Source organism: Anopheles funestus, chromosome 2RL (genome assembly GCF_943734845.2).
Source record: "Anopheles funestus chromosome 2RL, idAnoFuneDA-416_04, whole genome shotgun sequence".
NCBI lineage: Eukaryota > Metazoa > Arthropoda > Insecta > Diptera > Culicidae > Anopheles > Anopheles funestus.
Window position 1 is genome coordinate 72542534 of NC_064598.1, and position 102945 is coordinate 72645478.

A 102945-nucleotide genomic window follows, 5' to 3' on the forward strand; every position below is an offset into this window, starting at 1 on the left:
TATGAATATTTATCACTCATCAAACTTGCTTACCAGTGCTGAATGTTAGAGTTCCTATTAACACCACAGTTGATAAAATAATTCCACACAAGAGCCCCAACAAAAGGACGGCGGACTACGCAGTTTGCATTCAAACACTTTTTGACTGGAATAGCTCTGTTATTAAAACCAATTGTTAAACACACTTAGTTCAATACACCATCTTTTCTTTCTAATACCTTTACCTTAATTGATTCAAACATATTTAATATGCAAACAAAACATTCCACGAGGAGCATTTGATCATTTTCCCAGTCTTGCTCTTCTTTGATGTTCATCTATATTTGGGGCGGAAAATAGAAAATAATATAATAAATAAATTGAAACTATTATTCTCCTGCCTTCATAAAGCGAATTATGGAACGAATCGAGAAATTGTCACAATCCCTAAACAAAATCTCTCACAACCCCAACAGCTTTGTTACTCCTGGGTGTGTTCACATTGTCATTCTTTGCTTTTGTCACGGTTGTTGCCTGTGTGAGGAATGTAAAAGGTTTTCTGCAACATTAACAAAAGGGTGTCGCGGTATTTACAGAAACAGATGTTTTATTTACACCAGATTATACGGTATGAAAGCGTGTTAAATATGTACTGTGATGATTGATTTTTACTGCTCTTTGCTTGTATGATTTTTCCTTGATTATGTTTTAATTCAAACAAATCTAAATTTTCTTTTCCCCAAAAAAAAACGAAGGCTTATTAATCCATTTCAATAAGAATTTTACATTAGAATGACTTAGAATCCATTACAAAATAAGGAAATCAATGTTATGATTCGCAACTGCGGTGACTGGTTGAAAAGATATTTATGATTTTTTTTTTCTGCACATTTTTTGTTTTTAACTTGCCAAAGAACATGATGAAATTTCTATGTGTGAAATTTCTATGTTCTTTTTCTATGTGTAAGATTCAAAGATTGAATATTGCTGTTCTTTTTTTATGCTCCCACATCATCCTAGGCATTGAAAAGTTTGATCTCTCTGACAAGAAAATGGCAAATGCTAAGAAAAACGGGTTTAAAAACAAAAAAAGATTTAACTTGAACTAGAAGGCTCATTTGCACCGTCACGCCACAGGAAAAAACGAGAAACAAATGCACTTGATAATCCACTGCCATTCTACCCCACAAAGAAAACAGCATCTAAGTAGAACGGTGCTGTTCTGAACCGTTTTCGGACATGAGGGCAATGAAGATAGGAGAAGGAAGTACTTGATTCTGATTTTCTCTCTCATTTGTCTTCACATATTTTCCACGCTTACCTTCATTATCAAATCAATTTGCTGCAATCGCTTCCCTTCTTTCATATAGAACGTTCCAGCAAGTCATCTCTCATTTCCGTTCCCTTCCAATGGTTGATTGTTCCCAAACATCATCATAGGCTTGGTCGAAAATTTGTCCCTGAGGGATGTGATTCGTGGCGATCTAGATCTATCTTCTTCATGGTCTTCTCGATTAGCGAAACAAATGCTAGGGTTGGCCGCCTCCCTACTGTTGCCACTATCAAGTCGATGATGTGCTAACATTTTCGATATTGTTCTCTTTCCTAGGAATTCCACACGACAAATGAATGAGGTGGCTAGGAAAGAATTTGAAGTATTTCATATCTGCAATAAAATATAAAACAAGTGCATCGATGTGTTCTATGCAAATTCGTTGAGAGAGAAAATCGTAACAAAAACAATCTGCATAAAAGATTGTGAAAATAAAATTCAATAATCCCTATAAATTTATTGGAAAATAAGTGTTAGTAATGTTAAATTTGACATGATTTTTTAGGCTTCTTCGTCATCATCAATTACATTACACAACTTTCAATACTCTAAAAATATATTTTAAGAACTTAAAAATTGTAATATTTTTTTCATATTTCTTTGCTTTCTGCGCATCAAGTGCAATGCTTGCAACAATTAATCGTGTTGATGATGTTCAATTTTTACCCCCATATTAGGGCGAAAAGCCATGGATTCGTTCAACCTTTTTTATTGTTATACCCTCGCGAACCAAAACATGCGTTTCGCAACAGAGTGGAATATATTTGGATAATAGTTATTTCCCTATCGTGATCTATAGCATGCCACCTATCTGTGTGCTATGGAGTAACTAAATACTGGCTGGCAGGCACATGCCCAACATACGTTTATTCAGTTTGGTAGATTGGAACCACCACGATGAGCACCCTTTTTGTGTTGCAGTCCCAAGAGCAACGTACATTAGAATAGGGCGTAACGCTCCAGGTCATCTGGTCACATGACGGTGTAATAACCCCCCGTTCGCGTGTTGAATCAGCGAAAGATTGCGTGCTGGGAATGTTGTCTGATTTTCGAACTGATTAACACTGAAGCTTTCCCCGCGAGCCAAGTCTCTTTAGGTGTAAATTCCAGCTGTAGGAAGCAGAAAATATATCCTTTTGCCGTTCCAGAACATTCCGTATGATAGTTTTCTACGGGAAATGAGTAAATCGATGGCTAAAGGAATTTAATTACGATCGCAAGGATTGTGTACGGTGATTGCCCGGACAGTTTCTGTTTCGTACAACAAAAGGATCCGTCTGGAGTCTTGTATGATGAACTTTATTCCACCTTACGTGCATTTTAGCTGTATCAGCTTACACTCAAGACATACAAGAGGCTACAATCATGCCGGCCATTTTTGGCTTACCAGACTTATTTTTATCACTTAGCTGGATGATGAGTCCTTGCTACGGGGGAACGGTCCGGATGGGATTTAACATCCGGACCTGTCGTGTGGAACCGGACGACGTTTATACACTATCGGGTCGCCCCGTACCAAAATTATGTTATCAAATTTGATTTAGACACGGTATGCCTTAGAAAAAAAATCTAGTTTTATTTTACTTTTACGAAATGATACGATAATGAAAGCCAATATCCAATCAAACGTAAATTATCGGATTATGAAATGTTCATTGTCACTTCTCAAACCAATCCATCCGCTTTATGAAAACCAATAATTACATCACTTTTGGCCCGCTGCATGAGCAGTTGTTGAGCTGAATGGTGCAATAAATTCTCTAAATATTGATAACGCTATAAACGACGAACAGTTGAACAGATTCTAGCAACGCTTCTCGCTGGAACACGTGCTTAGCGGACACCAATGTGCGTACGTAAAGGTTAATGCAAATAAAAAAGCTGTTCCCTGCTTACATAGATAAGCCATGATTTATTGTACCAAGGCATTGGCAGTTGGAAGGTATGCTTTTAAAGCATAATACTAATCATTTACGATCGAAATGTAATTCAAACAATCAGCTCAGCTGATGTGTGTGACTGTACACTGTTGGGTCAAACACTGCCGTACACATTTTCGTGTCAATCGCACCTTTTCTGCCGTTTGTTTGCATCCCAAATGCTTGTTTCCCTTTCCTGTGTTAACTCCTGCCTGGATCGATGCTGCAATTATCAAAATCAAAACTGATTCCGACGTGACCATGTTCAAACTAAAAAACTTCTGAATTGAGTAAAAAAAAGATTATAACTCAACATTATGATAGTCCTACTTTTGTACAAAAGTTACTTTAGTAGGCTTTAAGACGTTATAAGACGTTATCTTCTCATTTGGCCGTACCTACGGAAATTAAAAAAAAAAATGTTTAGATTTGAAATATTAAAAGGAAAAACATGGTAAATTAATGTAATTATTTACACATTTTATTCAATGGACGATATCTAACTTTCCATCTTTAACCGCGATAAAGCAATAAAGATATTCCTTTTCAAATATAGTTGTTAATTTTGTTCTTAAACATGTGTCCGCAACGATGCACACACACAACTCCCAACTGGTAAAATCTGCATCCGGTGTGAACAACATGTTATGTATTTTTTGTGTCACTTTGCTGTTAGTACATGATGACATATCGCTTCCTAGTTGTAAATAAATAAGCATCGCTTCACACTGCCGTAATGGCAAAATGGAAGTAAACAGTGGCAAATTCCCTGGCGCCTAACCACAGCATGCAAATACGACCAAGCCCAGGAGCTAATTTTAGCAACACAAAAACATATGGTTGGTGAGTTAATTGAGGTTTTGACACAAAAAATCGTTATGCCCTGAAAGCATAATTTTTTTTATGTTTTTCTCTCTTTATAATATGTGCTGGTTTTAGCATATTTCAAGAACACTCTTCAACCGAATATAAAATATCGATTATTTTGAAACGAAAATTTTAAATTAAACACTAGAGTAAGGGTCGGTGTGATTTAATAAAATGAAGTTAAATTTTTTTTGTATAACTTTCTATATATTCCATTAATAAGAACAGAATCTTCTTTAAACAGGATCGTCAATAACGAGATGCGCCTACACAACATTGAAGTGCAGTTACATTCAAATTTCAATTATGACATGTTCCACTATGGCCATCTGTTGCTTGTTCCTCATTCATGACACGATGGTATTTCAAAGTCCACCTTGATATTCCATTGCCGCTGCTGCTCATCCAACTCAATGTAGCTGGGATGAGGGATATCGCTCAATTCCCAAGCTGCCGATGACCCGCAACAGGTCATCGAGCAGAGGAGAAACTTATCTCAAGCTGTCCAATCACCACCCCACTCACTTGATGTCCGAGCACCCGGGATATGGTACACAGCAAAGTCAACGACAACATGTTCACCTCGGCACACTCCTTCACATTGGACCATAATTGTACAACTTTGAGCTGGTCAAGTGCAAAACCGACGCATTTTGGTCGAAGGCTCTGGTCTTCTAATCTTATCTCAACGAAACGATGGTCCATTTTCAGCATCTGCTCTGTCTGCTTTCGGAACGGGGTTAAGCTAGCAGAAAGTGCTTATGTATCCAACTGCGTCAAGACACAGACCCGTACAGACGTTCAGTGAGTGTTGAAAGTGTTGTGTTTTTAGCTTCCTCTGTCGCACTGTGAACACCGCAAATGATTTGGATCACTAGCGTTAGACATCCATCAATTATGGACTGTTGAGGAAATACAATAACAGCTTTTAATGTATTCCTCCCTCTGGTATCTGGTAAGCTCACGAGATTCATACCCCAATGACCACTGCAGAAGATGCGTTTAATGGCAAAGTAAACAACATTTGATTGGACAGCGTAGCAGCAAGGTGCCAGCGTAGTCATGTGGCTTTTTCACTGGCAAATTAAGGAGTTTCTCTTTGTAGTTAGTAGCAGATACAATTGTCAAATTCGCACACTTTCTTGTTGCAATATTTTTGAACCAATTTAAATTACACAATACAATATAATTTATTTTAGTTCGAGCAGTAATATTGCACTGAAAAGTATATCCAGTTAGTTATTAGTAAAAACAAATACCATTTTCAGGACCATAGATAACTGATGAAATAAGAATGACATCGATAGCATAACTAAACCTGTTTGTAAATAAACTTAAAAACTTAGTTTCGATGTGCAAAAAAGTAATAATTTTTATTAAAAATGAATTGATGTTAATTATAAATGAAGTAACTTAATTTTAGAAAAAAAGATGTTTGTTATACAGCGTTGACCTTATCGCTAGAAGGTTGGATATTTGAAACTCAAAGCAAAAGAATCAGCGTTGCGAACGGAAAACACAGATAAGTTTAAAAATATAGGAAAATCTTTTTATTATCAATATCATTGTCGTAGCAAACGAAAACAAATGAGTTTTGAAAAAAACTGCACCGAAGTCTACCATCAAGAAGACAGCATTAATAACAATAACAAACCGGTAAGTGTTTCTATGCTGAGTGTTCACATTTTCCAGAGAGTTTCCAGCAACCTCTGCTCAGTTGCATAGTTTAGGGGGTTTACCCAGTGACAAACAAGTGGTTTTAGGTTGATTGCTTTCATCGTTTTCTAACCGGCCCCTCGGGGTTGATAATGCAGAATCGTCGGTACATGATAACCAAAGTAAGCAGTAATGCTTTAAGATGCAGTCACAACAAACGTCCTTTGCATCAAATGCAGTGGATTCAAATACATGACAAGCGGGAAAAAAGTGTTTACAATTTTGTATCTTATTTTAATTTTTTGTTTTCTATATTCATACCATGTTGATAGTATACACTTTCAACTAAAATAGTTCATTAAATACACGATATTTTTCTCTTTTTCGTCAGCCGGGACAAATGGCTGATATTCGTATACAGTGAAAGGAATATTATTTTGTACAAAGCTAAAATAATTGATAAAGCTGTGATGAAGTGTCGAAGTGTGATGCTTAATTCGATATAAAGTATGTTAAATAAAAAATTCACAAATTTATTTATATTAGGTAAAACTTAAACTAAAAGAATTTTCAGTGTTGGGGGACTCACTGCCATTACATAATTTTGTCGTTGAACTTACCGTCGGCTTTTGTAGATGGTAGCCTTTAACGTGTTTTTCTTCAATTCCTTTTTGACTTTAATTGCACTTACGTTATTATTGTTATTTATTGATGCGTCGATATTAACTGAAATTAATTTACTTCTGTAATTAGGAATGTTAATTTTTGTTTTAAAATTATTTTTAAATATGGCTGCTTTTTGAATAGTAATGTAACTGTTGGTATAATTAAAAAGAAGTTCACAGCAATGACAAACCACTAATTATAACAACATATGTAGCACAGGACAGTGTCACTAACATATGAATCATCAACGGCAAACATCACACACTTGACATCTGCAACCAGATCGGATGCATTTGTTGCCAGACGGATTGTTTTTATTGACACCATACAGACAGCATCTGTTGCATTTGCTGCGTATCACACCCGTTAATGTTGCCAAAGTTCAGTTTGGGGGCTGTTTAATCATGCATTCGTATTCATATGTGTCTGATAAAGTATTCAATGATTGCCGCTGATTCAACGACCACTATGGAATGAGTGCTGTTGTGAATGTTTCTCGACACCGGGACGACAGTCCTTCTTCTCTCTTTATGTTTTGCTCAATTCACGCTTGCAGCAACCTCTCGATTTGGTGTTGCTTCATGGCTGCCTTCGGTTTTGCGTTCACTAACATTTTATCGCAGAGTTCTTCAGTTCCTATCTCAATCTCACTTTTATAAACTCTCTTATTAATCCTCAGCAATCAACCCAAAATTGGTAGAAACTGTCACCGACAACACATCCGTAGTGCAGTGAAATAAACTCAGCAATACTACATCCACTGCAATCGCGCACAGTGAAAATCGAGCACTGATAAACGCACTCCAAGCGTCAAAAATACAGAATCGCCGTTAGGGCCACGCCTTTCGGTGCAGCAGAGCTGGAAAATTGCTCACCCTACTTTATTTCACCTTGGGAAACTGCTTCACTTGCATGATGAGAAGCTGTATGAAATACTCCCTTTCTCACTAGGAGACGAATATCTCACTCCTAACAATGAGAAGTTTGCGTTCCGTTTTCCCATGCACTTTTCTCATTTCATCTCATCGAAATGAATAATACGTTTGGTGAGATTTTCTTCGATGAGAGTCGGCATTACTCTCACCAGAACTTTGAGACAGCTGTTACAAATTCCTGTTCAATACAATTCCATTTCATGACTATGGTCTATGACTATGTTGTTCAGGTATCTGAAGATTTGGAAACGATAATTATTTTTCGCTTTCTTGTAAAACATTTGTTTAAATTTGCAAATTAAAAAAACTAATCCAATTTCCAATTATGTAGAAGATGTTAGAAACTTCAAATTTTATTACTTTAAAATATTCATTAATTTTTGAGGAGAAATTTTAACGATAAAACAAATTTTGAAAATTTAAACCAACTCCCATCAATGAAAGAAATCGAATATATGTGAAATCTAATACTTGGAGGAAATTTAATCTTAATTCAATCACCATCCACTTGTTACAGTGCAACACAATGTTCGGCACATTATCAAGGCCCATCGATCAAACGTTAACAAGTGTTTGTTGCTAGTTGTGCAAAAATCTTCACAAAATTCGCTAGTTGTTTCTGTACGGCCGGATTTTGCAAATATTTCATTTTTTTTCTTTTAAGCAATATTCAATTCCAACTCAATCAATCATTGAAAAATTGAATATGCAATAAAAAATTAATCTCTACTTCAGTGACTGGTGTTGTTTATGCTACTATACATTGTCGCCACATATGTTAGACACATGAAACAGTAAAAGTGAAAAATTAAAAAAGAATCATAACAAAATGCCACAGTATACATGGGCAAAACATTCGTTCTCTTTCGATAGAATCACATCCGAACGCACAATAAGATTAAAAGTTTGCCGAAGGAAAACAGGAAATTGTAGGTACCCTATCTGAACGGAATAATGTGTAGGCTATTATCGGCTTTATTGTCACCGGTAGTGACATATTTATACGGTGTAATTTAGTACCAACGAACCGTACGGAAAATTCGATTTAATCCTTTATCTTATCGGTTCCATCGCATTCAACCACAGCTGGTGTTACGCCCTCCAAAAGAGTTTGATATAAATTTGGAATATTCTTCAAAAACCAGGGTAATCTCATTTTTTCACCACGAGTGAAGGGTTAGAATGTAAACGATGTGATGCTACTTCAACGAGTCCTATCGATTGATACCCCTTGTCGGAAGCGGAATTTACAGCGGGAAAAAATCTTGCTAATTACAGACCACACGAATGTAAATACCGCATCAACAATGTTTAATTCTTGCAAAGCTGCCGTTTATCGTGTACCATGTACCCTACAAATGTTTATTCATTGATCCCGCATCATAAAGTAACATGAATCATACCCAATGATTCCGCCCACAGACTCCCATATGTTAGATTGAGAGCTCCTTCTGCATCGGAACCGATGTCACACATGATGTCTTGTTTACGATTTATTGAGTATTCATTTAAAAAGACATAACTCATTAATAAGATGTGACCAAATATTGTCATAAAAAGTCGACATGGTACCAAGACAGCGGTCGTGCTGTTTGCATTGATGATGATGGTTCTGTTTATTCAATAAGTCGTATTGGGCACAGTTGTACAAATGAATACCACTTACTTCGCGTTGATCGATTGATAAGCAGATATCGAAGGGAAAAGGCAACAATCGTCAGTGGTGACCATTGACCGGAACGTTGTCACTTATTACTTGATGCAACCTTTTAAACTATGGAACGAATCGGAACTGTTTGCTGCTAAACTAGAGAGCGCCGTTCGCGCCACGTGTTCATCGACACTTTTTTTACGACCTTTTTATGTACATTCTGCTGCTGGCAGCCCACGACCAGAATCAGCGGGAGAATGGTGGGTAATCATAATGAAAAGTCTCACGCTTGGACAGTTTGAACAATCATCCAGTTCATGTGACTTACAACTAGTTTAGCATGCATGAATTTTTTTTAGTTAAAAAAGTTTTTTTTGGATAGAGAATACAATGGTCTTATAGCACACAACAATCGTATGATTAAAAATAAAAATTCTTGGTTTTACTACCAGTTGTACTTTGGAACTGGTATAACAACAAAGATAAATATGAACTTAGAGTGGTTAACTTTATGTATATCTCTTCTCCTCATGATTAAGGGCAAATAACAATGTCCTCACTGCTTTTGGTCACATTTGCCTTTTTGTAAGAGTTTTTTATCATTTGATCTATCATTTATCTTGAACTTCCTTTTCATTTTCTCACAATACATAAAAACATATTAAAGCAACATCTTGATGTTGTTCTGTGTAAATTAAACGTGTTATCATTTATTCCGCATTCGTTTTGTCTGTCTGAAGTTATTTTCAAAGTTGTTTTATCACTTCCCTGCAGCGTGTTTAATCAGGGTGCCGTAAAATAACATTTACAGAAAAATTCCTTTTAATTCGAATTTATGGCCACGTCATGTGTAACGATGCGGGTAGGATTGATTGAAACTCATCAACGTTTTAAGCATGATAGAGCGTTACCATACTAATAAACTGCAACCTGGTTTAAGTTCTGATCAATGCCACAAACGTTGATGCAACTCCAACCATTGCTGAAGAATTTAAATAAAGATTTAAAATAAATTGTTAATTGCTACTGCGCTAGTGCTACAGCTGCAGCAACTGGATACTTTTTGGTAAAGTGACTATAAGTTCGTGAATTTTGTAATGAACTATTTGGTGGTTCTACCTCTAGATTTAACAATACCCCTTTTTAAAAACGGATTCATAATTAAAAAAGACTCCACCTCCTCATGCAACAAAATTGTACAAATGTCTAACAGCTATCCCACAACAATATCTCACCAGAATTCGCGCCACCATCATCAATCTTTATTAATTGCTCGTGAATTAAGCGCAACAAAAGCAACAGGGTCAAGAATAAAATCTTTCACCAAAGGCACCCAAAGTTAATGAAATCCACCCGCAACTACTGCAGACCGTATTGTTGGAGAAGAGAAGAAATGAACGATTGCGGTTTTAAGAGAAATTAGGTTTACTCAACTCGATTAAATCGATCACGCAACCACGCCGATCTAACCTTAGCTTAGTTTGCGTGGGTGTAAAAAGGCTGAATGTTTACAACTCTCCATAATCGATGCTGGTCAGTGTACGGTATTAGGTTAATTTAACCAATGTTGTATCTCTTACCCGTACATTGAAATCTGGCAACTGTTGAAATGTGTTTCTTCTGCTGGATTTTCATAAGAAGTGTTGTTAGAACTTTTCTGAGGCATAAATTCCGTCATAATACTTGCGAACTAAGCCGACGCACTTTATAACAATTCTCATAAAAATGCCGTCCGTATAAATCGTAGATCCATTAACACGATGTCAAAGATCACCAGCTTCAATCTAACTGACAATTGCCTGCAACTAAGATTACAAACAGTTTTATCTTTCTTCAGGCCAGAACAGTTTGAAGGACAATCGTCTGTTTCAAAATGTGACTCTCGCAGTCATTCGAACGCAGGTTATGACAGTGACGAGGCAGTGTTGTTGATGATATTATCGCCGATCTTCAGCACTGTACTGGTTGATGATGAAGAGTACATCACTATTTCAGCATTGACCCTTTCGCAGGTTGGATCAGCGAATGGGATGAGTGGTTCAGAATTTCCGATCAAATATCCAATGCTACCCCTGGAATCGGAACGGAAGCTTCTGAAATAAATCTCAATTGCGTTGCATTTTTTAACTCTTTGCAATTGTTACACTAAATGTAACACGTAGTTCTCATGGTCCCATTCGAGTCCGTCAATTATTTCTGTTTCGGTAGATCAGTTTCACAATAGATCCACACGATGACTTGCACCCAGAAGGGAAACAATTAAAACAACCAATTAATCAATTCAGCAAATGAATCAAAATTAGTCTCCCCGTGAATCAGTGAAGCATGGAGCAATGGACTAATAGTGTGTGGTGAGATTGTTTCGAGACGGGTCGAATGGGGCAGAGATATGCTCAATTCAACCAGAAACATCACAATCCCCGACACCAGCATAACTGTTAGCCAGACACTGAACCACCCAACACCATGAGCATTAAACGGCAGTGTTATAAATTTTGCAAGACGATATTGCTCACCCATGGCTAGGGGGTTTTAGGGAGTACAATGAGAGTAACGGGTGTAGATAAATGCATCCGCATAAACTTTCTCACGCCCCGAATTCGCGTGTTGGCGATAGCACTGACTGTTGAACGCCAACGGAAGGGTCGTCGCGAGAGCAAAGGATCAAAGCGATTGTGTCACTTTAGTCCACGTCACCATCGCTTGATCAAACGTGTAAATAGAATACTTGTATGTACATCGCCGATCACGTAAGTGAATTTTACTCATTTTTTTCTGAGGTTCTGATGCAAACAAAATTGGATTTTAGAAACAATTTAATGCATACTGGATTACTTTATTTTTTCTAAGATATTTCTTAGGGTCTTGACCTGTCATTACTGGCTTTGCTTGACTATTTATTCGTAGTAGGATAGTTAGTCCTGGGTGCGCAGGTTTGGCCCAAATGGGATTTGAACCCTGATCCTTTCGTTTAGAGGCCACCGGGCCATCCCTCACTACTTTAACTACTACCATTTTAACTTCTGTCGCTAAAATGTTCTAAAAATATTTTTTTTTTTGCTCGGTTAGAACGGCCTGGCCGTATCAAGACTTATTTTACCACGTAGCAGGATAGTCAGTCCATGCTACGGGGGGAAGGTCCGGATGAGATTTGAACCCGGTTCCTGCCGTGTGGACGGGTGCCGTTTTTCACATGCACCACCGCCCCCTAAAAATATTTTAATTATAATATAATTTTAAATTTTTTTAATTGTAATACTTTCCCGTATATTCCGTAATATTTTGAATTGGAGAATCATTAGAAGAGATTTGATCTTCAAAATTGGAGCAGCATTAGGTATAGCTTTGCTGGTTTCTAAAATTCTATCGAGAGCTTGGTATGACATTCAACCGTTAAGTTACCATCGTTTCTCTTTGGCGCCATTCTAATTAAACGTTTGGGCACAGTCCCATTCCCAACTTCAGCGCCATACACCCAATTTCTTGGAGAATGGTACCAAAGTTGGTACTCATCGTCATTTTGGATTTCTCAAAAGATTGAATTAATCTCGCTACCCCACCAATTAACGACCCAAACCAAGAACTGTCGTGCGCCCCGGTTCGTGTTTGAGGATTTATTTTATCAACTCAGCGAGCAACTAGAATTGGACAGTATCTTGCAGATAAGCAAGGGGTGAAACGTGGTGAAATTACAGTCAAAAATGAGTATCAAGACCACCGATGAAGAGTTCCATGAAAATTGGTACCATTTAACAGAATCTGCCCGAGCTACGAATCGGAGGCGCTTGATTATACCGTTGATAGTTTCCGCCGGTAGGTGTGTGTTAATGATTGATTCCGTGTGTGTGTGAAAGTGATTCCGTAAAGATTTAAAATAAGAGTTTTTACTAAAGTCAATAAAGAAGCATTTTCATAGCAATTTTATTCAATAGAAGGCATTTTACCTAAACAAAAATAATTAGTTATGGAATAGTCTGTAACAAAACTTTTATATACTCTAAATAATTTTAACCAAAGTGTTAGCACATCTCATTCCACCGTAAATTCTATTAACGACAATTTTAATAACTTTAATATGTTTAACAAGCATATAGGTAAACAATAAAAAAGTTCCGAATATTAGTTTTTAACGAATTTCGTTGTTGGATGAAAATTTCCATTCTCTATACAGTAGCTTTGATATTTAACTTTACTTTCAAGGACGCATCGGGACTCTAATGACCCATTAGCTTAATATGCTTTTAATTATTCATGGATTTAATCAAAGATAGTAATCACTCCTTTGTGTATAAGTTATTCCTACAATTAAGGTGACCCGAGTTACGTAGTAACGTAGGGCAAACGTCAGCTTATAATGACATATCTAGCACACCGATTCGAACTAATCAAGATTTACTTTATCTTTATGAACTATATGAACTAAATACCATTTTTCTTGCAATTAGCCTGGTATAGATTACTTTCTTGATATCTTCATCATATTTTAGTTTACCATATCTAAATAATTAGTACACGTGTTAAGGTAAAATACAAGGAGGAGATACCTTGTAGATACCTTGTATACCAGGATATACCTTGTAAACATTGTACTTTTAGATCACATTGGGCTGGTATTATGAAAAACATCATTATCAAATATAAATAAAGAAAACATCGGGTTAATTATAAGTTATGAAAATAACTATACATACACGAAGAACACACATATCAGAACAAATGAATTAAACCTATAAGGCATCTCCTGATAACGCAACTTTAATCAAGAGAAAAGATCGAAGTAAGATATTTGTTTAACTTAGTGTAAATTGAGTTTACAGTCAATATACCGCTCTGTCTTAATGATATCTTCTAGATACACATGACGGGAACGCCTACAACTCTTCACTCATTCACGAGCAGCAGTGGTTTACTGAAGGTGATGAGAGCTGACGTGTGTCCAAGGAGACAAAGTCCATCCATACTAGGGACGATCAAACGGGTAAGTAGCGTGCAACAATGTTTCCTTTTGTCACCGGTATTTTTTTCAATAAAAAAACATCCATATGACATTACGCAATGTACCTATGGCCAGATAGAATTCGACGTTATAGTTCCATAACCGACTATAATTTGATATTCTTATGTATAAATTCGCAATGTTTATCGAGAATGGATTATCGATTTATAATCCTGCCGGAAGCTCTCTTTACATATTGATGCACACATTATCATCACCAATGGAATGATTTTTCATGAAACGCTCAAACCTACCAAACTGGACGAGTTTTGTGGTTTTATAGCGTGGTAACGTGCAATTACATTTCCCACACGATGCTCCCAACGAACCATGCAGCAAAACCGATGGATGAATATTAGATCCCAATCCCTAAGGTACCATTTGTATTTCGGAGCGAGCCAACCCCCAAAGCCAACGGACTGGAATAGATTCTCACAACATCCCGCATCAACCAATGAACGATTCGAAGATCCACTGGGGACGGATTGAAATGTCATGTAATGGGACGGTGCGACCCAACGAAAATAGAAACTGTCGAAATAACTAAATGTCGCTATTTAATATTGCTTTATATCCTTTAGGTCACAAACCGACCAAGTACATTAAATTTCATGACATAGGCCTGAGTGCAGGTATGATTCCAATTGTAGTGGTGAGTCGCACAGGTAACGGAAGGAACGCAGATAGAGTTTATAAAAAGTATCAATTTGACTGAATTGTAAACAAGTGCAGCCGAAGCTGAATTGACCCGTAATATGAAGCTTTGAATAAAAGAGGAATAAGTAAAAAAAATCGAACGCTGTGACTGGGTTGTGCTGCTCAATCCAATAAATGTGGAATAGATTTTCGATGTTGCGATCAATGAATGATGTTCGCCACTGGTTCCTATCTTTTATTTGTTCATTTCACAGGACATAAGATATTCTGGAACTCATGTAACGGAAGGAAATCAACTCTTCTTTTGAATGTAAGTTTTTTTTAATTAACTCTTATTGGCCTTACTCAATGTTACTGCAATGCAATATCAACTGCACACTTTTCACTCTTTAAAATTCCACAATATAAACATGAACATTTGCATACGTTCAAATACATCAATGCACTTTCAACTGTTCCCTCCATTACCTCCTACTCCTGCCGATCTGTACCACTGACTGAAGAAAGACTAATTTTAATCAACTATCTCATCAGTAAACATGACCACCACGTTTATTGATGGCATGTTCTGTATTCATCGTGAGTACATGCTACTCTTCACATGACCTCCGCGGAACCGTATGAAAAATGAATTGAATGATCAATTTTAATTATGCATCAATATGAGCTTGGCAAATAGCGAAGCTGCACTTCCGGAAGACCCATTAAGTACACATCCGGTACATGCTAACTTAACTTTCATCCAGCACAGAGGCCCATCCTACCGACGAATGTTGTATGGTGCACTGTGCGGGTTGAGTGTGGAGAATATTTTAATTTGTGGTCGTAATGAAACACACTCGTCAGGTTGCCGATTCTCGCAGGATATTTGTAATTTGCCACGAGCGATTGTTTTTCCAATGGATTTCCGATGACCCGTGACCGCGTTAAATCAACATAGGACAACCCACCCGATGTTACGGATGATGCAAACTGCGTGGGTTGGTAGCCGTATGGTAACGTATTTGCATTATAAATATCACACACACACTTTGTAGGTGCGGTACAGGCTCTAAATTAGTATAGCACGACTTTGTGGCTTCGAACAACGCTCTGCAGTTATTTCCTTTGGGGGTATATGAAGCTTGCGATGGCTAACAGACAGCATGTTTAATAGTTATAAGTGAAAAATTGGAAACCATTTTCCATTCCGGCATCAAACCACATCAAAAATAAACAGTCGTAGAATTTTAGGAAAGGTTTAACATGGGGCAATTAAATAAAATTTGATGCTTATATAATTATATCAGGAAGTAATACAGCACCTGTTAACGTCATTCGATTTTTTTTTCAAATTTTCTTACGGTTTCTTGAGAAATAACCTGTATTTCTGAAGAAGTATAAGATTCAACGTGTTAATAAGGTAATTTTGTTGTTGGTCTAAATGTTAGGAAACAATTAAATGAAACCATTTGTTATACCATCTTCCGTTGAATTATATGATACAGTTCAAACTTTAGTAAATTAACAACAAATTAAAATAAACATTTCTAAATTAATTTGAGTTTTCTCAGTTTTCCGATTCGACGTTAACTTTAACAAATCATTCCAAACCAAAAATAAAAATTTAGATTTTTTTGCCATCCATAAGCAAGCGGAATCTATGCCGCGATCGATCCATTCGTTGGCATACTGTTCAATAGCATGTGTTAATTTCTTGTCTTGTATTTTCCTCGTGCTTTTGCGTAAATTTCGTTCATATCAGAAGCCTTTTGTAAAATCGTGATTAGAATTAGAAAGTACACGCTATTTCCGTGTGCGCCAAAGCGCTGTTTTCTTGCCTTTTCCTTTCAATCGCTTTTTCCCAACTGGTAGATTCGTAGAAAACGAAAAAAAAACATTAAATGTCAACTCAGCTTTGCGTATATTCATTGTGAAATGATTTACAACCCATGGAAAGGAGGGATAGAATGAAAAATTTCCTTTTACAAGATTCCTAAGATCGACACCTCCTTTCGGCAGTTACATAGAGGGCTGGAGATTGGAGGAAGAATGTGAATTTTTTTTGAATAATTTTCAACTGTCAATTGAATGTAATATTGCCAAACCCTTTGATTTATGAGCATCTTTGGCAGGCGGGTCTTTATGATTTATTCAAACTTGGCTGTGTCCAGCGACTTATCACCAGTAGAGAAAATAGTACAAATAGGGATGATAATATATGTTGTCAAACAAATGAATTATATTCTGTTGATAGAAAGCCACAGCTAGTAGTTCTGTACGGATATAGTTGATAAAGATGATCTGCTTCAAGTTCTATTAAAAAATCTTTAGAAAGATCTATTTATTACCAGTTGAACAACAGAAATCTTGAACAGTCCAACACAATAGTCTAACAAAATCCTTGAAATAAGAATATTGAAAATTCATTTAAGCTTTAGATTCCCATCTCTGAGGAAAATTTTATCTCCTGCCGATTGCAATTTTTCACCTACTTTATTGTAGTAAGATCGTACCATGTAAAAGGAGCACTAAAACATGGTGATAGCTAAGAACCATTACGTTTGTACGCGATATCCTTCATGACATATGCAGGTGAGGATTGGAATTGATTAGTCCCAATCACGCACACGTCACCAGTTTGGTCGGCCATATATTTGCTATGTTAGTTAAGATAAGTTGGTTAATTTCGTGTCCTAATTGGCACTAAATCAATGAAGCTCTTCAAAGCGGGTGGATAACTTACGACTGTTGTTATTGATAAGGGTATTGTTAGGAGTTGTTTTTTCTTTCACTAACAATTTCTAAGAGGTAATGTAACTCAAATCGGACATCATTAAGAGAATGGGAGTAGTTCTTCTTCGCTATTTATAAATGGGTTAACGGTGTGCAATATATCATTGCTTCAAGCAACATTTCAACCAAAATCATGTTCCTAAACTCCTGGATCTACTTATCATTGCAATCATCATGCCATCATGCGTTCGGAGTTGATTATATAATAAAATGAACACAATAAACAGAAAAGCTGTTGAGTATTCAAAAACTAGCAAATAAAAAAAACATGTGCCAAACAAATAGGATCCAAAAGAAAACAAAATGAGCCCATGTTCGGGTAAAATGCATTCAGATGTGTCCAACGTTGACCATAGAGACGGAAAACAAATAGCTCTTGTAATGGACGCAATTATACGCCATTTTCGTCGTCCATTTCAACGTTAACACAATCCATCATCCGGTTCAAATCGAGATCTGCATAATGTAAACCTCTATGTACTACTTTGGCTACACGCTTTACATGTTGCTCCTTCAAATCACAAAAATAGCCGTTGGTGCTTCAAGATGGAAGAGAAGTATTTAATAAAATACTTTATTTTCAAAAAAAGGCATTTTTTAACATATTTACGTTCATTCGTATACGGTCATCATTCTGCACGTTATAAGTCAATGGTCACAGCGGAAACGACTAAGACGGTTCGAGTTTACAAGATGGTCATAAATCAAAGCCTTTGGCTATATTGCATTAAATTGACAAGTGGACATATATTTGAAACCCTATTTTTTTCCTCTTCCCACAGCTCTTCGAACAAAATTAAGATCAATGAACTGTTCTCCTAAGCGGAAGGATAAAGAAGATTTTTTTCTATCCTTTTAGTGGATTGTAAATCATTTTTCAGCGACTATACCCACAAAGCCAAGAGGAACTTGGGTTGACAAAGGTTGACTAAGGGGTTTTTTCGATTCTGGACACCTCGTGCCGCATATCAGAAGCGAGAACATCAATGTAAGAGTAAAAGCGTTCAACATAAAAGTCATCTACAAACCTGAGTTGAACAATTCCAATATTCAAAGCACGTGTTTACAACATGCTACCAACACAAATCCAATATAGACTAATGTGGTAAAAAAACAGGAAAAATTACAATATTTAAGAATTTAAAATATTGAACAGAGGAACCCGATTACTGCAATCTCTTTACAGGATCATGAAGAACGATTTTTGGCATCATTCTCTTTTTCAACTTGAAGTAAAAAAGGCATTTACTTATGTACGTTAGAAAACAAAGTACAGACATACTTATCTTCCTTCTATCTAATGAATAAAGTAGCATATTCTGGACTTAAATAATTTTAACAAAATATAAGGCATAATATTCGAAATTTTTATTTATTTGCATTAGAATAGTCACAAGAGCTGCTTCAAATATGACTAAATAAAATTAAGGAAATGTAGAAAAAGGCAGACCAAATCCTCCTCAGACAATCGTGCTAAAATAAACTAAAGAAGAATGAAGAACAGAAAGCAAATTCGATTTTCAAATAGATACTAACTAGTGACAGTCGAGGCGTAATATTGGTACATGTTTCTGCTTGCACACAGTTTGTTTGTTCTCCAATGTGGAACTAACGATCCGAAAGGTTATTACATTGGCTTTAGTTCGACGACACCCAATCGTCCGCTGCTAAATTAGAGCCTACTCCAAGCGCTAAACTGTGTGTTATTTATAATTCAAATACCATTCCTGCCGTCCAACAACCCACACAAACCCAAACTGGGTGTACCTTTATTGACTTTGTGTACTTTACGACCCATCGAAAAGCCATCGGAAAACAATCGCTTGTGGCAATCGGAAATTATCGGGCAGAGAATCGAGCCACGAAACCTGACGAGTGTGTTTCATTACGACCACAAATTAAAACATTTCCCCCCTCATTGAAGCCGCCTGTCACCGTGCTTGCTAAAGGTTGGAATATCAAACAACATGTACCGGATATGCGCCGAGTGGGTCTGCCGGAAGCGAAGCTTCGCTATTTGCCAAGCTCATATTGATGAATAATTAAAATTGATCATTCAATCCATTTTTCATACGGTTCCTCGGAGGCCACACGATGAATACGGAACATGCCATCAATAAACGGGGTGGTCATGTTTACTGATGGGATAATAAATTGATATTAGTCTTTCTTCAAAGCATCGATAGTCGGGACCAACTGATGAGCGTATTTAAAAATGCGTTGATATAATTGCACGAATGGCAATTTGTTTTATGCGCATTGCTGTACATCTACATTGGTTAGTAGTTGTTCGAATATTGTGAGATTTTTTTATTGTTTTCTTATAGATATTTTTCATTGGTCATTTCGCAAAAGGATATATGTATAATTAAAGGGAGTTTTTGTTTATACAAAGAACTAATATATTTCATCTGATTTTCGTGGATTCTAATTAAGATTGTTTCATAGGTCGTCTTGGTATGGCAAACGGTATATAACTGCGCGTTATCATGCGATAAAATCACAAAACTCGATCAATTCAGTAGGTTAAAGATTTTCGTGAAAAATGTATTCCGTTGGTGATTACAATGTGTGCAACAATAGAACAAAATAACAGGAAATTTGGACGATTCGTTTTTATACCGTCAATCTCCATACATCCCGGCATCGGATAACGATGACGAGAAGAATGTTTTTGCGACCGGATGATAATAATTAAGCTCTTAAACGATTTGTGAAACGAGCCGCCTGAATAAGCATGTCCAATATACATAGCGCGTAATCCACGCTGATCTTCATTGGCCTTTCGAAATGGATACAGTAACAGTTGTATTAATTTTAATGAGTGAATTGGAATGAATTGCGACGATTCTGCTAAGGAATGTATATGAAAGTGTATTGTTTGTGTTGCAGAGTGTTAATACATATATTTAGCTAGTGTTTCTTTAGCGCTATATTTCACTTAAGTCTTATATTCGCTTTGTATTGAAACATATTCATAACTTGGTATGCTCCAAGACCCTCATACATAAGGCAACGTGTTACTTCGAGCTAAGAGTTCAATTAGTTCGCTAAAATTACCTCAAAGGTATGTGTAAACACTTATTTTATGTATACAAAAACTTGCAAGATATGCAAAATTGAATTTGTTTTTAATAGATGGCTAAAGTTTCAGTGCAGTCATATTAAAATGTAACATAATAATCCACAAAAAAAATTTAGCCAGTTTCAAGATGCAATTATTAAAAATAAATTTCTTTTTCCAAAACGATATAGAATGTTCAATGCACATAGATGATTTTAATATAATGTATCAGTTGCTATAAATCTAAGGTTTGAAATTCCAATAGATTACACTGTAACTCGTTGGATCACAAACAACTCTGGGTGAGTGTTCCATTAGCATAAAACCTGAAAGGTGGATCCATATTCTGTTTCACGTGCACATCGAAACCTGATTATCTAATGGATTTTTGCGTTGATTCATGTCACAGACATATCACGCTAATAGCTAGAGAATTAGTATTTAATTAATACGATGGAGTGAATAATGCACAGCTCGGAATCGGCGCAGGACAAAGGGCTGTCATTTAAATGTGGCGCTCTGTGAACGGAGGACCCGCTAGGGAATGAAATACTCGGTTTGGTCACTTTAATTGCCGGCTACATATGCTACGAATGATACAAATCCTTGCCAGTGTCCCTTGGTGCACCAGCAAGATTCTTATCTATGATTAAATCTATGAATAATTAAACGGACATTGAGCTACCCTTTAATGGGGCGTGAAAAGGGGTTTCCAAACGCGTTGGTCACGGAAACCCCTTTGCACATGACATGGCGTGACCTCGTTGATGTTGAAATAGTTTGAATTCGTCATGTCAACCCATCGACTGGTCCTTAACCATCTACTGGTTTGTTGCGTAGATTTTGGAGCAACAAATGGTGCGTCAAAATATTAGGAATTCTGGTTCAATTTGTCAACCATTAATCCGAAGGTTCTATAAACGAGAAAAAGTCTTTCAAAACAATCGAACAGACTGTATGCTGTGGATCTTCTAGTAATATCTATTCATACACTTTTATCTTGATTAATTGATTCTTAACCAACTTTTTAGCTACAAACTTTTATCCATTAAGATCCTAAGCGATGCTTTAAGAAAACTGTAACAAAGTGTAAAACTGAGCGTTATTGCTACAGGCTAAGATCCTATCACACAAAACACATCCATCCATGGGAACGAACAGGGTTGGAAAAACATATGTAAATAACAGCTCTTCTGTTATTTTTCCAATGACTTCGATCCTTGGTACATATTATTTCTTTTGCGGCAAGCATCAAAACGGGTTGAAAAAATCCTTCATCTACAAACATGAGAAAAGAACGATTTGTACAAAAAAGGTAAATGGTCTTTGAAATGTAAATGCTGTGTCCTCAGGCGTTACTTTGACTTTTTTCGATTTCTTTCGCACACTGGTTCGGAAACGTACTCATCACCGTATCAGTCACCCAAAAGTCTGTCACCCTGTTTTTCTTTATGGATGATATGATCCTTCGTACACTTCGTTGAGATCAAGACTGAGAAATCCAAACAGAATCACACTCACCCACACACGGAATTCAACCCTGAACATTCATCCATCGCCGCACGGCTACCAAGGCGTAATCAAGACTTTTAGAATCCGGACAACCCACACTACGCAAGCCCCCTGGTTTCTGCTAAATGGCATCAATTTTCTTGGCACATCGGTGCTCTTGATCCTCAACTTTGACCGTAATTTTCGAGGTTCCACTCATTCACTTCACTGCATAAACTTTTGTCCAGTGCTGGCGGCTGAGAGAGTTGATAAAATAAATCCCCAAACCACAGACAGGGCGCGCGACAATTCATGGTTTGGAACGTTAATTGGTAGGGTAGCGAGATTAATTCAATCTTTTGAGCAAACTTGGGAGAGGCATGATTGTACATGGTTTTCTTCAGCGAGAGCTGTGTTACAACCGCTTAAGAAAATGGGTGCGGCGTTGAAGATGGTAACGGCATTGTGCCCCAAAACGCTTAATTAGAATGGCGCCAAAATTAAATGAATTCCAAGCAACGTCCACAGCACTGATGAGCAATCCAGTAAATTTAAGTTACATGTGATACAGGATATAGAAATGACAAAGTTTAGACTACTACCACAGTCATTGAAACTATTTTGAATTGTGATCTTTTTTTTTAAACATTACAAAAAGTTCTTTAAACAAATATTCAAAATCTAAATGGCATTCTTCAAATAATTTTGAATATTGAACTCAAGACATTATTTTCATAGTTTCTCTCGAATATTATGTTAAAAACATATAATATATTGATTACTAAAACAATTTGTAATTTAAATAATTTTTCCAGCTGTCATGCTATTGTAAAGGTGAATACCACAACGCCCTAAACTAACATTATTTTGCAACGTATCTGACTCTGAATTTCCATATGCAAGCTCTTTCTGACATGATCATTTAAATGTGCTGATCGTGACAGCATCTACAATAACACAACCGATTTGATCCTTTGCTGTCGGGTCAGGCAAAGGCCTTTTCCATCGCCATCCAGTCATCTGTCTCATTGTAAACGCGCCAATCCGAGGCGTGAGAAAGTTTATGCGGATGCATTCAATGACAACCACGGTTCCAGTGCACTCTCCGTAGCGTCAGCACTCCCTTGCCACGGATATACAATATTGCTTTGCGAAATTTATAACACCCTCGATTAACGCACATGAAGTTTTACGGCTCGGTCACCGGCTAACAGTGTCGTCGGGGATTGTGATGTTTCTGGTTGAATTGAGCATATCTCTGCCCCATTCGACCCGTCTCGAAACAATCTCACCACACACTATTAGTCCATTGCTCCATGCTTCACTGATTCACGGGGAGACTAATTTTGATTCATTTGCTAAATTGATTAATTGGTTGTTTTAATTGTTTCAATTCTGGGTGCATCAAATAAACACGAGAAGCCATTGCTGTGAAACCGATCCATAGCGATCGTACAAAGCTGCCACAGCGAAGCCACTTGATTGGGACCATGAGAACTATATGTTGCGTTTTGTTTTACAATTGTAAGGAAACAACGTAACGCTTCCAATTGAGATTTATTTCGAAGGTTCCGATTCCGCATTGGACACCCATGTTCCGACACCCTGAGTCATGAATTCCAATCGTAGATCCAGAGCACAAAACACTGACTCTCAGTGTGGGTGTAGTGATCCTCTGTCCATCACCAACCAGTACAGTGCGGAAGATCGGCGATGATATCATCAACAACACTGCCTCGTCACTGTCATAACCTGCGTTCGAATGACTGCGAGAGTCACATTTTGAAACAGACGATTGTCCTTCAAACTGTTCTGGACTGGAGAAAGATAAAACTGTTTGTAATCTTAGTTGCAGGCAATTGTGAATTAGATTGAAGCTAGTGATCTTTGACATCGTGCTAATGGATCCACGATTTATAGGGACGGCTTTTTTAAGAGAATTGTTATAAAGTACGTCAGCTTGGTTCGCACGTATTATGACGGAATTTCTGCCCATGCAGAGTTCAAACAACGATTCTTATGAAAATCCAGCAGAAGAAGCACATTTCAACGGTGGCCAGATTTCAATGTACGGGTAAGAGCTGCAACATTGGTTAAATTAACCTAATACTGTACACTGACCAGCATCGATTATGGAGAGTTGTAAACATTCAGCCTCTTTACACCCACGTAAACTAAGCTAAGGTTAGATCGGCGTGGTTGCGTGATCGATTTAATCGAGTTGAGTAAACCTAATTTCTCTTAAAACCGCAATCGTTCATTTCTTCTTTTCTCCAACAACTGTCTACAATAGTTGCGGGTGGATTTCATTAACTTTGGGTGCCGTTGGTGAAAGATTTTATTCCTGACCCTGTTGCTTGTGTTGCGCTTAATTCACGAGCAATTAATAAAGATTGATGATGGTGGCGCGAATTCTTGTGAGATATTGTTGTGGGCTAGCTGTTAGACATTTGTATAATTTGTATGGTTAGTAAGGACAATGATGGTTTTCGCCTTTAATGATAAGTTAAAGAATTAACAAGTTTTTAGTTAAAAAAAGCCTTTCGAACATGTTAGGCCTTATTCTATTTTTGGTTTATTCCCAGTAGATCGTGTGCGCAAGATTGACTTGATCATTTTTCCGAGGATTGAAAAATTAAATATTTAAAAAATGTTGGAAGACATATTTAAATATTTTTTTTACTGATTCTTTTTCAATGTTCTCTTATATATTGATAACCACTCAACGCTGCTAAGTTATAAATTAATCTTTCAGGATAAATGATGCATTGTCAATTCTTCCTTCTGAAGAAAAAATCTAAATAATAGGGAATATTGGATTAAAAAAATTTCAATTGCCAAGTTGCACCCCCATACTTTTAATAAACATCATCAACATCACGACAATATTTGGTCGCATCTTAGTAATGAATTACGGGGTTTTAAATGATTTCTCAATAAAAAGCAAACAAGATATCAACTTTATCTTCATACCGGCTGTGGACGGCCGGATTCTTGATTTGTTTAGTTGCTACTAATGCGGGATCGAAAAAACTTTGAAAAACATGAAAACTTGCTATTCCTAGCAAGAAGTATCACCCAAACATTAAATAACCATTCATTAAGCCCTCAAACATCAGAAGTGTGGTTGAATGGGATGAACTCGATAAGATAAAGGATTAAATTGAATACAAAATGTTATTACTTTTGTGCTAAGTTGCATGTAACGATTGTGTCATTCAGTAACAGAGCTGATAATGACTTTAAACAATTGTTTCTGATAAGACCTTACTGTTAATGCGCGTGTGTATGATATTTCCAAGAAATAAAAAGCATAATTTTGATTTTGTGCGTTCCGTACGATATCAATGTACTATGAAGCTTGTTTTTGTTTTTCTTTTTTTGTTGCATATGGATGACACATGTGGTCGCGAATGTGTCTCCGAGCTACAACGAACGGCAGTATAAACAACATCAGTCCACGAATCCAACATACATTTTTTATTGACTTCAAACGTTGAGTGATTGATTGGGTTGAAATTTAATATTGCGCAAAAGACTGAAGTGCAAAATTTGCAAAATCGGGCCATGCAAAAAACCGGATAATTGTGTGGAAGATTTTTGCACAACTGGATCATTCAACTGGATTCGTTTGATCGATGGTCTTTGATGATGTACCGATCAACTGACTAAGACGTTGACAAGTGAATGGTGATTGAATTAAATCTAAATAATCTCGCTATAGTGCATACAAACATCGCTCAAAGTGCGTCATACAGTAATAAAGGATGATGTGATCCTTCTCCATGTTGTGCAATCTTTTTGGCAATCAAAGGGGTTTCCTTTTACGTATGCAAAATTTTGTTTGAAAAGATAAAAAATCAAGAGGATATGGATGAAAATTGTTGATGGAAGGATGGAAATTGTTTTATATGCATTAAAAAAAAATTAATTAACGATTTTCATTAGACATTAGATTTTCTATGCTTCTTAATTACTTAAATAAGTCGGGCAAATAAACTCTATGTACTTAATACAATCCAATCAAGGTAATTTTGTTTATCAAACTCCGCATCCGCAGACTTTATTACGCAACATGATTTGACAACAATTGATGAAAGTATCAGGATAATTTGGTGGTATAAAGCAATCCAACCTCTGTATTGCCAGATAGCATTAAAGATTTTTCAATCTAATCGCTTATCTAAGCGCATTCACTTCCAATTATTGTGCGCAAGCAAACACGTTGTACGGAAGGCATAAAATGCTACACATTGGATAGAGACACACACAGTACACACAAAAAGTCGCTCCGAGATTATCGATTTCGGCTAGCAGCAATTAAACAATCTGGCGTAATAAAATCAGTTTTGTATTGAGTTTCGAAATTGTCATAAATTGTCGCTTTGTTGGCGCTTGATTGATTTGGCTAGTCCGGTTGACGTATTGCTCTTATTAGGCGTGCTAGCAACGCATACAAGCGAAAAATAAATTTATTGGGTCAAAAAAAAATCCTCTAGTCATGCCATATACATTATCTGGTGCGTTTGGGGCTTTTAATCAAATTCAATCTATTTCAACCTTGACTCACTGATTGTGCATGTGAACACCTCGAACGAATAGGTGATAACGATGAATACTAATTGTATCTGTACTATGTTTCTTTACGATAAAAAGGTTTTTTCATAAAATTTTATAAAATTTCAAAGAATCCTTGAGTCATAAGTAGGGAAATGTCGAAGTAATTGATTTAACGGATATGTTTAACGCATAAAATAAGACAACGAAAGGAAAACAAAATTGCCTCCATAAATAGGCTCCATCTTACGCCACATTTCTTATGCTACATTCACTCCTCCAACTAAAACTGATAAAGTGATAAGCAAATAAATAAACCGAAAGCAGACGTTACTGATTACAAAGTTACGTCAAATTAGAAGCAAAAAAACATGAAAAGAATTGCTAAAAGAGTTATAAAAACGTTTTATCATCCAATCTTTCACAACCACCCTGTGTGATACGCTTCTTATGCGATTGTTTATTTTCATTCGCACAAGGAATCCAACACTACGGTGAGCGATAGCCTGTAGCCCTCTCACCAAGAATGATTTTAAGTGCAGCCGAATCTTTGATGAAACACAGCAAAAGAGCGAATTTGAGTCTCAGCAGTCGGTTGCAGCATCTCACCACCAAACCAATTCACCACAATCTGGTGAGAAGAGGTGAATAACTCTGTTCTCATGTGGAAATTCTCACTAAGGGTTGATTGGGGTGAGTTTTTTTTTCACTCCGTGACAAGAATAGTGAGAGAGAGAATAATGCTTGAGCTTCTCGCTGCAAGACAAAAAGAGCCAGAAAGCTTCCAGCATGAAATAAAATGGGGTGCTCAATGTTGCCGCTATGTTTCGCTGGAAGGCGTGGCTACGTTTGCTGAAATCTGTTGATCTTTTTGACGGTTCGAGTACGCTTATCAGTGCTCGATTTTCTCAGTGCTCGTTGGCAGCGGAGCTAGGATTGTTGTGAATGTTGCGCCTTTGAAACGCGGACGTGGTTGGCGGCGTGTTTTCGCCTGGTTACGGATTGAGGATCACAACCAAAGGTTTTGGTTCGTCTTTTGCTTTTCCGCAAACAACGGTGCCCTCTTGGCACGCAATATCAATCCCAGGGCTTAGGGATTTTGTAAGAGAGTGGATGAGAGTGAGCTTTTGAGCAAAGGCCCTTAGCAAACCGACACAGTGTTAGTGACGGCAGCCATGAACGACCACAAAACAACAGAAAAAAAACTCGCAAAGTTGCCGAGCATAAATTGGGCGCAAGATGAAAAGAGATAAAAAACCTCCGGTGTTCGTGGCTGTGCATATCGCCGCGTGTGTGTGCCGGTAGGAAGCAGATAGAACAACATCAACAACATTACTCATTCCACGGTGGTCGTTGAATCAGCGGCAATCATTGAATCTTTGCCGAGCCCACATCAATGAACGGCCAAACAGTAGCGATCTGAACTCTGACGAGGACAGCGGGCGTGATACGAAGAAGTGCAGCAAAAACACATGCTTACAGTAGTCTGTCGACAGAAAGAAGTCACGACGTCTGGCTGCGAATAGTGCTGTGCTGGAAACAGATGTCGCGAGTGTGATTTTTTCGTATTGGTTGAGTAATGATTCAGCGCCACACGTTTTCGGCAAATATAATTGCGAAATGTTTATGTTATTGAGTTTTCTATGAGCGTAGAGTTCTTTACCGGTTTATGTGCACCGTAGTGAAATTAAATAAAGCGTTGTTTTCGGTGGAATAGAAATAAAATTAGTGCAAAATTATATGTGACCCGCTTGATGAAGCGAATTAACAGCGGCTGGTCCATTGGTAGGACCTGTGTGTAGTAATTGAAAAAGTTTATTATATTCAAAAAAAATTGTTTAAATGATGGAAGTAAGTGAAGTGCCCCAAACGCATCAACATTCGATGCAATCAATATCACAACAACCGTTGCAATCTCAGTTACCGCTGGATTTTAGTGTTACCATGGTGAACATCAAGCTTAATAATGTCAGTGGGAGTAGTCCGAACGGTGTTAACAGTAACAATAATAATAATAACATCAGTGTGATGATTGGTAAAGGTGGAAACACTGAAGCTGCGGCGATAACCGATGAAAACAAAGCAAGTTCCCTAAACGGAGTTAACATCTCTAGACCGATGAGTCCCAACTTATTGCTGACGGCGAACAGCAATCCGTCTGTGCACGGAAATGGCAGCAATGGTTCATCGATGACGAGCGCTTTCAAGGTGGTGACACCAAGGGGTAAAGCCGACGGTAAGTGTATTAAAGCGCGGTGTGATTTGAGAGATATCATTATCTAACTCTAAGGATAGAAAACCGAGTTTTAGAGTTATATAGAGTTAGCTGCTGAGGATTGTTTATTTATCTTAAAAATAGGATTTCTTTAGATTTCCAATGAAATACATTTAAAGACTTGTAATTTACCATTTTATTGTATATATTTTATTCGTGATTAAACTAAACATAATGAAGACAACATTGAAGTTATTGCATAAAAATGCTGAGAAGTAAAGTTATAAAAAATTGCGAATGCGATGCTTTTAGTTAGTGCGCCGGCGCATCGTTCCGCCATTGCATTTAAAATCGTGCATTGTGCATTGCACATATTGTTGGATTTTCCTGAATGTTTCATGCACGATAATGAACGTTGAGGTTGAGTGACTCTTAAAAAAGAACTATTGAATCAGTAAAAGTAAAGTTTGAAATAAATTGTACAGGTTTTTTTTTAATTCAACAACAACACCAATCAAGAGCGGATTCAGAGATCCATGCCAGAATTAGCCTTATAAATTTTTGAATTATATTGAAATTTCACCGGATAATTTTTTGAATTATATTGAAATTTCACCTTGTATCTCCAGACTCCCCAATGTATGATGATTTTATATTATTATCCATTTATGGTGGATACCAACGCGTTAGTTTCTTTTATTTATTATTTCGGTAGATCCCTAGCATCAAACGCTTGAGTTTTTAATTATGAGACACTTGCCTGAACCAAAAAACGCTTTTAAATCTTGTTCTCGTAATAAAAATGCAACGATTCTCAAATGAAAAGTAAATACCAACAAGACAGAACTTAATACAATTCCATCGCAAGAGGCAAAAAAACGTCACAAACATGCGCATTGTAAATAAATGTTTTAAACGAAATCGTATTTGTATGTAAATGCATTACCCTGGGGGCATTATCACACCGGCGATGTAATGAGCCCAAGTGTTAAACGCGTGAGGCAGTATTTATGCTGTATTTGGATATAATTTCTTTGAGAAAAAAAAACATTTGCTCATTTGCAATTCTCGCGATTGCATGAAACACATTTGTCGAAGCGAAAAAGAATAAATACACCATAAAATGAAGTTCAAACAAGAAGAAAGATTTTTCGTTTCACATGCTGATACAGTACATCATTTATTTTTTTCTGCACAAGCAATAAACGTACAGTGCCTTTTTCAAGCCGGCCGATGAAAGGACCGAAGCGAATGGGCGATAGGTGTGGAACATGGTTCGATGGTCGTTGATATCGTTCGCGTTTATTGCAACAATATGTTTAAATTGCGATTAAAGAAGCTGTATGGTTTTGGCCCCCTTTTCCAGTTCCAACGCAAACGAAGAAAAATATGCAATAAATGAGAAAAAAAAGTGCCGATAAGAGCACAAGGGCGATAAGGCAAAACGATCGTGACGATCGTAGTAGAATTTATCGAACGAAGTTAACACAGCAGAGTCGTGGCTCTTGGTTGTTTGGTTCTTTCAGATCAAAATTTGTTTGTCGTTAAACACATCAGCGGTTGCAATCTTTCCGTGTGTATATCTACGATTCGTTCCATGAGAAGTTGTTTGATTATACGGGAAGAAAATTAATTAAAAGTTGATATTGCATACTGTACACTGTTTATAATTGTTTGTAGTGTGATATGCCAAGGTGCTAATGACCTGTTTCATGGTGAATGTCTGGTAAGAACACTTTTTAGAACTGAGGTATAAAGACAACTGAGGTACATTAATTAGTTACATCAGCACAGCAATAAGAGATGTCGAAACAAGAGTTTCGTTTGGCAAGGACAAGATGCTATGGGCAGAACTTTTGAGCAGAAAGTCCTTCACAGGATAGTTTGGTGATATGCTGTCGTTCCGACCATATGCATCTCATCGTCTATGACCGGTCAGAAATCACCTGTTGTCGTCTTGGGAGTTGATCGATGTACGAAAAGGGATTTGGTCACTGTTAGTGACGTGATGTGATAATTGACATTTGAGTGTCTCCATTACAGCTTTTGAATCCTCTCGTTATCCATCAACCTGTTGCTTTAAGGTATTATGTTGTTGCTATTTGAAAAGAAAAATGAATTATTGATGATGTTTACTTAATATTCCTGCTTCGATTTTATCACAATCATCGTTCATCTCACTTACACAAGCTTTTACATCTGTTTCGTTTCAATTTGCTTGCTCCCAGCGTACGAACAACTTGTTTGCCATCCGCTGCAAAGCAATGTTCGTGTTTTAAAAGCCAATGCTAATTAATAGCTCATTAAAAGTATTTCCATAAATCAGGGCTAGAACGGCAGAAGGTAATTTGTAAACAAACTGTCAGTGATTACGACAGCCATTACATGCCAAGTCACTTCGTTTTAAGCAAACATTCGTTCAACGTCACATCAAGACGGGAATGTTGTTCTGTACCGAGTTCGGGTTGCTTCGAATAGAAAATTGAGGAAAGGAACGGTTAGAGCAGATTTTCCCTAAAAGCGACACAAAAGCCTCATGTGTTTTTCCTTTGGTGCAATGGCGCAATCGTTTCTCTTGAGTTTTGTGAATGAAAGATCGCGATGAAGACAGCATGAACTTGACATAATTAGACAGCGTGAATGGTAAACGATCAACAGGGCACAAGAATGTGAACCCCAGCAAAGAATTGGGGATAAAAATAAATCCAACGACACGGCAAAAGACGAAGAAAAATTACAGAAAAATAACAGTTGCTCAGCAAAACGATCGCTAGCACATGTGATCGTCCAAATAAACGAATTGTACAAAAAATATGACAGCATTTGTTTGGTGTGTTTGTGGGTGCTTTAAGTCTCTACTCGACTCTTAGGTCTTAATCTGGCAGACTTTGAATGGATTGATCGAGGAAGCATGAAACGGGCTTAAGCATTTGACGAAGCAGGATGCACGAACAACACATGCAATATGCTGCTAAATGTATTCTACCGATAGAATCGAAACAGTGAACTGGTAGCAGAGTGAAAATGGAATATATAGGATAAGATAAGCTTAGCAGTAATTTTGTTTCTTTTTTCACCCAAGTCTTGAGGCTCTGCAAACCAAGCTATAAATCTTAATGCTCACACATTTCTAATGAAGCAGAGAAACAAATGTATCACTTCAATTATGTAGATAACTTGAATGAAAAACGCGTCAATTTGTTTTGCTTTGCTACTTTGGTGCTGCTGGACATTGGGTTATTGTTTTCAGAGACTCATAGTGACGGAACATGTGTTTTCGAGTGGTTTTTAGACCTCGGCCTGGCCTAGCCACAAGTGTATGGTTTTTGTCACACTTTTCTAATATTTTTTTCCGCAAGTTTGCAGTGATGCTCACTTATTGGCATTTTTTCATCGCATCGCTTATGAACATCTTTAGGAAAAAAAACCCTGTAAAGTAGGTTTCAGCATACCGGATGCAGATTTCACTGTTTGTTGATTCAAATAGGCTGGTTTTGGCACCAACATGTTTTTTTTACATGGATTCACATATTTATGTTCTTGCTCTGTTTCTTACATTTCAGAAATTAGCTGGCATCGAGAGCACACGCCTCTTTTAGATATTTGTTGATATTTTTAAATATTCGGTCTTTGCAAATAAAATGCTTTCAGCTGTCTGTTAATTACATATGTCTAGTTTATCTCTAGTCAATTTATCATTGTGTTGAAAAAAAGGTTCGTTCTTCCTTGTTACCCAGACCTCCAACCGAGTTCCAGCGTGCTTCCAACACAAACTTTGTGTTATTTTTCCCTATAAAGTATAAAGTAGAGTAACTCATTTAATAAAAGAACATTTAATTTATTAATTTATTCGATAGTTTGGTAGTTTATTTATAAAACTACTTAAAATTGAACAGAAGAGTAAGGTAGAACATTTTAAATATGATAAACATGTGTTAAAAAACGCTAATCAAATAGTCCAATAATATTCAAAAATAATCTAAACTTATACAATCGTTAAAATTTTTGTAATGAATCCTAAAAATTAGAATGAATTCATTTTTGAGAAGAGTAGTGGAAAAGTATTCCCAAAAATAAATAATTCGAATAAAGTATAAAAAATATAGAGAAAGGCAATAAAAAGCATAACCTTAAAAGTGTACCGCAGTATTCGTGTTTGAAATACTCCCGAGGCGCAATTCCACCTGGCCACAGTAACGTGGAATATCCTCAAGTGATTTGGAATCATCGCCAAAGGTGTTTGGCTTCGTGACCGGTGAACGGAATGCAGTCAAAAGCACCATTTGCAGCCGCTAACGTAGAATTCCAACAGTACGATTCTACCGAACGATTTTTCCCCCCCATTTTACTGTTCTATCCTTTTTGGCTGTGCCGTATGACACTTAATTAAAAGTAGATAGCAGTTAATTAGGGCTCCAAAATAAATTAACGAGCCGTCACTGCAAGCAGCTGATGTAATTTTTCAGTACACACTCCAACGGCTACAAATCTGCTTCGCCGGCAGAATGACCGGAAAGCCAACATGCAAGGTAATATAATTTGCAAGAAAATCTCCAACAGACAGAGGCCAGCTTCGTTTCCATTAAATGATAGGATTTTTCCCTGGATAATGTAGTAGCTACATGAAAGCATTTAGGGGGCTGGGAAATATGCTGAAACCAAATATGCAAAAGGAATACAAATGAGATTTAATTCTCGTTTATTTTCCGCTGGCTATGAAACTGGGTGCGCCAGCGCTAGTTTCAGTTTTGCTTTTTGTTGGTGTCTTCATTTTTCTTTCAGTTTTATTGTTATAATTGCAAAATAACTTCGGGTTACTTTTATTGCAGATTGTTATTTGAAAGTGATAGTATTTTGCATTTTACGCTTAGTTTTACCATGAAATTGACAAAAACTTAAATAAGTCATAAAAAATTATCACACGTAATATTTCCTCTCTCCAGATTCTTTTTTTCGTCAGGGAAGAAATTCCCAGATTCTTTGTTCTGAAATACAAACAATATAACACTACAAACAACTTCTTCTTAGCTATCATGGTAGTACTATTTAGCACTAATAGAATTATCTAGAGCTCTGATTACGTACGTCTTTTGCCTGATGTAATCACACAACCGCAACAGACAGATTCATCAGCAGCTTTATGAAACTGAACCAATGGCTGCGTCATTCTTCCTGAACAACTCATGCCGAGTTTCTTTCATTCGTTTGCAGCATTTCAGACACATTTCAGCGTATACGTCAGTATCTCATCATTCCAGCATACGCTTATTTAATTGATATTTGGCTTTATCTGCAAATAAATGAAAAGAGATTTGCCGCCAGCGGAAACCGCACATTAAATGGAGTAGAATATACTTTGTCTTTTTGTTTTTATCTGTGTCGATTTCAATGTCGAGTTCCTACTTACTTTCATGTTTCAAATCACTTGAAAATCTATGAAAATGTTGTGCATACATTTATCATGGTATATATGTATTGAAGCGAATGTTTCATCTACCGGGTGGAGAGCGTAGAGACATAAAACAAACTTTATTAAGTTGATTTACATTCATTCGTCAGAGCATATAGCAAATGAATTTCAAGTGTCTATCTCTACTAACTACCTTTGTTGGGATATACGACTGGCCATGAAGACAGCTGATGTGAACAAGCGCCGTAAGTAATGTCGGAATCTTTTGTACAGTGCAAATTCTCTTGTACGTAATCGAACATCGCTGGTTGGCGAATGGAAAAAGGGATGAAAGCATGTACACCTCTTGAACAGACATTAAGCATGCGCTTTCGAGGACATTTCGAGCATTGCCATCGCCATGATTGCCATTGCAGCTAGTGTTGATGGGTTTTTGGGAAGGAAGGATTCCCTTGAAGTGGTAAAATGAATGTGCACTCAGTCATTTTGCCTTAGAGAAAAGTAGAATAAAACATTGAAGTTAATCGTAGTACTTGCTTTTTAACGCGAATGCAATAGGTGTTTGTTGATACCGAAGAAAACTCAGATAATGTAGCGATCTGCTGCATTTGCCTTAAAATCGCCTTATCTCGAAATACGATTTCAATCAGTTCCGTGACATTACTCGTAATTTAAATTACTTGTATTTTAAAATATTTATTCCCAAATACATTGAATTGTTCTTAAGCTCTGTTCCAACTCCCAAAAGACGTTCATGTAAACATGTATTTTATATATCCAAAAAAACTTGCAATATTTACAAATATGATATTAATTTGTGTATCTGCATTGTTATAAAGGCGAGGATCATAACCCCAGCATCCTCATATGTGGTGTGCAGCGATGGAGTGTGTGATGACTCGTTATCTTATTCTCTTTACACATTTAACACTAACAATGCTATATTTTATTTAGCAATCTTGTGATAATATCTTTTTATTTTCTCTATATACTTCTAGCACCAGCAACAAATGCAAATGGATTTTCGCCTTTAATTTTCAACAACGATCTGCTAGTGAATCATTATCGCCGTTTGCTTCATCCAGTAGTAGCAGGCGTTCCACGACTTCCGAATGGTGCCAATGGTTATAATGATGTGCCTGATAATTCACACAAAATGGGCCACAGAGGTGAGTTAAACGGGGGAATAAAGATGATCCAAATGTATGAATAGTTATAGGAAACATTATGGACTTGGAATTTCCAAGATATTTGTAGGATCTTTCATGAATTTCTTTTAATGAATTGTTTCATAAGTTGTACTATTGGTAGCAATGAATTATTGTCACATACATTTTCTTATACAGGCCTTTTACGACAATAAAGCACTTCTGTTCTCAGCTCATGCTCTGTCATGCCCAGCAAAAGTATGGTCTAAATGCCATTCATGAGGGTTTTTGGCTACAGTCAATGATTCCAACTCTAACTCCAATGACTTTAAACTCCAAAATACACTAACTTATGTCTCTAGAAAATATATTGAAGCTTAAAAATATTGAAAGTGCAATACGATATTGGTTTGTAAGATCGTTAACATGACGTAAAAAGGTATGGAATTAAGTGAGAAAAAAGTACATACCTCAAGGCATATATGCAAGACCCGCCACTAGAAACATTTGGGTTGTTCTTACCAAAAAAAAAACAGCACTTTCTAAAAAAAACTTGTTTGCATCGAGGGTGGCCTGCAAAGCATTTCGTGTACGACAAACAAACGTACCATCGAAGCAAACTTCTGCCCCGAGATGTCAATGTACACCATGTGTTGGCAACGTTGTGCTCTGAAGTGCATAACTAGTTTCAATGATTGTTATGGGTTTGTAGATTTTGCTACTGAAACTGGTTTTACTTCTCACCGGCCGATATCGCCGACGTGTGTGGGATCTTCTTGAGGAAAAAAAGGGTTGATTTTTACGACTTTTGGAACATGGCTGGCTAAAAACACATTCCATTTCGTTCCTTCACACTCTCCATTATTCAGGAAACTACGGCTTAGCGAGTGCTAACACAACAGGCTTACGTTCTAACGTTTTTGCAAATATATGTCCAACGGGGAAAACAGATTTGTTGCTTATCGATACTGCTGCAATCCAGACAACGGTAGTAACAGAAGTGGAAAACAAGCACTTCAACTGTTCACCGCGAACGCATGGTAGCAAAAGGTGCAGTCGAAAACCGACAGACGACAAAAATGCTGAAGGCAGTGATTGGCATTACAGTCGAACGCTTACACGGTTTCCCAAACAGACACGCACACTCACCGAGCTGGTTGATTGTTTGAACAACTTCTCGATCGTGAATGATTAAATTGTGCTTTTAAGTACGCCTTCCAACTAAGCCCCAATACAATAAATCATGGCTTATCAATGTAAGTTGAGACTAGCAGTTTTTTTTTATTACAGCTCACCTTTCCGGACACACATTGGATGTTACAAGCCAAGCGTCACGGCGAACACTGTCCTACAATGTGCTCGGTCCCGACAAATACGGCCTTGGTGACTGTTGGGCGAGAAGCGCTTCGAGAATCTGTTCAACTGATGCGGTTATCGTTTTATCAATATTTAGAGAATTTATTGCACCATTAAGTAGCATAAACAACTGCCCCATGATGCGACACCCAAAGGTGTCGGGAATTCGTGTAAAATGATTAGATTGCTTTCGATTGGGGATTTGTGGTGCGGTTTCGATTGGTAAATGACAATGCACATATTGCAGTCGCTATATTAGGTTAATGTATTTTACGGCATGTTGTTATATTGATTTAGATCAGTGATATCAAATTCTTTTTGACAAAAAAAAAAGATCTTGCGGGCCAACTTTAAAAATATTACTTCTGTGTTGTAAATCCTACCTAGCTACTTACATGAATTCAATTACAGTGTCAATTGAAGGTTCAAAATGGCATCTTTTTCCTTCTGTTGATTGTCCAGATCAGCGGCAAAGTTCGAGGCTCTTTCGGCTACTATGTTTCTGGACAGACTTAAAACCCATACCCAGGAGCTCATGCAAAATGGGCCTTCGAGGGCTAGAACAGAATCAAACATTCAAGCTGCGCCGATTTTGGTTCTCAGAATTGATATCACGCATGCTACGGCAGGTTAGTCGTAAGAAGAACACATATGGAACAACGGTCGAAAGCTGAGCATTCCTGTTTGTGCGAGGAGAACTCGTGTAGAAGACGGAAGGAAATAAAACTCAACAGTCTGGACTTAAAGAGGCATTCAAGAACTAGTTAAGCGTAAAAAGAGTGCACACACAACAAATACAAATTATTCCTCAATTTTGCAAGCTACACCACAATTAAAACCGGATAATAATCGATTATTTTTATTCTTTTGCATCGAAATACCTACAAACTTGAATAGTTTTTCTTCAAACGAGTATGTTGCTAAGCGAGCCAAGTATTCCCATATTGTTAGCTTAACACCGAACAATGTGCGATACTTACTGAACTCTCGATGTATTTCTAAGGTCTAAAGACATACATGTTGAAGAAGCTATTTTCGTTTGCGGGCCAGATTCAAAGAACTCGGGCCCTATGTTTGACATGTCTGAGTTAGATGTTGTCTTATACACCAGAGTTTTTTCCTGTTCAATGTTTTTATATTTTATCAAGGCAATAAGGAACTTTTGAAAATATAATAAAAATTATTATGCTCAACAGCACAAAGCATGGTAAGACAAAACAAAACGAACGATAATCGGTCAATTCATACCCGTATAAATTCGCTGCGTGCTCCCTAACATTCAATAACTTTCAAACTGAAAAGTTAATCGAGAGTTTAGGTGATGTGTTTTGATCCATCCCTTTTTTATATATTTGTAAAACATGCTGGTCATAGAGTCGTTTTTGTACATTACAAAAAAAACTAGGTGTAAGGCAGTATCTAGATTTATTGATCAGATTTCCAATATCAAGCTATTGCAACCGTTGACAAATGTGTTTGAAAGTGATACAAATGATGTGAAGACAAAATGAAAAAATGGAAACTTTTCTGATGTAAAATGCATTGGTTTCCACACGTGTTAAACTGATTTGTCATCGACCATCAAGTGTACAAGTCATTATGTCTGCAAGCCTTAATTAAATTCCTTTTGTTAACGCATTACCCTCAACTGTGTGCTAACGTGGAAATTAAACCCTTTCATCAGAATGTAGCCAAATTCCACCGATTGGAATTTCAACTAACTGCTAGTGGATTTGTGGAGGAAAAAGCTCCGGTCGCAATCAAATCGAAAATCAGACTACATTTCGGGCACGCAATCTTTCGCTGATTCAACACGCGGGAGCAGGTTACACCTTATAGAAACCTTCGGCATGTGGCTAGATGGCCTGAAACCATGAGATAGTGGATATTATACGGTACGCCCTACCCTAATGTACGCCTCCCTAGAGAATGCAACACGCAGCAAGGATGTCTAAGCGTGGTTGTTAGAATTCACTCAACCGTATAACAAGCGTGTGCTTCTATGTGGAATTTAGATACACCACACGTCATTCAGATGGCAATGCAATGGATCACGGATAGGAAAATAAATATTATCCAAATATATTCCACCCTGTTGTTGGATGAATGTTCTGGGCTAGCCGTGCGCAATGAAAAGGGGTTGAATGGATCGAAAGCCATTCTCCCTTGAAAAGGGATATACGAGCAAACATCAGGACGCAACCTTTGGCCGGGGTAAAGGATGCACGATTGAAATTGTTGGCTAAACACGGATGGGGAATCAACTAGGAAGTTATAAAAAAATTATCCTATTGAATTTTTAGTCGATATAGTGTTTCGACCGCTAAAAGTCTCATTGATAATGATTGTTTAGACATCAGTTTGATATCAAAATGTTACCTTTCTGTTGAACTAAATCACGTTAATAACTTGATTGAAGAATTCATCAAAAGACATTTTAAAGTAGTTAGTCATGTGTTTTCCTTTCTGCTTGCTTTCTTGTATGTCTCAGTGTTCTACCATGTGGAGTATGGCTTGTTCACAAATGGTAAATCTATGCTAATTGAGCTTAATTCGATGTCATTCAGCTTCATCAATATTGCTAATTGAATTGATTCGTATCCAGTCTTCCTGGAGGGTCTTGCTTTGCCCCCAGACTGACATGTTTGATGCATGGGAGCTTTAGAGTTCATTGGCCTGTCGGTATGGTGAGATAATCCATGCGAATACAAAATAATAATTTTTCTTTTTGCATTCCTTCCTATCAAATCAATTTTTGATTTGTTTGGGTCTAGACGGATTAAGCTATCGCAATTAGCACTGGAAATTCCCCACATCATCACAAACTCTTTTTGGACGCAATTGGCAAAAATAAACCTTAGCCAAAGCATACATTCGCGTTCATAAAGATTTTTGCTATCGATGGGGTATGGATTAAGATTTTTGGAATATAAAATCTGAAATTGATTTAGATTTCCACTTTAAAACTCATTGCAGTGTTCAAGCCAGGTGTAACTGAGATTCGTGTAATGGACAAAAACCCCCTCTTCGAGAGCGTATTTTACGAGCGCACCTTCTTTTTTTTTAAAGCTGTTCAACTTACTGCGGCAAATCCTATTTCACTTCTGCAAACGATAATGAACAATCGATTACAATCGATACAAGGTTTAGGGGAAATCCCTGCGTAAAGCTATCGTGCGAAGCAAACGATAGGTACCTGTGATACCCGGATTTGGACTTTTACGGCCACAACCCAATCGACTAGAATACCAGCTGCTATCTGAACTTATGAAGTATGGCCACCAAATCTTGGTGCCATAAAATCAAGAAATACTTCAATGGCTTAGCACTTAGTACTCTGCTCACTCTCCGCCGTAAATCATTATCGTTATGATATTGGGTAGCGCGATATGATGTGCTTCGTATCAGCAGCAGTTTCATGTTAGAGTTATCAAACAAATATTGTATAGGTGGGTTGTTGATGATCATACCATCGAAACGGGTGTGATGGACATTCTACAGTGTGTATTATAAATAGGCTGCGACACGAGTATGACATAACAATATTTTATCTTCTGTTAGTTTGAGTTCATATACATGTTCGTTTCAATCGAAGATATCAAGTAATAACAATCTCTTTTGTTAAAGAACAATTTTACGAACCTCTAACTAAATACTAGTTCTGACTCTAAATAGTTACACATTTATTGCGTTTCCTTTTTGTTAAGAAACAAAAAGACCATGAATTTCTCTATGATGATTCGAAGAAATCGAAAGAAATTCATGCACTCAAGCTCAAATTCACCAAGTGAACAAGAGATTCAGAATCACTTACTCGCTTCTTCTCAACAACCATTAAAAGAGGGTGCAATAATGATTCAGGCCGCATAATCCTACTTCCAGGATGTTTGCTTTGTGGGGTTAATACCAGTGGATTATCATGCTCATTTGTTTCTCGTGATTCCTTGTAGCGTGACGGTGCGGACAAGCCTCCTAGTTCAAGTGAATTTATTTTTTCATAGCCAGTTTTTTCAACACTTTGCCATTTTCCTGCCAGAGAGAACAAAGGTCCGAAGCTAAGGGTGATTTGGACGCGTATAAAAATGTACATTAACAATCACGGTAGGGGTGCTAAGCTTAGGGTGGGTTTTTATTTCTACGCGTCCACTAGCAAGTGAAACAAATGTGAGAAGTATAACGATTGTTACGAGTCCGGAAGCGTGAAGAATCAACCGTTTTGGTAGTGTTCGGCTCTGCACCTGTTAATCGTCCCATTGATTCCAGATTTGTTTAGTTTTGTTTTTAAGACTGAACTGAGCTCTAATGAAAATGGTTTAAAATTACCCCGTAACTGAGCGAAAATTTCAAAACACAGAAGCTTTTGCCTACGATACTAAATCCATCATCGCACCAAAACAAATTACTCTGGATTATTTGGTGTAAAAAAAACATATGTTTTCTTAAATAGTGCGCAATACTTAATCAATAGGCAAAACCCATATTTAAATTAAATGGCGACTGTGCGAGCTGATTGGAGTTCGGTTGAGGTATGGAACGATTTTCCGAATTGTTGTAGAACATATTAGGCGTAGATACTTTGAATTCTTCATTGTAGTAAAGTTGTCTTGTTATCTGTAGACGTTTATTTAATTCCACAAAGGTCATAAAGACTTTAGAGCTATAAGTTTAAAATAAATTTAGTGTGTCTATCAATGAACAACAAATCCTTGCGAGTCGTCTGATATCATTATTTAATATTTCTCCAACCGGCTACCATTTGGCATTCACATATTTTGTTTTTGAATGAATATTTCATTTCTAGACGAAATCAAATTCGGAGTAAGCCGTCTGGTTAAAAACGAATCCGAGGATGAAGACAACAACAATGTTTATCATCACCCTTCGCATCATACTCAACAACACCTACCACCGCATGCAACCCATCTGCAGCATCAAGCCTTGAACGGTCAAAAACTGTCAACCCTATCGAGCGGATATGATTCGAGCGCCCTCAGCAGCCGATCACGTTCGCGAAGTAGATCACGATCACGCGATCGTTCAACCCGTTCACGATCCTCCTCCATCGAGCTGGAAGTCGATTCACCTCCTCCACCGCGAATCAATCCTTCGCCAACAACGGAAGTCCCACATGTACCAAAAAACTCCGAAGCGTTTTCGGTGTCGGCATTGCTAAAGCGAGAAGTTGAGCCCAAATCGAAATCCCCACTGTCGAATGGATCATTCGATGCGATTAGGTAAAAGTTGCAACCTTTGGGAAAAAAGATCTTTGGTTAGCTGAAATGAAATTAATTGCTATTGTAATTTTGTTTATTTCCAGGCCTAACTATACACAATTTTACGAACAGAGCATCCTCAACCGACCCTTGTTTCCTCCGTTTCCGTTCTTCGCTATGCTGCAGCAGCAAGGACACCAACTGAATCCCGCACTTGCAAAGTAAGCCTTTCAAAAATTCCACGTGAATACAAGATGTAATAAATAGAATAAATATTTCCAGTTATCATCCATCAACTCCAGAGGATATACTGCGGTTACGTCACTTCATGACACAAAATGCGGCTGCGGCATCGGCCGGTGCTGGTGGAGGACATTTGGATTTCAGTCATCCACATCATCCTCATCATTTGCTAATGCGGCCAGGTAAATAATAATACATTTTAAGGCTAACAGTGATAAACAAAATATTTAATTTTCCCCACAAACAATAGATGTACATCCTCGAAGAACACACAATGGGAAACGTCCGTACGCCTGTGAGTTATGCAACAAATCGTTTGGACATGAAATCAGTTTGAATCAGCACAGGTAGTCAAATTTGATAAATAGTTTTATATTGTTGTACTAAACTGTTATTTATTTTCTTCCAATATCAGAGCTGTTCATAATGTGGAGAAAGTGTTCGAATGCAAACAGTGTGGAAAAGCCTTCAAACGTTCCAGTACGCTATCGACACACCTGCTAATACACAGCGACACTCGGCCCTATCCTTGCGGGTTCTGTGGGAAACGATTCCATCAAAAAAGTGACATGAAGAAGCACACCTACATTCACACTGGTAAGTAACCATGAGAACTAAGTTATATTTTCTAGTCGAAAAGTGTCTCCAATGATTTATCTAAACCATACTTGATCATAGCTAACAATCTAATCGTGCTGAATGTCTTAACTGCCCTCGAACTCCCTTCGCATTGCGCCCTGATTTCTGTATGATTGGAATAAATCATAATAGTGATGCTTTTCAATTTACCAATTACCCTTTGCACGCGGATGACTAGGGAATTAAAAAGGAGTAAAATCTTCCACTTCGCTGGTGGCGTGAGACCGTTGCACGAATCTAATCGACACGTGCATGCTGCAACGATACTCGAAAAGAAAAATGTTCAAAAGACCACACGACAAGTTGTAGGGTTGATGACAAAAACGACAGTATCCTAACTAGCTCTACGAAAATGATAAGCACCGGCAAAATCATAACAAGTAAATTATCCACCCGTGGTGAGTCACGTGTCGTGATTCTTGTGATGTAGAACTGGCAGAGCGCTATTCAACTTTATATTAATGTATCAAATTTTATTCGTTTGAAAAGGATGTTTTTCATCAGAAACAAGTGCAATGCCTATTGCCTGTATTACTGTTATTTCTACAAGGATGGGTCTCGGCCCTAGTTACTGAGAACTTATTTAGCACTTTGCGAAAATAGTCTGTGCAGGTGTTTGGTGCAGTTTTGCTCATTTCGAACGGTCATATATTAACAACTGTCAATTGCGGAAACTCGCTGACAATTATTTTAACAAAAACCGATACAAAAGCTTGTATATTGTATTTTTAAAAGAACGCCTCGGAAAACACCGCATCAAGTGAAATTATTATGTGTTTTTTACTTGAGTATGAGTGCTTTTGCTTATTTTTTCACAAACGAATATAATTGTGGGTTTATGTAAATTGCTGTACATTTGTGACATTTCATCTAAAAAAATATATACTATGGTTATTATCTACTTTTTTACACTTTAAGTGATATATTCACTAATCGAAGATTTGTCGTTCAGTACAATGTTTTGGCAGGCGATTTCACCAATTTTTGGCTGTCTATTTACGTGCTTTAACATTGTAGCTAAGCATTAAGAAAAAATATAACATACGGATCCCTAGTTAAAATCCCTTAGGGCTACTTCTGTTCGCAAATTTCTCCATATGCTACCAATAGTAGCTTCAGCTCAGCTGGTATCAGGTGGTCGGGAGTTGCCTCTATGTTTAATCTTTTATCGTAAAGCAGAGGGCACGTTCTCTGCTTCATTTAATCACTGTTATGTGCCATTGCGTCAGGCGTGAATCTGTCATTGGAAAATAATAATTATAAGTCTTACACCGTGCAACGGATAGGCTATGGTAGACTTCGAAGTTTTGAGCTATATATAATGATATGAATTTATAATTTGTACAAAAGAGTAAATTTGACCTGAACATCCATTCTATAGCAAGTACATACAAACTGTTATGATGAAGTCCTTTAAAATGGTTATTTTTTAGAAGTGTTTTCAATTTAATAATTCGTTTTTTTATTATTGCTCGTAAAGCACATTGTTATGACCACAACAAATTATCATAAAACCAAAATTTTCCAAGGAACCTTTTAGTAGACATCTTCAAAATTTAATATGTAATATTTGCGATTTATCATTTACACGTCAACACCTCTTGCAATTTACGACATTAAAAGAACAACTCTTCTCACTACTGGCAATTGAACAATCACAGATCGTGGTGTCAAAAGACGACACACCAAGTAGCTAACTTTTTGCTGCTTTTTTTCAACCTGCAACATCAATACCGCTGCTTTCATATACTAGGGGTGCTTCAAGCAAACGAGTCATACCGCAACGAAGTCTAATTGATATCCTGCTGAGCAACGCTTGTTCCCGCCGAGTGTTGTTAATCATTTAGCGCCTCTATACTCTAAGTTTTCTAACATTTTTAGGAGGGTAGAGTTTAAATTGAAACATTGGCCCACAAAAACGGTACAGTGGACGCACCCCAGATGACATGAATAACGCCTTTAGCCATTCCTATCCCTAACTACCTTATGAACTGTTCTGTAAAGGAAAACCTGAAACTGTTCAACGAGGTGACCCTCATTGATGGCAGTCCTTTTCGATTAGGAGGATTTCGCCCTTGACTAGCATATGAAACCCCCGAATATGAAAGGTATCTCAGCCTTTCCATCGAACTAAACGTAGAGCAGTGTCTTTGTGAATAAACTGTTATATTACGTGTGCCAGTCGAAGTCTGTTTTAGTAAAGGTCGTATTTTTAGACTTGTTTAAAGCTATGTATTTAGGATCGTCAAGTTTAGCTACATACGTTAGCAGAAAGGTTAAAGCGAAATTTTCACCTTTTCCACTCGATGCCCAGAAAAAGCTCAGCTCCAAAGAATATTCATGTAAAAATCAATTCTTTCTCGTGCGGAGTTTGCTTTGCCATTAAGACCCGGTTCAAAGTGGCTGAACATAGAGCATAACAACAACACAAAGAAACATTCCAACTCCATTCGATGGCTGACAAGATAACGGACCAGAAACAGTTTGATGGGAACAGAAGTGTTTACTCTCTTTTGCGGAACTCGATTCCCGATCGACTCGGAAGTTTGACGCGTGTCGCGTGAAAAAATCGCACCCTTGATATTTGATAGTCCTGAGATACTCTTGGGTGGTGGTGGATGGTGAATGTAGCACACTTTTTCTATGTACTATAATACACGACGATCATTTAAAAGGTCATTCTCCAGGCTTCTGGTTTTTGGTAGGCAAATATTGATCATTTGCATTATGTGGAAGTGGTTTGTTGTTTCCTTACGATTCCTCTTTGCGGCATCGAAAAGGAAATTCAACTTCGATTTATTTTTTCATTGGAACAGTATTTAATCCTTTTTTGTAATAGCACCGCCCTTTTTAAGTAAATAATGAAACTCCTTTCATTAAATGGGTATATTAAAACATGTTTCTAAAATAACACGTTTTATGACCAGTATTAAAGTAAAATATTGGTAATCTTCCACAATGTTTTCATGTTCTTCGTTTAAGATTGAAACAAAGTAAAACAAAATATAACAAAGAATTCAAACTAAGTTTGAGTTGATTAATTCTTGATGGAACAACTAAAGTTGCAGGTTTTTATCTGTTCTTTAATCATTTCTTATAGCTGTTTCGATGATTCGAGGCATTGGAATGTCACTAGTTCCTCTAATAAAATCGTTGGTGAAATATATCTTCTCGTCCAAAATATCTGCTAAGCTCAAGCATTGGACCACAAAAGAAAACAACCAATGGTTATGTTTAGGTTTTTGCTTGATAATTCCCAAAATTCGATTTCTCATGGGTTATATAGAATTGCTGAAAGAGCACAGACATTCAATAGAAAAAAATCTTCATTAGGGATCGTCAGAGTGTTCTCTTCTTATCTGTACATGGTCGAATTTCTGTTCAAAACATTGGTTTTTTGAAGTTTATTTTAAAGATTAGATAAGTTACGAAAATACTAGCACAATGCAACGATAGAATGATACAGAAAACCTTTCTGGATTTAAATCTCTTAGAATAGATTTATCAAATATTAACAAGTTCATCTTTCCCAGGTTGGTCTCAAGTGTATCACAGGTACATGGTGCTCACTGCCTCACATGCTCCGGTGCTTGTTCGAAGTGGTCTCAGATGTTCGTTGCAGAATGAAGAAATGAAAATTATATGATTTTATAACCAGGTTGCTAGCAGGCTAGAGCTTACCTCGTTGCCCAAACGCGGTAGAACTACTAACGTTTTGAAGCAAATGGATTTAGGGGAAAATCACTCCCAAACTTTTTTGTGCACATTGGACACCCGGATCGGTTTTCCAGTGTACCAAGGCCACCCGGTAGAATACATGCATGTTCCTATCCAAGGTATCTACGTGTTGTCCCAGGCGATATGGAAGAGAAGTTTCCATTTCTCGAATAAATCTAGAACATTCACGACCTGAATTTTTTATCATTTGCTTCCTGCAGAACGTTGGAAAAATCTTCTCCCTCGTGTTGTGTGATTTTTCTCGTAACGTATCTTTGTCTGGGAGGAAAACACATCCACTTTCTTTTTCGGTCTCATTCAGGTTTGTGTTATTCGCTTACGGTTACTAACACCACATCGCTACAAATCAACCAAAAAGACCATTCCAAGTTCTCTCCCTAGCACCATTCGGCCAGGATTTGATAAATATCATCAACATCATCGCAACTGTATGCCACAGTGAATAGAAATGATTTTGGCATTCTGTGATCCATCTACACTGTCCCCCCCATCTGAACTCCAAGAAATGTTCATCTCCAACGGGTATTTGAAAAGTTCTTTTTCGCTTGATTTTTCTTGCCAACAAGGGACGATGTATTGGGATTTGATTTCGTACCGTTACTCGAAAGATTTGTCTCAACATCGTCCTTTCGACAACATTGCTTTGTTGCGTTGTTGTCTCGGCTTGTTTTCGTTTTCACTTTGACAACACTAACACAAACGAACGGCGTAAGGTGGCCCCATGATTTGATTTTTTTTTTAGGGGAGATGAACAACTCAGCTCTTGTAGCCGTTTAACAGAATGTCTTGATTCCTAGTCCTGCTGAAAGATTGCAGTAGAAATTGAATACGAAAAGCAAAGAACAGAAACGAATAATTGAACGATCAGAATAACGACGTTATTGACTCATCACTTGGGACGTTCGTTTACAAGTACCGGATATTTAGTTTTCCTCGTTCGTTTGATGAAAATTTGGGAGGTAGAAATCATTATTATTATTATTATGGCATTTCCGTAGAATTTGACTGATTCCTGCTGAAGTTATTCGTAAAGCTAGATCTAGCTAACTGTGAAGAAAACAGTCAAATAAACTACCCACAGTCAGAGCGACATATTTTCTTGAAACATTAAGCATAAATAATTCATGGATTTAAAGTTATAGCTTCGAAACCTAAGTAGGTGAACAATCATGAATCAAGAAACAAAAAGTATTCGGAACGCGTAGATGAGAAAACTGATCCTTTGGGAGCAATCGAGAATTTGGCCCGTATCTGACTATATAAACGCGTGTTTATATAGTAAAAAACCTCTTTTAAATATTTGTTAGGATTATTTGGATGGGTTTTTTGTTTTTGTAAATCGAATACTGTTTTATTGACCTTTCAACGCTTTTATGTTTCCGCAACGATTGCGCATGTTTTCCATTGCTAATATTTCATTTTAATGCAGCGATATTCATTCTATCTCTTAGTTTGCAATACCTATGTAAAAAAAGAATTATTAAAGCTGAAAAAAGCTTTCGAGACCTTCACGTGAGCTACATCGTACATGGGAAGAGAACAGCATTCAGTTGATTTACCGTGATTGGATATTTTATTGACTCTTTTATTGCGCCTGTGCGAGAGATGCATATTGAAAATATTGAATTACGAACTTGGAGTACCCTCACTCTTAAGATTCATTTATGTACAAGCAGCCTGCAAAAAATATCTTGGGACAAAATGGCGAATGCTGATTGTTGTATAAAGTTGATTTTATTATAGGATAAATAATACAGAGTTCAGGATGATTGAATTCACTTGCAGGACACATAATGTTTTAAATATTATTATGTTTATCTGACATCTCAAGAAAATATTTAAAATTTAATATTTTAAATATATAATATTTAATATTTTTAATATATTTTTTTTAATATATTAATTTTACAATATAATATATTTGAATTATAATAATTTAATATATTTGACAATATAAGATGGCAAACCATCTTGACAAAAAAAATACGAAGAAAAAGAAACGAATTTAATTACATTTGTTATCTAACGCAGTATTAGCACACCGCATGAAATAAATAAATAAAAAAAATACCGACGGTCCTTTTTTCCGTCCGGAAAGTCCTTTGCTGTAACAAATTATATCCAACGCTTCATTCTCGACTGCAAACGACGCAAGGATTGTTTCACTTTTTGCCTCATACCCAGCGCAATCTGGCAGTCTCTATTTATCTAAATTTAACGGATTTCGTTTTCCTCTGATTCAGATTCCGCTCGGAATGATGGTCCCAAAAGTGGAACGAAAAGCTACCACAAACCACCAGACCTCTAACATACCTCTGGGTTATGTATTTCTTGTTCCACAGTGCGGAACGAATCTATTTGTGCGGAAAGCTGGGAAATCCTTGAAATGAAGCACCAAACACATTGCTAAAACAAAATCAACGCTCATTCTCAAATATACTCGATGCCTAACGTGGTGCAAGCACATTCGGTTTCAACTTCAGCGGACCTCTGGTATGAGTTCTTGCGAAGGGGAAAACCAGCACCCCGAAAGAAATCTTATTCGCTGTGTTTGGCAATGTACCATTCAAAATGCTTATGTACGAATGGCGCATAGAAAAGGGGGGCAGTTATATATAATGGAGGCGCACACCACCAACCTAGACGTTGCTTTGTGACTATGTACAATATAAATAAAAGAAAAAAAAAAACAGACACATGGTGGTGAATGAAAAGCAAACAATTTCCTTTTTTTCCCATTCCGGTGGCCACACGAAGCGAACACGCGGAAGTAGATACAAACATAGCTATAAACTCATATGGAAGAGATTCGCCCCGAAGGCCACAACTCGGCGAAAATGGAATGTGATAACCGACTAAAGCTGAAAACAAAAAAAAATCCCAACTCAACGAAATAGAATTGTTATACAGATTGTGCTTCACTTTGATGATTACTATCGGTGTGTCTGTGGCCTCGTATTCATTGTTACTGATGGGGATGATGGTGATGATAATACGGGAACGTTCACTCACACACGTTCGTAGCTCACTCTGTGATACTCTCTCGATGTTCGTTATCATCGTCATCATTGATCCTTTAGAGGAAGTTCAGGGATACGCTTTGTCGATGTTCTCGTTTTTCCATTTTTTTTTTGCTTGTATTCACTCTTCCTTCCTTTTAGCACAAACCCATCGCTATCACACAAACACACGTGCTCGGATGTGCACATAAAATGTGGCTCTGATTCTCGACCGAGAGTTCAGCTCCGGTTCAGCGCTGGTACGCCATTTGTGACGCGATTTTTCCACCAGCTCCACCAACACCCCACGTGTCCCCACGAGTTACGAGTTCGTACGCACCATCACGCGTTTGTGCGGTGGGAGTTTCAATGATACATTCCCCTGATGGTTTGTCTGTGCTGTGTGTGGCACTGTACGATGATAAGGGACTGGTAAGGATCAGATTGCTGCTACGAGATTTGGTTTGGCAAAAAAAGGAAAAGTGATCAACGATTTGATTGTGTAACTTTTTCGTTCTTCCATATTTCGAGCTTAATCCGAACGCAGTTTTCTATTGTGGAAAATACTTCTTAAGTTTATTAAATAATAAAACAGACAATAGTACATTCTAGTTATCAAACATATTTGCAGATGTCTAATGAAATTCTTCCTCTCCTTGACCCAATTCCAGGGATATTTAATTATCCTTTGATATTATGAGTTCATTGGAATAGAATGCGCAAAATCAGACATTCTCATACTGATTTTTCTCTCTCTCTCTCTTTCTGACATTCATATCGAAATCTCCGTTATCAGAATGAAATTGAATCCCGTGATTCCATCAAACGAGTCTGATGTTAATGGTGCAGATGCTATATTAAACTACTCGATTCGAGCGAAGCTTTTGCTCGGTTCATTCGGTCTGCCATTTCTATCTTATGATTTTTTTTTTCTCCCCTCTCTACTGTGGCTGCTCTCATTCTTGTCCTGAAACATCCTTTTCGGTTGTATTTGTGCAATCCGTTTTTCCGTATCCGCCCACTCACGCGCCAAATCAGTGGGAGGGTTGAGATTGAGCTTTTTCCTTCCATCATCCCAAACTTACCTCCTTACCGAAGGGAAACGGCTTGGTATGCCCGTGTGATAAAATATACAGGATTTTCCACTGATTTTATATTTATAGCCAGACGTGTAGCCTTTACGAGTGTGGCATTGAGTTCCTTTTTTTTCGCCCTGCCAAACCTTATAGCATTCCTGGGGATAACGACCCACAGTTGATTCATGTATTTGGACACAAAACTCTTGCCGCTGCTGAGGATAGCATCATTTGTTTGGTTTGTCCTGCTGTTTTCATTTCCTCTGTGTACTTTCGTGTATATTTTGCAGGTTGCTGTTGAGTCTGTCATTTTGTGCTTTGCCAACCTCGGCACTAATGCTGCCAATGAGTGAAGATTTTCGGTTCTCGCTTCATCAGTGTGTGCGGTTTGTATGGTACGCGCGTTCACAGATGGGCCAGACGGAATAAAACCAGACCAGATGGAAACGGTTCACAGATGTGTTTCACCACACTTGATACGGTGGTATGGAAGTTTATGTCCTTTTTGGAGCGTTTTTTTTCTTCCTCTTCACATTGTTGTGGGTTGCTAGGAGTTTGAGCTAAATGGAAAAATCAATAATCCCTTTTCACCAACACTGTTACGTACCGGGGCGTCCGGGAACCGGGGTAAACGAAGTCCTGGTGGAAGGACGAAGATGATCACTTGGGTCAACGGTGTGTGGGCAATGGTACTAAAACGTGAGACAAAATCACAACCATTTCGCCGGGCACAATCACAGGGCACATCAGCAGCGCCCGGGCTCTGATTTAGGTCGTCTCAGATGATTTCCGATGGAAATGGATTTTCAAGATGGATCGTGCGTTTTATGTTTTGGGTAAAAGCATCGAGGCGGCAGAGACCGTATTTTTTTTACGATCCGTACCATCTTCCGGTGCCGTATAATAGTGAATGGTTTTATTTTTGCGTGTCTACCTTAATTTTGCTTGTCTGGACATTAACTGTCTATGTTTTGAGCAACGTATTGTTTCATTCCCAAGCCCTAAAATACGCAAAAAGTAGTATAAAATAATCGTACATAAAGATATCGGAATTACGATCTGCGGCAGTCATAGTAAAAATTCTTTCATCCAAAATCATTGCCGAAATTTCTGTGCAATGTTTTTCATTCCATCGGTGGTGGATGGACAATTTTTGAAACATTAATGAAGATGTTAGTACCGTCACTAAACCGTTCAAATATGTTAAATCTTTCGACGAAAAAAGAATCTTTTAATGTTTTCAACTTTGGAGAGTGATTTAAAGCTTTATGAAATGATTTAAAGAACAAATGGTTAGCAATAAAATGCTTTCACATCAAAAATGTACAATCTTCAAATCTAACTAGTTCATTGATAAGACACTTCTTGTAATTATTTTATAAACATACGACTTGGGAATCAAATACTCAGCCTAAAATAAAGAGCATGAAACATGTTATTTTGCGGTATATTCTATGTTTCTTTGTTTTAAAGTTGCAACCAATATTGTGAAATTTTGAATAAATTCACTTGTTTTGTATTATTATTCACAAATGGGAAACCCATTCCAACTTTTTTATATAAAACACATAACACAGTGTTCTTAACCATAATGATGCATTCCAAGCGAATGTTCATTTTATAGTGCATTTTAATTTAAATCTTTGCACTTTATCCAGCAGCAAAAAGTTTTTAGTTTATGGTCGATGGTCTAGAGTACAGATTTAAGATTTTTGGCTACCACAGTTTAACATCTTTTGTCAGACTTTTTTTTTTTTTGGTACCCTCAACTGCTTTTAGTAATCGTTAGAATCCCATTAACAACGGATGAACCCCTAAATGGCATTCATAATAGTCGACGGTGGTCGTAAACCAAAAGACGGGCTTCACTTTGGACGGTCGTTCAACTGCAATCTTGCAAAACAGACACCCATAAATATATACTTTTTTTTAAGATGTTTAACGAGGGTGTCCGTGGACGGACAAAATCTTTCGTGCAGATAAGAACAGAGACTTAGACACTGGTTTGAGTGTTTGATGTAATTTAAAACGGTCATTTTTTGGGGCGACATAAGTTTGAACTCGTGAATTGTCTTATGCGTCCTTCCTTATTGATATGATTTGGTGTTATCTTCATAGCACTTAAAAGCATTCCATTAAAAATCCATAATTTTCGCTCTCACTATGTCATATTGGAAAAATAATTTAATACTTTACAAATTAATACACCACCACTAAATTATTCTGATCAATAACATCACGATCCTTTTTTCATCAACAGGCGAAAAACCGCACAAATGTCAGGTGTGTGGAAAAGCCTTCAGTCAAAGCTCGAACCTCATCACGCACTCGCGCAAACACACCGGCTACAAACCATTCCAGTGTGAGCTATGTCACAAAGCATTCCAGCGGAAAGTGGACTTGCGTCGTCACAAGGAAACGCAGCACACGGAGATCCGCACTATTGTCAACTAACCCAAGGCCCGACCGGAGTTCACTATGACAGCGATCTCCTCGACCAGTTCCACTGTCGGATGTCTAAGGGTACCGGAGGAAGATGGCCACAATGTCGTTATGCTTTCTGGACCACCAGAGTCTCCCTCGCAGTGTGGAGGATCTACACAACCATTGTCTCCTGGATCGAACGCTTCACCCAAACCAGTGACAGGAGACGCTGGAGAGTTTATCGTGATCGACTGATCGCGTAAAGTGATACCAGCATTGAATGGGATAGAAAATGTTTGTAAAAATTGTACAATCCATCAAAAGATGATACGCAGATAGCTTAAAAATGAGATGTATATTAGTATCACTAGTTTAAACGTATATCATATTTTTTGTTAAATATCTTCTGTTTGCGATAACTAACATGTCTCGTATCCGGTTCCTTTCATTGATAGACGTAAGAAGAAGAAAACAAGTACGAACAAATGTGTTACACCATGATATAACTTACTTCGTGCAATGTCATCCGTGGTGTGGATGTTTTCCATAATTAGCATTAAGAGAAATAGATAGGAATAGAAATATGTGAAAGGCAGTAAATGAAGGTAAACTTTCGTTCATTACTTCTCCTGATATCAGTGTTATCCAACGTTAAAAACGGGCAATGTCTAATTTGGGGCACAGATTTAATGGAATACTAGTTTTTTGTTTCTTTATGTTTACTGTATGTTATCACTTGTTGGGCCCGAAAAAGGTAGAACAAATTACGCATATTAAAATGCGTGTTTAGAGATCTGATGTATTCGTTCCATTGTGTAATCTGTGGGTGGTAATGTGTAGGTGTAGATAGGTGTATTTTTGTCTGCAAAGTGCCCATTGACACAAATACCCCGAATTTGTATTGTAAATCAATTTAGTTTCTGTTTTTGTAACCATTTGATCATAGCATGGGAGGCGCAGTTCGTAAATGTCAATGTGAAAAAACAAACATGGAAAACAACTTGCACACATACAAAAGCTCACACACTAAAAATCAACAATAAACATCAATGTGCAATTTTCATAAAAAAAAAAACCCCAATGGCGTGAATTTTTTGCCGGTCGAATGGTCTCGACTTCTGTTTTTTGGGTGTATTATTTATGAATCCGAAATTTACGGCACACGGTCGGTATTTATGATTATTTGTTTAATTTACACACAACCCTTACAGGGAAGGGATGGTAAACATCGTTGGCCGCACCTACAATCCTTTGGTTTTGTGCAAAATTGTGCATCCATTATTGTTCATCCCAACAGTTCCACGTGCCTGCCTTTCAGTATTATTAGTATTGTTGCAACAGCCGTACGCTCAATGTCCATTTCCATAAATTTGTGGTATTTATTGTAACGATGGTAAGTGAGCCAGACTTTGTGGGTTCTTTGGTATACTGTAATGGGGTATCTACAAAACCCTTCACATGTTTGAGGCGCGTGCATAGAAGCTTATCGTTGTGGTCACCCTCGGAACGTCCAGTAGATGGCTCATACCCACTCCTTAGGCGTAGCACAACCTTTGTGGAAGTAACATTTCCAGCAGTTTTGTATGATATGAATTGTACCTTGTGCACGGCATTATATGTAAAGTAATTAAATGATGGTCATTATAATGCGACCAAACCCTTTCGAAAACTACTGTCCAGCGGTTGATGTGGTTACGATGCATTCTTCTGACTTACTGTCCATACTAACTTACTTCAGTAGCTATGTGACCTTATAATTTTTTTTTTCGAACATGACTGCGGTTTTGCAGATTCAAGAAATTGCCTATTGTTCAACAGAGAGTAGTTTGTTTGGAAGGAAATCGGTAAAGTTCATGTTCAATTTTAAATTTCGACTCTTAATTTACCTTTTAAATGCATTTTTATTGTAAAATATTTAAAAAATTTTTACATCCCACATTTACACTTCTTTCGAACGGATCAGATTACTTCGTAATTATTGATTAGATTTTCAGTATGGTATGGAAACATTACTGCTTCAGTACGTAAACTGATATTAACTCCGACCACGCTGATCATCAGCTCTTTTCCATCATTGGCGAAGACTACATCATTCATTTAATTTCTTTTTTCTTCATACCTACAATATCTGATTATTTAAATGGATTGGATGTGATGGATAGATGGAAAATGTCATTATGTTAATACAAGCGGTGAGGAACTCGTTTTATTCAATTAGAATTTTTTGTTATCTTGTGGAGCTAATTTCATAATTATGGCTTTATTTATAAATGGTTAATATCACTCAGTGAGCGCATTTCAAATCATCTAATGTTTGATTTAGTTTAAAGTTATTTCATTTATATTACTGTTTATCAAATTCTTCAGATTAAACCACGAAAATAAAATTTTCCATGTCATTTTATGGTAGTGTTCTGGACTCTGGTACAATAATTAATATAAAATTACCAGCAATTATCTTGATAATTTCCTAAAGTATTACAAACATTTATTTTAAACAGATCACGATTTTGATAGAAAAAGCTATTGGTAGAAAGACCCTTCCGTTTAAAGTCTATTCTCAGCTAATTTTTAGTCAAAATGAACTTTCACTCTGGAAAGAAGTTCACGTTCCTTTCAACTGTCTCCAATTACGTCGCTTTCTGAACCACCCACTTCAATACGTGTTCAAAACTGAAACCCAATAAAAACTTACTGAAAGTAATACTAATAATGAAGGTATATGCAGCGCTATGATAAACTTTTCGAAAAAAAACTCTTCCCGTTTATCTGTCTTTATTTTTGAGTTGAAATGGAAAGTTTGTTATTCGTCCGCAAGAAATGGTTTTGCAACCAAGTTGAAGTAATCGTATCTTGAATAGTAAATTGCATAGAAAAGATCTTGTAACGAGGAGTAAAATAGGTTAAAAATAAGCAAAAGTTTCTTTCTATAAAAATACAATTAATCTAAAATAGGTGGCACTAGGCATATTTGTTAATATACAAGAATGGGTCCTGATACTCGATAGATAGTGCGTGCAACGACTAAAAGCCTTAAAACCTTTTTCGTATGTCTTAGAACAGAGTAAAGAGAAAAATTACCAAAAATACCATGAAAACGACATTGGAGTTATGTTACATTATTGTGTTAAATAAATCCTGCAAACAGTATTCTAGTAATAGATTCCTTTATTTTTAGTCCGTGCAGAATATTTACACAACATTACCAAAGCCGTTTAGTGGTGCCGATGTTTTACAGAACAAAAACGTATTGAATTCATAAAAAACGTATTGAAAGTCTACCAGCTTACGAGCAAACAAAAAATCAAAGATTATTTTCTTCAGTCAGTCAAAAATCTATGAAAATTAAACATTCAAAGTTATGCTGCCGTATGCAAGCTTGTCATTTGCACATCCAAGTCATTTTTCCAATAATGTGGAAAGCTATGAACTGTCGCAAGTTGATTTTTGTTAAAATAATAAACTGCGAAATTTGTAATTGGGAATTATTTGGCAACATATAACATCCTAACACGCAAGGGCTACACGTTGCATGCCTTCCATTTAATTAAGATGAGTTGGTCATTTTCGTATACTAATTGGCAGTAAATCAATGGTAATCATCAAACGGACTAATGTAATAGAATCGTTTGCGATTCTTTGTTCCTAATGAGAGTAGTGTTTGCGCTACAAGAGAGAAAACCTAGTCCTTGACGTCATATCGGCTAACCCCAGCAAGATTTATATCTTAGTAGGAGAAGTTTGCCATCTCTGCTATTTGTTGAACGACTTACGACATTATTTATAAACGAGTTAACAGCCTACAATACATCACTGTCGCTGCGATCCATAACATGCTCTTTCTTTAGATGTTTTTTTGTTTGCAAAAGGCTATTTCAAACAAATCATAAGTCAACCCTTTCGATCTCACGCTTCATTGCAACCATCATGACATCATTGAATTTCGTGACTAGGAGTAAAAAATTGACATAATAAATGGAAAAGCCTTAGGAATGAATTAGAAAAAAAGGGAAAAAAGGAAAAAGTCCGTAAAACAATGTGGAAAATAAATAGGACAAACGTATTCCAGAGTGTGTAAAGCTAACGGGGAAGACAGAAAACAAATAGCCCTTGTAATGAACACAATTATTCGCCATTATCGTTGTCCAGCGCATCGCTTTATTATGCGAACAAGAACATCACAAGAATTCACTGTTTAAATAGCTGGAATGGAAACGAGGGTCATATTAAACGTCTTCTTTTTTTTTGCTGTGGCTCCACGGTCATAAGATCTATTTGTTTAAAAGCAATACTGGTCATAAGTCACTGGAATCTACCAAGCCCTAACGGATGCTGGCTACCTGTTTACTGAGGATGACCATAAATCAAGGATTTTTGCAATATAGCGATAAATTGACATGAAGAGAAATATTTAAAAAAAATCCTACTCCTTCTCTGCTCTTCTCTATCGTCGTATAAGGAACTACTTTCTGTGGTAAATAGAGAAGGAATTTTCTTTTTTCCATCCTTTCGGTGGACTGTAAATCATTTCCCAGTGACTTCGCGCAAAGCAGAGAACATCTAGGGTTGACAATCGTTGGAGAAGATTTTCTTTGCTAGCGTCGCATACCATAGGAATGAAAAGTGTACGAGAGTAAAACAAAAAAATTGTAAAAGAGGAAAAACAATCCATCCCCAAAAGTCATTCAGTTACACGAGATGAAAAATGTCCTTATTCAAATCACGTGTGAAGAAAATGCTGCCATCAGGAATGAAGTAGAATGTAAAAAAGAATGAAAAAAAAAAACACTAAACGAATTCAAGAATTTCCAATATTAGATCGAACAATATGTAAAATGAACATATCGATCGATCCTTGGAATCTGTAAGCTGAATGTTTAAGAACGATTTTTATTCTCCTTTACTATGCATTTCTAAATATTGCTAGGAAGTGGCGCGCGTTTCTTCCTTCGTTTATCGAAAGTTTTTTCATGTTAAATTGAATAAATTGCAGTTTTTAAAAAGTACAACTTTGATGCTTTTTTACACATTATATACCAGCTATGCATAAGTAAATACAACAGCTAAGCTTCAGCAAAACCCCTTCGATCGGCAATTTTCTTTCGATGCCATGTTTTCAAAGTTGATAGCATGCGGTAAACATTTTGATTGTTGCTCAATAAAAGTTAATGGAATCCATTCATCCTTTAATTCCCTTCTACCGTTCCCAGAATGAAATTTTATTTACAGTGTGAAGAAAACAGGACACAAGTGCAGCTAAAAAAACATTCGAATTCCCCAATCGTTATTCGCTCCAACAGACCCAGCACTTCGGGAGCAGTTGTTGAAAAATCATTTCCCAATTTATTGATGTGTGTAGTTAAAAATATGTGCTAAGCTCCAACACAAACTAACTCTCTTCCAGAGTTTCGCATTGCTTTAATCGAGTATCGATGTCTTAAGTCAACAGTCCCCTTTGGAACACACGACATTTCTATTTGTCCTCGGTGGAACATTTAATCGTCTGTCTGCGGAAGTGGTAAGATGCCGGTGAATGCTGTCGTGGATTGACATTGGAATGATCCCTCGGAATACAAATGGCACCTCAGAGGGTACGAACCAATATCAATCGGATGGTGTAGTGATGGCCTGTTCTGAGTTCGGGCGTAGAAGAGTAATTGCGCGTGACCACGCTATAAAAACCATAAAACGCGGTCGTTATGGAGGGTTGGGAGTTACATGAAAAATAACCAGTAAATCTACGTGAAGGTTCGTACAAGGTTGTCAATACAGAACATAAACTCCCCATAGGAATTGGATTACAAATCGCTAAACCATCGCCAAAGCTGACCTGATGAAACGTGCAAAGCTTTGTTAGTTGTTCAAGGGTTTGACTCAGTATTCGTTATCTACGTGTAATAAACGAACATTCGACAAACGGGAACCAGTAAAATGGTTGATCTTATTCGTCTCCTTGGACACATAAGGCCTGTCAGCACTTTTCACATGGTTGGGTTTCCTTACGGTGATACAAGACATGAAAAGAACACAATGTGCTTTTATATTCATTCGTAAATTAAGAGAATTTGTCACGCAATTTGTAAATGTCACAAGTGGTTGTGACATTTAAGAACATGCTTGAGAGTAGTACAGTGGTTGAAGCAATCAATTTCGTCGTGTTAATTGTTAAAATGTAATACTTTTGTATAATAAAATTATTTCTTTAATTTTATAAAGCTTTTTTTGGTATAATATTAACGATTAAGAACGCAAAATATCACGAGCTTGAATCGATTATTGAGTTGATGGATTAAATGTCCACCAAATTATTAATATAATTATCTAATTGTTATCAAAATATTTTGAAAATGCTATAATAAAGTTTTCCTTAGTGGTGGTATTTTCTAGATTCAATAATCAAAGGGATTATCTAATGAATTTCTTTGCGTTGATTCATGTCACAATCGCAACACGCAAATATCAAGAGAATAAGTATTTGATTAGTTTGCTTCAGAAATAAGACAGTAAAGAGCGGTTTAAAACTCGAATATGAATAGCCATCGCCCTGTCATTGAAATCAGCCAGGCTTATCAGCCACATCTAGGTGAAATACTTGGTTTTGTTCGCTACAGTTACTGAATCTATTTGCTATAAGCGATATGAGCCATCCCTCAGTCTCCTCCTCAGTCGCCCTTGACGAATCGAAAATGGAAAGATTCCTATCTTTGATGAAATCCATGTGAATAATTAATGGACACTGACGAGGCGCGAAAAGGGGTTCCGATGCGGTCCTGCCATATGTCGTGACCTCGTGGAGAACGAATACATTGACATAATGAACAACATAGTTAATGAAAAAGTCGTTTACTCGTTTCAAGTGGAAGTTTTTTACTATTATAATTTTTGTTTAAGAAAGTATGAACATTTGGAAATATTTAAAAATTAATCGAAATTAAACTTGTTTTCCATTTTCAATACAGTTCAATACAGTAAATAAAGATCAATTTCGGAAAGATGCTATCGCTTAAAAGCTATATGTCACTGATCCACAATGATCTAGTGATGGGTAGATCCGACAAAAAAACGGAATCGCTTCCGAATGACTCCATAAATTTTGGAAGCGGCTCCGGAAGGTAGGTGCAGTACTCCAAATTCGGAACCGTCCGGAACCGCCCGGAGCCGTCCGGAGCCGCCTAGTCGGCAGCCGGAGCCGTCGGAATCGTCGGAGCCGTCCGGAATCGTCGGAATCGTCGGAATCGTCGGAATCGTCCGGAACGGTTCCGGACGGCTCCGGACGGTTCCGACGATTTCGGACGGCTCCGGACGGCTCCGGACGGCTCCGGACGGCTCCGGGCGGAATCGTGGTTTTAACCTAGCCGGAATCGGAGCCGGAGTTGCTTTGCTCGGAAGCGGTTCGGAGCCGTGGGTGCGATTCCGAGAACCCATCACTACAATGATCGTACTAGGGTGAAAGAATTTAAATTCTTGTATATCGCCTAAGACCAAGAAAACCGTATATCCATAGTGTCAATTAAAATTTATTCCAGACGCACATTTGAAAACATACAGAGCCGGCTGTTAATCAATATCTGAACTTGCTTACGAAGTTCAGATCTCTGCTTGGGAATACGTTAGTGTCAACGACACTGCCTCGTCTTAGCCTTAACAGGGGTTCGGGTTGCATCGAGAGCTCCAATTAAAAACTGACGATTGACCATCAGATTGAGACTGAGGTTGAAGTAGGGAATGTCTGTTTTTATCTTAGTTGCATTCAATTAAGACTAAGATTGCAGCCTACGATCATTGCCGTCGAATCAATGATTTTACCATTTATACGATCTAGAACCATTTCTGTTGGAGAAGGTTATGAAATCACATCGATGGCAAGAGTATGATTTAACTTGCTAACTGTAACATAATCCTCCCTCACCAAAGGCAACATCATTATGAATGTAACTTAATAGGAGTCTTGGTTTGAGTAAAAAGTTGAATCCAAGAACAGATTCATTAATGACGTAAACCGATTTAATTGATGATTTAATTTATTCGATTTAATTTAGTAAACTGTTTTTACACCTCAATGTCATTTCATGTTGGGGATGATGCTTTGAGACTTTAAATTTTTATCTTTTTTGTTTTACAGTTAAATTATTTCTTTTGTTAGGGTCAAAACGATAGGATTCTGATACGTCTAGCTTTGTTGTAGCTTTATGTCTCGGTCTTTTTTCAAATATAAACAGAAAAAACAAATATGAATGGAATGAAGCGTTTGTCGAATTTTATCTTTCCTGTAAGTCAGGAAAAAACAACACACCCTACCATTAAAAGCAAAAATTACTACAACCCGCATCAAAGCACACGAAGCAGCAATAAATTTGAATTAAAAGAACATTTTTCCATAAATGTTATTTTTAGGTAGAGTTATTAGGCTGCACCTATGGTATGTGATGAAGCCACACAGTGGCTAGATTATGAAGATAAAAACAGGACATCAATACGTGTATGATTGTATATATCCTAAGAAATGAAGATCGTGAAATTAGAGATCATTTTGATGAATCATGTTTGGTTTTGATAACAAACAGATTCGAACAAGACCCAATATTGGTCGCAGTGGCTTATATTTCCGGACAATACTACATAAAGCTACCAATAACCCAATGTACATAAAAGTGTCGTAAAAACGTTCGAGAAGCACGTGACGCATACGATACTCCCTGGTTAAAACAATTATTGCCTGTTTGTTCCAACGGTTGGATAAGTTACATTCAATCATAATAACTATGTTGCGTTCATTGGTTTTTCATGTGTGCTGTCTTTTTCCGTTCTATAACGATCAATTGATCCTTAAGGAATGCTAAATACGAAGAAACTTTCATTCGTCCAACTGTGCGCTTTACGATTTATTTAATAAACAATACGACTGTTCCTAGTATCATGTCGACTTTTTATGACAATATTTGGACACATCTTGTTATGAAGTTTAGTCTCGTTAAATGAGCACTCAATTAATCGTAAATAAGGAACAAAATATGACATCGATTCCGTTGAAGACAGAACTCAATCTACTATCAGAGATTGCGTTCCAAAGGGGCAAATGGTTTAAACATTAGTGGTCACTTAATATAATAATCAGTAGCACTACTTATAGCAAAGATCTGGCGAAATTGAATAAATCTTTGATTTGTTGAAAATAATCGAGCAATGTGTTCATTCATGCAGCTCGTTCTAAACTCTTGCCATTGGAAGCCAGTGCTTGCACCAAAGTGCACAAAAAAAAAACAAAAACGACATACAGAACGCGGTTGAGCCGATAAAATGAAGGATTTAATCTAATTCACGGTACTTTTGGGTTTTTCAAAATTAAACCCTAAAAACATGTCAATTCAGTTTATTTCTAAGACTACGATTCAATAATTTCTACGATCCAGATTCATTAGCAACAGGTTTAATATAGTTGTACTTACTTAAGATACATGCAACTTTATTATCACATTATTTTAGTGACTTTTTAACAATAACTAATAAGTTACTCGATGTTTAAAATAAAATGTAAGGAGCGTTTAAAATTGCACAATTCATTGAAAAGTTGCTCCTCGACAAATCAGAAATACTTTTTATTTTCACGTAAGCTTCAAGAAATGTTTTTATTTGTAATCGGTATGTTTGCAAAAGGGTGGTACTTCAAATGAACATCAGGTTTAATATCTAATATAATTTAATAAAGGGTATGTTATTTTTTATTTTATTATTTAAAGGGTATGTAAAGCATTAATGAGAAGAATATCTACATGAATTCATACATTTTGATTAAACTGTGATAATCGATTTAGCTTTTTTTTGTTTTTGCTCGGTTAGAACGGCCAGGCCGTGTCAAGACTTATTTTAAAACGTAGCAGGATAATCAGTCCATGCTACGGGGGGACGGTCCGGATGGGATTTGAACCCGGTTTTGCCGTGTGGACGGGCGTCGTTTATCACATGCACCGGGCCGCCCCCAATCGATTTAGCTTTTAAGAATCAATCAATTTATCTTAAGATACCATTCAAGAAGTCAATTATTTATCGATTCGTCTTTGCTTTCAATTATCATCTACAAAGGGAATAATAATTTTTGGCATCATAATATTTGGACAATCTGGCACATTAAGGTTTTGGTTTGGCACATAGATTGACTTTATTTTAAAAAATGCATCTGTCCGAACTAGAATTCTCTTCTCATCAGTCGTAACCTTATAAAAATTAATTTATCTTGGCATAGTGAGAAGTAGCGAGCGAAATCATTGTACAAGTCGCACTTTTATTTTCTAGGGGTGAGTTTCAGCACCTCATGCCAAAGGTAGTGAGACGGAGAGCAACCATGTAAATTCTCATGCTTAGACATGAGAAAGAGAGTTTCTCACGTGTATTCAAAAGGGTGACCATGCTGCCAGTGTTCCTCAGCTGTGGTTCAACAAGAGGCGTGGCTACAAAACGGAAAACTGTTGATCCTTTCAAAACTTGAAGAACCCTTGGATTATGGAGAGTTCGATCTTCTCAGTGTGAGTTTGCTTCGAAACAAGGGTTGTTGTGACTCTTTCAACTTACTAACCGATGTGCAGTAGTCGATATTGGCTGGTTTCTAAAAAAAGTACCTAAGAATATGTAAGAGAGTGTATGAGATACAGCTGATAGCTGATGAGACAACATTGTGTGATAAAGTGTTAGTGAAAGCATCGTCTAACAAACTCGGGAGGTTTATGCGCGTGAAAATTCACTCTCATTGAATGAGTTGTTGTGCACCAACATCAACAAAGTTACTCAATCCACAGTGGGTACTACTGAACTCCAGCGACAAACCTTGCATCGTTGGGCAGCTCACATCAGCATTCTAACAGTAGCGAACTGAAGTTTGACGAGAATATCAAGCGTGATACGAATTAGTGGAACAAATGCTTTCTTTATTCTATTTCCAAAACATAATAAAGCACATGGAGGGTCGTGTAGTGCCCATTTACTATCAAACGTTTTGTGTGTGATGTTTTATGTTTATGCATAACATTCTAAGACTGTTGTCTTTGGCTAAATTATACTTGTGTTACTTAATTCAGGCATTGAGTGTTAGTTTAAATGAACAGTCATCTTGATAGCACTATAAAAAGTTGTCTGAAAACATATGTGATGTGTGTATGTAAAATATACTAATATCGGTGTTACTAAATAAATGCGTTGACAATAAACTTATATAAGTGAATACAGAAGTCAATCATGAATATGGATAGGAAGAATAATTGAATGTAAAGGATTTCTGAAACTAACTTTACACAGTTCGAATTACTGTCGATGAATTGAAAAAGAGCAACGAAAGTGTCAGCAGCAACAGGTCATCATAAACGAAAAAATGCCGACGGTACGTATAACCACTTAAACCAAAGCTTACAGCAGTGTTGAAAAGTTTATCTTTTATAGGTATTAAACTAAATAATTTCATATATTTATTTTACACTATTTTTTTATTATATTTTAAATATATTAAATTACTTTCTATTTTGAATACAGCAAACAGGGTTTCGAACGGCGCTAGTTTCACACGACACGATCCGTACAAAATCTCATTCGAACTGTTTCCTCGTGTTAAGGACTGACTATCCAAATACATGTTAAAAATAGGTTTAGTAAGTCAGTAAGATGACATATCAAGCCCTGAACGTCTTTCTTTTTCTCCCAATGCAAAAATCCTCAAAATTTTGAAAAAAAATTTTTTTTGTTTTCTATCAAAATTTAATCGAACTTTCAAAGAACTTATAGCTGATAAGCAATTTTTAGTTAGTGTTTTTCATTATACTACTATAAATCTTCTGTTTATACACATACAAAACTCGATAACACTCAACTTCATTTCAATTATCCTTACTTTTAAAATCCACCAGCGAGTTATACGTTATAAATATTTAACACACATCGGAAAAGTAATTCTTTTTTTGGTTGCCTTTTGCGGATGATATGAGTTTTCAACAATTTCTGCATACCTACCACACTGTTTCTGTCAACGTGATAATAATTCATACAGAGCTACTCCATTGGATTTGTGTCTCCCCACGGACAGCACCACCCAACTTCAATTGCCCCAATTCAATATATGACCATACACACCGGACATACGAACAACAATGCCAGGGTTTTGAAACAATCCGATTCGGTAAAGGGAAATCGAAAATGACAGCATGGGAAAGCCAAAACACCCTTAATCCATAAACGTTTCAACGTGTAATCCAAGGGTGGATTTGTTTTTGTTTTGTTTTCGCGATCGTCCCACGGATTTCATCATCCCTTGGTTTTTTTTGAAGCATTTGGAACATTTTGGTAGTATGTTTCAGTTTGGGGATTTTTTTTTCTCTCCTGTATTTGTGCAATGTTTGTTTCCCTTTGCCAATGCTGTAGTTAATTAAAAACGACGAAAAAATAATTACACTGGAGGCTTTTTGGGGAGCATTTTTGGCTGCTTCACGTCATTCTCTGCAGTGTTGGACAGCGAATTTTGTTCGGTGTGATGATTAAGAACACCGAATGGTTGAGGTACGGGATCAGTATCAGGGGAGTTCGTGATGGTTTCAGATCCATTGCAGTCATTGCGTGATGCTTGGCGTTATGGTCAGCCAAAAAAAGCATAACCAAAAATGGCGTAGGATTTTCTGTAATTGCTTTTCGGCTTTTTTCGCTTGTCAAGTGTTTGCATCCGTCACAACTTCGTACGCGAGACAGCGTACGCAGTGGATTGAATGCAGCTGACAGCATCACATGCTTACTTCTGATGCAGGGGTGAAATTAATTTTCAGTATGCAGCAATCTTTGCTGTGTTGGTGATATACTACAGATTTTCATGGTAATTTAGACTTGTTTAAAAGAATGGACCTTAATCTTAAAATTGTAATAAAAGATAATTTATAATGCTTTTACTCAATGTTCGTTTTTTTATTATAAAGTTTTTTTTTGCCAAAGATCAATTGTGACATTGCTGTTTGGCAGTCCAACTATACATTCTTTGCCGTTGAGAGTATCTACATCTGCTTCTGTCGGCACTGTTCATGTGTCAATTTATCCCCCTAGACATCCACCAAAAACAAAAGCAGAAACTGCAGAATAAATTAGCAGTTGTTTTTGAAGCTGGCTTCAACATTCTATAATTGATGGATGGCAAACAATAGTGAATAAAGCTTGCTGGAATTTTTTTTCAGAATTATTTCGGCGATATTAAATACAAAAGTATTGAATACTTTAAATTTTCTTCACCTGCGGAACAAGCACAATCGGAAACCGATGCTGGATCATCTTTTTTTTGGTCGACATAAAAAAAGATAAGATAAGATGATCAGATCATTAAACGAAAATGAGTCATACATAATCAGCTTAAAGCTATGCAATTATGGTGACATATAAATAAGAGCGTTCTGAAGTGATTTTTTTTTTAATTTTTAGCACTTCTGCCTACTTAACTCTAACCGTTTTCTCAAGAAGATTGAGACATATTTCTATCAGATATCTAAATATCAGGGAAAAGGGACTCAAAAACTCTGTCGCTTCATACAAAGGAGGAAAGGGCAAAATATTCTATGTAAAATGTAAAACAACCATGAATAATCAATTATTTTACGTTATTAAACCAATTGAAACAATCCGAATACAATTATTTCATCTGAAATATGATTCATACCTCACAGTCTGCCAACAGTTTCTCCCCAATTTGCCAACAAGCAACAGTTTACTCCCCATGAAATGTTCGTCCTGTAGCCAGATTGGAAAGATGGGAACAGGGTTTGATAATTTCAATATAATTAATAGCTCATTAACAGTATTTCCATAAATCACGGTGGAAATATGTCCACAAACTGCCAGCGATTACGACAGTAATTTTATGCGGAGTAACTTCTTGTGGAGACTTCCAAACAAAAATAATTTTACACGACTTTAAATGAGTTGTTAAACAAAAAAAAGAAAAATTTCTAATGAATCGATCTCAAAACCCGATGAATCGGGTTCAAAACCGAACCACTAGTCTTTGGGGAATAGGACTGGGTATAACAATCTTTTTTTTAGTTTTTTTATTTAATGGCCTTAATAACTAAAAAAATACACTACTTAACAACTACTCAAGCAATGATCGAAAGCAAATATAGAGTCGATGTACATTAAAAGGATGGAATAATTTTAGATTGAGAAATTAAAATCTTCTTTCACAAGCGTTTCATATGAATCTCACTATTTAAAAAAACTTCCGCTATGAATCAAATGAAAAAACAAAATAATTATTACTGTTTTGTTTCATATCCATCATCTTCTTTATAACAAAATTGTACGAAAAGACAAACACAACAAAATCATCCGTAATGAAAAATTATTATACCCGTATGAATTTTCACACATACTTTCACGGCCACCCTCGTTTAGGGGCTCCATTTTTTATCCACCACCATGAGTACGTTTTTCATGCTGGTTATAAATTAATCATCAGGCATTATTTTGACCTTCACAAAGTGAAAGATAGGCATCAAACAGATATTTACCTAAAGAAGTGAATGTATCAAATTCATCAGTAATCAATCGGATCTCCGATGTCAAGATAATGTGACGGTTGACAAATGTGTTTGAAACTGATACAAATGATCGCAGGATAAAAATATAAAGAACTACTAGAATTATGAAGTCGAACATTTTTGACGAATTGGTTCGATGCTGGGAAAAAAATAAAATTGATTTGTCAACAGCAAAAGCTGTACTTTAAGCTTCATAGATTTAATTAACTTCCTGTTTATACAACAGAACGATGACATTTTATCAAAATGTACTATAATTTGTAAAGAAGATCCTTCGTCGTTTATCAAATCGAAAATCAGACAACATTCTTCACACGAAATCTTCCGCTGATTTATCGCGGAGAATGGTTTGAAATGAAGGGTACACCGCTATGGCCAACACTAATGTTCGTTACTCATGGGATTGCTCAGGATATAGAAAGGGTGTCCATCGTAGTAGTTAGCATTCACTCAACCATAACCACCGTGTGCCGGCAACTAACATTTAGCAGCACCACGCGCTTGATAGGTGCCGTGGAATAGTTCACGATACCTACGTAAATAAATATTATCCAAATATATTCCACCCCGGTTCTTTTAAGGAAGGTTCCGCTTTTCGAGGGTACCATAAAAAAGGGGTTGAACGGATCCAAAGCCGTTTAGCGTAACGGTGCGTTAAATGAACATCATCACCACGGTATTTTCCGGTGACAATACCAATAGCAAAGGGTTCGAACCACGATGACACTCACACTGGATCCTTTGGTCTAATTTTTGAAACAGTTATTAAGTTCTCATTTCCTTTTGATAGTTACATCATTTTTGGTTTTTTATATATTTTGGAAAATAACTGCTTATGTTTGAAGAAACAGCTTGAAGAAAATCTTTGATTGTGAAACGAGAAAGTGTAACTCAGTAAAGCCTAGGATTAGTTCTGAAAAATGTGTTATGAATAGATAACACAATGATTTCATAGAGCCAATTATCTATTTGCTTTGCAATCTTTGTGTATTAGTTGTAACAACTATATAAGCTATGTATATGTCTTATATATTCTGTATAAATCATTAACAGTGTTTTTGATTCCTCAAGTAAGCCAAGTGTCCCGAAAAACATGACTAGGAAATTACCCTCCCATTGGAGGACACGTGCAATAATTTTTAGGGGTCATACGTTGTGTTGTAGAAACAAGTGCAACGCATCTGCAGACGACCACGCACGAACATATCACTGCCATGATGAAAATTGAATTACAACTGCACTGACGACGAACCTCGTCCAAACGCACAAAGGGGACATAATGTGAGCAGTGTGAGAATATTTTTGTTTTGGCCAAGAGTACAGCCTTCTTGCACGTGTTGACGCTACCACAGGTTGATAAACAACGGTAGTAAGTACTCGGGCAGCACTAACAAGTGTCGCTACAGACTGTGCCCCACGATTATATTTGTGGGCTAATCAAAAGGCTGGCTTTTAACTGCAAACTGTACGTTGTGTTTTCATAACAAGAAAACCACAACACCGAATGACACATTGAACGAAACCAGTCTCCTTGACACGTGGTCTTAACGTAGTACTACTTATTTTGAGTTGTTTTATCACAGATGTGCGTATTTTTGTTTTATTATGGCCAGTACTCTGTCTTACAAAGCAAACAAGGGAGCGTAAAACGGGTTCTATGATTTGAGTTGTATATGGTACATTAATTTTTCCGATATTCCTGCTGTCCTCAAATCAAACGGTCCTTGGGAAAAGAATGATTCGATAAATTTAAAAACTAGCTCTACGAAAGACATTTGCCGTCCTCTTCTTCAATTTTAATTTAAATAACAATAATTGTTACTCCTTCTTTGTGGCACTACAACCTGAAGGCCTGGGCCAGACTTTTCTGTCAGTTCTGCTTACAGGCAAAGGATTAGGATGCGATTCGTACTGATAATATCTTGTGATTGCGGCGCATTTGCAACTGCATAGCGTGTTCAATGTGAAAGTAAAACGTTTTCTAATTGATCAACGCTTAAAAATGATTCTACCATTCATAGCAGATGTAGCTGGCTACCAAAGATATTTGTCCCAACAATTTCCTCTCGAAAACGTTCGAAGTCGAATGTGATGTGCATAAAACAGGGACATTCAATTTGGACATCGAAGACAAATGAACCAATCAATACTAAAAAGTACCTAGATCTGGGTTTCTGCTTTAGTATTCGATGACTCCGACATAATTTAAAGGCAGCTACTCCATCGACTAATAACTCATATCCCTGACATAAAGAGACTTCAAATATTCTGAGCTTTTATATGACAGTATTTTGTCTCTTAACTAAAGTTCCAAGTGCAATGACTTATTCACAGACAAATTTATTACAGACAGACAAAGACAAAAATATCGTTGACAATGTTGAGCCAAAAGTAGCGATGTTTAAACTCTTCAATATTTCACTACTTTAATAATGTGAATCGTCATTATTGATCATCGATCCTTTAGACTTTGTTAATTAAAACATTAAAACAAATAAATAGCAAAAAAATCTTAGTGCATGTTTTAAAATATATAACATGAGCACTGCCTGCAATCGCAAGTACTAAACACCTAATTTAACACACCATTACCCAGTAAAGAAAAATCCGCTTTCAAACATGTTTTGCGACGTTCTGGAACCCAGCCCAGTTTAGGTGGATTTAATTAATTAGTCACCCTTTTCTTCCTGCAACAACATTGGCGACATAAGCCATTTGATGTAATATTTACACGTTGGTAAAGCACCAGGGATCACAGTCTGAGGATGAATCCATAAATTTATCATTATACTAATGTAATCCGGTTCTTCCCAGCTGTACTGCAGCAGACAGTCAGTGATACAGGAAGAAAGCTTGGAGGTTTAGGTCGGTTTTATGACTTTTTAAAACAGATTTTCTTCTCCTTTACCAACGATCTAAGGCAGCATTGGGGTGTGCGTAGAGGTAAATGTTCTTAGTTAATAATCCATTTCCCTCACTGCTTTCGCAAAAGTAAACCGAAAAAATTTAACCTTTTTATGAAACAGAGGAACATGGAATGTGTTAGATTATGTTCTAGCTTTAGGTTATGTCTTAAGTGTTCTTCTTAAGTGTTTGTAATCTTAAGTGTTTGTAAAAGTATGATGAAAAGAATTTAATTTTAAAAAATCTGACCGTAAAGACAATTAAAATGTAGAGTACAATTTATTTTTAATAATTAAGTGATATTCACATTTGGCGCTTTAAACCATAAATAAATGAAAACCACAAATTTAAATAGTGGGACATCTTTTAATGTTTTTTTTTTTTTAATTTGAGGTCCACTAGAGAAGAACTGTAGAATATAAGAGGACTATTACAACACAAGGATATGACTATTACAGGAGTGCAATACAAATACAAAATATACAACAAAATACAAAAGGAAAGGAATACAAAAGGAAAACAAAAGTTGACCGAAGTGTCAACTGACGAAAGTAAATTTTAAGTTTGTAAACTGTTTTACGATTTTTTTTTAAACTAAACAAACAGAGAAGCAATAATGGCAAAGGTATATAATATTTTGCGGAAAGATTAATTTACGAACGGACTTCGAACTTTACAATTATCGATCTATTTGACCTAATCTACATAATAGACCTAAAAGGAATAGTGTAAAAAAAGAAATATCATAATGAACGTTTTTGTTCTAACATAAAAATGCTTTTCCTATACAACATCAAGAACTGAAATCGTTCAGTCCTTTCCATGATTTGGTATTGGACTGCGCTTGTGCGACAAACTGACAATATAATTAAAAACTGCATTCGAAATATTCTTTCTTCTTGATTTAAGAACCTTTTCATGTCATGCCGGCTATTTCTTGCTGACTAGGATTATTTTTAGCAAATTGATTGATAATCAATCCTTGCTATGAGGCGACGGTCCAGATGGGTTTTGAAACCCGGTCCAGTCGTGTGGAATCGGCACCGTTTACACCACCGAGCCACCCTATTCATACATCACCGGTACGCCCTATTTCATGCATAAGAGCGGAATGTCAGATTGTAGAACTGTGACAAAAACTGCATCTGTGTGCACAGAAAACACTCAGAACTTAAAAATAATCTTAATAAATGATGGGAGAAGCGGCCACTCAATTCTTTAGTAGAAGACCTCAGCACAACGCATGTACAACTCCAACTAAATACAGGACACACGGGGAAAATGGAAGCAAATAATTTTCTTGCTTTTTTTCAATTTAAATCAACACACGGCAATCAAATGAAGAGATTCACGTCGAGAATTCACCGTGGGCTTTAAGGGTCACTGTTTTTGCAACCTAAAAAAATCGCAACCCAACGAAATATAATCATTATAAAGATTGTTCTCAGTACGGAATGATAGCTATCGTTGTATATACAGCAGTTGATCATTGTTGCTGGTGAAGATGATGACGATGATGAAGATGATACTGTGCAACGTTCACTCACACACAGCTGCGCTCTTTTATTTTTCTTATATGCTTTCGACAGTCGTTATCATTATCGTCATCGTCATTTTCATCATCATCATTGAAACCCTTGGGAAGAAATATGGGGTTATTTTACTTGTTCCAGCGCATCCGATCAGCTATCACACAAACACACGTGCTCGGATGTGCACATAAAATGTGGCTCTGATTCCCAACCGAGAGTTCAGCTCCGGTTCAACTTTGGTTCGCCATTTGTGTCGCGATTTTCACAGCATCGCGTACATTCTTATACCATCAAATAGGACGTGAGTTTGTGCGATGGGAGTTTCAATGATACATACATTCCCTTGACGCTTTGGCTGGGCTGCATGGTGATACGCATCTGGTTTTGGAACGGATTGATGCTGCTCGATTGCGCAGCAATCTGGTCTGCTAACTTTCCTGATCGTTTGATAGTCTGATTTATCGTTCTACTTATTACTAACTTAGTTTAATAATAATTTTTGTTTTGGAAAATTTGTGATTAAGACAATTGAAATACGTATTCTTTCTGTGTATTTCGTTTTAAATTTATCCTGAGCTTCACCTTATGTAACATCTTTCCCTTAGTCACCATCACTAATGTCAGACATGTGCATGAGATTGAATTCCGTGATTCCAACACAGGAGACTGATGATAATGGTTTGGATGCCACCATAAAACTATTTTATTCGAGCTAAGCTTTTGCTTTTCCCTGCTTTTCTAACGCTCTTTCCATTCTGAGCTCAGTTTGTTAGTTTCCTGAGTATGTTTTCATCGCATGGATGGTGGTGTTTGTGCAATCTGTTTTCCATTTCTGCTCACTGACAGGGTTTTTGGTGAAGCTTTTTGCTTCGTCGTCTTTGGTCTATTTCATTCTCACTCTTATTATCTTTGTAACGTTGTACAACAGTGTGTCTGAGCAATCTTTGTGATTTTATATTTATAACCAAACGTGTAGCTTTACGAATGTAGAGCTAAAGTTTCCTGTAATATTAAGTTTAGTAGTATGCGATGTTTATAGGAATCCCGGGCAAATGATCAAGAATCAATTTATGTATTTGGATACTGACAAAAATTTACTACTAGGAAAAAACATTATTTCCTGGATTACCTTTGCATTCAGGTTGCTTTTTTAGCCTTTTCTTCACCGAATCTTTGCCAATCAACGAAATAATAATACTGCGTTCGGTTCACCAATATACAAATCCAATAAAACAAACTAATGGAAATGGGTTTAGGAATGTATTCAACTTTATGTACTTGACCGTGATCTTGCAGACGTTGTAACACATTTACGTCTGTCTGGACAACCTTCAACATGAACTTGTAATGGAAAAATCAAAAATCCTTTCGTATTAGCACCAATGCATCATGGCACTGAAGAAATACATCAGCATTATTCCACATCGAATATTCGATGGTAGAAGTAGCGTAAGGTAGAAGTTGGGGCGGCTCGGTGGTGCATGTGATAAACGGCGCCAGTCCACACGGCCGGACCGGGTTCAAATTCCATTCGGACCGTCCCCCCGTAGCAAGGACTGACTATCTGGCTACGTGGTAAAATAAGTCTAGTAAGCTAGAAATGGTCAGCGTGACCTGTAAAGGTCGTTAAAGCCAAGAAGAGAAGTAGCGTAAAGTAGAGGACGTATGGTCAATGATGCTGAAGCGTGAAATGAAATTACAACTATTTGTAACAGCACAATCAAATGGCACAACGCAAGGTTCGGCTTTAGATCGTCTCCGAAGTTTACCGAATAAAATGGAAACATCCAAAATTGTTTTCATTTTAGTATATTAACAGGTAGAATTCAACATAGGTTCCAGCACCTATTTTCTTCGTATCATGTGTTGGTATAGTATGTATGGAGTTGTCGGCCAGCCAAGTCCCTTTCGTCTAGAGAACGCCAAAGATGAAAAGTTTTATAATATTTTTAAAATGTTTAATAAGAAGTGGTTGAAAAATATTCATTCTTTAATAAGTAATCATTTACATTTTCTCTTGTTTTACAGATAAAACAACACACAAGACCAATCAACGATTAGAAGTTCGAACCTCACCTCATCTGAGACTGTCATAAGGCGTTTGGAGCACCTTCGTACGCAGTGTAAAGAAACTAGAATACAAAAATAAGTCGATTCATGTTCATAGACCTGATTCATTCTTCCAAAGTCGTCTAACAACGCGTTGTCTTCTTAATCAAATTGTGTGCCTTTTCAAACATTTGTCTCGAAGCTGTCGAGAGGTTCTAAAACGAAAATAAAACTGAAAACAATAAACAACAAAAATGTTCAATAAATTATTAGCAATTTTCATAAATTCGTTGGTGTGAATTTCCTCGTTACCTTTGCTCGACTGTTTTCTGTGTTTTGTTCACGTATCCGAAATACAACAACAAATAGTAGGTATTTATGACCCTTTGTTTAATTGGCACACGCCATTTATGTTGACTGAGCTCAACCGACCGCACCCATAATCCCGTAATTGTTCGTGCAAAATATCTCATTCTTCTTCATTCTTTCCGTTGCCTATTGCAGATCGGTGTTTGAAACGTTAAAATATATTGAAAAAAAATGTTTGAAGAACAAGCATTTTCCATACGATTTGAATATTTATTCCAATGGCTATAAACCACTGTGTTGCAAGCACTTTAAAGTATTTTTGCTTTAGGCTAATTTCATATATTTATAGTATTTATACCAACAAAGACTAACAAATTGTTTGTTCTTCAGTGACATTTATTGGGGTTACAGGAATCCTTTGTGGTTGAAAGTTGAGGTCACCCTTGAATTTTCTGTGCATGACCTTTTCCCAATGTAAATCGTCCCGAATGCTACTGCGTAAAGCAATTAAATGATGACCATTATAATGTGACCAAAGTCATTTGCAAACTTCCATCCATCAGGTTGTATGGTAACGTATGTCTTGCTTCCATTTAAATTCTCACAGATTGAAACAGAACTCAAACCAAACGTTAAAGATTAGGGATATTAGGATTCTAACGCTGCGATAGAAGAGCAGTCGTACAGTGGAGAGATATGCATCTGGTCAAAGTCATGCGGTGTGATGTGTTGCTGAATATGGAACAATATTTCATTCGGGAAAATTGTGGCCCATAAAGTGCATTATATATTAATGAGCTGTGAACAATTTTCCTGGGAAAATAATTAATTCCAGTCGATTTTCGGAATCAGCTTTAAATAATTTAATTTGTTACTAAATAGATTTTACTGTTGATTCAAGCTTTCATTGTATAATGTTTTCTGTTCAAAGCCCCTCTATAATCCCATATCATCTCATATTATTTGTTTGTTTACGCTTATTAACCCAGCAACATACTCAGGCTGGGATCAAACCTTGACTGAGCCGTACGTACACTAACATTTCTCAGCAAAAGGGTATTTAAAGTCCTTGATGGACAATAAGCACACAAGAGAACCTACAATAAGCGGAGCCTAACAATAAACAGAAGATAATTTCTTAGACATATCACACTATAGCCATTATTCACACATTTCATTACTACACACGATGACAATACAATGTGATGGGAGAACTAAACCTAAGGCAAAGAAACATCACTGGTAATATTGATCCTGACAAATGCATGTGGGAATTGTTTGGTAATGGATAAGTCCCAATCACGCAATCATAGACCAGAACAGGCACATAGCTTTCGTTTAATTAAGATGAGTCGTCTTAAGATGACATGTCGTAAGTGATACTGAATCACTGGATCTCTTTTCGAAGCGATACAAAATCGAGGTTACTTTGCGATCAAATTAACACGGAAATTTTGTAGGAAACTCTTTAACCCTAACGGTAATTGTATAGTTAAATTCTTATAATAATTTTCAATCAACCTGAAACATAATTTATAAAAATATTGTCAGTCTACAATTTATCACTTTCTAAAAGCATAATGAACATCACCCTCACGAATGTGAGTTTTTCTTAAAAATGTCATTGTTATTATTAAAATATATGAAAACAAAAATTTCCTAATAAATATCCAAGCTACTGAAAGTGTTAACGAAAAACCTGGCAGAGGAAAAAATATTCACTCAACAATTGGTATACACCGGAAACACAGAAGTCAACAATATTCCACTACTTGCTGTTGAAATATTCCATATATTATGTTTTCATTTCTACACCATTCAAAACCATTATGTGATCCAATTGTCCCTCACGAATAGCCATGAGATTTGGGGACAGGAGGCAATAAAAATGTGTAATACTTCTCATGTTCTTTCTTATTGTCATAAAATAATAACGTTAATGTTAGATCATCACTGTAAATCATAAGTCCCAATGTCTGATTATATGATGATACTCCTGTGTCTCAAGAATGGCCGTACGTATGTGACTCGTATATTTTTGATTTACTGACAAGTAGAGAATATTGCAGAAAAAACCGTATCAAGCTTTATTTTTGGCCCAGAGTCATTACATACATCATTACATTATACCCAGTCAAAGTCTTTGACAAATTTTTGTTTGATTGTACAAATTTTAACCAAAACACATAAACAGTACCATGAACAAAACTCCCAAATATCTTCTATTTGTCTATCTTATTATTTGAACGAAATAGTTAAGCAACTAATTAAGGTATTGCCAGCTCTGTACCAACACCATGAGTAGATCATTATACTATTTTTGAAAAAAAATATTTCGGCTGTTTTCGCAAAAACAAAACTTGCATGAACGAACCACCACGAACCTAAAATTCCCAAAGGAAGTAACTACAGCGTTCGTTGATCGGCTTCCTGACTATGCCCTCATGGACGATGCCATGTTTTACTAATTTAGAGTCTGCTCCACGTTGCGAAGCGTATGTTATATATTATGCAAATACAGTAGCTTCCGTCGAACAACCTAAACACTATTGATCATCGATGATGTCGTTCGGTCGTGCCTTTGTTGACTTAACGCGGTAGCGGATGGTTGGAAAACCACTGAAAAAACAATCGGCCAAAGGCAATCGAATCGAGGAGTGGACCAGATAACCAGACAAGCGTGTTTCATTATGACCACAAATTAAAACATTTGCCACATTGGACCTGGCTAGTACATTGCATATGTCTGATGGTTCTAATGTTTGCTAAAGGTTAGGTTTTCAAACAACAGACTACCGGAAACGAAACCATGCTATTTGTCAAGCTCCTATCGATGAATAGATCAAATTTGATTAGTCATTTCATTTTTCAATACTCTTTTTCAATGTAGGTGTAATTGTTTACTAATTGTCTTTATTCTCTAGTGGAACAGTAATGGAAAGAGCATTTCATAAGCTTGTTTTAAAATGCATTATAATAAAATTATGCAAAATAAGCTGATATCTTCATTGTCACCGACTAACAGAAGCGAATATAAAAAATGACATTTCGGACCCAATGATTGGCGTTGAAACTGATTAATACTGGTTTATAGTATTTATTTATTTTTATTTTTGTCCAAACAAACATGTCCTTTTGTGTGTATCAGTTATTTCTTGTCAGTTGATTTTAAAATTATGATGGTCAAACCGAATCAACTACCTCACAGACGCGCGCGGACGCTCCCTTTAGTAAAGGGCTTGTTTCAAATAAAAGCAATCCCACACCTAACTTTGAACATTATTTGGATTTATGCGGGCTATAGCTGCCACAATAAATACATCAACTTCATGACTGATAAATAACCGCTTTCGGTGGTTCCTTCAACCAGCAGTTCAAACATACTGGCTTCTTACACCCACGAAGGTCTGTTGTGGATAGTTGCGTGATCAATCTAATCGAGTTGAGCAAAGCTAATTTCTTTTTAAATCGTACGTTTAGTCCAGGGATGGACACGGCAGAATTAATATGTATCACCCTATTGCGTGTGAACTTCTTCCGAGCCAGAACTATAGTTTATTACTAGCGAGTGTAAGATTTATTTGTTGTCCTATTGCATTTTCTTGCATTTTATTCTAAAGTTTACATAGAATGTTGAAGAATGATATTGGTCACAATAGTTACAGAGAGATATTGCTATATGTGTGGCATTAATTCGACATGGATAGGGATCCCACAATATTAAGGACTAGTCAACATTATAATGATTAGGTTTTTTAAATATTTTTTTTATTTTTAAATATTTTTAAAAGCTTCCAAATGTAACAAACAACGTCTCGAATAAAATCATATGCATTTTTTATACTTACAAATGGCGATCAATGAAATAAATATGGAGTACGAGACAAACTGAACTGGATGAATTGAACAGATGTCGAGGTGGGACAGTGAGATAACAGCAAGTGCACGTTCTTGGCGCTTGTAGACCAAATCAAGGGAATCATGTCCCTCGCATAAAGATTAGACAAAATGCATGTCCAAATTCATGGGGTGACCCGCCATCGGCTGTGGTTACACGTGATGGAAGCGATAAGATAAAGGATTAAATCGATTACACTTCCCGGTGGGTTGACACAAAATTACAGAGCAGAAATATGTCACGGCCTTCAGCAGTAAAGCTGATAATAGCTCCAAATTACTCGATGTTGCCAAATGTATGCAGATTCGTATTTTTCCCTTGAATTCAAGCTTGTTCGAGTTCCTATTGATAATATTAATGTGGAACAAATAATCGTGTTTTCAAATTATCTTGCATGCAGAACATAACTTTGGTTGTAAAAATATGGAAATATTTTATTTTATTATTTAATAACAATAACTAATAAATGATTCTTGTTCCACTGAGGACGCAGAATCAGCTGAAATCATTGTTGTAGAACCTTTATTAAAGATCAAACAGTATCACGCATCGTATTTTACTGTCCTGCAAATATAGGTCTTTTTTTTTTTTTTTTTTTTTTTTTTTTTTTTTTTTTTTGTTAACGGGGAGGGAACCTTCAAAAGGTACCCACCTCGAAGGGCGGCTTGCGGCTACAAACCAATCCCTCCGAGATGGGTTATGTGGGATTCATCGTGACGCTGGGCCCGAGAAGCGGACCCGGCAGCCGATGGGACCCTAACTAAACCACTCCTCGACCTGATCCGAACCCTGCCGATGCGCTTGATGTGCGTAGTACTCCATGCAGGAACGTTTGTGCGATGCACCCATCCTGTTGACGCGCTGCTGCTTTCCAATGCTGCTACTGCGTCATCCGTCCTAGTTGTCTCAGCTGCTGCTGCTGCTTCGTGCCTTCCTTCCGCTGCTGCTGCTTAATTCCGCCCGTCCGTAGCCGCTACTTCCGGTGGGGTCTAGCTCCTGCTGCTGCTCTGGTTACTCGTTGCTGCTGCTGCTGCTTCCGTTGTCGTCATCCTTTGGTGCGGTCACGGCGGCAGCTGTTGCTGTCCCGTTTGTTCCGTGTTCCGCCGTCGTTGTTGTCGTCTCCGTCTGGCCGTAGGTGGACTTTCCTCATTCCATCTCACTTGGAGGTTTCTGAAGATGGTCCTTGCGGCGGTCCGGACTGCTTCCCATGTGTTGCTGTTGGCACACATTTCCGCTGCAAGATTTTCTATCGTCAAGCGGGTGTGGCTCTGCTGCTGCATCTCGTGTTGGGTTCGAGCAAACCGTGGACAGTGGAACATTACGTGGTCGACATCTTCCACTTGGTGTTCACACACCGGGCAGTTTGGCGAGCCGTCGAGGATGCCTTTTTCGACGAAGTAGCTCCGGAGAAACCCATGCCCTGTAAAGAGTTGAGAGAGATAGAAATCAATTTCTCCGTGCTTACGATTTACCCAGGACATAATGTCCGGGATAATTCTCCTCGTCTTCATCCCCGGCGATCTCGGCTGCCCCGCTCCGGCTGTCCATTGTTGTTGCCAGCGTCCCATGGTCTCTTCCCTTTGCCGCTTTCGTATGTCTGGTCCTGGACTTCCCCTCGCTACCTTTTCGTCGTGGCAGCGGATGTCCTCCTCTAGGAGAAGGACTAACGGGATAGTGCTTGCGACCACGCAAGCGGCATCGTAGGAGACCGTTTGGAAGGCACTGGCCACTCGAAGAACTCCTGTGCGGTGCGTCCTCTGAACCGTGGTCCGGTGAACGTCCTTCTGAAGAAGCGTCCGTCCCCACGATGGTGCCGCGTAACGGACAATGCTATTCCCAACGTTAACCAAGGGTCTCCTTCTGCTGCTTTTTGGGCCACACTTATTCGGCATCAGAGCGGTCAAGACATTCGTGATACGTGATGCCTTGCTGCAAACCTTCTCCAAATGCCGACCGTGGTGCTGTTTGCGGCAGAGCTCGACCCCCAGGTACTTGAGCGATTCAGTGGATACGATCGTGTGTCCCCCCGCACGTAGTTGACCTACCTGCGGGTTGTGATGAGTGCAGAAGATCATGTAGCCGGTCTTTTGATGGGCCAGCTTCAATCCCACTCCATCCATCCAACGCTCGATCGTCTCCAGATTCCTCGTAGCAAGGTTGCTGATTTCCTGCGGGTCCCTCCCTATAAGGGTGAACGCCACATCATCAGCAAACCCTATAATGTCCGCACGCTTTCCGAACAGCTCCAAACGAAGAAGGTCATCGTACATAACATTCCACAGTGTTGGCCCTAGGACCGAACCCTGCGGGACACCTGCCGATACTGGTAACGAGACCATTCCTTCATCCGTTTCGTAGTGGAGCGTGCGATTCGTGAAGTAGTTCCGCAGCAACGCCTGGAGGTACGGTGGCGTGTTCCTTCGCTGCAGAGCTGCTCCGATCGCTGTCCAGTTGGCCGTGTTGAAGGCGTTCTTCACGTCGATTGTCACCATCGCACACAGTCGATCGCCCCTGCGCTTCTTGTCGAGCGCAACCCTTCCGTTGGCAATCACCCTGTTGATGGCATCCATGGTTGAGCGTCCTTTCCTGAATCCGTATTGGGCATCAGCGAGACCGCCCGTTGCATCCAGATGCTCCGTAAGTCTGCGCTGTATGAGTCGCTCCAATACTTTTCCCAGAACACTCAGCAGGCAGATTGGCCGGTACGACGATGATTCTCCGGGTGGTTTCCCGGCCTTCGAGAACAGCACTAGCCGTTGCCTCTTCCATTCGACGGGGAAGTGGCCGGAATCGATGTAATGCTGGAACGTTCTCATGAAGACGCGTGGAAACGCCGTCATCGCCGCAATCAAGGCCACGTTCGGAATGTTGTCGTCTCCTGGGGCACGCTGGGGATTGAGCGATTTTGCAATGCTCACCAGCTCGTCCTCGGTAACGGCATCCCGTGCCGTGTCCTCGTCCGTCAATCCTGTTGCCGTGGGCCATTCCATGGGCGGTTGCACCGGAAAGAGTTCGCCGACGATGTGCTGCAGCTTGGCTGGATCCCGTTCCATCGGTACTCGGGCTCCTTGCCACATCTGCCTCCGGATTTTGTAGCCTGGCCCGAATCCGTGGGGCCCCAGCTGTTCCGGAAGTTGATCGCCCTGCTCCTTCTTGCTCCGCTTGACCGCTTGCTCCAGTGCTGCTCTCGCTGCTGTGTACGCCGGACGGCGATCCTGTCGCTGCTCTTCCGTTCGGGCTCGCCTGAGTCTTCTCCGCATCCCGATGTAAGTGCGACGTAACTGGGAAATCTCGTTATTCCACCAGTACACCGATCGTCGTCCTCCCCGTGCTGCTGGCAATCTCGGCATCGTCGCGTCGCAGGCAGTTGACATTGCCTGCGTCAACTCGTCCGCCAAGAGGGTGCGGTTGTAGATGTCCAGTGACCCCAAAATTTCAACGAACAAGTCCTTGTTGAAATACCGGGTTGCCCATCTGCTCTCCGAAGCCTGCTGTGCACTGTGTCCCAGGTTACGCTGCGTCGTCGTCCTCCCGACCGCAAACTTGATGGTATTGTGGTCACTTGGATTTTCGTCGCAGACTCGCCAGTTATTTTCCCCCAGAAGAGACGAGCTGCAGAAGGAAACGTCGATAATGGAACTACGGCCACTGTTGTTGCTCCAGGTTGGCCGGTTGCCCCGGTTCAACAAGACTAGCTCAAGTGATGCCATAGCATCCATCACCACTGCTCCCCTATGAACTCGTTCTCCATCGTTGTGTCTGCGTTCCATCCCCCACGCTCCTGACCAGGCGTTGACGTCCCCGCCGATCACGGTGTCCCGATTCCGCGGAATCACCGACGCAATTTCGGTCCATTTGCGTCGATAATCCTCCACTGACAAATCGGACCCCACAGGAGGTAGATACACGGAGCAGAAAACGATACCACGCATTTCGACCACGACGAAGTAATCCCGCCGATTCTCGATTATGCGTTGGATAGGGTATCTTCCTGTCGATACTGCTGCAACTCTGCCCGTCGGATCCGCGACCCAGTTACCGTTGTTCTCCGGAATCCGATATGGATCGGCGATCAACACTATGTCGCAGCCTTCGTTCCGAGCAGTCTGCATCAGCATGTCCTGGGCCAGCTGGCTGTGATTAAGGTTCTGTTGAAGGACATTAATCATGACGAGGCCGGTTTTTTACCCCTTCTCCTACTTGGCGGCAGTTGCGCTGTCCGAACGAGTGCCCGATTGCTTCCGGGCCCTTGCAGACGAGGCATTTCCGTTCCTTGGTGCACGGTCCTGAGTGCTTAGTCTCCGCACATCGATGACACTTGCTTGACCGATCCTTCCCACGGCAGTGAGTGGCAATGTGGCCAAACTCGTAGCACCGATAGCATTGGCGCTTCACCTCAACCTTCTTGAACCGGCAGCACTGGCTGAATCCGACAACATGCTGTTTTAGTAGCACGTCGTCCGTTACTGCCACCTCTGGGCATCCGAAAAATGCGACCAGCGTTCCGTAATTGGATTTAACGGTACTGATCTGGTCCGCGTAGATCGTAACTCCCAGGGCTGTGCTTAGGTCCGTTGCAATTTCCTCGTTGGTGCAGCTTGGTGGAATGTTCGTGCAGGTGAGGCGAGTTGTGGGGGTCCGTGGTCGGACTTTCGCTTTGCCCTCCAGTGCTTCGGACACTTTCCGCCACATCTCAAGCGTCTCGTCGTGGCTCTTGCAGGACAGTTCCAGAAGAATATTCCCCTGGAAATTCATCCTTACACGCTCCACTTTCTGCCGATCATCCCCCAGCTTTTCCTTGAGGATGCGCATCATCTCGTCCTGTGTTGTGTTGTTCGTTGTTTCCAACTCCAACGCATCTGGGACGCGATGCGCGCGCTGCTTCGGTTGTTTTGGTTGTTGCTGATGCTCCGGTTGCTGCCGCTGCTGATGCTGGTTCGCGTCAAGCGCCACTGTTTCCTGCTTCCGCTGCTTCCTCCGTGCCCGTCGCTTGGCCTGTTTGCTCAGAACTTTTGTCCATTCGGGTGCCGGTTCTTGAGACTTGTCCTGGTCCTGTCTGTTGCCCGTAGTCTTGCTCTTGTTTTGTCTGCGTTTGCGTTTCTTTGTCTTTTTGGCTGTCTGTGTGTCTGTGTGTTTATCTGTTATGTTGCTTGTCTCATCGTTTGAGAGGGTCAAGGGTGTGTCCGTGGTCGTGGGGATGTCTGTTTCAGAGTTTTGTGTGGTTTCGGTCTTTTTGTTTGTTTGTGTTTTGGTGTTTGTGTCTTTTGGTGTTTTTGTCATTTTGTTTGTGTGGGTCGAGGGGTTGTTTGTTTGGGTGTCCTGTGTGTTTGTTGGTTTGTCTGTTTGTGTGGTGTCTTTGCTGTTTGGGTTGTCTGATGTTTGGTTTATCTGTGTTTGTGCTTGTGTTTGTTCCTGTGTCCACTGTTTTACAGCGTTCAACTTAAGCAGAAGCTTGTTGTTGGCCTCCAAGATCAATTCCGTCGTGTGCATCAGCTCTTCCACCTCCTCTTTGGTCGGACCGGGAGACAGCTGTTTTCTGGGAGACTGGGGTGCAGGCTGGGCCTCCACGAGTGAAGACCTGGCCACTTCACCTACATTACCCGTGGACTGCCGCTCAACCGGTGTCACAATGATTTCCGGTAGTTCGTCCACTGCACGTGGCGGTGATTCGGGAACGTTCGTCATTGTTGTTTTGTCTTGATTTCCCGTCTTTTTTTTGTCGTCTGTATCGGCAATCAAATTCAAGGTAGTCCTGAATTTGAGTGCCCAGTCTTTTGGCATAGTGGGGAGTCCTTTTGTCTTCTGTCCGTCCCGTATGTCACGGATTAAGCCAGTCAGTATCGCCATTGCCCGCTCTAAATCATTCGCGGGACTGTTGCCAACGGGGTACCGTTCCAGGAAGTCCTCCAAGCTGCGCCCAGCCGTAGATGTAACCAGTGGTCCAGCACTCCCCTCGATGACCGGCTGCAACGTCGACCGCTTTGCCAGGCCCAGTCCAACCTTCGAAGTGCTTTTCAAAGGTGCGGAAGCTTCCGCTGATGGAAGGGTTGGCACGGCCGGCGAGGAGCCTAGTGTCATCCGGCGAGTGAGTAGGGCCTCTTGTCTGGTTGACATCAACGGGGTCGCCGTGCTTAGGGAGGCCCGTCCTCTGGAGGTCACCCGGGCCGGTCCCGAGAGTCGCTTGGGCGATGCGGTCAGTTGCGACCTGGAGGTACTGCGCGTCATTGGGGCCATAGTGGAAGCAGATGAAGTTTTTTACCTGGAAATATAAGAGCAGAGGGAAAGTGTAGTATTGCCTTTTTTGGAGGATATGGATAAAAGTGAAAGGTTTTTCCCTGGAAGAGAAGAGAGGAAGGAGAGTGTAGTATTGTTTAATTGGGTAGGAGGGGTTCTATCTGAAATTATAAGAACAGAGGGAAAGTGTAGTGTTGCTTTTTTTTTTTGGGGGAGGAGGGTTGAATTAAGAGGTTTTTCCTGAAATAAAAGAGAAGAAGGAGAGTGTAGTATTGTTAATAATGGGGGGGGGGGGGGGTAGGTTAAGCAATTTTCTGGAAATATAAGAAGAGAGGGAGAGTGTAGTATTGTTTGATAGAGGGGAGGAATTTAAGGATTTTTTATGAATAAGAAAAGAATTAGCACTGATAAGAGATAGAGAAGAGGAAAAGTGTAGTATTGTTAACAAGTGGAAGGGGATTTGGTAAATTAGTTATGAGGGGATGAGGATTTTGGCTGAAAATATAAGAGAGGAGGAGAGTGTAGTATTGCCTTGTGGGTTTAACGGATATATGGGATGGGTGTGAGAATTTTGACTGTAAGAAAATAGGAGAATTAGAGCTGCAATTGTAGTAAAAGAAGGAGAGTGTAGTCTTGTTTATAATGTGGGGGGGGGGGGGGGAGATTATAAATTAATAGTATTATTTAATTTGTGCTAAACGTGAGAGAGAAAAAATGTTGTGGATATGCAGAAGAAAATATATATAAATAGTAGTATTTTCGGATTTGGTAGGTTTAGGTCGTAAATCGAAACTGGTTTAATATTCGGAAATTTTAATTCTAGAGTGTACAGTAGGGTATTTTGAAGGGGATTTGGATTTGACTACGGAAACCTAATATATTGTTATTTATTTATTAGAATACTTTGAGTGAAGATTGATTATTTCCAGGGAGAAAATTATTCAGGGATTAGTTTTTATGTTGATGTGATGGTAAAAGAATTAATAAGTTAAGGCTTAATTTAGGAGATATTGTGTCGGAACGGAACTCCTAGTTTGAGATTTAAATGAATGAATTAGTAAGTGAACTAATTGTTGGGTGAGTGGTGAGTTGGTTATTTGGGTGTAAGAGAGAGAAGTGACGGATGGGAGCTACGGATGGGAGAATAAGCAAGGGATGCTAGTTGATGGGGTTTTTTCCGTTACGGGTAGGAGGTAGCAAGTGTGTACGTGGGAATAAACTACCGAGCGGGAAGAAAACTACCTTGCGCATGGAAAGGGGGTTTAGTGCGTACAGTTGATTATTATTTTAGAGGGTGTGGCAGGTGCAATAGTGAATGGTGAATAAGCAAAGGATGCTGGCTGGTGGGATTTCCCCCGTTACGGGTACAAGGTAGCAAGTGCGTACGTAGTTTGGCGAGGGGGGAGAAACTACCTTGCGCGTGGGAAAGGGGTTTAGTGCGTTTTGTTAAATATTATTTTAGGAGGGTGTGGCAGGTGCAAAGGAGAAAACTATTTTGAGCGTAGGGAAGTGTGGGTTTGGTCCGTGGATGCTATTTTAATATGGGTTAGGGCTAAATGTTGTGTGTTTGTGAATGGGTTTTTGCTCTGGACTTTTGAAATTCTTGTGGGTTTTCCTAGCGATTTTTAAAATGGGGACAGGGGATTTGTACTTGGGTAGGCAAGGTTTTAACGGATTTATGGTTAATGTTATTGAGTGTTGGGAATAATTTATGAATTAAAATTTCTGCTATCTTAAATGTCTAGGACATGCCGGTTTGAATCTGCGCTGGCACTTGTGGGATGCTTCGTCGCTTGAGGATCAATCTCTGGAGCACACCCACACACACGCACAAGCACTAGGACAATTAAGTTGGGACTGGTTTTGGCAGAGGGCCGCACCAATTTGTGGCGTCGACGCCGTCCGTCGGAAATCCGCGTATTTATTGTAGAAGACAACAAATCAAAACGATTACCCACAGACGCGGTCGCCTCCCAATTGATCTTAATTATCCGTTGAATCAATACACTGGCACTCACTAAAGCGGGACTGGTTTGGCAGAGGGCTTCACCAACTTGGGGCGTCAACGCCGCCTGTAGAATATCCGTGAATTATCGTGGAAGACAATAACTCAAAAAAATACGGCAATCAACAGACGCGGACGCCTCCCACTTGCACTTGTTTGCACTTAGTCGCACACGCACGCGCCACTGAAGGTTCTTCGCGCACCAGACACTTTCACGAATGTTCTCAATTTCACTAGTCGGTAAAATTGTCGCAGAAGGCAACTTAATTTGATCCAAATTTAAAATGATCCACTTAACGCAGAAGGCGATTAGAATGCCGTTGGAAATTAGTGAGAAAGAAGAGAAGAGAGAACTGGATATAATTTACAAGAACCCGTTGGCAATTTGTCGCAGAAGGCAACTTAATTGGATCAATGAATAAATTAATAAACAAAAAGGGCAGATTTTCACTGGATTCACAAGCTAACACTCGTGTCACAGAGAACACTTTATTAAAAAAGAATTCGCGCTCGTAGGGATCACAAAACACAACACATAAAGCACAGCCACATCCAATCACAGAGTAATTCGGAACGCGACACCACTTCACTGTTGTTAGCACGATCACACACACACAAGCACAATATTCCACTTCCAAGTCGCTGATGTAACACCTGCTGTGAGCACTCCACTAATTTCTACCAGAGGCACGCCAAAGGTAGAAAAAGCTTTGTAGAACTCCAATACCAAGGCGAGAGCAAAGTGTAAACACGTCTGCTCCGGTCGGCTGTTCGCAAGCGTCTGCAAATATAGGTCTTGAAAGTAATAATTTCTGTTTAAGAATAAAATTGTTTTTTAAATAAAAAAAATCGTTCAATAAAGAAACATGATAACCAGCCCTAGAATCGAGAGTTAATCTTTCTCGGTTTGGATTTCTTTACTGCGGGATTAATCGTTCGTCACTGTTCGTCCTTCCGGACTTTATCAAACGCTTTTTTCAAGGCTTTTTTTCAAAGTCAGGCCAATTCTATTCTCTTCCTGTCTCTGTTGCAAATGTTTCTGGGTGTTCTACAGGCAGTTACTGTGTTGAAAGCAGACAAAAATAATTAAGGCTAACATAATTAAGCTCTGGTCACTGCAAGCACTGATAGAATTTTGAGTGTACATTTCAACGGATCAAAATCTGCCCAGGATACCAGCGCAGGGAAGCACGAATGCGGAAATACAATTCGTTGTAAATTAATTTTGGATCTGAATCTCTCACGAATAGGGAACCGATTTAGTACCGTGTTAAATGGTGAGATTATCCCCTAGATAATACCACTAAATAAGAGATGCTTCGGTAAGGCTGTGGTGCAGTAAGTCTGATATAGAATATGCGAGAAGAATACAAATGAGTTGTTTCTTCCATACATTTCCCTACTTTCGATATTGAGTGTGTTTTTACCCACGTTTATCATGATTTTTACTGGTATACATTTCAAGCGTTAGCTGGATAAAAATATAACCATTTCTTTATATTCTTGATGTATATTGTGTGGCATTTATGAGAAATTACAAATGAATGGATGGTTGAAAATTAATGCACAATATTTTCGTTTTCTTGAGCATTTTTTCGACATGGTGTGAGCTGAGATAATGTAGCTAACTAAAAGATTAATAAGCACAAATTATTTGTAGGCCTAATTTTTAACTGTTCATTTTGCAGCTAAGCTAATAAACCGACTTAAGGGTTGCAGTATTGTGCGCCTCTAGCATTAACCAGAGTTCTTATTGCGTCCATGATTATTTTTGTTCCTCACAGACTCATTTAACTCTTTCACTATATTTTGTTTTGTCGGCTGTTTTGGTTTGTTTCAAGGAACGTTACTTTTGCGATATTCTTCCATTTCTTTTAAGATGTCAAAGTTCATAAAACGTTCCGTGATGCAACACTAGTTTGGAGCTTTTAAATGAGTTTCCCATTGAATCTGGTTCTGTTCCTTACCATGAAGGAACAGAAATAGCTACATCATGTGTATGATATTTAAGCAACACAAAAGTTGTTTACAATTTTTGAAGAAATCCCCTTTCGCGTAGCGTAAAGCTTTCTCCGGTAGTTAGGAAGCTACGACTTAGCTAATGCTAATAAACGGCCTTTTTGTTAAATAAATGTACAACACGAAAATAGATTTGTTTCTTATCACCCCAGCTGCGACTTCACAACAGTTTTCGAAGCAAACAACCACTTCAAATGTCCAAAAGCACAGAAATGGTAGAACAGTATTGCTACACAGGCTAACAAATGGTAAAAAATACAGACAGTAGCACAATGTCACACGTTTTCTAACAGACACACACACTTAACTGGGTCTCAATGACCATCAAACGTACTGATTGTTTGAACAATTTCTCAAACGTTTTGTAATGAATGCTCAAATTGCACTATGAAGTATGCCTTCCGAATAAGACTTAGTACAATAAATCATGGCTTATCAATATAACTTGCGAACGGGTTTTTTTTTATTATAGCAACTCAACTTTTCGAGCAAACGGTGCCATCAGAACCGAAATGGCTATGAACCTTTTACGCCAACAGGCAGTGGCGTTGACATACACAGTCTTCGTGTGACGTTGTTAGAGAAGTACCTTTAGAATCTGTTCAACTCATGTGGTTATCGTTTTATCAATATTTGGAGAATTTATTGTACCATTTAGTGGCTCAACAACTGTCCCATGATGCGATGGTTATGTCGGCAGGATTGTCATTTCGTGCGGTAAGGTTGGTATCGATTGAGTTGGTGACTATGCACATATTGCAAGCCACACTGTTGATTCATGCGTTTTACGTTATACGATTGACAACATTTGTAGCAACATTGTTCATCCTATACCTGAAACATCAAGTTACTTTAAAGCTTGTAAATTAGAAATGCTCGTTATCTTAATAAAATTAAATTAAAGTCCTTAACTCCAGTCCAGACTCTAATGTGTGCGATTCTTGGGAACATTGTGCAAATAAGAATTCGCCCACCCGAGTTCAAAGCATCAAGTTATGCTTTGGGGAGTCATTTTTGGAGGCGATGAAGGGTTTGGGGACCTCATAACCGACGAAAAAAAATAAGTAAAGTATTACAATATTGTAAGATATGCATATTGAACTCTACAAGCGCCAAAAATTTCGCGCTCCCTCTAGCCTTTGGGTCCGCCGTGGCCGCTTAGTTTGCGTAGTGGATGATCAGCCTCTGGCTCTGATATCTGGAAGTGGAAAAGCAGCAACTGCTATCGGACTCATGAAGTACGGCCACCAAATCTTGCGCCATAAAATCAAGACATCATTCTACGACTTAGTGCTACATCCCGCCGTAAATCATTCTCGTTATGAAAATGAACTACTATCATAAAACTATTGCTTACCAAGGATAATGTTCAAAATAGTAGGACTATTGGATTATTAGTAGCTAGTAAATTGATTCGTAATTATAGACAACATGCAACTATATTGCCCCTTTGGCTTCTGGATCTATTGGGTGATATAGATGAAGTTTAATCAATCTTTCTCTTCTTGGGTAAATGACCTCTAAGGTCACGCTCTCATCTGCCGAAGACGATTGTTCTACCCAAGAATTATTCATGTCCTAGTTTTTTTGCGATTTGCTAAAACAAATGATTTTTTTTTTAAATTTTGTGTTAAGTTACATGCTTTGTAATTTATTTTCCTCCAATGCTGCTCCAAAGGACAAGGTAAGAAATCTTTTAACTTTTTACTTTCATACTTTTTAAAAAGGTAGAGAAAAGTACACAGTAACGAAAATTAAAAGTCAATCAAAGTATTTTGGTTTAGGCAATATAAAATATAAGAATTTTGCCTCAAATTTCAATAATACCATTACATCAAGCCATCATAACTTATAACCAAATTATTCTGAATGTCTTCATTCAAAACTTTCTTTGATTTCGAGTCTTCTGCGTAGTAATCAACAAGCAGTCAATTGAATAAATCAAATTATACGCTTTTCAATCTTACAATTACCCTTTACACCGCGAATCATAGAGAATTTGGAAAGAGTTGTCTTCCATTGCTTTGGGTGGCGTGAAACAGATTAACTCAGCTGCACACGTGCATGACCCACAGACACACGAAACAAGTGCTCAGCAGAACGACACGACAAGTTCAAAACACGATCAAAGCATTAACAGTGTCTTAACTGGTTCAACCAGAAAGACAAGCAACGGAAAAATCATAACAAGTAAATTAGCCACCCATTGTAGGTCACGTGTCATATGTTTTACGAAGCGTAGAGAGCGTAGGAGCTGGAAGAGCTGAAAAAAGTACTGCTGTACAGCAGTTCGTCAGAGTGTATTTGGTTAAAAGGGGATGGTGACGTTCGATATTATTTCTTAGCAGAAACAAGTGCTGAACAGACGACCAGGTTAGACGGTATCATAATTGTAATGAAAATTGGATTACAACTCGTTGTTACAACAAGCCTAAACCAAAAAACACAAAGTCTCTGGATGAACAATGAGCATTTTGAGAAAGTACACGCAGATAGCAAACAATTGTGGCTAGTGAATGTGCAACTCGAATAAATTTCTGGGACAACCAGAAGCATTCCCTTTTTCCTAATGTAAACCGTACATGTTGCACATTGGGCTTAATTGGTACCTTTACACGTGATCGCAAGCTGGTTTAGGCTTGTTTATTCTATCACAGATGGCCGTAAATGTTGACGTTATTTCGGCAGGTGTACTATTGGCAGCAGCAAACAAGGGAGCGTGATTAAGGATTGTTGTGGTATTGTTTTTGTTTATTTTATTTCCTTGTAACCTGTATGTTTGTGGTTTACCTATAAGCTTGAAAATAGGGATTGGAATTTATTGTCAGGGTTTTCATTTTCTTCAACTGATGGTTTACTAAGTTTGAGCATTTGGTTATTTAAATAGTAATTCAACCTTTGATATTTTCTTATTTACTAAGTTTGTCTAATATTATTTTTCAAACATTAAATAAATTTATAATCAATTGTTTTTTTTCTTTTGACAATTTATTAAAAAAAGACAATTAAAGTATTATTTTCAAAAAAAAAGAATTATCTCATAAAAACAATCAAAGCAATAAAATTTCAAGTTTGTTTCTAATCAATACCGTTTATTATGTGTAATGGAGAGAAATGTTATAATAATTAAGATTAACGGTTAGCGCAATACATTTTTCATTTTTGCATTAGTTTACAACCTTAAGGAATTGGGTAAGGTATTGCTTTCGTTTAGCAACTTCCATTAAAGTGAACTAATATAAAATATTTAAATAAATTAGGAAAACGGTTTCAGATCATTAGCTACAATAGCCACCAATTCGCATTCTTGTTGTCGAGCGAATTTAAGTCCGTGCTTATATAGAAAATATGTAGAAAAAAAACAAAGACAACACTCCAAATATATTTCTTTGCACTGTGCGACCAATATTGTGCACGATAGTTCTGTTGCCCTAACCTCGTTCAGAAAACGTTGACATGTGTTAGATACGTGCTATACGTTCGATGCTTTGGCACAGGTCAGTTCGGCCCCTCTTCGGTTTCGTAAATATGTACGTTGCATATTCATGGTTGAAGTCGAGCGATGTTTTTCTACTCTTTCCTCCATGTTCCTTGACAAGATACAATATTTAAATGGTAAAGCAGACTTAGAGCAGAGGTTTGTCAAATATTTATACTGTGCAAGCATTGAGTTCAATAACTGATGTTTTATTTTTGACTTATTTTGCCCTGAGGATGCTACCGAATCAGACATCGGTTATCGGTTCACGTGCTCAAACTATATTGTTGCGTATTTAGAACAGAACAGCATAAGGACCTTCAAAAAAAACTCTGAGTTTTTTTTCGGAATTAAGTTTTAGTTTCTATCAGATGGTCGGAAATAGAGGTTAATTCGGTGTTTAATCTTCCATCACAAAGTAAAGTGCACGTTCTCATATTCATTTGATTAATATAATTCTCACTATTGCATACAGCAAATGCTACTCCTATCATTGGAAAATAATAATTATACAGTATACACCCTTCAGGAGCAATATTTGGCAATCCGTAGTTCCATGCACTCATGTTAGAATGTTGACTTCGAAGTGCTTTTTATGGTAGAATTACGTTTAATCGCCCTCACCCTATGCTAAAAGTCAATCGCAATGGTACGAATGTGCCATACGCTTGTTGCGCAAGGTTTCCGGATGCGCCCCGGATGGGTCGTTTACGGTAATAAAATAAGTAGATTAAACAACGTAACCAACTGACAAATGGTTATCATCTGGCACAATCTGGGTCGCTCGGACGATGGAATTGCTGTCAAAGAGCAGAGAAAGGAAGAAAAAAAAACACATCATTGCAAGCGACGAAACAAAACATAGGGAAAATGTGTTAATGGGCCTTTGGGACTTGTGACCGTGCGGGAAGCAGTTTTCGGTAAATTACTAATGAAAAAAAAGAAGCCAACCCCTATTGACCTAGGGAAGGCAAGCATGTTGAAGTGTGGGCAGTGATCGGTAGACTGTGTCGACTTCAAATAAGACAGAGTTTAGATCAAATAATTGATTTTTGTCTAAAGTCAATATCATCTCCTTCATGTGCAAGGTATTTACTGGATATTAAATTTAAATTTTATAGTATTTCATCGCTACATTCCACCAGTCATCACTTTATCCGACTCCTAGCAACTCTTCTAAGGGTGTGATTTCGAAGCATAATTTTCATTCCGGACTTTGCCGTGCATTTCAGCCACCATCACATCACGTTCGAAGACATATGCTCATCAGTTATTCTGACGGATTTTCTTCGGCTTTCTTTACCACCATCATCGGTTTCCATAACTTTGCTGAACGCTGTGGTTAACCATTTATTTGAAAGGATTCTACCCACATACTCAAATCCTTGGAAAACGTGTTGAGAGAGGGAAGGTGAGAAAGATTTCTTGCTTTCTCTGAAGAAGGCTGCAAGGGTTGAACATTCTTGCGAGTATGTATAAGCGTTTAAGTGTCTAGAAGAAGAAAAACATGAAGTAAGTGTGGTAGAATACGCGCAAGAACGAAAGCAATTAAAGCAGAATCACTTCCTTTCATTCCGTTCCTTTCACAGACAGCGTTTAATTTATCCTTATTAATTCAAGCTATTTTCTTCACATAAATTCAACCAAATGGAAAGAAAAGGGAAAATGTAGGTTGTGAGTTGAACAGATTAAAACTACGATAACGAATCTTATTCTGCTTGTGGCAACGTAGAAAGACAAATGATGCAGTAATAACCAAAAACCTCACACTAGAAACCAAATGGAATGTGGATTTATATTAAAATTCAGAATCGTGCAATAAAATATTTTTAATCCATTATTGTTATAATTTAAAGAATGTAAAATGCAATTGAAAGCTTTTATTTTGTGCAGTTTTAGGATACGTTTTTTTTCTACAGTAAAATTGTATTTAAATCAGCCCCATAAAGAATCAGCTAGCAAATTATTCACAAATGATAATGTAATTTTCTTTATTCCCACAGGAATCGTTCTAATCGCATCGTTACTTAACGGTTCGAATATTCACACATCCTATCGGAAACATTTCCGTACAAAACACTCCACCTTGATCCAGCATGGAAGAAATAGAATCTGGAGGCTATACCGAGTTAAGAAGCTCGGGCTACATTTCGGAAAACGTATCATCTTTCATTACAACTATAAGCGGGTAAATCAATAAACACCACCCCAGGACACTATATGCACCTTGATTGAATTGGTGGCACTTCCTAGGGTGAGTCGTTAGAATGTTCCCGTTTGTTTGTCCTTTTCGTTTCATATCATTTCCGTATGTCACGCGTATCGCTTAGGCTAGTCGAAACAATCGATAACGATTTATGCGTTACTCGTGGTTACAGCAGTGGAACAGCTTCTGATTTATACAGCATGTCTGCCTGATCTGTTTTCTCAATCATCTTTTATTCGTGTGACTCCTGGCGTACCGTGCGTCGCCTCTTCCTTGGAAACAGAACTGACGAACGTTAGCCATTGCGCCTCTGCGGTATCTGAAGGATGAGAAATCTGGCAAAGATCTGATGCGGTGCATCTGGTTCGAGGTTCGGGAAATTGGTACTGAATTATTGATATTAAATAGGAAAAAAGATTACAGAGGACTCTAGGCGATAGCATCAGCTTTGGGAGCGTTGGAGACAAAGTTCTAATAAGAGAGAGGATGAAAATGGACACACAGGGAGGATAGGTATGTATCGTTTGTTAGTCAGCCTTTGGGGACAAACGATCTGTAGTAAATGATTCGTGAATGATTGAAGATACTTATGATTGGAGCATAATGGAGGTTTGGCATGACAAATAAATCCTTACAATGATTGTTAATTTATGAGCACCGTATATTAATGACAGAACGCATGTACAGTTTTGCTGAATGTTGAAGTCTCCGGTAATAATTATACCCACTCATTTCGACTAATCCATCCACTGAATCAAACTGATTTGGTTTGTAGTATTTAGTTTCAAAACAATATCAAAAGTTTTTTTTATCATAACTACGATTTGAATGACAATTCCTTTTGTTGAAATATTAACAATTTTCACCATTGACAATTGAGCAATTACAGCACCGAGTTGCGACCTTTCTGCTTTCTGCACCTTAACATCTGTGGTGTAAATACGACTGCCACCAACTATCAGTCTGTGCCTCCAGCATTCTACCCCTACCGCAATGAAGTCTAATTGATGTCCTGCTGAGCAGCCAATTTCGTTGAGTGTCGATAATAATTTAGCACATCTTTGTTAAAATATGCCCTAGTTGCACAACGTTAGAGTTGGAACATTGATCAGTACATAGGGTCGAATTTAACAATCAGAAGGCACAACCCATGACTTACATAAAATTTTGAAAAAAGTCCCTATTGTATAGCTCAATATTATAAATCCTTGAGGAATATTAAACCTTAACATATACATTTATTTACCAAATAAGGTTAAAACATTAACTAACTGATTTTTTTTTGCAATTGATGAGTTTATACAAGAGACAGTAGGTTATATGTGTTTAATTTACAAGACACGTTACAATGTGACTGACGAACGCTGTCAAAAAGTCATCCACATTCATGAACATTAAACATGCTCTTAGACTAAAGATACTAGAGAAGCCAAAATTACCTTCCCAAGCATTTTGGATATGTTCATGAACGCTCGTGCGGGTTTCTGTTTGTTTTTCCTAGGCGGAACACAATCCCCGAAGGGATCAGAAGTTTGACGTGTGTCGCGTGAAAAAATCGCACCCGTGACACTTGATACCCCTGGGTTGCTAGTTCTTCAAGATGGAGATTACACCCGGAAAAGTAGACCTACGGGGCTTCTGATGTTTGTGTGGTAAATATTGAACATTCGCATTATCCGGAGTTTGAGGTTTTGTACTGTGTTTCATGCAACACATTTTCAATCATTCAATTTTGAAATTCTTGGTGTAAGAACAAAGAAACGAGTGTAACCATTAAATATCGAGATCGCTTCTCCAGAGAGCATGAAAAAAAGTTTTACATTACTTGATGTGACACTTTTTTAAAACTTCTCGCTGCACAGCTACTCATTTATTGATTTGTCGTTAATCTGAAACTGTGACAAACTAATTACCCCGTGGAAGACAGATGAAAACAAACCAGCTCAAACAATAAAAAAGCAAAGATTACAACACATATACCTACTGACATCGTTTCCATTTTACGATGCTTCCAAAATCTCTTGCTTCTGATGGCTTGGTATTGGGGTTGTAAAATTTACAATCTTCCATAATTAGTCTTTGCTCTCTGTTTAAGATTCACAAAAGATAATAAAATCCTTGTCCTGGTACGGCTTTGACTTGCTGTGCTGTCATTCTAATTCGTGCGAAGTCATTTGATTTCATGACATTCATTGTAATACTTGTTCGGAAATTCACCGAAAGCGGTAAGCTCGGAGGTCGTAAAATATCAACGGTAATCAATTAAACAGGGAACTAATTCCACCACCACGGGATGCAGCGCCGAGCGGGCGCTGGAGACGGTGATTTAAAGAAATCTATTCACTATTACAGCGTGCTTAGCATGTTTTACACCTCGTCATTGAATTTAAATATATTCAGGTCACTGAATGATGTCTCCCGTGATAGAACCAGGAATGTCGTTTCAAGTACAATAGGAATACTCAAAACTGAGCGACACACAACATGATTAAACTTTTTATAATGTATATGAAATGGATACAACAGTATAATTTCCAAGAATTTAATCCAATCTATAATCTTTGAAGGCAGATTTCGCCGAGGTATACTAAAAAGTAAGTAACAATTTTACTATTTTAGCGGACATTAATTATATGGATGACACTTTTCAACAATTCTTCAAATTCAAAGATCTTCAAAATAAATAATATATTGATAAGAAATAAACCTTTAGCCGGCATCTTCAGCAAGATCGTTTTTTCTTTCAGAAGCTTGGCATAAAATGTTCTTGTTTTTAATAATTTACATAAATAAAACTTTGTCGTTTAAGATTCAACACCAAAATACGGAACAATATCAACCACCTCCTTGAATTCGTAGATCAAAATTTTAACCACATTATCCTTAAAGTGTGAATCACAAAACATAAAGTTTATTTCTATGCCTAAATTTCTTCATATCTAACATGAAGAGCTAAGGTTTCACTAGGACTCACTCACTCATTCACTGAGAGGGTTTATTTAAAAGCCAGCAAGCACACAAGTAGAAGGTCTTCTTTGCGTTGGTTAGAATATTGATCTCTTGGGAGCAATCGAGAAGATTTTTGTCGATAGGCTATTATCAGATCGATATTCATTATCTTTTTATGTAAAGTAGTACCTTCGTTCCTTTGAACATTGTTCAAGTCTAAAGAAGTGAATTCTTTCGTGCTGCAATTGACTGTAAAATTTCCTAGTCCGTAAGATATACAACAAACAACATCATGGATAGGTAGGGCGATATTATGTGTCTCGATAGCTGTAAGCCACAGACTATTCTATTTTGTAGACAACACTCTTTCTATTTTGTAAACGGGTTGAAGCATACGCAGTTTGCTGCAGAGTTTTTAAGATGCAAGAAGTCACAGCTGGTATAATCTTTCACCACTTTTACAAAGCAATGTTGATAGGTAAAGTTTGTTATAAATCTTGTATAATTTCGGAGTTCAGAGTCAGTTTTGGTTGACAAGTCTAACAATTTATTGATCAATTCGGATTATTTTTTATTATTCTAATTATGCCCATAGAATAGCAGGATTGTGGAAACATGTAAAATAACTTACATCCATAAAATATTCTTAATAGAAATATCTCAATTCATTAAATTATTAACGGTTGCCTTACCAAATTAACAGCTGTCAATAACAAAAATGAGATTTTATGATATTTTGTTTCCTATGCCATATGTCATAGAAATGATATTTAATTTAAAAACGTGGATCATATGGTCCTTGTCATAACGTAAAATATATTGCTTAATATATTAGCAAGGCAATATTCTTACAAGCCGAAATGTTTATTGAAGAAAGATTCTTTCGAACATTGCTATAATACGTACATTTATTCCGGAAAATTATTTTCACTTCATATCACGAAAACACTTCAAAATGAAATCTATTCAACCATTTTCGACCAACCAACGACAAAAGGTTTCTTTCAGTTTTTGTGTAGCTCACAGCGTGTAATCTGGCTGTCTCTATTTATCTAAATTTTACGGATTTCTTTTTCACAACGATTCTGATTCCTCATGGAATGATGGTCTCTAATGCACAACGCGGTCTCCTCTCTTCCTCTCACACACATCAACCGTTATGTACTTCTTGAGTTAGATCATAGTGAGAATGATTCTATTTTCTCGCTTGAACCATATTTCCACTTTCCATACTTTCCGATCGCCAATCTTGTGAAACGAACAGCACCTTGCGAAAAGAAAATCAACGCTCATCCTCAAACACAATTATGCTGAGCGTGACGAGTGCTTCACCAAAAAAGGGAACATTTTATGTACGAACGGCATCGACAAAGAGCGCGTGATTTCTTCAATGGAGGCGCCCAATACAAGAATTTCCCTTCGCCGCCATATTGTTATATACTTCACGGCAAATGGTAAGAATGAGAAGAAGCAAAAAACATATCTTCCCTTTCTTTCCTTCTAATGGTCGCTCGATGTACATACAAGCAAATCAACCAAAAGCGTAGACACAAACTCATATGAAGAGATTCGCCCCCGAAGGCCACAAACCCCACCCGGGTGGAAATGCACGAAAAGGAAGAGGAAAAATCCCAACTCAATGAAATAGAATCGTTATAGAGATTGTGCCTCGCATTGATGATTGCTATCGGTGTGTCTGTGGAAGTAATCATTTTCCGAGATGATGGCGTTGACGATGATAGTGTGAAGCGTTAACTTACACACTTGCATGCTCTCATACAAAGGATGTTCCCCCAATGATGTTCGTTATCAACATCAGTACCGGATCAGGCCGTGAAGGGAGGGCGGCATTCATTTCATCCCTTTCCGGTTTTTTATCCATTCGCAACCTGCGTTGGATGCCCAAACCTCTCTTCGGCACACAACCCATCGCCATCACACAAACACACGTGCTCGGATGTGCACATAAAATGTGGCTCTGATTCTCGACCGAGAGTTCAGCTCCGGTTCAGCTTTGGTTCGCCATTTGTGACGCGATTTTTCCCCACCCTCGTCCGGTTCGTCACCCAAAAGCTTCCGGTGTTTCCTTTTCCATCTCTATTCCCATCCCTTTCATTCACACACCCGGCGAATGGGACACGCGTTTGGTGCGATGGGAGATTTCAATGATACATTCCCTTGGCGCTTCGTGGGGCGCTTGATGATGCTCCCCCGATGGTTATGCCACTGGTTTGGATCAGATTGCTGCCGTCAGATTGCGTCGCGACATGGTCTGGCAAGAAAGTGATCAAGATTTTGGGTTGGTGTTGCTTTTCGCTTTTGCTTATTGCTAACTCAGTTTCAGCACACTTTTTGTTGGATTGGATTTTTTGTTTTGTTATGAAAAAAGCCCGAAAGAAATAGATTTAGTATGACAGAAAGAAAAGCTCAATTTCCCCACAGATTTGGGGCGTTGTCCAAGAAAAATTTTGGTTTTACTTTGTATTTAAATATGTGTTGTCTCGTGTTTAGACTGAATGTCTAAATAAAATGGAAAAATAAAATGAAAATAAATTGGAAATAATTATTATCAGAAGATGAAAATGTTGTGAATTGCATTTTCCATCTGTTTATATACAAACCCCATATGTTTCTCTCTGCCAAACACTTTACCCTTAGCCACCGTCATTAAAGTAAGTCAAGTGAATGAGATTGAGTTTCGTGATTCCAAACGAACGAGACTGATGATAATGGCTCGGATGCCACATAAAACTACTCGAATCGTGCCAAGCTTTTCCACCGTTCATCCATTCGCTCTTCTTTTTTCTTTTTTCTTTTTTAACTTTCTTTTTCTGATTTCTCTCTTTGTCCTTCGTAGTACCTCCCTTGTTTGTGCTAGTGTGTGTACGGTTCGTTTTCCATGTCCGCCCACTCACGCCCCCAATCATTGAGTTGGTAGAGATTGAGCTTTTCCTTCCATCATCTCAGCTGTATTCCATTATATCTGCTCTCAACGTGTGTTACCTGGGTCTGTGTAGTAAAATATACAGACTGATTTTTTTTGCCACAGATTTTTTACTTTCCGAGTGTGGAACCGATGTTTTTTGTAAGCTTGAAGCTTGATCATTATACCCTGCTCGAAGGTAACGACCCGGAATTGATTCATGAATTTGAGATACAAAAAAACCTGCTTCGTGGGGTTTTTGCTGCTTTTTTCACTTTCCTTGTCTATTTTCGTATGTGTGTTGATGGTTTCTACCACTTCTTTGCGAAACTCCAACATTTACTCTACTAATGCGCAAAGTGTTTTACACTCTTCTCTCTTAGTATTCTTTCACGAGCAGACAAATGAAGAAAAGCAAAAGACCTGGTTATGGATGTTCATGTTCTTTTATTCTTTTCTGAGCATTATGATGCAGTAGCTTAATGGAAAAATCAATAGTCCCTTTTTGCACCAACACAGTTAAATCATTGCGCTAAAGATACACGTCAACGGAATTTCTACATTAGATGGCGAAGCGGATTAGTGGAAGAAACGGCATCGCACGAAGGGCGTACGGCCAATGATACTAAAACGTGAGACAAAATCACATCCATTTCGGCTGGCACAATCACAGGGCACATCAGCATCGCCCGGGCTCTGATTTGGGTCGTCTCAGATGGTTTCCGATGAAAATGGTTTTCCAAGATGGATCGTACGGTTTGCTAGTTGGGTGGAAAGATAAACGTTGCCAAAAGGGCGTATGTTTTACGATCCGCCAGTATTTTCTCGGTATCGTAAAAAAAGGTGCGTACCTGGCTGATAATAATGCGTGAGGATGTGCTGGAATCGTGAGCTTTTCTTCTCATTCTGAAGAAATTTCGGCGGAGTGGTATGAAGAGATTTATTGTACAAACCGTAGGTGGAATTGAGTGATAACGTTTGCTGATTTCGAAAATGAAAGCTAAAAGCAGAGTTAGCGATCAATGTTTATACACACCTCAAAGTGTTCTAAAAATTTTCAAATATTTTTAACATCTTTTCCTTCAAATCAAACCACTTTTCGTAAAATGTATTGTACGACATGGAAGATGAAAGAAAAAAGTAATTTAAAATTGACATTCTTTAAAGATTTCTAGATTCTAAAATGGCTCGTTAAAATTCTTTCATCCACAATCATTGCTTAAACCTTTACGTGACTGTATCCCGTCCGAGGATATTACAATTTATGAGTCATTTCGTACCCAACATAGGGTGATAAATCATTTAAGTATTCTAAAGCTCTTCAGGAGAAACAAAAAAACAGTTGATAAACTTTTGTTCATTATCATGAAACCAAGGGTACAGCAGTAAGACAGCATAAATTTAATCTATATTCACGTGATGTATCATTTTTGTCTAAATTGTAAAGAAGAGATCGGCTCTAAAATAATTGTTTAATTGATGTGAAATATTACTTGAACAAATTCAGAATCAAACTAGGAAATAGTTCTTTACAGTACCAATTTTACACCTGGAAATGATCATTTGTGCCCTTTTATTTGTATTTGTATTTCTTGCATTTGTTTGAAGTGGAACGACCCATTTATGAACATTTCTATAAAAACAGGTTATACATATTCTATTAATCATGTTTTTGTTGACTGATTCCGATAAATATTGTATTTGCTATCAATCTAAGAAAGATGGTCAACAAGTCCAATATTCAATGAAAAGCCTTAAAGGAATTTAAATTCTCAAACCATGAAATGCAAGTATAGATTTGCAGTTCAGATTCACGATAAATCAATTACTGGGAGTGCGTAAATAAATTTAATTGACATGATCTTTACATAGTTTGGAGAACTAAATCTGATGGGCAGGTCCATACTTGAATACAAAATACTCAAAAATAAAATATAAACTATACAGCTATCTATGTTCATTATGTATCTACATGTGGACAAATATCGTCACAACTGTTAAACCGTTGTCTTTAACATGAAAAAGATCTGCGAGATAAATCCTGAACATCATAACAGGATTTTTATTTCAACATCATCTAGACCCTTTATCTGGTTAGGAATGCATGGTAAGCGGTAAAGCTTTTAATCGTTCGAAAGAAGTGTAATCTCATTTTCGCAACTACCATGTGGCCACAGGCAATCACTATACATCGTATGCATTCATACATTATGCCTCGAGATGTGAAAAGGGAGCGTAATGTTACAAATGGTGCGCGGTTTTGTTACAAATTAACCAGACAGGATTTCCAACAGACACCCGTTAGAACAAGGCTAGGGTAAATGAAGGGAAGCTCGGGAATGTTACACGATAAATCGGTTTTGAAATGCGAAACCAGTCTCAAACTATACCGACCAGAAACCGAACAGCAGGAACTGCTTTGTAAGGTTTATGGGCAGGTGGTTTAAGGCAGGATAGGATTGATTTGTTTTCCGGAGTTGAAGTTTTTAGTATTCATCAATTTAACATCCGCTAAGGTTGGGAAGAAGCGTTCGAAAAGGCACACATTTTGTTGTCTCTTTCTTGAAGGAAGGCTTAAGCGTCTTTTTGAAACTAAACCAAAACTAAAGCCCTTATATTTGAACTATTAAAAAAGTTTTATCTTCAACGCACCTGTTTAACGATAATTTAAAGTATTTTATAAATGTTAATATCATTTATTTACAAAATTTACAGGCTTTTTAGCTGTATTTTAACATCCTACTTAATTTGAATTGTATTACATTACAGAAAATACTGGAATTCAAGAACGCAAAAGAAATTCAAATAACACAGGAATTCCGAAAGTATTAGTCTATAAATTTAGCTTCGTCGCAGCATTTGTATTAAATAGTTTTAGCTTTT

General features: G+C 37.9%; 1 protein-coding gene and 1 long non-coding RNA gene across 2 annotated transcripts; both read left to right on the forward strand.

Moving 5' to 3' along the window:
* The first annotated feature begins 25996 nt into the window (after positions 1 to 25996).
* On the forward strand, positions 25997 to 56057 carry LOC125762527 (zinc finger protein sens). Its single transcript, XM_049424719.1, has 8 exons — positions 25997 to 28782; positions 35170 to 35340; positions 41477 to 41909; positions 41993 to 42109; positions 42171 to 42313; positions 42382 to 42478; positions 42547 to 42728; positions 52844 to 56057. The coding sequence occupies exons 1-8, from the start codon at positions 28389 to 28391 to the stop codon at positions 53035 to 53037; spliced, it is 1731 nt and encodes a 576-aa protein (XP_049280676.1). The 5' UTR covers positions 25997 to 28388; the 3' UTR covers positions 53038 to 56057.
* A 7269-nt stretch (positions 56058 to 63326) lies between these two features.
* On the forward strand, positions 63327 to 74341 carry LOC125760539 (uncharacterized). The gene is made up of 2 exons (XR_007418015.1): positions 63327 to 64375; positions 74021 to 74341. It is a non-coding gene; the product is annotated as an uncharacterized LOC125760539 (long non-coding RNA).
* The last annotated feature ends 28604 nt before the right edge of the window (positions 74342 to 102945 follow it).

What these genes read in the sequence shown, in the direction of transcription:
- LOC125762527 (XM_049424719.1), top strand. Translation starts at nt 28,389, where the DNA reads ATGATGGAAGTAAGTGAAGTGCCCCAAACGCATCAACATTCGATGCAA. An exon ending in ACCAAGGGGTAAAGCCGACG is followed by an intron (nt 28,783 to 35,169) that starts GTAAGTGTATTA and finishes ATATACTTCTAG; the next exon opens with CACCAGCAACAAATGCAAAT. An exon ending in CTGAATCCCGCACTTGCAAA is followed by an intron (nt 42,110 to 42,170) that starts GTAAGCCTTTCA and finishes AAATATTTCCAG; the next exon opens with TTATCATCCATCAACTCCAG.